Source organism: Cornus florida, unplaced genomic scaffold (assembly GCF_030987335.1).
Source record: "Cornus florida cultivar Cherokee Brave unplaced genomic scaffold, ASM3098733v1 CherokeeBrave_3.0.0_Hap2_Chr02, whole genome shotgun sequence".
Taxonomy (NCBI): domain Eukaryota; kingdom Viridiplantae; phylum Streptophyta; class Magnoliopsida; order Cornales; family Cornaceae; genus Cornus; species Cornus florida.
Window position 1 is genome coordinate 16,679,963 of NW_026775572.1, and position 144,179 is coordinate 16,824,141.

General features: G+C 34.9%; 12 protein-coding genes, 1 long non-coding RNA gene and 1 pseudogene across 19 annotated transcripts; 6 read left to right on the forward strand and 8 right to left on the reverse strand.

The window, feature by feature from the left end:
* The first annotated feature begins 7,348 nt into the window (after positions 1 to 7,348).
* LOC132293924 (arginine decarboxylase-like) lies at positions 7,349 to 10,315 on the forward strand. Its single transcript, XM_059791585.1, has one exon. The coding sequence runs from the start codon at positions 7,903 to 7,905 to the stop codon at positions 10,105 to 10,107; it is 2,205 nt and encodes a 734-aa protein (XP_059647568.1). The 5' UTR covers positions 7,349 to 7,902; the 3' UTR covers positions 10,108 to 10,315.
* Positions 10,316 to 29,556: 19,241 nt separating this feature from the next.
* On the forward strand, positions 29,557 to 30,954 carry LOC132295716 (ATP-dependent Clp protease ATP-binding subunit ClpA homolog CD4B, chloroplastic-like). The gene has a single exon (XM_059794008.1). The coding sequence runs from the start codon at positions 29,557 to 29,559 to the stop codon at positions 30,763 to 30,765; it is 1,209 nt and encodes a 402-aa protein (XP_059649991.1). The 3' UTR covers positions 30,766 to 30,954.
* A 1,368-nt stretch (positions 30,955 to 32,322) lies between these two features.
* On the forward strand, positions 32,323 to 65,518 carry LOC132293926 (uncharacterized). Of its 4 annotated transcripts, none has more exons than XM_059791586.1 (10): positions 32,323 to 32,476; positions 32,769 to 32,825; positions 33,265 to 33,342; positions 33,787 to 33,811; positions 33,904 to 33,936; positions 34,061 to 34,182; positions 34,312 to 34,442; positions 35,037 to 35,260; positions 36,095 to 36,336; positions 65,288 to 65,518. In XM_059791586.1, exons 2-10 carry the CDS (start codon positions 32,823 to 32,825, stop codon positions 65,501 to 65,503), a joined length of 1,074 nt encoding a protein of 357 aa, XP_059647569.1. In that variant the 5' UTR covers positions 32,323 to 32,476; positions 32,769 to 32,822; the 3' UTR covers positions 65,504 to 65,518. The 4 variants fall into 4 exon arrangements, with proteins under 4 accessions (XP_059647569.1, XP_059647572.1, XP_059647571.1 ...); XM_059791589.1 differs by lacking the exon at positions 65,288 to 65,518 and adding an exon at positions 36,441 to 36,721 and having other exon boundaries at positions 32,324 to 32,476; XM_059791587.1 differs by having other exon boundaries at positions 32,350 to 32,476; positions 32,772 to 32,825.
* LOC132293925 (uncharacterized) lies at positions 43,971 to 50,405 on the reverse strand. Of its 2 annotated transcripts, XR_009477931.1 has the most exons (4): positions 49,705 to 50,405; positions 46,558 to 46,628; positions 44,701 to 44,773; positions 43,971 to 44,226 (listed from the first exon to the last, which is right to left on the reverse strand). It is a non-coding gene; the product is annotated as an uncharacterized LOC132293925 (long non-coding RNA). The 2 variants fall into 2 exon arrangements; XR_009477930.1 differs by lacking the exon at positions 49,705 to 50,405 and having other exon boundaries at positions 46,558 to 48,322.
* Positions 65,519 to 79,178: 13,660 nt separating the features above from the next.
* Positions 79,179 to 81,175, reverse strand: LOC132295717 (protein IQ-DOMAIN 8-like; annotated as a pseudogene).
* Positions 81,176 to 83,304: 2,129 nt separating this feature from the next.
* Positions 83,305 to 84,037, reverse strand: LOC132293928 (auxin-induced protein X10A-like). The gene has a single exon (XM_059791594.1). The coding sequence runs from the start codon at positions 83,785 to 83,787 to the stop codon at positions 83,485 to 83,487; it is 303 nt and encodes a 100-aa protein (XP_059647577.1). The 5' UTR covers positions 83,788 to 84,037; the 3' UTR covers positions 83,305 to 83,484.
* Positions 84,038 to 85,560: 1,523 nt separating this feature from the next.
* On the reverse strand, positions 85,561 to 86,249 carry LOC132293929 (auxin-responsive protein SAUR22-like). The gene has a single exon (XM_059791595.1). It carries the CDS (start codon positions 86,010 to 86,012, stop codon positions 85,710 to 85,712), a length of 303 nt encoding a protein of 100 aa, XP_059647578.1. The 5' UTR covers positions 86,013 to 86,249; the 3' UTR covers positions 85,561 to 85,709.
* A 1,786-nt stretch (positions 86,250 to 88,035) lies between these two features.
* On the forward strand, positions 88,036 to 88,664 carry LOC132293930 (auxin-induced protein 15A-like). Its single transcript, XM_059791596.1, has one exon. It carries the CDS (start codon positions 88,162 to 88,164, stop codon positions 88,462 to 88,464), a length of 303 nt encoding a protein of 100 aa, XP_059647579.1. The 5' UTR covers positions 88,036 to 88,161; the 3' UTR covers positions 88,465 to 88,664.
* A 942-nt stretch (positions 88,665 to 89,606) lies between these two features.
* Positions 89,607 to 94,639, reverse strand: LOC132293927 (auxin-induced protein 15A-like). 3 transcript variants are annotated; one of them, XM_059791593.1, is made up of 4 exons: positions 94,391 to 94,639; positions 93,557 to 93,717; positions 92,267 to 92,669; positions 89,607 to 92,128 (listed from the first exon to the last, which is right to left on the reverse strand). In XM_059791593.1, exon 4 carries the CDS (start codon positions 90,100 to 90,102, stop codon positions 89,800 to 89,802), a length of 303 nt encoding a protein of 100 aa, XP_059647576.1. In that variant the 5' UTR covers positions 90,103 to 92,128; positions 92,267 to 92,669; positions 93,557 to 93,717; positions 94,391 to 94,639; the 3' UTR covers positions 89,607 to 89,799. The 3 variants fall into 3 exon arrangements, with proteins under 3 accessions (XP_059647576.1, XP_059647573.1, XP_059647575.1); XM_059791590.1 differs by lacking the exon at positions 93,557 to 93,717; XM_059791592.1 differs by lacking the exon at positions 93,557 to 93,717 and having other exon boundaries at positions 92,267 to 93,037.
* Positions 94,640 to 98,755: 4,116 nt separating this feature from the next.
* On the reverse strand, positions 98,756 to 99,332 carry LOC132293934 (auxin-induced protein X15-like). The gene has a single exon (XM_059791599.1). The coding sequence runs from the start codon at positions 99,258 to 99,260 to the stop codon at positions 98,973 to 98,975; it is 288 nt and encodes a 95-aa protein (XP_059647582.1). The 5' UTR covers positions 99,261 to 99,332; the 3' UTR covers positions 98,756 to 98,972.
* Positions 99,333 to 102,522: 3,190 nt separating this feature from the next.
* Positions 102,523 to 103,131, reverse strand: LOC132293932 (auxin-induced protein X15-like). The gene has a single exon (XM_059791598.1). It carries the CDS (start codon positions 103,047 to 103,049, stop codon positions 102,762 to 102,764), a length of 288 nt encoding a protein of 95 aa, XP_059647581.1. The 5' UTR covers positions 103,050 to 103,131; the 3' UTR covers positions 102,523 to 102,761.
* Positions 103,132 to 105,592: 2,461 nt separating this feature from the next.
* LOC132295718 (auxin-induced protein X15-like) lies at positions 105,593 to 105,898 on the reverse strand. The gene has a single exon (XM_059794009.1). The coding sequence runs from the start codon at positions 105,896 to 105,898 to the stop codon at positions 105,593 to 105,595; it is 306 nt and encodes a 101-aa protein (XP_059649992.1).
* Positions 105,899 to 108,464: 2,566 nt separating this feature from the next.
* LOC132293931 (auxin-induced protein 15A-like) lies at positions 108,465 to 109,047 on the forward strand. The gene has a single exon (XM_059791597.1). The coding sequence runs from the start codon at positions 108,522 to 108,524 to the stop codon at positions 108,819 to 108,821; it is 300 nt and encodes a 99-aa protein (XP_059647580.1). The 5' UTR covers positions 108,465 to 108,521; the 3' UTR covers positions 108,822 to 109,047.
* Positions 109,048 to 110,764: 1,717 nt separating this feature from the next.
* LOC132295719 (auxin-responsive protein SAUR21-like) lies at positions 110,765 to 111,064 on the forward strand. Its single transcript, XM_059794011.1, has one exon. It carries the CDS (start codon positions 110,765 to 110,767, stop codon positions 111,062 to 111,064), a length of 300 nt encoding a protein of 99 aa, XP_059649994.1.
* Positions 111,065 to 144,179: the final 33,115 nt, after the last annotated feature.

Below are 144,179 nucleotides of genomic sequence, written 5' to 3' on the forward strand. Positions count from 1 at the left end.
GGATAATATTTTTTTTTATGTTCCCAAAAGATTATTTTTTTCAACAAAGATGATTTATATATATATATATTTGAAATATTAAAGATGGGACGGATTATATCTGGAAGAGTAGTTGTGTAATTTAAAAACAAATAGTTATTCATTTGTGAAATTAGGATAGAAGAGGCCGTTTCCTTTTAAATTAAAGTGCAAACTTAAAAAAAGTAAAGCCTAAATATTGCCTCTCATTTTTTTATTCATAAAAATACAAACACCCTAATCCACATAAATTCTATTGCCTCTCATTTTTTTAATTCATAAAAATACAAATACCCTAATCCACATAAATTCAAAAGCAAGACTAAATAAATCGGTCATTACTCATAATTTACCTATTTGATTAGCACATAAAAGTTTGATTGAACTTGATTTGACCATAAATGGAAACAAGTGGATTTGTTTGCAAGTATACTCAAATCTTTCAATCCATCCATGTTTAATAAAAACTTAAAAATATTTCTTCCACCATTTAAAGTAAAATGCGAGGGTCCAAGTACTCCTAAAGACAACAATTCTAAAAAAATAACAAAGATTCTTATCTTATATCTTAAAAGTTTAAATTTTTTAAAAACCACTTTGAAAGATATTATCCGAGACAGTTTACGACTCCACCACAATAATCATTAAAACAAAAAAGTGCAATTTTTTTTTTATTTTATTATTTTTTTTGTTTCATTCATGTGGAGTTTAGGGAGAGGCCAGTTGCCTCGACAGGGCTAGCTGTAGATGCAAACTAACAAAAAAAAAAAAAAAAAAAAGGTCATCTCATGTTATATTGTGATCACTCAAAAGTCAATAGGAGATGTTTGGAGACCAGAAATCAGTTTTGGCAACCAAATCAAATTGAGCATGATTCTCAATTTGGATCATGTGTAGTTAGTTGTCCATTGACTCCATTCAGTAGGTTCTTATTTGTTTTTAGCAATAATTTTAATAGAAAAAAAAAAAAAAAACATGTGTATTGTTTAAATCATTTATCCTCCATTGGCTAATGAGAGACTAACGTGACATGTTTTTATACCCCCAACCGATTTATTTCAAGACTCTTCTTATAACATACATTATTATTCCTTGAATTCATGCACATATTTATTAAGTCAATAATCCAAACTCATCTAAAATATACCATCTCATCATCCCCTCCATCGCATTTTTATCTTTGAATATTATTTCCGTGGGAGTATTTAATACTCCTCTAATATGTATATATTTCGTATAACTCTCTGTATGTTCTGAAAATTTTCTAATATTTATTATAGGGATAAATAAAGTTCTTTAGTCAATTCGTTGTTAATGGGGTGATAAAAATACTAAACTGCCCTTCCTTCAATTAAAAAAAAAGTAAAAATTCAGTTAATGTAGAATTACTATTATATCGTTTATATTAGGGATTTATATACAAAAGGAAAGAGTGTTTTGGGAATTAATAAAGGGTAATTTTGGTATTTATTAAATTTAATCAGTCATGTGCCAAATGCATGTTTTTTTAACGGTAACAGCCGAAATATCATTATTTTCAACATTTTAAAATTCTTGAGCGAGTTATATATCCAAAGTAAAAGAGATGGTTGTTATTTGCTCAAAAAGTAAACCTTAAGGGTGTTTTAGATATTTAACCCTATTATTTTATATAAATTAAGTATTGTAAGGCTTTAATTTACATTTTTATCATTGTCATATATATATATATATATATATATATATATATATATATTGACAAGAAACTTTGTCAACTTTTACTTATAAACAATAATTATGTATAAAGATAGCAATTGAAAAGAAAATAAAAATAGAAAAAGACTTGAGAGTTATAATTGCATATACAAATGAATCGAGTCTAACCGAATATTAATCCCATTAGTTTAAGATTTGTTTGTTTGTCAGCTTAGTACAAGTTTATCAAGAGTTTTGTGATCCGGTGCTATTTATTTTACCTCCCAAAGTAATAATGAAGGAGAGTTTCCGAATGAATAAAATGGATGTGTGATTTCTTTTTTTATAAAAAATAAAAGAAAAAATTTGACTCAGAATTTAAATGAGTTTGAAAATTTTCTAAATCATGAAAACCCATTTTTTTTTTAAACTAAGGGAATTAAATTTGATACCGTCGGCTCTCGTTGAAAATTATTTTGACTTTTTATAATGTATACAATAAGTCAACACAATCTTATATTAATCAACGTATATGAGTTTACAGGAAATATAGATTCCGTCAATCAAATTAATTGCTTAATGATAACTGTCAATAACACTTGGTGCGCAAATCAAATAATTGAACATGGTTGGTTAACACGTGTTTGGATTCGTGTTTATACTATTCGTTAGTACATGCATAATTCTGAGGATAGGTAGAGCCCGCAGTGATGATTCCTTGAAGATCTCATTCCATCTCTGGGGAACCCAAAGGGATAAAGGGTAATTCCGGAATTTCAATGGCATATGATACGCAAGCTGTGGCGTACTTCAGATGAACCTGGCCTAGGTACCACCACCCGTGAGTCGCAATTTACCATTTTGTCCATGCATAAATCTTTTACGTGTCATTTGCGCGTCAAAAGTCCCATCGCGTGGTCCTCCTAATCTTTCTTTTACGTGTCATGACTTACCATCCTTGTTTTCCGCCCTTTCTCATGCTCTGTTTGGTTGCATCTAGAAAAATAAATGAAAGCGAGAAGGAAAGAATGGACGAGCCATCCTAAAAAGAAAAAAAATATATATTTCTTTTTTTTGTTTGACTAGATGAAATACTGTTAAATGCATGGTACAGATTAATAATAATGAATGTTGTGTCCACCCCCTTCTTTCTTTCTTTCTTCTTCTTTTTTTTTTTTTTTTTTTTTTTTTTCATTGATTGAAAATAAAGTAAAGTGGATTTATCTATTTTGGTTATGACCGAACGATTTAGTGTCGCGAGATATTCTTTGTGATTGGCCTCCGCTATTCTTGTAGTGACTTACCCGGTTCGAGTGGGGAGGTGCCCTTCCGAATTTTCGAAAATTAGTCGGGCTGTTGAGGACTCCAAGCGTTCGTGCTATTCCGGACATCTCGGGTTAATTAAAAAAAAAAAAGTAAAGTGAATTTTATATTATTTATACTAATATGTCCTCTTTATATAAAATTACATATTTATTCCAAATATTTGGGAAGGTTAAAACTAAAAAAAAAAACATATTTGCACAACTATTCCTCATTTCTTTCTCCTCATCACCCCTAATTTTAGGCTAATAAAAATATACAAAGTAAGGAAGGATGCTTGCTTTCTCTCTCTTTTCCTTTCATTCCAACCAAATACAAAAAAACTCATTTATCACTCCCCGCATCAATATGATCAATCCTTCTTAATCCTTCCTTCCAACCAAACCTATCAATTAATTTACTTCGAAACTCTTATTAATTTATATGAGTAAGAATCGATGTGATCATAATAAGGACTAAAAAAAAAATGACGTCAATTCTTATCGTTACTCAAAAAGATAAGAAAAAAAATAGAAGAGACAGGAGAAAATTTATATCCTATCATTTTGTTTACATCTACAAGTGAATAGAGATAGGTGACACATTCTTTTGTTAGATAGGTGACATCTAACAATTAACAATTTAATTTTTTTTGAAGAGTATATCAAACAAAAATTACTCCAACAATCACGGATGTTGTATGGGCTTGCTTGCCCAATAATAATAATAATCATCATCATAAAAAGAAAAACAATTACTGCATCATATGTAGTTAAATATATAAAGCATAAAAAAGTTGAAAACGCATTTGGGAACAAGTTTAACTGGTACAGGTAGGTTTCGAATCCCTTATCTTCTTGTGAAAAACACACACATGGGATATAAGGTTAACTGAGACAGATAAAATGCTATAGCTTCATTCTCTCTCTCTTTTTTTTTTTTGGCTAGGTTTTTAAAAAACTTGGCAATAATCTCCCAATATTTACAATTAAAAATGAAACAAAAAAAAAAAAAAAAAAAAAAACGTCTTTTAGAATCAAAACGGGATTTTCAATGATCTTTACTCCATAATGGGTAATGTTTGTTTAGCTCCAAAAAAGAAGAGGGAGACAGAGAGATTCACCAAATTATTATACATAACAACGACAATTTTTATTTTTATTTTTTATTTATTATTATTATTATTTTTTTTTTCTGTCGTTTCTATTTTTATAGAAAGCTTGATGGAATTTCCGGAAATAAAAGAAAAGCTTTCTTTTCAGTGCTAGTATGATCATATTTTGCAAAATGATCGACTAGCACTTATAAATAGGTCAAAAAAAATATAATTAGTTAATTTACCGTTTGAAGGTACAAATATAGCCATATACACATTCTTGAAAACAGTCAAAACCTCCATGGTATACATCTCTAAAAAATTTAAATAAGAATATTTTTCCTATAAGTGAGCAAGGTGTGTGATATATTCTAATAAAATGAGCCCTATAAATGTGGTCAATGCTCAAAATCAATGAATTAAGAAGATTGATATATATTCATATATATATATATTTCAAGATAATGAACCTGGATTAAATTATCATTCATTTGTCATACATAAGTCACGACCCACATATCTCTTAATTCTATTTTTTTATAAATGAACTTAAGTAGGTTCCTTTTGGAATTACGCCAATCCAATATATTCATTGAGAATTCAAAAGATTAAGTGTGCTTTAGTTTGAAAACAAACTTTTTTCTTTTTACTTTACATAAATATTGATTAAAAAGGAAAGAACTTTAGAGAGAAGGCTAGAAGCCAGAAGCCAAACAAATTCCAACAATAAATACATAACAATTTTATGGTTTTGCAAATAAAACATTTACATAAAATAAATAAAAAGTAAAAGAATAAATAAAAAAGCCAGAGTAAAGAATTAATTATTTATAAGAAGCCAAGTGTTCTTTGCCTCTCTGCGAACTGGAAACTTGGGTTAGAGAGTATCCTAGGATAAAAAAGAGTATTTAAGTAGAATTTGGTGAAACCAGTTTGACGAAGACAATGAATGGAATCTTTCTTTAAAGAATCTTTAACTAGCATTATCAACTTACTTTATTATAAAATCGATTTGAATTGTCAATAAAGTGAACCTTTTTAAGACTTGCTACAGGAGCATTAATGTTTCTATCTCCTAAATGATATATCCCGGTATAGTAATGATGTGACAATTAATATTAAATTATTAATTGATATGTATATATATATTAAATAAATCATTTCTATTAATACGCATAGCCAAAATTTAATGACCTACACACTCCTCAAAGGATTCAAATGTTTGAACATGGATTCGAATTTAAAATAAATGTAGAAATGAGGGGATGTGTGCATTTTCTTCCTTTTCTAATTTGTTTTTGATAAATTGTTTTCCATAGTAAAAATTGATTAAGTTATGTTTGACGAAATTAGAACTTTGATATTGGAAATGATGAAATTGAAAAAAAATAATTCAGAAAATTGAATCAACGTTTTCTCCAATTCCACCAATTTCAAGACTGGTTAAACAAATTATAATTTTTCTTTGTCTTTATACTCATTGATCTCCATCTATTTTAAATTAATTAATATTTTTTTATTTTTTATTGTTTCAAAATTTATGTCAAAAGTTGGTGACTTACCCGTATATACATTTTCTCATCCGAATTTAATGTGTGACAAGTCCCTTTATAACAACCGTCTTTTACAATATTGTGTGGAGAATTTAATTAGTGATTGTCCATGATCAATGGTTTCAAATTGCACAATAATTTCTTAAAAACAAGACTACTTGATAAATTATTACCTCGTATATAATGTGTATTTATTATGCATTGACACAAAAGCAAACATATTAGATGGTATATTTAACCAATAGTTTTACTTTTCAGAAAATTTTCCAAACTATAAATTTTAAATTAGCGTGTTATCTTAAATAGACTGTGAATAATTTTAAAGGGACAAGCACAGAAAATACTCCTAAAGTATACTACGCCTAACATTTTTACCCCTATTTAAAAAATTGTGCAAAAAAAATTCATTATTTTTTTACATTGTGCAAAAATATCTCTCAATCAGAAATCTAACATAATTTAGTGATGAAATATCCGTTTTGCCTTTTTACTCTTCCGAAAATGTCCTCGAGGATATATATGTTACTAGTCTAATAGTATATGGGTGTTATCTGCACATTACCTTATATATATTTAAAACTTTTTTCTTTATATATATCTCTGAACTCTTTTTATTTTTATTTTTGAAACTGTGAGAATTTGTAGAATAAGGATTTGAATTTTTTGAGATTCCAGTTTATTGTTTTCTACAAATTTTTTTTTTTTTTTTTTTTTTCATACCAACACTGTTAAACCAAAAAAAAAAAAATTCCAATATCAATGTGCACTAGTTTTTGGAGTTTGGAGCATATTTATTTTCTTTAGTTTGCACTTTATTTTTCATTATTTATTAATTAATTATTATTATTATTTTTTTGTCAATTTTTGGTGTCCTGCAATAGTGTCATTTTACAAAATTATTTATTTTTATATATTTGATAAAATGGTTCAGTAAGGCTAATTTAGTCAACTTAGGGATTTGTCAGAGACACTTATTTGCTCAAAATTGAAACTATAAGGGTGTTTTTTTGCATGTGAGAGTGTTCTCTAATAAAAATTAGAGTCATTCAGTCAATAGAGTTTTAATTTGTCAGAGGAACCTATTTGTACCAAATTAAAATTTTAAATGTATTTTTTTGCAGGTGAAGGGTGTGATATGCACTGTAAACATAATTTAAGAATATTTTTTACACTTAGATCCAATTTTAAAAAAGAAAAAGAAAAAAAAAAATGTTCACCTTTTTGGCACCAAATATAAACACCTGTCCGCGAATCCAAATAGAAAGACGAGCAACAACTAACTCATTATTACGTGGCAAATTAAGTCCGTTACTGGAATCTCTAATTACAAGGAAACTTCTTCCCACTTTCCTTCAACCACAACAAAATTTTTATTAAAAAATCTATCATCTCATCCCATCCCATCCCATCATCTCGCGATATTTATAGAAAACTCCATCCCCAAACACTCCTTATCGGTTAAATCCACTTTCCACGCGGCGACCCGACGCTGATTCCACTCAGACGAGAAGAATCTCAGTCAGACGCACCAAAGAAATCAATCAAACACTAAAACATAACATTAAAATTCAAAATAAATACTATAAAAAGAGAAAAAAAAACAAAAAAACCCACGAGAAATTGCCACGATATTTAATTCGGGCCCGAAAAGAAATTGGGCCCACGGCCCAATATCCTCCCCTCCCTATATAAATCCCCTTCGTCTCTCATGCAATTCTCGCCCACTCCACATTTGCTTAACGCCTCTCTCTGAAACATATCCCCCAAACCCTGCCCGTCCGTCTCAATTTCCCTCCGCCGTTAGGGTTCCGTCCACTTTTCCTCGTTTTTCTCGCACTTTCCAGCGCACTTTCCGGTCCTTCTCTCGTTTATCTCCACCCTCTTGTTTCTCTTTCTTCATCGCATTCACGTTTTTTTTTTGTAACTTTCTTTGTAACTTTCTCAACCCTTTTAGAGATCTGATCTGTATGGTGAGTTTCGTATTCGGTGTTTAGATTTGTTGGTTGTGTTTCTATTCTTAGCTTTTGTGGGATTTCTTCACAGATTTCTCTTCTTCTGAGAGGTAGGTGTGGGGATTATTGCGATCTGTAGGGGTGAGTTAGGGGTTCGTTCTGTCTACCCAGGTCTCTTCTGCTTCTTTTGAGGGGGTAGCCGGGGCCTCGGCCTCGGCGGGTTCTAAAGCCCCCACCTTTACAACAATTCTTGAAAATTTGATTCTTTAATTCTTCTTTTTCATACCAAAAACAGATCGGGGAAGAGATGCCGGTCCTGGCGTGTAGCGTAGACGCCGCTGCCGCCGTGCCTCCTCTCGGCTATGCCTTCGCTGGCTGGGATAGCTCTCTTCCCGCGCCGGAGCCATTCTCCGGCGTACCTCAGCCGACAAACACAACCAACGCTGCCTCCGCCACCATTGATCAATCCCATTGGTCACCGGCTCACTCTGCCGGACTCTACAAGGTTGACGGATGGGGTGCGCCGTACTTCGCCGTTAACTCGTCCGGAAACATTTCCATCAGGCCGTACGGCACCGCCACCCTCTGTCACCAGGAGATTGATCTCCTGAAAGTTGTGAAAAAGGCTTCGGACCCGAAATCCGTTGGCGGCCTCGGGTTGCAGCTTCCTCTCATCGTTCGCTTCCCGGACGTGCTCAAGAACCGGCTTGAGTCGCTTCAGTCGGCTTTTGATTTTGCGATTCACTCGCAAGGGTATGGTTCGCATTACCAAGGTGTGTATCCGGTGAAATGCAATCAGGACCGGTTCATTGTGGAAGACATAGTGAAATTCGGGTCTCCTTTCCGGTTCGGGCTGGAGGCCGGCTCCAAACCGGAGCTCCTCCTGGCCATGAGCTGCCTCTGCAAAGGTAACCCCGAGGCTCTTCTGGTCTGCAATGGTTTCAAAGATGCCGAGTACATTTCGCTTGCTTTGGTTGCAAGGAAGCTCCTTTTGAACACAGTGATTGTGCTTGAACAAGAGGAAGAGCTTGATTTGGTGATCGACCTGAGTCAAAAGCTAGGCGTTCGACCTCTCATCGGTGTCAGAGCAAAGCTGAGAACCAAACATTCCGGCCATTTTGGATCTACTTCTGGCGAGAAAGGGAAGTTCGGATTAACAACCACCCAAATTCTTCGAGTAGTGAACAAGCTCAAGCAATCGGGAATGCTAGATTGTTTACAGTTGCTGCATTTTCATATCGGATCTCAGATCCCTTCCACGGCCTTGCTCAGCGACGGTGTAGGCGAGGCTGCTCAGATCTATTGCGAATTAGTCCGCCTCGGCGCCTCCATGCGCTTCATTGATATAGGCGGAGGCCTAGGAATAGATTATGATGGTTCGAAATCAGCAAATTCGGATATTTCTGTCAGCTATGGACTCGACGAGTATGCTGCCGCAGTTGTTCAGGCGGTCCGGTTCGTTTGCGACCGCAAGTCAGTCAAGCACCCTATGATTTGCAGCGAGAGTGGCCGAGCCATCGTCTCTCATCACTCAATTTTGGTTTTTGAGGCTGCTTCTGCTAGCACATACGATGTGCCGCCGTTATCTTCGGCGAGTCTCACGTATTTGGTGGAAGGTCTCACAGAAGATGCTTGTAACGACTACCAGAATCTCTCTGCTGCGGCGATTCGTGGTGAATATGATACTTGTTTGCTCTATGCTGATCAGCTTAAGCAGAGATGTGTAGAACAGTTCAAGGAAGGGTTATTCGGTATGGAACAACTTGCCGCCGTTGATGGATTATGTGACATGGTATCCAAAGCAATCGGAGCTTCCGATCCAATTCGTAAATATCATGTGAATTTATCCGTTTTCACATCCATTCCTGATTTTTGGGGCATTGGTCAGCTGTTCCCAATTGTTCCGATTCACAGGCTCGATCAGAAGCCCGGGGTGAGAGCTATATTGTCAGATTTGACATGTGATAGTGATGGGAAGATCGACAGTTTTATAGGCGGCGAGTCTAGCTTGCCGCTTCATGATATGGAAGGCGACGGTAGTGGTGGTTGTGGACGGTACTATTTGGGGATGTTCTTGGGCGGGGCTTATGAGGAGGCACTCGGAGGCCTTCACAATCTGTTTGGTGGCCCAAGCGTGGTGCGCGTTTTGCAGAGTGACGGACCCCACAGCTTTGCGGTGACGCGTGCCGTGCCGGGGCCTTCGTGCAGTGATGTGCTCCGGGTGATGCAGCACGAGCCCGAGCTCATGTTCCAGACACTCAAGCACCGTGTGGAGGAGTTGGTGCAGGACGATGATGGCGATGGCTCAGCCCAGGCTTCTATAGCCAACGGTCTTGCTCAATCCTTCCACAACATGCCTTATCTTGTGGCTAGCTCTTCTTGCTGCTTGACCGCTGCTGCTGCTACCAACGGTAACAACGGTTATTACTATTGCAAGGATGACAACAACTATGTCACTTCTGTCGAATCGTCCAATTGTGAGGACGAGCAGTGGTCGTATTGTTGTGCCTGAGTTGGTTGGTCTAGTCTTACTTTGCATCCCCACCACAACCATATTTAGTGGTTGGTTCGTTTGTTTGTCGTTGAGGTCGTCTGTTTCTGTTCCTTTTCTTTTTCTTTTTTCTTCTGTGTTCTGTTTAATTTTGTTCATTTCTCTTTTTATTTAGTAATGGACAACAATTAAGGACAATTGCATGGTATAAAGTTTCCTTTTGGTAGAATGGTGGTTTGAATTGCTTTAAAAAAAATATTGTGATGAGCTTAAGTTAAGCTCGGGCTCTTTTCCATTGATTCTGTTGATTTAGTTTAGCTAATTAAATCTCATGGACTAGTTGAATTAGTAGAAAGAGCTTTTTAGAATAAAAATTCAAAACCAAGGATTTTTTTGGATGCATTTCTTGGTATTACTCCATTCAAGGAGATAGAAATTCCTTTTTAATAATCACTATTCATTTGGTAATAATAATTTTTTAATTTTAATAGGTGAGAGAGTGAGCTTACTTTAAGAGTGCTATGATTGATTGATGCTTTAAATGGTGTTTATAATTTATAGAAAATTTAACCTCACCTCTCTCTTTGTTAATTTGCGACACAGTCTGTGTAGGGCCTTTTACACCGTTGTTATTACTGGTCTGTTTGTGAGAAGGGGTTGGGTTTCAGTAGCGAAGTTAAAGTAATGGATTCTTGTGGGGTCTGATTGATATTTGGTTTGCTTGCCGTCCGGGGATTGTAGTTTCTTCTTTGACCCAAGTAGGAGGTTTGTGTAAACGATAATTACGTGATGGTGATCTTTCAAAGTTGCCATGTGTTCTGGTGCCAACAGCCCAAAACGCGTGGCTCTAGGGGGTTGGCTAAAGCACGTGAACTCTTTTATTATTGTTCTTTACTTCTTACCAGTACGAAAATTTATCTTCTTTATTTTCTTTATAATTTGATGTTTTGCCATCGCTCATTTTGTATGTAATGTTTCTTGGATTTTAGTATAAACATGTTTTAGGTAGCAGAAGTGCTGTAAAAATCAGAAACATTTGAGTTGTAAAAAGAAAAAGAAAGAAACCTTTTAGAGAATATATACCAATCATCATTCTAATGCATTTAGATGTCCATGAACTTGAATTTTAATTCATGTTTTGGCTTTTTTGTGCTTAGTTATTGTTTATTGACATTTTTAATACATTTAAAATTGATTTTATATTATAACAGCCTGAAAATTGAAAAAAAAAAAAATGGAGGTGAACAAATACTAAAAAAAAATGTGATTTATGGATTTGCAGTTAAAAATTGTGTGGACTGGAACTGCTTTAATACCACTTTTAACAAGTCCTACAAAATTGTTGCCATCCACTCATCTTTATAAACCGGTGGACAAAAACATCTAAGATGGTGGAGATCACTAACAAACTTTGCAATAAAGTAATATAATTGTTACTCACATGCAGTGGGGATGACATTTTCTTATTTGTGTCAGGAGACCATTTTCTTATGTGTCAGGAGACCATTTTCAATGCACACTGTTTTTGAGCCACAAAGTTTGACCTTATCTCTAGTCTCATGGCAATAAATTTTTTTTTTGGCAAGTCAAGGCAATAATTGTGTTTGGTATTTTTCATGTTTGGACTTGGGCTAGGGCCTGGATTGGAAAATCAAATTGGATGGTGAAATACTTTCAAAAACTTGTTTTTACCTTTTGCTTGGCTACTGGGCTAAGATCCACTCATAATTGGGCCTCTATGTTTATATGTACATACACACACCATCATCATTGTGTCCATTGCACTTGTATGTTTATATGTACACACAAATACATATAAATATAAACTTTTAGAATTTGAATAGTTGCTATTTGTTGAAGAACTAAATTGAAGTTACTTGACATAGCAGCATCATGTTTGTTTTTGAATTCTTGATCTTCTTCTTCCAGTAGAGGGCTGGGCCAGTTGATTGCATGGTGAGCGTTCTGGACATAGTAAATACGGTATATTTTTTTTGATTTCAAGTGTTTTATAGTTTGATTATAATGAGTGTGTTGTGTTGAAGAATGTACATTTGCTTACTAACGAGGTATTCTTTATTTTTTTAATGGATTTCAAGTGTTTTACAGTTTGATGACAATGAGTGTGTTGTGTTGAAGAATGTAAATTTGCTTTTTAATAATGTGTTCTTTGGTTGCAAGTTTGGAAGAACTTCTCTTGTTTTGGACAGAAATTTTGAAACAATCTTTGCTTTGGAAAAAAGAAGAAGAAGAAGAAACTAGGAAAAAAAGAAAAAAGAAAAGAATAGTTAATTGTTGTCTGAACAGTGCCAAAATTGAGTATTGCATTTTTCATGCTGGATGGTTTTGGGAGGTTCTAATTCCTTAAATATTTTTTTTATTGCATTATCTGTATAGCTTATTTATTTGTTTCTGGTTGCTATAAAAAATTACGACAGATAATAACATTATTATTGATATTTAATTTTGATTTTTTTTTTTTATTATTATTAGAAATGTCACGATTCAATTTTTTGGTGGTGGTGATTTAGTTCATCAATGGATATGGATACCATGGAACATCGTTTGAGAAGACGTGCCGATGTTACCCTGCATCTTTTATTGATAAGATTGGAAGTTTTCCTCATTGTGGTTCATTTTAGTTCTGATAGTACTAATTTGCTGCAGCTATTTATGGAATTAGAAAAGACTAATTATTACAGCACTTACTAAAAGAAAAATTCGTCATCCTTTTATGTCACTGCTTCTTAAATGTATCATTATGTATGTGATCTTTACAAGCCCTAGATAGTCCAGAACCTTGCAGAGTGCATATGTTACAATTTTGTAATGAAGTCAGGCAGAATGCCAATTATGGTTTCATGGCATCTCTGCTCTTTCTTGAGGAGGGGAAAAAAGAAGAAGAAAAAGTGACAGATAAAAAAAAGTGACGTACTTTTCCTGTGTATAGCCAAGAACTTGAATGTATAGCCTAGATCTTGAAATTTGTTTAACTTCTTCACAATGACCTCGGAAGCTTGTTATACATAATGTGTATTCATTTTGTAATGAATATATTGATTATTTTTATTTGTGAGGTTCCAGTTATAATGCCTCCCTCAGCCCTTAACCCGCCTAGGTCAGTTGATTTATTTGAATATATTTTCTTGTTTGAGCTTCACAATGCTGCTGTTGAATGATGTTCTCACTGTGGGGTTTTGAAGTTCACCGCAGAAGGCATGGTATATATGCCTTATTGGATAGGCATTCAATTATGCTATGTGTCTATGCTTGAAATTGTGTGATTTTGATTAGGTCAGTTTAGTGGTGGAAAGCTGCTTCGAGGTCTTTTAGTTTTTATGATTTAGTGATTTACTTTGAATTCTTTCTTGTAGATGATGGAGAACCTGCTCTCACAAGGAGGAGATATCGTGTGAGTGAAAATTGTGTCCCTTTCAAAGGGGAACTGTGTTGAACTGCGACAACACATGATGGACTTCCTGGATATTTTCAACCCAAAGTTATGTGAGTTCATGATTCTTACATTTATTTTCTTGTTGGGCTATGATATTCCGTCAGCCATTAATGTTTGTTTCTTCAGTTTGGGAGGGAGTTCTGAAGGTAACTCATAATGATGTTGTGCGGTGTATCATTTCACAATGTTCCTTTCCTATTTTGTTACCTATTGCCTTCAGATCTCTTCAGTCATTACTCCACTAACTTTTAGTATAATGGTTTGAAATGCTTTAGAAAAATGGTTGTGATGTGCGAAGGTAATTGCTATTTAAAACGAAAATTTTAATTCAGAATACTATGCCTCATAATGAAAATCGCTCGACTAGCATTCAGTTAGATTATTAGGTTTGAGAATCATTATCAATTTAATAATACACAGATAGTGAGCTTACTTTAAGAGATGCTTTAATTGATTTGTTTTTAAAAAAACAATAAAAATTCCCCCTAAATTTAAGCTCTCCCCCATCCACTCTAATGTTGATACTGTAGACATTGACTCAAATTCTGCCTAGGTATTGAAATTTATGCCCTTATTTTACATATTCAACTCGACATTATGGTTGGCAGCTACTTTTTTTTATATTTATGTTATCCATTCTATAATCAAATGAATGTTCTCCTTCGTTCATTCAGGTCAAGTGGCTCCAGCTAAATATCTGACAGTTATGCCGTTCTTGAAGTGTATTGTTGAATCCTGCAGGAAGCTGCAAAAGCTATAGACTAACCCCGAAAGAAAGAAGAGCCAAAGTTCCAGCCTTTATGGGGAAGAAGTTACTCAAGGATTAATTGGATTCACTATCCATCAGTCAATGCCTTCAACATTTATTTTTGCTCCCTTACGTTGTGGGACAGGAACTATAGAAATTATATCGAACCTGGATTTGTATCTATAAAATGAACTAGACACTGCAGAAATCTGCCCATCTCAGCTGCCTGCCTTTACGCGGTGCTAAGGTTACCAAATGTCAAATTTGTGTACTCTTATGGAAGCTATGTGATAATTCGACCTTGATTCCGTGAGAATTATGGGTGAATCATTGGTAGAAGCACTAAACCTTAAAGATAAGGTACATCCTATTTATTATTTTGATCAGTTAAATGACACCCATTTGTTTAAATGGTTTCCTCTGATTGTGTCTTACCATTCTCCCTTTTATTTTTATTTTATTTTATTTTATTTTTTTCTTTTTTCCTTTTAATTTTTTTTATTTCCATCTCAAAGTTCAAATACCGAAACCGAAATGCCAATAGTTCCTACAAATTAAAATTGAAATCAAAATCATTGAGATGTGGAACTGAACCATGAAGATGAATCGGGTTCTATTATTTTATTTTATTTTATTTTATTATCAAAAAAGAAAAGAAAAGAAAAGAAAAGAAAAAAAAAAAACTGATTAAAAGCAAGAAAATTTGCTATTGGTGGTGTTGGGGTTCTTGCAGCTTCTGACTTCCTACAAATTGACCTCTGAATTGGGTTTGCTACTTCGATCTGGGGCATCGTCATGCTCAACATTTGGTGCTCACATTTTGTACGGGCTTTAGCCTTTGTTTTGGTATGGGCTTTAATAGTAACTATAACAAGTGAACGCTTACCTATTTATTCAAAATCTCGAACTATTAGATAGTGTTACATACTCACCCATTTATACCCAATCACTTTCCCATTCGATTCCGATGTAGGACAAATAACCCTTGTTACATTCTCCTCTACCCAAACCGCATGAAGTCGTTGCGGTTCGGGCCACCCTACCTACCCGAAGTGCTAACTCGGACGTTTTCCAGGCCGGACGTTTGGTGTGACATCGGATCAAGGACTGAGTTTGCCTTTGATACCAATTGAACGGGTGGACACTTGCCCATTTATCCAAAAACTCGAACTATTGGGTGTGTTACATATCCACCCATTTATACCCAATTACTTTCCCATCCGATTCCGATGTGGAACAAATGACCCTTGTTACAGTAGCCCACCACAATTTACATTCTTTTTGTTTGACATGATTTACCTTCCATCTTTAACCCAAAAAAAAAAAAAAAATACTTTACCTTCCGAAAAAATAAAAAATAAAAAATAAAAAATCTTACTAACATATGTATTAAAAATTATATATATATATATATATAATATTATCGGTTTGGTCTAGAACATACTGAATGGAAACTTAACTATTCTAAAAATTTAGAACCGGACTAGTGAGGAACCAAAACTGACCTGTTCAATTAGGTTCCGATCGAGTCTCCGATTCTACCTATTATTTGTGCACCCTTGGTATGAAGCATCCAAAAAGAGTTTAATTATGGTAAGTGTATTAGTAACTTATAGGGATATATGTATCAAAAACTTATATATAAACAACTAATTGATTCATTTCTTCACGTAACCTTAATCTATTTTTGTTGTTAAAAAAAAAGGGGCACCGTTAATTTATCTTAATTAAATGTATAACATTATTATTACTTTTTTTCTTTCTTTCTTTTTTGACAGCATTAATGAAAGGTACGACACTGAATTGCTATTAATATATCAGATTTGATAACTTCAATTAAAACTAAAGTAACAGGTTCAATTAAAAGTCAAGTGAAAATAAGAAAAAATAGACAGTCAACATTAATTATAACAGTGCCTAACTTTTGATGAAAGCAAAATTAGCTGGTTTCTAAAACAAGGTTGTTCGAAAGCGTAAAATCTTCGTATTCCTGGCAGAGGAGCATCAGGGTGCTAGTGCAGCTGCAGCTCGTTCATTGCGTATTTGTGTCTTTTTTTCTTCGATTAGATGCATCTTGGGAAAAGAGTTGTAAATATTAAAGAATTGGAAGATTAAGTATCAACAATAAAACAAAAACAAATTCACCCAAAAATATATATATTCCAACTCATATTGTTCCACCAAAAATAATCGAAGTAACAGCTACCATTGCTTCGAATACCGACTCTCTCACAAATAATTGGACAAAGACGCCGGCAATACTTTGACAGATCTGTAGAAATGCTATGGATTTGGCTTGCTCTCTACAGCATAATAAAACAGCGATGTAAATTACGGACACTGAACTGGTTAACGTGAAGTCCCTATTTCATAGTTACTTGGTTTCAAAATTGAAGCTCCCTAGTGGAGAATATCCCTCCAAAATGTTTTTCACAACCTATTTCTATTACTTGATCTTTCCTTTTTCGCCACCTACTCAACTATTATGGGTTTCCTCACATGGCGTGAGAAACTCCGAGCTTCTCTGATAGGGATGGATTTTGAGTCCTTCGCCCTTATTATGGCGGGATTTATTATTATGATGGTTTCTATTACTTGATCTTTCCTTTTTCACCACCTACTCAACTATTATGGGTTTCCTCACATGGCGTGAGAAACTCCGAGCTTCCATGATAGGGATTCAACTATTATGGGTTTCCTCATATGGCGTGAGAAACTCCGAGCTTCTCTGATAGGGATGGATTTTGAGTCCTCCACCCTTATTATGGCGGGATTTATTATTATGATGGTTTTCATTACTTGATCTTTCCTTTTTCGCCACCTACTCAACTATTATGGGTTTCCTCACATGGCATGAGAAACTCTGAGCTCCTCTGATAGGGATTCAACTATTATGGGTTTCCTCACATGGCGTGAGAAACTCCGAGCTTCTCTGATAGGGATGGATTTTGAGTCCTCCACCCTTATTATGGCGGGATTTATTATTATGATGGTTTTTGAGAAACTCCGAACTTCTCTGATAGGGATGGATTTTGAGTCCTCCACCCTTATTATGGCGGGATTTATTATTATGATGGTTTCTATTACTTGATTTTTCCTTTTTCGGCACCTACTCAACTATTATGGGTTTCCTCACATGGCGTGAGAAACTCCGAGCTTTTCTGATAGGGATGGATTTTGAGTCCTCCACCCTTATTATGGCGGGATTTATTATTATGGACTCAAAATCCATCCCTATCAGAAAAGCTCGCATCATAATAATAAATCCCGCCATAATAAGGGTGGAGGACTCAAAATCCATCCCTATCAGAGAAGCTCGGAGTTTCTCACGCCATGTGAAGAATCCCATAAGTTGCGAAAAAAAAAGAAAAATTAAGGAATGGAAATAGGCTCAAAACATTTTGGTCGGATATTCCCCCAGGAGCTTCAACGATGGTGAATCAGAGAAGGATCAAGTAATAGTCTCTCTTCCCCCCCCCCCCCTCTCTCTCTCTCTCTCTCTCTCGCTGGGGTATGGTTGACGACGGTTGTTGGTGTTATGGATGCACATAATGTCAAATTAAAAAAACACGTGTCCAAAAAATATTGGCCTATATCTTGTTGATCTACAGCTGTAAAGTGCGGAAATTTCTTTGGCATCAAGTTTCTCATTTGGACGGTTAGATGCCATTTAAAAATAGTGGGACGGCCTGGATCCCTTGTAGGCATGTAGTCCAATGTTTTCTCAGCTTTTTTATGACACGTACATAAATGTATGGATCACAGCTAAACGATATTTGTCTTATTTGGTTTCCTCTATTCTCATCCTTCTGCTATATCTACCATCTTGTATATATATACTATTGTAATAAATAAATAACAATATATTTCGTATTTTCATGTAATAACATATATATACTACTGTAATAAATCAATAAATAAATAATAATATATATATACTACTGTAATAAATAAATAAATAAAAAGAATAACCAACATGTTTATCTTTTATTTTGAGGGTCATGTCAATCCAATGTGATTAGCACTAATTGCTACAAAGATAAAAATAAAAAAATAATAAAACAATAAAAAAACTATTAATTGCAATCTATTTTTTTTTTCCTAATCACATCAGTCAATTCTGTATCTTACTGCCATATTAAGCAATTTTTACTACTAGATTGTTCTGCATTTTAACCTTGCAGTAAAAACTATAGAAGTTATATTCAGTGACGGAGCCAGGATTTCAAGTAAGGGGGGCACGCTGTAAAAAAATAAATAATAATAACGAGTATATATATATATATATATATATATATAAAACAAATTATAAAATTCAAAAAACAAAGAGGAAAAAAATTATTAAAATATAAAAGGAAAGAAAAATGAGAAAACTTTAAAAGGAAATGGTTGAAAAGTTTCGGAAGAAAATTTTGACTTTTTCTATTAAAGAAATTTAAGGAATGCGAAGAATAAAAGAAAAAATAAAAATATAATTTTAGGAACTAAAAATTTGAGGGGGGCACTGTATAAATTTTTTCATATATATGGAATTTTTTAAAAAAATTGCCACATATATTGATGGATGTATAATTTAAATATCTATAATTAAGGGAAGATTGCTAAATTAACGCACTATTGAGATAGGCTCTGCAGATTACGATAAGGATTATAGATTGAGATAGGCTTTACAGATTACGATAAGGATTAAAGATTGTGATAAGGATTAAAGATTACGATGAGGATTAAGTCTACAGATTACAATAAGGTAATTCTACGTGACATCTTAACCTAAGCCTATAAAAAAAGGCAGGGTAATCAACGTTTGGAGGTACGCAAAAAACCCTAACTCAAGTTCTTGATTTCTCTTAAGAGATTAGTTCACACACTGACTTATTCGTCGGAGCCTACTCCACCGGTAACACACCGGTGCTTGTAGGATCACCTTTTCTTCTCTCTGTCAAGGAAGTTAGATCAGATCCGGGTTGCGCAGAATCCATCATCAACAGTTGGCGCCGTCTGTGGGAACGATTTTAGTTCTCTAAATAAAGTATGGTTCGATTGCGATCTGGTCTGGTTACTGGCGAATACGAAGCGTTGCAAACTTCTGATCAAAGGGACTCGACGAGGCAACCCCCCGCCGTCCTAAAAGATCAGGAACGCGTCACAGCGTTGGAACAATAGGTTTAAACCTTAAATAAGGGAATGAACCAATTAGTCCAGAAAAATTCAATGATTCTACAACTCTTAGCCGACTTTAATGAGGTGGAGAATAATGAAGTACCCAATAATGACTCCCGTAGGATTGACAACGACGCTGAGCTTAGTCAAATAGGGGGTCAACAGAGAAGCCATCAACATCGGTCTCTTGAACGGAATAATACCAGGCTCCGTGCAGGTACCTCTGGTTGTGTTGGTGACAAGACTGAAGACATCACTTATTTCAATCTGTAGATGCAAGATCTGAGAACTAGGGTCAAAGACGTCATGCAAGCAATGAAAGGGAAGGGCCAGGCCACAGTGAACGATCTGGTACAGAAGACTAACCTAGCATTTAGCCTCGCTGTTATGTTATGAGTTGTCCTCTACCTAACAAATTTAAGATGCCAACTCTTGAGAGCTTTAATGAGTTGTCCTCTACCTACCAAATTTAGTTTCTGCTGCAAAATTGTCGTACCAGTACATCAGGTATGTGATTCCTGTGAATTCTGGTTTTGATGTTGGCACCTGTATTTTGTGTGTCGGTGCAACGTTACTGACAATGTTAGGTAGGTTCAAGAAATTGATATTTCCCTTATAAAAATTAATCAACTATAAGCAAACCTAGTAAAGTATGGCTATTTGAGCTCATTGCATCAAAATCTTTTGCTTTCTTTCTAATGGCAAAAGACCAAGTCATAAGTGGAGAAAATTGAATCATGGGAGTATAACTTTGCTGGAGAATAATTGAAGTGATGATGTAATCAATTTAAGAAAGAAAATGGTTGGAAGTAATGCTCCTTGTAAGAAAACAGTGCACCATCGGAGCTAGCACTCTTAATAAGCACATGATAAACGCCATCTCTGGAGTTTATACCTTTTAACTATTTGAGGTGCCCTTGATATTTCTCTTTCTGGTTTATTTTTTCCCCCTTCTCTCTGTTCCTGGTTAATTCTGCATCCTGGATTAACTGATGCCGGATATACGGGATCTGTCATTGCAAGCACTTGCTAATTAGAACATGAAATGTCATACTTTTTCTTGATAATTACAGTTCTTCATAATACATATAAATATGATTTTACTAAAGTTTAGATTTACTAGTGATGGATTCACTCTTTTTGATAAGTAAAGTATTATAAAAGTATGGTCAACCAGGGAGCGCATCCCAAAAAGAACTACATAAGGGCCAAATAGGGCCCCAAAACTTTCAACTTATCCACAAAATCCACCATCTCCCTTTTCGATTTACATTTTCTTCCAAATCTTCCCTGAAGCCAAAAAAATAAAGAGTTCCGAATAGAGAACTTAAACACCCCAATTGGAGTCTCCTCTCCCCCCAAAGACCTCCTATTTATCTTCCTCCACAAAATCCACCATAAACACAAATGTGTCACTCTCCAGGCATCTCGGGCCTGAGCCCCCACTATACAACCTCTCCAAGCCTCGAGCAAGCTCATCATAGAAAGAGGCATGACCTAGTGAACCCGGAACAAACCCAAGACCATGGCCCAACTATCCCGAGCCACTAGAAAATGCAGAAGTAGTTGGTTCACCTACTCTCCATCCCTCTTGCACATGCAACACCGGTTCAAAATAATTTGTCTGCTCTTCCTCAAGTTGTCAATCGTCAATATCCACCCCAAAGCTGCTGTCCAAACAAAAAAAGTCATCTTAAGGGGAGCCTTGGTCTGCCAAACGGAACATTCAACAACCTCCTATAGAAGGAATGCACCTCGAACCCAGAACCCCTTGTGGATCCCCACTCCCTCCATCCTCTTTAGTAAATCAACATCAGAAACTTGGAGATATCCTCCATCTCCCAATCTTGAAAGTGCTGCGCAAACTGCAATTCCAAAGTAGTCCTTTCCCCATCAAGCCGATCACAGTCAATGATCAAGACCTGCCTGGCAATCGCAGTCTGGAAAAGTCTCGGATAGGCACACCCCAAAATTTTGTGAATCAACCTCACCTGATTTGATACTAATATTAGTTGAACTTGGATATCTTCTCATGCTCTCAACTCTAGTTTTAATTAAATACTTTTCTAAGCCTCAATTACAACCCACTGGTTTTAAGTAATACAGATGACACATCATGATTTTAACATTTTAACTTATAAACTAAAGGAAATATGCACTTGATACTAACAGGAATTTAATAAATACAGAAGATAATGCAGTAGTTTTACATTTTAAACTAGTGGAATTGTACACTCAAAACATACTGAATTTTAGTAAATATTGAAGACAATCAACTAGTTTTACATTTTTAACTGGTGTTAAAGGGAAACTTTAACTAAGACTATGAGATTCTAGCGCACTATTTCCCATTATACTTTTGTCTTCTTGTTTGAGTTTGGGAAGACTGGGAAATAGGAAATGAAGGAAAACAAGAAGCCTCTTTAGAATCTAGTGGACCATCATTTGGGATTTGCTTGATACCCTTATCAAGTTAAAAAGGCACTACAATATGAGGTAACAACTTGGTTTCGGTGATTGAGCAGAGTTAAAAACTAACACTGCACAAGCACACAAATGAGAGATTCTCTATACCAACTTCTCCTCAAAAAATTTAGCTGTAGATACATGATTAATTGTGGGCTTCCAATTTGTGCAGTATTTTTTCATTGTATACTTGTATCTACATTAATGTGTTCTTATTTTTCTTAGACCTAGTTATATCTAGTTTTGCATTTGATGGGATTTTTCTATTCAGTGACCGCTTCCTGCCTGATAAAGCAATTGACTTGATTGATGAAGCTGGTTCTAGGGTCCGACTTCGTCATGCACGGGTAAGCACATACTCGAGTGTTGCTACTGTCCTTTTCTTTTTCTTTTTTGTTATTTTTTTAACTAGCTAGGCTGCATTCTCTTTCTTTCCAGCTCCCGGAAGAAGCCAGAGAGCTCGAGAAAGAGCTCAGGCAGATCACCATAGAGAAGAATGAAGCTGTTCGTAGCCAGGACTTTGAAAAGGTACTCGTCATATTGTGTTACATTTTATAAGTCAGTCTACCTTGTACTGCCAAATTTTTCAGTGAACGAGGATGAACCGAATAAATGATGCAGTTATAGTCAATATCTAAATCATAATAGACTCGTGTAGAAGCTAGAGTTTTTAGTAAAAGTAAAGGACAATACTTGCCTACTCACCGGTGAGTGGGAAGTTAGTACTAACCACCGACGTGGCGCAAAAATGAGATGATAGGTGTCCTTGTAATATAAAATAAAATATACCCAATAACAAATGGACAATACTTGCCTACTCATCGATCAGTAGGAAGTTAGTACTAACCACCGATGTGGCATAAAAATAAGATGGCAAGTGTCCTTGTAATATAAATAACTGAAAAATAAAAGATTTGAAAGGTATCGGGTTAAACCCAATAACAAACCAGATCCAAATTAAATCCCTAATTTTCTCCCCTCTCTCCCACTGTTGCTACTCTAGCCGATATGCAATCTCTCTCTCAAGCTATAAAAAAGGAACTGATCCTATTAGCTGGTATCTCTGTTTCGCGCTACAAAAAAAGGGAATGATCCTAATAGTTTAGGATTGGAATTCTTTGCTTATATGTCCACCTGTAGAGCAGGTTAATGGATTTCAATATTAAGGGCGATGAAGGTGTAAGACTGTATTCGCTTTTGAGCATTTATTTTTTCCAGTGTCCATCCTGGTGATCTATATCTACTGCATGGTCTTCTGTGTAAGGTGAGGCCATTGAAGTTTTAGTTTGCTTGTAAACTGTCATTTTAGTTGTGAATTGACTTGCGGCCACCTATCAAGCGCCCATCAATCTGATGGGCTTCAATAGGTATCTATGATGATTAAGAAAATAGAGGCGTTGGTCACAGTGATGGAGAAGAATTTACAAGTGTTTAAGAAGTAGTGTGGGAGAGAGATTGTATTGGCAAGAGTAGAAAGGGACAATTAGGGATTTAATTTGGACCAGTTTGTTATTGGGTATATTTTATTTTATATTACAAGGACACCTGTCATCTCATTTTTGTGCCACGTCGGTGGTTAGTACTACCTACTCAACGGTGAGTAGGCAAGTATTGTCGAAAAATAAACAGTATAAGAGTTCTCAGTAAACACTTTATGACTGCATCTAAGCCTTTTAGATGCCGAATTTTACCAATTCTTTTTACCATTCTTAACTAGTGAGCTTATTGTCACACCCCGCAACCAAGAGGCTATGCCACGCAGGCGCCACGCAGACGCCCAGCAGACGATGACATGGAGCCTGCATGGACTGGAGCTTTCTAGATTTCTTTACACAAGTATGGAACTTTCCGGAATTCTCTAGATTAGTGTGGAGTTGTCTAGCCTTTTCTAGACTTGTCTAGAGTTGTATAGAATTCTCTAGAATTCTCTAGACTTGTCTTGTACATAGTAGATAGTTCTAGAGTTGTGTAGATATTTCTGGAGGATTCTAGACACTAAATCTAGGCCACACATTTGTACACATCTAGAATGTTCTTGTAAGGCCAAAGGCCTATAAATAGGAGGTGGGAGTTCATTTGCTTCTCACTAAGCAACCAAGTTGTAATCTCTCCTCTCAAGTAATACAAGTTCTATATATTCCCAAACTCTCTTGCTCACTTGCCTGACCTCTTCCTACACACCCAAGTAAGCAAAACACTTGTCTAGCCTTAGTCTTCACTAAGCTAGCACACTCGGGTAGGCTGACTTAGCGCTTCAAGGGGGCTTGAAAGTGTCTAAGGCCGCACGGTAGCTTGAAAAGGTTCAAGTCCGTGACAGTTGGTATTAGAGCTAAGGTCGTGAGGCGTCACACCTTGTGTGGAGGAAGCTATGGCGGAGCTATCAGACATGACTGGCACCCCGGAGGAGACTCTACGTGGAAGGGAAACAAATCCCCCTCCAGGCGGAGTGAGGACGAGGGCTAGGTCGAAGGACATTATGGCGGGCTTAGAGGCACGTGTGGCAAACATGGAGGGGTCCATAGCCAACATGTTGGAGCAGCTTGAGGATGCTCACCAGCGCATGGATGGGCTGGAGTCGGAGGACGTTGAGGTCCAAAATGCTGTCAAAGGGTCACTCAATGCCCTAAGTGGTGATTTTCGGCAGGAGCTCTAAGCACTTCGAGAACTTATGTTGGGGGAGTTTGCCACCCTACGTGGCTATGTTGATCAGGAGCTTGGCACTTTCCGCGAACAAATGAAGGAAATGCGAGCGGACTGGACAATGTGCAAACGGGCGGTGGCGTCCGGCACCGCTACTACGGGAGTAGTAGCACCCCGGGTTGATATTCCCAAGCCTAAGTGCTATAGTGGGAACCGGGTAGCGAGGGAGTTGGAGAACTTCCTCTTCAGTATGGAGCAATACTTTGAGGCTACGGGCATGGCCGATGAGACCATCAAGATACGCACGGCGACCCACTACCTCACCGACCATGCGATGCTTTGGTGGAGGAAAAAGTATGGTGACATAGGCAAAGGTACGGTCTCTATTGATACTTGGGCTGATTTCACTAGGGAAATTAAAAAGTATTTCTATCCTGAGAATGCCGAGGATGAAGCTAGGGGCAAACTCTGAAGGCTAAAACAAGTTGGGTCGATTCGGGACTATGTGAAGGAATTCACTAACTTGACTCTTGAGATCCCGGATCTATCCGACAAGGACTCTCTTTTCTTCTTCATGGATGGATTGCAGTTGTGGGCTAAGACGGAGTTGAGGCGCCGCAACGTGCAAGACCTTGCCACAGCTATTGCAGAGGCGGAGTCCTTTATTGATTTCAGCTCCAAGAAGGAACCCTCGTCCAAGCCAAAAGACAAAGACAAGGACAAGGGAAGGTATGCCGGCAAAGGTGGGGGAGACAAGGGCGCTGCACCCCACAAGGATTGGTCCCGTAAGCCAGGTGGTGGCCATGGAGGCAAAGAGGGAAGGGAGAACAAGGAAGGAGCACCCAAGCCTAAGGGTTCTTGCTTCATATGTGATGGACCACATTGGGTACGAGATTGCCCAAAGCGGAAGACCCTCAATGCCATGACGAGCTGCTATGAAGAGCAACAACAGGAGGAGGCGCAGATGGGTTCACTGCAAATCCTTAATGCCATCAAGGCTAAAACGGAAGTCCCTAAGGCGGCGGCTAAAGGGCTAATGTTCGTGGAGGCGAGCATCAATGGGACACCCACACGTGCTTTGGTGGACACGGGTGCATCCCACAACTTTGTGAGCCTTGACGAGGCCAAGAGCTTGGGCCAAGTATAGCAAAGAAGGGGGCTCCATGAAGGCAGTTAACTCGGCGGCAAAGGCTATACATGGCATGGCACACGGCGTCCAAGCATGCATTGGCGAGTGGGGTGGCCACATAGATCTATCGGTGGTACCCATGGACGACTTCAAACTAGTCCTTGGGTTGGAGTTCTTAGACAAGGTGAGAGCCTTCCCCATTCCTTTTGCTAACACTATGTGTATTATGGAAGGCAACACAGCATGCATGGTGCCGGTGGAGCGAGGCGCCAAGTTGGAAGCCCAAGCCTTGTCAGTTATGCAGTTCAAGAAGGGCTTCAAGAAGGGAGAAACTAGCTACCTTGCTACGGTACTGGAGACACCCGATGATGAGCTAGTCCCCTCCCCGCAAGAAGAGGTGCCTAAGGAGATACGAGCCGTGCTAGACGAGTACACAGATGTGATGCCTAAGGAGCTGCCCAAGAAGCTTCCACCTAAGAGGGAGGTGGATCATAAGATTGAGCTGGAACCGGGTTCTAAATCCCCTGCTTTGGTGCCCTACCGGATAGCACCCCCAGAGTTGGAGGAGTTGCGGAGGCAACTTAAGGAACTGTTAGATGCGGGCTATATTCGACCATCGAAGGCCCCATATGGCGCACCGGTGTTGTTCCAGATGAAGAAGGACGGGTCCTTGCGCATGTGCATCGACTACCGGGCGCTCAACAAGGTGACTATCAAAAACAAGTACCCCATTCCTCTCATTGCCGATCTCTTTGATCAGCTTGGTGGAGCACGCTACTTCACTTAGCTTGACTTGCGCTCGGGGTACTACCAGGTGCGGATAGCGGACGGGGATGAGCCTAAGACTACGTGTGTGACGAGGTATGGCTCCTATGAGTTTCTTGTTATGCCGTTTGGCCTCACCAATGCACCTGCTACTTTTTGTACTTTGATGAACAAGCTCTTCCATCCCTACTTGGATCGCTTTGTGGTGGTGTACTTGGATGATATTGTTGTGTATAGCACCACTCTAGAGGAGCACGTGCAGCACTTGAGGGCGGTCTTCCAAGTCCTACGGGAGAGCGACCTATTTGTGAAGACGGAGAAATGCTCATTTGCCCAAGAGGAGGTGTTGTTCCTAGGGCATAAGATACGGGATGGCAAGCTGATGATAGATGAGGCAAATGTGAGGGCCATTCAAGAGTGGGAGCCGCCCACTAAGGTGACAGAGCTACGCTCCTTCCTTGGGCTTGTCAACTACTACCGCCGCTTTATCAAGGGTTACTCGGCGAGAGCAGCCCCATTGACAGACCTTCTCAAGAAGGCGCGTGCTTGGAGTTGGACAGAGTCGTGTCAGGGGGCATTTGATGACTTGAAGAGGGCAGTTACGGAGGAACCGGTACTTAGCTTGCCCGACCACTCCAAGCCATATGAGGTGCACACGGATGCATCAGACTTCGCTATTGGGGGCGTGTTGATGCAGGAAGAACACCCCATAGCTTATGAGAGCCGCAAGCTTAATGACACTGAGCGGCGCTATACTGTGCAAGAGAAAGAAATGACAGCGGTCATCCATTGCCTACGTACTTGGAGGCACTACTTGCTCGGGGCACAATTTGTGATCAAGAAGGATAATGTTGCCACCAGCTACTTCCAGACACAGAAGAAGCTTAGCCCCAAGCAAGCTCGTTGGCAGGACTTCCTAGCGGAGTTCACTTACCATTTCGAATATAAGCCGGGCAAGGCCAATGTTGTGGCGGATGTGCTTAGTCGCAAAGCCGAGCTCGCAGCTATAAGTCGGCCCCAGCACCCTCTTGTGGAGCGGATCAAGGAGGGGTTACAGCATGACCCTCTAGCCAAAAGCCTTATTCAGCTGGCTAAAGAAGGGAAGACTCGGCGCTTTTGGCTAAGGGATGATTTACTTCTCACTACAGGGGACCGACTATTTGTGCCCAGGTGGGGCAACTTGCGAAAGGAGTTGATACGGGAGTGCCATGACACCAAATGGGCTGGTCACCCAGGTATGCGGCGCACACTAGCATTCCTAGAAGATTTTTACTATTGGCCTCGGATGCGTGATGATGTGGAGACATATGTGAGGACTTGCCTTGTGTGCCAACAAGACAAGATTGAGCAACAACATCCTGCAGGCCTATTGGAGCCATTGCCTATTCCAGAGAGACCATGGGAGAGTGTCTCTATGGATTTCATTACTTGCTTGCCCAAGTCAGAAGGTTGTGGGAGCATTATAGTGGTGGTAGAGCGGTTCAGCAAGTATGCCACCTTCATACCCGCACCAGCAGACTGCACAGCAGAGAGGGCAGCAGAGTTGTTTGTTGACCATGTGGTCAAGCTTTGGGGAGTTCCGCAAAATATTGTCAGTGATAGAGACCCGCGTTTCAAGGGTAGATTTTGGACGGGACTTTTCAAGAAGATGGGAACGGATCTCAACTTCTCTACGAGTTTCCACCCCCAATCAGATGGACAAACGGAGCGCATCAACGCTCTCCTGGAGCTTTATTTAAGGCACTATGTGAGTGCTAATCAGCGAGATTGGGCCAAACTCCTTGGGGTGGCACAGTTTTCTTACAACTTGCAGCGGAGTGAGGCTACCAATCACAGTCCATTTGAGGTTGTTACCGGACAACAGCCTATGACACCCAACGCCATTGCTTCGACTTGCGATGGTAAGAGTCCGGCAGCCTACAAATTTGCCAAGAGGTGGCATGAGCAGTCCGACTTGGCTAGGGCGTACCTTGACAAGGCAACAAAGAAGATGAAGAAGTGGGCCGACACCAAGCGAAGGCGGGTGGAGTACATTGTGGGAGACCAGGTGATGGTTAAGCTACTACCCCAACAGTTTAAGTCCTTTCGGAGCGTGCATAAGGGGCTAGTAAGGAGGTACGAGGGCCCATTCTCCGTCGTCAAGCGAGTGGGCAAGGTCTCCTATATGGTGGAGCTTCCACCCAAGTTAAAGATACATCCAGTCTTCCATGTCAGCATGCTCAAGCCTTATCATGAAGACACGGAAGACCTTACTCGGGGCATATCGCATAGGGCACCCACGGCCGTTGTCACATCCTTTGACAAGGAAGTTGATTGCATCCTTGCAGATCGTGTGATGAGCAGGAGAGGTGTGCCCAAATATACAGAGTATTTAGTGAAGTGGAAGAACCTGCCAGATAGCGAGGCGAGCTGGGAGCATGAGGATACACTATGGCAGTTCGCGGAACATATCCAGCGGTTCAAGCAAGAAGACGCGACGAGGGCGTCGCGAGCTTAGGTGGGGGAGAATGTCACACCCCGCAACCAAGAGGCTATGCCACGCAGGCGCCACGCAGACGCCCAGCAGACGATGACATGGAGCCTGCATGGACTGGAGCTTTCTAGACTTCTCTACACAAGTATGGAACTTTCCGGAATTCTCTAGATTAGTGTGGAGTTGTCTAGCCTTTTCTAGACTTGTCTAGAGTTATATAGAATTCTCTAGAATTCTCTAGACTTGTCTTGTACATAGTAGATAGTTCTAGAGTTGTGTAGATATTTCTTGAGGATTCTAGACACTAAATCTAGGCCACACATTTGTACATATCTAGAATGTTCTTGTAAGGCCAAAGGCCTATAAATAGGAGGTGGGAGTTCATTTGCTTCTCACTAAGCAACCAAGTTGTAATCTCTCCTCTCAAGTAATACAAGTTCTATATATTCCCAAACTCTCTTGCTCACTTGCCTAACCTCTTCCTACACACCCAAGTAAGCAAAACACTTGTCTAGCCTTAGTCTTCACTAAGCTAGCACACTCGGGTAGGCTGACTTAGCGCTTCAAGGGGGCTTGAAAGTGTCTAAGGCCGCACGGTAGCTTGAAAAGGTTCAAGTCCGTGACATTATGGTGTTATGATTTTTGATCAGGCTGGGGAGTTGCGTGATAGAGAAATGGACTTTAGAGCACAGATTACGGCACTTGTTAACAAAGTTAAAGAGAAAAGCAAGGCAGAAACTGAGGCCGGGGATGGAGGTCCTGTTGTGACAGAGGTGGACATTCAGCAAATTGTTTTTTCTTGGACTGGCATACCTGTAGAAAAAGTGTCAACTGATGAATCTGTCCGCCTCCTCAAGATGGAAGAGACCCTACACAGGCGTGTCATTGGCCAGGATGAAGCTGTCAAAGCCATCAGCCGTGCTATCCGTCGTGCCCGTGTTGGACTCAAGGATCCCAATCGACCTATTGCTAGCTTCATCTTTTCTGGTCCAACTGGCGTTGGGAAGTCAGAACTGGCAAAAGCACTAGCTACCTACTATTGTGGTTCTGAAGAAGCCATGATCCGGTTGGATATGAGCGAGTTCATGGAGAGACACACTGTTTCCAAGCTCATCGGTTCACCGCCTGGCTACGTTGGTTACACAGAAGGTGGCCAGCTTACTGAGGCTGTTCGGCGACGTTCTTACACAGTTGTACTCTTTGATGAGATTGAGAAGGCTCACCCAGACGTCTTCAATATGATGCTTCAGATTCTTGAGGATGGAAGGTTGACGGATAGCAAAGGCAGAACTGTGGACTTCAAGAGTACTCTTCTAATTATGACCTCGAATGTTGGAAGTAGTGTGATTCAGAAGGGAGGACGCGGAATTGGTTTTGATCTTGGTTGTGATGACAAGGATAGCAGTTACAACCAAATCAAGAGCCTGGTGACAGAGGAACTGAAGCAACACTTCAGACCAGAGTTCCTAAATAGATTGGATGATATGATTGTGTTCCGGCAGCTGACGAAGCTGGAGGTGAAGGAGATAGCGGATATAATGCTTAAGGAAGTTTTCGAGAGGCTGAAAACCAATGATATAGAGCTTCAGGTAACGGAGAGGTTCAGAGATAGGGTTGTGGAGGAAGGATACGACCCAAGTTATGGGGCAAGGCCCTTAAGAAGAGCCATAATGAGACTCTTGGAGGACAGCATGGCCGAGAAGATGCTTGCAGGAGAGATCAAAGAATGTGATTCAGTTATTATCGATGTTGACTCTGATGGTAATATGACTGTTCTCAACAGTAGCAGTAGGGCCCCTGAGTCTACCATCAAACCTTTTAACCTTTTGACCGTTACTCCTTAGTTATCTTTACTGCTGCTTTTCTTTCAAATTGGCTATGGTTGTACTCTATCTTGAAACAGTCTGGCAGTAGAGCAGAAGCCACTCCGAAAATTTATAGAGTTTTAAGGATGTAGTTCTATTACACTACGGTTGTTGCATGTATAGTTTGAATCAGATGGTAGAATGTTGTTTAGTGTTGGTTTTATAGAGTGATCCTAATATAAAAGAGGACTTGTTAAAGTTTTCTTAGTTAGACTCTGGTTTCCTCGTTATGTCTTATGTTTTCTTTTCTTGTAATCTTCCTGAGTGGTTTTGCAGTCATTTGTTCAGATAATGCAGCTGGCTGTAAAATGCTTGTGTTGTGTGGCAATAATGAGTGGTCAGTTGTTATCCATTTAGAAATAATATGGTGGTCTACATCTCAAATACATCAATGCTGATAAAATTGTTTATTGAATGCACAATGTGCTGTGTGCTGTGATCAGGAGAAGAGATTCTCATTTGCTTGATTTGATGGTAGGTAACAATGATTTGCAACTTCCTTGAAAATAATTGCCCTAGCTCTGCTCTCTCTTTTGGTTATGGTATAAACCCTAGTTACTGGTTTTGGCCATTGTACATCTGCTATGCTACTAGTAGTACTCGTTACCTTTGTTGTTTGAAAAATTATGTTGATTCTTGTCAGAAAATTCTGCTAGTGTCAAAACCGAAGTTCATATGATATACGAGAGGATATATCCTATCTTCATCTTCCATCGAACTTCATCCCTGTTCTTCACCTCCTGCTAATTTTCATCTCCATTTTCAATGACACTTCTATTCGCCATCTAACTGGCATCTTCCATGAGTTTTGTTAGTTAAATAGCTCGCTCAACAAAGCTTTGTTCTTAACTCCTCAAACCAACAAAACCAAAACCCGAACTCTGGTATCCCGGATGACCTACCTGGTTCATGGCCATGGCATAGCTCAATGCATAGCTCGTCTGAAAACAGACCTAAATAGAACCCAAAAAAAAAAAAAAACCCTCCTGTACCACTAAAGATAATGAGCTAGTTTCTCAACGTGGCAAACCCTGGTTGGATTTTCTTATGCAGCATGTCCGGCATCCTTTGAATTCAGAGGATGTATCATTACTTTTTATTTTGTTTTTGACAATATTTTAGTATTTTTTAAAAACAATCTTGATATTATAGCAGCCTAAAAAAAAAAAAATTGTCAAAATTTTTCAAAAATGGAGGTGAACATATACTAAAAATAGTGTGATTTATGAGTTCGGCTTATTTAGTTTCCACTTGTAGCAAATCAGACACTTTGTCATAAATTAACGTAGTAATGTTATTGTTACTCACATACATAAAGGACGACCTTTTTTTATTGGGCAACAATGTTTTGACTTTATCTACGTCAAGAGAATAATTTTATTGGCAATTGTGTCATGTTTGGACTTATGCTAGGGCCTACTTTTTCACATGATTACTGGACCAAGATCCACTCAAAACTGGGCCTGACTGAATAAATGAAAATCCAAAACCCCAAGTTACATAAAGCAAACATGGCGTTAAAAATACGCACCGAATCGCATCTTAGCTTTTTATTCCGTCTCTCTCTTAAATAAAGCATTTCTACTTGTGTATATATATATATATATAAGTTCGTTACGAAAACTTTCTTGCAATTCATTCACTCCACTCTAAGGTTGATACTATATACATTTACTCAATTTCTTCCAAGGTATTGAAGTTTGTGCCCTAATTTTACATATTCAACTCTATATTTGTTTTGTTTTTGTATCTAAATTTTTTTATTATCTGAATTAGGTTTTTTAATTCTATAAAGCGCTCATTTGGATCATTTCACCTATTATATGTATCATCATCATCTTCATTGTACATTATACTGTTGATATGTATATTAGTATATATAGTTGTATACACATACATTTCTACATATAATATAAATTTCTACAATTTATTGAGATAGTGTCATTATGTTTGTTTTTGAATTCTTGATCTTCTTCTTCCAGTAGGGGGACTGGGAGAGTTGATTGCTTGGTGAGACAATTCTGGACATAGTAAACATGGTATGTTTTTTTTTTTTTTTTTTTGAATTTAAAGTGTTTCATAGTTTGATGATAATGAATGTGTTGTGTTGAACAATTTACATTTGCTTTTTAATGAGGTATTTCTTTGGCTGCAAGTTTGGAACTTTGGAACAACTTGTCTTGTTTTGGACTGAAAAATAGAAGCAAATTTTGCTTTTGAAAAAAGAAAAGTTAATTGCTGTCTGAACAGTGCCTATAATCGACTACTAAAAATTTTCATGCTTTGTACTTTTGGGAGGTTTCAATTTCTTAAATATTTTATTTTTTATTTTTTTTATTGCATTATATGTATAGCTTATTTGTTTGTTTCTGGTTGATATAAAAAATTACTACAGGTAATAATATTATAATTGACTTTTAATTTTGGTTTTTATTATTATAAATGTCACGATTCACTTTTTCGGTGGTGATGTTGCAGTTCATGAATGGATATGGATTCCATGGAACATCATTTGAGCAAACGTACCGATGTTACCCTGTATCTTTTATTGATAAGGTTGGAAGCTTTCCTCACTGCATGTGTTTGAGTTTAGTTCTGTTAGTCAGAAAAAAGAAAAGAAAAAGAAAATAGATTAGTTCTGTTAGTACTTATTTGCTGCAGCTATATTTATGGAAATAGAAAAGACTAATTTTTTCAGCACTTTGTAAGATAAAAATTCATCAACCGAGCCAAATTCGCTGCTGATGAAACGTATGTGAGCTTTACAAGGCCTAGATAGTGCAGAACTTTGCAGAGTGCATGTGTTACAATTTTGTAACAAATTCAGGCAGAATGCTAATCATGGTTTCATGGCATCTCATGCTCTTTCTTGAGGAGGAAAAAAAAAATGTCACTCTCTTCTTCCTCTGTTCATTTTCCTGTGTATAGCCTAGAAATTTGAAATTTGTTTAACATTTCTCTGTAATTATGATTCCATCTTTTATTTTTTTTTTCCTGCAGTCGCAGATAGAAAACGGTGATAAAAGTAAGTCAGAGTGACCTCAGAAGCTTGATATATATAACATACATTCATTTTTTAATGAATATATTGATTTTGTTTTATTTGTGATGTTTCAGTTATAATGCCTCCCTCAGCCCTTGACCGCTTAGGTTAGTTGATTTATTTAAATATGATTATTTTGGGATGGGTTCGACTTTGGTTAATTGAATTTTTTTTTTTCTTTCATTTATGTTTTGGAATTTGATCTAAAATGCTACAAACTTAATCTTACAGCATCTCTTCATGTTGATTATCCAATGTTGTTTGAGCTCCGCAACGGTGCTGTTGAACGAAGTTCTCATTGTGGGGTTTTGGAGTTCATTGCAGAAGAAGGCATAATATATATGCCTTATTGGGTAGGCATTCAATGATGTTATTTGTGCATGCTTGAAATTGTGTGATTTTGATTAGGTCAGTTTTGCTGTGGAAAACATCTTTGAGGCCTTTTGATTTTTATGATTTACTTTGAATTGATTTCTTGTAAGATGATGGAGAACCTACTCTTGCAAGAAGGAGACATCGTGCGCGTGAGAAATGTAACTCTTCCAAAGGGGACATATGTTAAATTGCGACCCCACACGAAGGACTTCTTGGATATTTCCAACCCCAAAGCTATGTGAGTTCATGATTGTTACTTTTATTTTCCGGTCGGGTTATGATATTTAGTCAGTCATTAGTGTTTGTTGCTTTAGCTTGGGAGTGGATCTTGAAGGTAATTCGTAATGATGTTATGCTGCATATCATTTCACATCCAGCTTTTGTCAAGTTTAGTTTATATAATTGAAAACAATGTACACTTAGACAAACTGGTACTGGTGCATTCCTTTCCGATTTACAAAAGTTGAACTCCTAATGAGATGGAATTCATAACTATGCTATAAGTTACTCCTTTTTTTTTTTTGGATTGATTTTGAATGGTAAAGCAAACATACACACCCTTTTGCCCACTCCCAGGCTTGAACCCCTCCCTTCCTCTTTGATGCAATATGTCCACTGGTAGTGGTAAGGATCACATTTAATTCTTCTGCCGTAACAAAATTGTTAATATATTGAAGATTTTAAGGAGTTTTCATCATTTTATAGTATCGTCTTGTTTATATTTATGAAATATTTGGTATAAGAATGAAATGTAGATCCCCATTATGACTGACTATGTCATGTAGTTTTTGATGGATCTACTGAATTGATTTTTTATTCTTTCCTCATGCAGCTTGGAGACAACACTGAGAAACTTTTCCTGCTTAACCACAGGGGATAGTATTATGGTGGCATACAATAGTAAAAAATATTTCATAGACATCATGGAAACAAAGCCTTCTAATGCGATAAGTATCATTGAGACAGACTGCGAGGTGGACTTTGCACCTCCCCTTGATTACAAGCAACCTAAAAACCCTGTTGCATCTGCTCCTTTAAGCAAAGCACTTGCTGAAGGTTACCATACTTCACTTACTTTATCTTCTCCGCATTTCTGGTATACATATCCTTTTTCCATTTCTAACCAAATCATAATGGTCATGTTCCTGGATCATAGCTGAATAAGGAGACTCTCTCTGGTTTTTCTCTTTTTCAGTAAAAGCCTTCTAATTACTTTGGAGTTGGTATTGTAGAACCTTAGGCTATCTTCTACCTTTCTACAAAGTATTTTCTTGGAGACCATGTGGACATGTATTTTCCTAGTTTCTCTCATAATTGTAGATTTCCTTTTCAGAAAATGGCACCGTCTGTTTTTGCTTTGGGTTCAAACAGGATTCAGTGGGACTTTCACACTGTCACTGTATTTTGAAGCTAGATGCTTCAATTCATGTTTTGTGCTTAAGATATCTCCCGAATCATACAGGCTGACCACTTTTATTGATTAGTTAATTTTCTACTGTAAAAATGGAGTTAAGAAACAATGGCACAATTAATAGATTGTTGTAGATAAATTCTTGTAAGATCAGAATGGATTTCAAGATCTGTTCAAGCGTACCGATGTATGATGCAAATTGTCATCTACAATGGAATATTATCGTATTTGGGCAAATCATTGAGGTTGGGAGCAAGTAAACTGGCTCAATTAGCATTACATGTCCAAGAGCAAAATGATGTTGATTAGCTTCCTTTTTGATGGATGCATACCTAATTTTAACACATTTGGCAGAGGCTGGAAGTGCACATGTTCTTTGAGATTACTAGGGAGCTTATGGTTGTCAGCTACGGTATTTTTTTTTTTTTTTAATGTTATCCATTCTATAATAAAATTAATGTTCTCCTTTGTTCATGCAGGTCAAGTAGCCCCAGCTGAGATTGAACAGAAATTCAACCCATTCACAGGAGCAGCGAAACGCTTGGATGGGAAACCTTTGAAGGATCAGCCTCCGCCGGTTCATTCCTCTGGGTCCAAAGGCAAGAAACCTGATGTCACCAATGGTGGTGGGCAGTCTTCTGCAGTGTCTAGTTCACAAAGGTTGGGTCATAAGTCTAAGGGAAAGCTCGTCTTTGGCTCAAATGTGTTCCGTACACAAAAGGTACTGTCATTTTATCTTCCTGCATCCAACGCTAAATATCCTAAAGTACATATTAGCTGTTCTTGATACACATCTCAACCTGTGGTGATTGCTGAATCCTGCAGGAAGCTGCAAAAGAGACTAAACCCGAAAAGAAAGAAGAGCCAAAGTTCCAGCCTTTTATGGGGAAGAAGTACTCACTCAAGCAGTAATTGGATTCACTATCCATCAATGATCAATCAATGCCTTCAACATTTATTTTTCCTCCCTTCCCTCTTGGGACAATTATTATAGAAACTTTTATCAAATCTGTATTTGTATTTAATAAAATTAACTAGACACTGCCGAAATCGAATACATCAGCTGCCGTCTGCCTTTACGCGGTGCTGAGATTACCAAATGTAAATCATTTATCTTATAGCCATGACCAAAGTTCCCATAACCAAACAAGGTTTGAACCATGCCCAACTCACGGTGCTAAGTTTCGGTCATACCGAATTGAAATCAACTCATGGCCCAAGAGTCAGAATTGGCCATGGTTTGTACTCTGGATCATTATTGTCATATCAATCGAAATCATATCAATCGAAATCATATCATGATCAAGGCTATCACAACTCCTCAGTCACAATCCGCCTTTTGATTAGGCAGGCTACAAGATGAGCAAGGGCAGAGATAAATTTAATATTTTTATAGGTCCGACTATGTTAGTCTGTGGGCATACTGGACTATAAATGTCTTTGGACCAACTGTCCTCCTGTGGCTTGCTGTCTTACATTTGAATCTCATGAAGTAAAAGCATTCAAAGGCAATTCATGGACAGTAGCTTTTTCAATATATAAAAATGGTCTTGTATAGCTTCAGGGTGTATAAGCGTATAAGACACAAGGCCTAAATTTATTAATATTCAGCTACTTTTAAGTTCGGTCAGTGGATGTTAGTATTCAGAATTGAACCAATCAATTTTAGTGAGAACTTGAGACTTAAAGCAACAAATAGCTTGTCCCAGAAGACCGACTATATGAAAATGTTGCGAAATGAACTTGTGATTGTGTAATTAATTCAACTAAATCAGCTCATAATCGATCAACAACACCTTATCGGATTTTTTTAAACACTTAATAATTTATTATCGGGCATATAGAATCTTTTCATCCCACAACAACAACCAATTATAAAATGTCATAAGGTCAAAACACGAAGAGGTACGCCGACATCTTATTTCCCTTTTATGTTATATAAAATTCACCTATGCAAATACTATTCATGCATGGTAGGTATATGATTAGGTATGACCTATTGTTCCAAAATACCTAGCTAGATTTTTTTTTTGCTTTTCGGTAATTAATACCTCGTTAGATTTGTCTGCTTAAACAAATAAATTCAAGATGTGATGTAATTAACTCCATTCTGTTTTAAGAAAAACAACCACATAATATTAGTTAGAAACGTGATGTAATTTTAAATAATTAAGACTCCGTTTTTTAGAAATATTTTATTTTAGTTTTTTATTTTTGGTGTTTGGTTGTCATTAAATTTGAAAAAAAAAAAATTAAAATTTAACAAAAATAACCTACTCATTAATTTTCAACCTCGACCTAGACTTTTGTCATAAATCAAAAAATAAAATATATATATTTTTTATAGACATTGAACAATGTTATACAAGCTGTGGTCTCATCTGTGAGTGGTACTATGATTACTCTCCTCTTAAGAATACAAAATTAAACTACTATCGGAAACTTCATTTGTATCACAGCATATTAAAAAAATTATTTTCTATAACTTCCGGGAAAAAAAATTATTTCTACACATATAATCAAGGTGAAAAAAAATGAAATAAAATAAAGGTCCAATTTTATCAAACACAGTGCAATATATATTTGTCCTTAAATTTTTCGAAGAAACTTTGCCATATTAAGCCATAAAGAAAAAGTTGACCCATTCTATCGGGTTGTGTAACGTTTTAATTTCGGATTTTGAAATAAACAAATATATGGAACAAAAAGGTGTCATATGATTGAAAAATTTCGTTTTAAGGTGCAAACAATAGTATGCTAAAGTTATTACAAGTTTTTGACTACGCTCAACTAGATTTAGCTAATAATGCATTAACATACTCAAAAGAAAATAACAAAAAATTTCATACAAGAGGAACACTTTCGGAATTGTATTGTATGTGGCCTGTTTTCAAAGGCTTAGTGGCAATGGTAAAAATTTGTAGATAAATCTTTAAGATTTCGCTTTCAAATCGTACTCTTTTCTTGAATGGTATGTGCATTATAAGACTTCTTCCTTCAATGATGCGTGCGTTATAAGATCGATACCTGTGTTCTAAAGGAAATTTTATATATATATATATATATATATATATATATATATATTGTACATGCCCCACCCGTCAAATGATGTTGCATGATGTTGCTTGTTGAATACTCCATTTTCCTATTAGCACTAATGATACTACTTTGTCCAATTTAAGGTTGACCACAATCTTGTACTCTAAAGATCATTGTCTTACCAATATATGGTCAATTGAATTAAATACAAATTCATGGGCTACATAAAGTGAGGGCTGCTGATTGCAGTTCGCAATTTTGATTGGTTAAAAAAACTGTTACAATTTAGCGGTGTTGGTAGGAATTTATGAGATAAGTCTTTAAGGTTTCGTTTTTAAATCGCACTCCTAACTTGAATGATGCATGTATTGTGGGGCTGATACACTTGAATGGTACATGTATTGTAGAGCCGATACACGTACTTAAAGAAAATAAAAATAAAAAATAAAACTGCGACGGCAATCCCGACGAGCTCGATCCTCTGCTTCGACTGCAAACTCCTCCAAAACTATAGCTCCGATGCACCTACCTCACATGGTATATATGGTATTCTAAATTTTAACCAACACATCAGAATTTCAGGTTTTGCAACAGATAGAATAGTTTAGCGGGTAAAGTATTTTTTTCTAGTAAAGTACCCCTTAAAGTTCAAGGGCTTGAGAAAGGGAAAAAAATGCACTTGAGTTAAATTCTTATTTACCAAGCTATCAATTTATACATACAGTTTATACGCACATGCAACTTCCGTATAATATATATATATATATATATATATATATATATATATATATATATATTACAATATTTAATAAATTTAATTTTCACTTTATGGGTCTCATTTGACAAAATAAGTGGCAAAAAAGTTAAAAATTAAACTTACCCAAAAAGAAAAAACTAAACCTTCTCGGCAAAAAGTTAGCTTTGCAACCAAACGAAATGAAAACTTCCCCTTATCAAAGTTAAGTTTGAGAGAAGCAAAACCAGACCAAACGTAAAGCAAATTCAGAATACATTATGTAAAGTGATGCTTTGTGATTAATGAGCTCTCTCTATTCAAAGAAACAAAATCACACCCGATTTCGAAAAAAAGATTACCAACAGACATGTGGTCTAGCGGTACAAGGCTCATACTTCTCAAAGGGAGGTTAGGGGTTCGAACCTCAGTGGGGGCAATGTGTGATTCCCAATTAGGAAAAAAAAAAAAGATTCTGGCTATTTGGCAATTGTAAGTGAGAGACTAAAACCAAATTTTTGTGCATTTACATTATTTGGGACGGAATAAGAATAAACAATATAAGAACAGAATTCCGCACAGAAGAGATAAAGTAAAAAGTATTTTAATTTAAATAAAAAGGTAAAGTTGAATGATACTTTTTTTAGTAATATAATATATCATATAAAATATAATAGTATAAATCAGTATTTGTATATATATGATAATATAAAGTGTAGATTAATAAATTTTTTACTTACCTTATTTACCTTGTTGATTTGATCATGATGACAAAGTTATGTTAGAAATGTGGCGTTTTTAATGGGGTAAAAAAGCTGACTTGGCACTTGAGTTGTATTTACAAAGTTATTACACGTATAAAACATATATATATTATAATATTTAATGAATTTAATTTTCACTTTAATCTAAATTTTTTATTATTTTATATAAGTAAGAGAAAAAAGTTCCGGTGTAGTGCACATTACTTTAAATTTTTTTTTTATTTTTTATAAGAGAGAGAAGAAAACTCGCCGGGGGGGTGTTAACTGTAGTTTACTCTAAAATTTTTATTATTTTTTATAAGGAAGAGAAAAATGGTGGAGAGAAGGAAAAAAAGAAATGAAGAATTAGAGAAATTTTTAGAAAGGGGGAATTCTTGGACAGCGTACCAAGGGCCATGTGGTGAGATTCATATATTAATGGAAAAATTTTATTTGGCAGAAACTTTTTAATTTGACATATTGAGTGATGTGCCAAATGTAACTTGCATTTAAGTTATCGGTTGGAGGAGTTCTAATGCCAAATATAAGTAGGATTTGAAAGCATGGTTTGAGATAAAACAAATCACTAAAATTAAGAATCTCTTTTTATTTAAAGCTTTGATTCCGGTGATGAATTGATTTATATATTTTATTTCTTTTTCAATTTTAATTTAGAAAATAATTCTTGCACCGAATAGTTGTAATAGTTGTAGTGAATTACATGATAAAAACTTGATTTTCTTTTTTTTCACTACACTTTCATTTTCTAGAATAAATTTATATATAACCAAACCGACCCTTATGTTTTAGGTACCCCTCTATATATAAATACATGGTACTGTGAAAGCTTTCGTTAAAAAAAAAGAAGATCAAATGGAACCTTTAAACAAAATGTCTTTCTTCCAATTTGTATTTGCAACTTTTAATTTAATTAAATCAATGGTGGAGGTTATCTGGGGTTCAGATGCATCTTCTTACTGTTTCAAATTGATATTAGTTATTAGTTATTGGGTGATTGGAGAATCTGTAGTTGAGATTCTGGGTCAAAAAGGTCGTGCCGAGAAGATTGAAGGAATGATCTCTAACAATATTGTTGGTGTTTGTTTTTGCATGCTGTAGTCTGATGGCGGCACACTTGTTCTTCATTATTAATCCCTTGGCGGCCACCGAACAAAGAACAAGTATATGCCTGATTACGGCTGTTTCAGCTATGTCCACCATTGTAGTTTCGTTTGTTAAGTTGTTTGCAAATTTTGAAGACTCGTCCGCCATTGCACGCTGGGTTATCATCCTTGCACCTTTTTTCCTTCTTCCCCAAACATTATTGTTTCTTGAAGCCTGTATAGCAATCATTCCTGTCATACCTGCTTTTTTAGCTATGGTAAGATTCTACCTTTTAATTACAGTAAAACCCTACATGTTTAATTTGTAAGGGAAAATTAGATTTTAGTGACCTAACCTAAACAAAATTGCTCTAGAGTGACCATAAAGTCAAAAAAAGATGAATAGTCAACAATGTTGAAGTTTAATTGCTAGTAAGTGACCATTTAAGGATAATTTGGTCAAAACAAACTTAAAGATATGATAAACATTATAAAAATAAATTTTACATGACAAAATTGTCATCCAATTCAAAGAATAAATTGTTAGATTCAGCATACTCCTCTCTCTCTCATTCATTGTTTTCTTTTTCCCTTTTTAGTTTGCAATTTATCAATTTAAAAAAATCAGGGTTTTTTTATCACCATGGCCGCAAAACATAAATATTTATAGTGGCAAATTAAGAATAATATTTAAGGATAATTTGGAAGTTCAATCCCAAAATACTCTTTATATAATATTTATAGAGGCGAGGTCCTCCGACTATATTGCCCTAATATATCATCCTTTTGCATTCTTTTTTCTATAGCCATTAGCGAGTCTTCTGCAATGGTGGGTTGGTATTGCTTAGGGACCTTAGTGCATGCTAAAGGATGGGGTAAAGGCTACAGAGAGGCTCTTTTATCATTCTAGAGTTGTGGTCACTCATTCTTGTCATTCCAAGGCTCTTTTAGGGTTGCGAGCCCTTGTTCTAGTGCTTTCCCTCGAGCTGGATTTGTGACCTTCTTGTTGTATGATTTGGTGACATATAATCAAAGGATCAGATCAATTCAAAAATTACTCATTTATAATCAATTGATGCTAAAATAATAAGTACGTGTTTATTGGGTTTAATGTATAGGGTAAATTTGTCCACTTATAAAATAATATATTATAAGAAGGACATTTCCGTAATAACCATCAAATAGTCACTTGTTAGCAATTAAGTTTTAGATTTGATGACTATTCATCTTTTCTTGACTTTAAGGTCACTTTACACCAATTTTGTTTAATTTTGGTCACCAAAGTCTAATTTTCCCTAATTTGTTTTTGTTGTGCCCCACTTTTTTCGTAAATAATTAATAATACTCATAATAAATTAATACAGTTCATTTTTTAGATATTTTATTTTTTAGAAAAAAAAAAAAAGAGGAAGGAAATACCATGTATATTAGGCTTATAGATTATATCCTTTTTTTGGGTTTATATATATATATATATATATTTATCTATTCTTTAAATTGACTTCTCTTTTTTCTTCTTTGATTTGTGTAGCTCATTCCAATGGATAATTTTAGGAGAACTCGTGAGAAAGAAGAGAGAGAGGGTAAGCAATTTTTTTCTAATGAGTTCCCTTTTCTGTTTTCTTGTAACATTTTGTTAATTTGATTGATTATTTCTCTTCTTTTTTTCCGAATTTTCTTTTTATATGCAGATAAAAGGAGATGCAGCAAAGTTGGTTAATTACAATATTGAATTACAAGTGGATTATTTTAGTTGGCTACTATAGTTAGTTCTTTTCTTTTTCCCTTCTTTTTTTTTTTTCCAACAACAAACTTGTTATTTCGATATTGCTTTGTTTTGTGACCTTAATTTGTTATTTATTAAGTGCGTATGCACTTATGAGAATGCTACTGAAGTCATTTATCAGCCTTTTTTTTTTCTTTTTTTTTTTTCTCTCTCTATATAAAATGTGTCGTGGAGACTCATGCAATTTTTTTAGACTCACTTGTAATTAGTTGTTCATATCATGTGACAATTGATAACGACTTCGATTATATATCACGTTTTTTGAATTTAATATATAATAGAGTTGAAAGGATCGGATTGGATTGGATTGGCTGCACTTGGGTCTCTAATTTGAATAGGTCTCAAATTTAATATATGGGCCACACTTTCTTGCGCCTAGAACATCTTTTCCTAATGCTGATTCCATCTTTTATGTTTCAGTTAAATGCCTCCACTACAAGAAAAATGGCTTTTAACAAGGGGCGAAAAACAATTCTACAATGGGCATGGCCCGTTGTGGTATCTCCTGTCGTTGTAGAAGTTCATACTTCTACAATGGGCAATGGCCGTTGTAGAAAGTAAATTTTTCTAAAACGGGCAACACCCGTTGTAGAGGGTGTTATTTTCTACAATGGACATAGCCCCTCGTAGAAATGTAACTTTCCACAACGTTTTTTGCCTGTTCTGCGAGGGACTTTGCCCCTTGTGAAAAGTGATTTTTTTTTTTAAAAAAAAAAAATAATAATAGTTGTCTGGCCCTTTTTCTTGAGATCCAACGCAACTGTATCTATTTTTCCACACAACTGTATCTATTTTTCTATTTTTCCATGTATATTACACAACCAAAACTCCATCCAAAGCCATATAATTTCATACCAAGCCTTGGGCAAATCAACAACATCAACATATTTGATGCATGCAAAAAAAATAGCTCAAGCCATACAAAAAATAAAAAAGGGCAAACCCCACCAATCACAAACAAATTTCAAGAAGTCTTATATTCATTAAAGACTTCAATGTACAATTCCATAATTGTTGACATATATATATACCCACAAAAATTGTAACCTGGCAAGTAGCCACAAAAAATCAAAATATTAAGGCAATTGCTCACTCTTCTAGAAATTGTTTTTCTTGTCTTGATATCCTCATTGTAGTGCCCGTCATCATATTCTAATACCCTAAGAAGCACACCCAGGTATCCCAAAAGAAGATGATAATCTTGAACCTGTAAATAGAGAAAATAGAATTGGGTACAATTAATTTATTAGAGAGAGACAACTAAGGAATGGAAGCAAATACACAAATAATGGCCTAAACTGAATAATAATAATAATAATAATAATAATAATCAATAATTTATACATGTAGGTGGGGACCAAATGGGATCAAAGCATATGGGTGCTACCAAACAAGTCTTTGAGAGACCCATCATAGGACTGCTTCTGTTTAAACTGAATTTCATATGCTTGGTTTAACCAACTAAATCTAATGTGTGCAGGAACACTGGTGACTGCATTGAATTTAACATATAATTATGCCATCCTTTATTGTAGACATCTAATTATGTGGCTTCAGCCCAAACAACTTTAACTTACAATAATAAATAAATAAATAAAATGAAAACCTCCCAAAAACATGACAAGAAACAAATGCACAAAATTCCATCAAAATAATAAACGAAAAAGGAAAATCAGCTCACTAGTTCCACATCCGTCTCTAGGTGTAATGTTTTTTCTTTCTAAGTCTGCCATTCAAGATTCAAGAGTCATCCACTGCCAGAGAAGGAAGAAGCACGAAATAAAAATCAGCCAGATCAACCAAATTATACAGATTTAAGAATATTTTGCTCAATATCTAAAGCAAACTACTCTAGCATGAACTGAATAAAAAAAAAACACTGCAAAAACATTTTGGATGGCAGATCATACTCCATAGAGGATAAATATCCTATGATTAGCTAGAAATCAAAAACCAAAGCATTGCCATTCCCAACTTTTCCTTTTCTTTCCCTTCCAGGCAACTTCTCATAATATATTATGCAAAGATTATATTACAAGTATAAGAGAGTAGATTGTCCCTTTGTGTCTAGATTAATTGATAGGATAGTACTATTTCCAAAGCATCTTATGATGTTCCTAGAGAAATTTAAAGAATATCTGGATGTCAATTATTCAGGAAGTACCAAAAGCTCTGGCTATAACATTACCTACTTGAAAAATCTTGAAGATCGTCGCCACAAAATGTTTTTAGTGCAGGTCTAAGTAATACCTATTTGTTAATGAATATATATAAATCTAAAAAGTAGAGAGTTGACTGAGAATAATCCACTGAAAAATAAAAGTATCTGACTTTAAGAGAGTGACACTCATGCAAACATGACATTTTCTTGTTTTTCACCTTAAGGCTTACGCATGAAGATCCTACACAGAAGAAGTGAAAATGTCCCAAGATTTGAAGACAGATCAAATCCTCGGTCTCTTTAGTTTGCATCTTAAGATTCTTAACAATTTTTGTTATAGATTGAAATAGAACTTCCTACCAAAATGACATACCAATGGAAAGAAGATCTGATACGAAGTTAGAGTGTGTAATTTGTAGAAGATGGTCTTAATTAGATTTTAGTTAAATTTATAGGGGGTTGTGCTCAATATTTTATTAAATTTTAACTGTTTTAGCAAACACACTAGTAAACATAAACATAAATTACAATTACGCAATGCCTATAGCACTGAGAAAGTGACATCCCAACAACTTAAAACGAAAAATCAAGGAGTTTATATGGTGTCTCAAGGAGAACAATGGTTCATTATTTGTGATAAATAGTACAATCGATTCTAGTCTTTTTTTGGTTTTTAAACTTCATACTTCAGATTCCACTATAATAGTTCCACATCCGTCTCTAGGTATAATGTAATTTTTCTAAGTCTGCCATTCAAGATTTAACAGTCATCCATTGCCAGAGAAGGAAGAAGTAGATATCATACACCACCTAACAAAAATAACCACCGAAGAAAAATAGATTCTAACTCTAGATTTCACATTCATTGTAGTTTTCTTCTTTCCATGGGTAAAATAGTCATAAATTATAATATGCGATGTTCTAATTGAGGCATCGCATCAAATACATTTTCATAGTAACCTTGATGTAGATTTTAGTATTATTCTATGTGATTTAGTTATGCTTGAAAATAATGTAATAGTTAATTAATGATTTATAATAGATCTTTAGATTTAGGGTTGGATAAATTATAGTACAATATATGCAATTGGTACTGCATAAATAAAAATATTATCAAAATCCTATGGAACTAGGAACCAATTAGGTCATGACTTGGCTTGTCTGAAACTGTCTTTTGCTCTAATTGGGTTGACATTGCAACATGAGATAGGAGAGTCAAGTAGGACTTCAAGTGACAATATTAAATTGTCAAGTGAACTGGAAACTCAACATAAGAAGATTACACCCATTAGACTTCTAGATATAAAGATGTATATAAAATAGACATAAGCTTCCCTACTTGATATTCAACAAGTGAGCAATGCTAGATCAATATACCTTGTTGTCCCTACTTTTAAGAAAAGAACAAGCTTTTGCCATTGAAACTCTCTCCTTCTGTTTAATACAACCTGACAAAAACATATAGAGTAAAGCAAACACAAGATGCTAATAAAGTGAATAAAATCTTCCTAACAATCATAGCAATTAACAACAAAGAATTCGAGTTCCAATATAGTAAACAGTAATGTGAATCGAGTATAAAAGTATATCAGGATGCAGAGCTCATGTAAAAGTCAGGAATTGGGTTGAAATCATCCTCTGTCATTATAGTTTTCTTCTACGTCATTAAAAATTTATATGCCTACTCTCCAACCATATGGATAAAACAGTGGCTGTGATTGTTAAGCAGGGGCAAATTGAGGTAAATGTATTGCGTGGACTTGTCACATGCATGATTCTGATTTCTGATACAGAGCACGTATATCCTCCAGTTCTAAACTTTTAGTTTAGATATCACATTCAAGATTTTCAGTTACTAACATTACCAATAATATTTGAAAAAATTCAGTCACTATAAAGGTTAATGAACAGATTTAGGAGCATAACATGGTAAAAACCAATAAAAACGAAAAAGTAGTAATTCAGTTCAGCAAATAAAGCATTGAATACCGAATGTAATATTTTCCTTGTGGTAGCTGAATTATCAGTGAGAAGTTTATGTACAACACAAGGGTATGCAACATGACTCTACTCATGTCGAGACTCATTCAAGCTTGTTCATTTATTAAACAAGCCAAGCTGAGCTCTAGTCAGTTAAGCACCAAGCGACCTCCTTACACTTCTAATTTTTCTATACATGTCAAATATATCTAAACACTTCATATTTTCCATAATATCTGAACATCGTTATAATGAGGTAAGGTGAGATGTCACATAATTCTCATTGAACATTTCCATCAATCAATGAGAAGTATGTTTTAAGACCAAACTTGATGTGGAAATGGCTTTGTAAGAATGCAGGAAACAATAAGGAAATGTTGGAAACTAATTATAGAGTTCTTATAAATTCGGTTTGCTTAATTGCTCCAATTTTTTATTTCTAGGATAACTAAAAAAACATTAAACAACTCAAATTCTTTGGTTTGAAAGTTTTCTAAAAGAAATTTCTGGAAAATTAAGTTATAAAAAAGGAAATTTCAGATAATAATAGTATATTATAATTCTATGAGAATTATGTTTCTAAACCAAACATGTTTTTATAGAGCTTGTTTCATTCACTTATCTGTTCATCATATCAAATAACTGGAAAACAGAAAAAGAGTACAGAATTACAAATATTCATTTCGTTGACAGTTTTCAAAAAATACAGTGTTCAGAAAACTGAATTAATTAAAAAATAAATAAATCAATCAATTTCCAAAAAATGGTCTAATTCGGTTTTCAGAATTCTTGAGAAGTGTTTTCTAAAAAACAGAAGAGAACAAATCAATATCTTCAATTTTCACTTTTATTATACATATTAGAGATACAAAATAATCTCTCTCATTCATTCATGACCAACTATATATATCACGACTATGTGCATGCAAGGAAACGTGGGATGCATTCACAAGGTACACAAGTATAAAGAACCCAAAGAAGCAACAATCCCTGGAGTTAATAACAGAACAAGTCGAATAATATATAATTCAAAATCAAAAGTAGAAAAAATCATAACAAAGACAAAGTAGTTCGGAATTATTAGTATATATATATACACACACACACACACACACATAAATATGAATATGACACATCAAATTTGATGCAAAAAGATGGTAATGAGTGCCTGATTTTTAGACAAACTAGTCTGCCGAGACAACAAATGCTTGTCAGCTTCATTTGGATACCTGAGTCACCAAAAACACAGTATGACCTAAGATCCTCTTCATTCAAAATTTATCAAGACAAACGGCACTAAACATTTCTTTTAGGACTCCTTACTATGTATCAATATTGTTGTTTAATTGAATTGATCACTGCTATATACACACATATAAAGTATTAATACTACACTCTCATCATGAGTTTCTATACTCCACTCTCGATTCAATGATTGAGAGTACGAACTTACGTAAGAGTTCCTGTGATTATGGGTCGTTACAAGAGGGGTAGATTAAGGACCCAGCAGTTGGGAAGCTAATTGTAAGCATTCTAAACATAGTTCACTTCATATACATAAATATATATACACAAAACACACACTTGTTTTGCAAACCCTATAAATGTATATAGATTGTTAAGACTTTAAACAAGGTTTTATATTTCATTCTTTTTTGCATCAAATAAAATATAATAAATAGAGTAAAATTCAATGATTAATCATGTACACCGATTTATGTAGCATCAAACACTTATATATAGCAAGGCCACAGACCCGTACAAACCCAACAAGGGAGAACAATATATACAAACAAGAAGTAGGGAATGCTCCTGTAACTGGCCCATGCACACTTCATTGAAGAATCACACCATTATAAAGATATCTAGGAATTATCTCAAAATCATCATTAATATATACAACCACTAATTTTTACCTCCAAAAACCTAATATAATAGCTCACTTGATGTTTACTTTGACTGGACAAAGCGTAACTGATATATGCAGCACTAAGTGTTAAATAAGTACCAAAAGAGAAGGGATAAAAGGAAGAAAGGCCATCAAAATTAATGTATGAAAAAGCTGAAATCCCGAACTCGACAAATTCAAAAGTAATGAAGAGAATGAGTTCACTATAAACCAAATTCTGTCACAACCATAAACTACTAGACATGCATGAAAGAATCCAAATTGGAAATATAGAATAACTGACTATTATCTTTTATTTTTGTTTATTCTTGGCAACTGACTGATCTCCATCAAATAATCAGTAGGTAGACTGAAACCTTATGCAAATAATCATTCAAGCAAGCACGAAATGATAACTTCAACAAAATCGAAATCTGTAAGAAAAAATATTTATACAACATATCATTAAACTCATATAATCATAACATGTATATATGTATTTTCTTTCTACAGGACTGAATGATGAGAGATTTTTCAAAAGCAAATCAAAAACCTAAATTGCAAAACTCAGTTATTTACCCAAGTATCAGAATTGAGAAGAGCAAACAACAAATTGTGAAGTGATTAAGAAATATAATTCAAGATTTGAAACTTACAGAGATTTAAGGGCTTCAATCTATTGTTAATGGAGAAAATAACAGGTTCTGTGATGACTGTGATCCTTTTAAACACTTCGTTTCTTCGTATCTTAGGGAGTCTGAACAAGGGTAATCTGGTTTATGAGCCCCAATCCCATCCTTTCGCCTCACGAGATAGCATTTGAACACGGATCAGCAAGGTAAGCTAAGTTGATGGTTCAAGGTGTTGTCGATGGGTTTGGCTGACTACCCGGGCAGATTCAGATGAAAAGCCTCAGACCTAACGAGACCAATAGATGCCTCTTGGGGATCAGGTTAACTGACCGGCCTATTTTGCACCAAACTTGTTAGACAAGGGCACATCAAACAAAGATAAATCTAGGGCTTTTGAGATAAAAAGAGGCAAAAACTGAGGAGAGATTAGGAGAAGGAAGGATAGTGAATTTTTTTGTTTTTGATTAGAGATCGGATAGTGAATTTGATCAAAAGATCAATTTGCTCTCGCGGGGAACTGTGTTAGAGCTCAGAGAAGGAAGAGAGGAGAATAACAGAGAAGAACAGAGATGAACCATATATATATATATACACGTACCTGGGTTATTTTACTCTGAAGGTGAAACTCGCGAAATTTGGGCTTAGAGGATTAGGGTTTCGTGTGGATTTTGGTTGATGGATCGCGGTGTGCGAATTTGGGAAGAATAGGAATGTTACCTTTTTAGCGGGCTGCTAGAGCTTGATGAAAAAAAAAACCGCCTTTTTTCCTTAAGCCGCCAAAATTAACTTTTCAGAAAAAGAAACCCTATTCTATAAGGGGCCATGCGGGCCTGTTGTTGAAAACCACTCTTCTACAAGGGGTTACACGGGCCTGTTGTAGAAAGTACTTTCTACAAGGGTTATGCATGCCCCTTGTAGGAAATGTGTTGTTAAAAGCCCATTTTGTTGTAGTGCTCCCTCGGCCCTTTACCGCCTTATTTAAATATGTTGGCATGGGATGTGTTCTACTTTGGTTTATCTATTTTTTTTTTTCTTTCTTTCTTTTATGTCTCGGAATTTTGATCTAAAATGCTAAAAACTAAATCTTGCATCTCTTCATATCGATTATCTAATGTTGTTTGAGCTTCGCAATGCGGCGGTGGAACATCGTTCCATCGTGGGGTTTTAGAGTTCATTGCTGAAGAAGGCAAAATATATATGGTAGGCATTCAATAATGTTATGAGTGCATGCTTGAAATTGTGTGATTTTGATTAGGTCAGTTTATCTGTGGAAAATACTGAAGTTTTTTAATTTGAATAAATGGATAAGTGTCCACCTATAAAAAGAATATGACAATTTTTTTTAAGTGGACAACTGTAACAAGGGTCATTTTGTCCCACATCGGAATCGGATGGGAAAGAGATTGGGTATAAATGGGTGAGTATGCTGCCTTACTTAACAGTTCGAGCTTTTGAGTAAATGGGCCAGCGCCCACCCGTTACAGTTAGAATCAGAGCCAAACCCAATCCTTAATCCGGTGCCACGCCCGGCCCGGAAGGCGTCCGGGTGGATCGGATGGGAAAGAGATTAGGTATAAATGGGTGAGTATGCTACTTTACCTAACAGTTCGACCTTTTGGGTAAATGGACCAACAGAGGGAGTAATAGAATTGAAAGGATCATACTCTTATGGGTTGGCTTAGCCGCAGTTGGTTAGGGCTTCTAATTTGAAAGGGTCTCAATTTTAGGACATTGGCAAAAAAGAAAAGATACATAAAATATAAAAAGGGCTCGAACACACTTTTTTGCATGTGTGAAACTGTATGTATGAAGGACTTTGTATTTGAAAATTCGTCAAAGGGCATCTCAAAATTTTTGCAAAGTTTTTTTTTTTTTTTATTAAAGTTGAATGGGTAAGCTTTATATAAAATAAAGAAAAATGGGCATTGTCCAGAAAGAGGACACAGTAAGCCAATGGCAAAACAAGTGATACAGAAGCATCTAAAATGGAACAAAAATGTCAAAGAGAGGACCATCAACTTCAACAAGTAGTTATGGAAAACAGAACCCGGGGGAACTTTGGTGTTATTCGGTCACGCTTTTGCCCATGGCAAAAAATTCCCCAATGCTGCCTCCGGTAGGAGTCTGGACGGCACTATAAGAAAAATTAAATTTTTACAACATAGTATTTACGGATTTCTTTGTTTTGTCTGGTGGTAGCTATTTTCTACGGGATTTATAATAGAGTTTATATTTTACTATGAAAGACATTGTAGTGGACTACATTTCTTACCGTATGATTTCATGTTTTATATTTCAAGGTGCTTACATAATGGGTCATTCATTTTAAAGATATATTTACATTTATTTACATGGCATTTCTCCAACTTTAACGAGGCAAATGTTCCTCGTTGATAAAGTGTAAAATGAAAATAACGCAATTAAGGGATTTTTTTTATCCCGTGAATAAGCAATAAAGCTTCCACCAAAATTTTCACTCCACGCCAAATGAGTTAGCCATAATTAAAGTCGCACTTTAAAAATATACATTGAAAAAAGAAAAGTTCAAAAAAAAAAAAAATAATAGTCCATTGAAGTTGAATTCTATATATTAAAAATGGCACGTAACATCAACAGAAGACCGACTGTATGAAAATGGTGCGAATTGAACTTGTGATTGTGTAATTAATTCAACTAAATCAGCTCATAATCGATCACCCATATATCTTCTTCTTCTTCTTCTTTTATATATATATATATATCCACCACTCCTTAATGTAAAGGTATTGAATTATTTTGTTATTTTTAGTAATTAGGTTCATTTCTTATGGGGATTAGTTCCCTTCCTTTCTTATAGGGGAATTAGTTTCCTTATGGTTTAGGGTTCTATATATAAATACATGGTACGGTGAAAGTTTTCGTTTTTTTTTTTTATTTTAATAAAATAAAAAATAAAAAATAAAAGAATGGGAACTTCTAGAAATTTTTTTCATTCGGATGCGTACTTAATTCTGCAACTTCTATGTTAATTATATCAACGGTGGAGGTTATCTGGGGTTCAGATGCATCTTCTTACTAGTCCGGTATGATAGATTTTACTAGTATTAGTTTTTGGGTGATTGTAAATTGTATAGTTGTGGGTCGAAAAGGTAGAGGTAGTGCCGAGAAGATTGAAGGAATGATCTCTAAAGCACGTCGACAAGGCGGTGGCGGCGGCACAATATTGTTGGTATTTGTTATTGCATGCTGTAATCTGATGGCGGCACACTTGTTCTTCATTATTAATCCCTTGGCGGCCACCAAACAAAGAACAAGTATATGCGTGATTACTGCTGTTTCTGCTATGTCCACCATTGTAGTTTCGTTTGTTAAGTTGTATGCAAATTTTGAAGACTCGTCCGCCATTGCACCCTGGGTTATCATCCAATCTATCATCCTTGCACCTATTTTCCTTCTTCCAGGCAGATTATTGTTTCGTGAAGCGCGTATAGCAATCCTTCCTATCATACCTGCTTTTTTAGCTATGGTAAGTCATCGCTTTTAATTAAAACACTTCCTCAAACCCCTAGATCTTTTGTTTTTGCTAGGTAATATATTATTTTCCCACTTTCTTTATACATTATGGGTTTTGCTAATCAAAATCGCCTTGCGAGATTGTAGCTTTACAGTCGTTTATCCTATTAATATAGGAATCAGATCTCATTAAATGCATTAATTAATTAAATTTCTATTTTAGTGGAACTCTACAAACATTACTTTTTTAAACAAACATACCCTTTTAAATTATCTAACATTTCTTCTTCTCTTCCCTTTTAATCTATCCCTATGGAAATATGTGCGTGTGTGTTATATATATATATAATTAATTTTGTATTTTTTAAAACTCTCAGAATCTATCTTGTTTATGGATTCTTTTCTCGTTCTTTTTTATTTTTTATTATTATTTTTTCTTTTCGGATTTTGTTCTAACTCTTTTTTTTTTCTTTCAGAATCCATCTCTTGAGAATGGATTATCCTAATTATAGTTTTTTTTCCTTTTTCAGAATTCATTCATATAACAGTAGTTATTATATATATATATATATATATATATATATATACATACATACACATTTCCACATTTCCATGTGAATATATTAAAAGGGAAGAGAAGAAGATAGTTAGATAATTTAAAAGGGTATATTTGTCTAAAAAAGTAATGTTTGTAAAGTTTTACTAAAATAGAAACTTAAGTAATTAATGTATTTAATGGGATCTGATTCCTATATTAATAAGACAAACGACTATAAAATCACGGTTGCTTTGCGCGACTATGATTAGCAAAGCCCATACAATTATATACCACTTCTCAAATAATAATAATAAATTACTCCCTCCATTCCAATTTAAGTGTTGTTTATAGGGAGTAGTAATTTTTAAAGGAACACGTGGAACATACTTGGAAAATTACTACCATTTTAAAAATTCAAGTTTCAAATTTTAAACTCAAATGACATATATAGAAAGATGTGAAATATATTATTTGAAAAACAAAAGTGACAACAACAAAAAAGGAAAACATGACACTTATTTTAGGACGGGAGAGTAATACAATTCATTTTTTTTTAGATATTTTATTTTAAAAAAGAAAACCATGTATATTAAGGCTTGTATCCTTTTTTTGTTTCTTTTCTTTTCTCCAATAAATGGGGTTATATATATATATTTATCTATTCTTTATATTGACTTTTTTTTATTATTCTTAATTTTTTTCTTGATTTGTGTAGCGCATTCCAATGGATAACTTTAGGAGAACTTATGGGATAGAGGAGGAGGAAGAGAGTGAGCAATTGTTATTCTAATGAATTCCTTTTTTCTGTTTTCTTGTAATATTTTGTTAATTTGATTGATTATTTCTCTTCTTTTTTCTGAATTTTCTTTTTATATGCACATAAAGGAGATGCAGCACGATTGCTAAAGTGTAGCTAATATACATAATTTAAGCAAAATTTTAGTTGTTTCTTTTTTCTTTTCTTTTTTTCAACAACAAACTTATTATTTCCATATTGTTTTGTTTGTGACCTTAATTTGGTCATTATTATGTGCGTCTGCAGAAGGCTTTTGCGAATGCTACTGAAGTCATTTATTAGCTTTTTTTTTTCCCTCTCTATATAAAACACACGTGGAGACTCTAAAGCATTTTTAGACTCAGTTCTTGTCACGTTTTAACGACTTCTCTCTCTATGACCACAATATAATATATATATTGTTAGAAATTAAACTTTATTTTATTTTGTGTTTTATATTTATGTGAGTTTTTTATTGGATTTAGTGGGGGCATGAGAGTTACAACTAGTAAATGGTCATGTTAGTGGGTTAGTGAGAGTTTTGCCTACTAAATGATATGTTAGTGGGGTTTTAAGTTTCATTTACATTTATGTTTTGAAGCCTATATAAACCCATGCATTATATTCATTTTCTATCAAGTGAAATAAAAAATATTTTCCTTCATTTCTATTCTCTTTCAAATAATATAGTGTTGTGTGTGTAACTAGGTCACTATTTCCAACATATATATGATGAAAAAAATATATATTAAAATTATTCAAAAATGGAGGTGAGCAGATACTAAAAAAAATAGTTTTATTTATGAATTCAATTTATTCTATTATCATTTGTAATGAGTCGAACATTTGTCATAAATTGATTACATTGACTATATAGGGTGGAGATCACCAACAAACTTTGCAAGAAAGTAATGTTATTTTTACTCACATACATAAAGCAGGACAATTTTTTTTTTAATTTTTTATCATTTGTGCCAGGATACCATTTTTAAAGCTCACAGTTCTTGAGCCACAATGTTCGACTTTATATCTAGCCTCGAGACAGTAATTGTGTTGGCTATTTGTCGTGTTTGTACTTGGGTTAGGGCCTAGATTGGGTTTTACCTTTTGGGGTTACTGGTCCAAGATCCACTCAAAATTGGGCCTGACTAAATAAATGAAAATCTAAAACCCCAGTAATAAAGCAACATGACGTTAAAAAGACGCACCGAAGCGCATGCGCATTCTAGCCTTTTTTTTTTTTTTTTTTTTTCCGTCTATTTCAGTATTTCCTTCGTAAATAAAGCAAGGGGTTAAATGCCAAAAAAAACCGTCTAAAAATCACTATGTAGTGTAAAATCTTCTTATACTATTAATTATAAGGGTGCACAAAAATCCGTTCAAATCAAAAATCCAAACCGAACCAAATCAAACCAGACGGTTTGGTTTTGTTACGGTTCTAAATTTGTGAAACCGTAAAGATACGGTTTGGTAATCGTTATGTTATGTTATATATATATAGAAAGACTATCATGCGGTCTAAGACAACGGACTTTTCAATTGACTAAAAGTTAATTAGAAAAATTATATTTTATTACTTTATCAAACCTAATCATAGTTAATTTACTGTAATTAGTCAATAAATTTATTCAATCTCTCTTTCCTTAATCTCTTCCATCGTCCTTACAATTTCAACCACTATCGTTATATCCACACCATCACAATCAACATTTTCACCACTACAACCACAACACAACTATCATATTCATTCTCCAAAATTGGATCCAGGTCACGACTATTAAACACAAGTACTTCTTCTGGAGTAAATAAATTGCCAGAATTTGGAGATTTTTTTTTTTTTTTTTTTTTTTTGTCTCATTATGAAGTTCCAGAAAATAAATTGCTCTGGAGTTCCAGAAAACTCAAATTTAGAGACCTTTTATTGTTTCCATGACAGGATTAAGTAATATATACTTTCTGTCTGAGCCTCTATTATTAGAGGTTGTGTTTATTCATGAATCCTAAAAAATTGGTATCCTTTTAACAAAAAAAAAAAAAAAAAACTTATTCACAAAGTGCGGAATAATTGGTCAACTAAAAAAATAATAAATAAGAGAGCATCAATCAGGCCATGAAAGGAAGGAAAAAAAAAATAAATAAAGAGAGCAAAAAAATAAAAAATAAATAAATCAAAGTGCAAAAAGAAGAGAGAGAAAGAGAGAGTGACCTGGATTCAATTTTGGATAATGAACGTGGTAGTTGTGTTGTGGTTGTAGTGGTGAAGATGGTGTGGATAAAGAGAGATTGAATAAATGTATTAGCTAATTATGGTAAATTAAATATGATTAGGCCTGATAAAGTAATAAAGTGTAATTTTTCCAATTGACTTTTGATTCGTTGAAAAGTTTATTGTTTTGGACCTTGTGAGAGCCTTCCTGTATATTTATAATGTTAAATTATACTGTATATATAATATAATCATACAATTCAAATTGGACTTGGATCCTCTAAGTTAAATATTCTCCAAATTATTATAAGTTGAATTTGCTACAAAATGACACATAACATTAAAAACCTATCTATTGCCAGTGTTAAACCACGTCAACTAATTTAAATAAATTTTGAAAACTGCACCGTTTTGAGATAAGTAAAATTTACCAAAGCTTAAAAACTGCATCGTTTTTAATTAAGGAAAATTCACTGTGCTCTAACGATGTTTAACATCATTATCTTTCCCTCATCTTTTTCAAAAAAAGATCCTCCCTCTCCCTCTTTATTCATATCTGAAACAAGTCGCGTCTCTATTTCTCTTTTAAATAGTAACAAATTTTAGATTTTTTTTTTCCTAATTGGTACTCACACAATCCTGGTTCCAAAGGATTGTTTGTACAAAGTTTTAGATTTTAGATTTTTTTATCATTTCATTTTTTGATTTGGGTAATACAATAAAAAAGAAATGGATCCATTAAAGCACAATTCAACCATGGTTAATATCACTACAAATAGTATTTTGGAGTAGTAGCATAGATCAAGATATCATGCATTTATATCTTCATCATCCTACATATTGTATTAAGATTTTTTTTTGCTGAAAAAAAGATTTAAACCATGCATTCAGCAGTAGCAGAGACGCGACTGATTTCAGATATGAATAAAGCGGGGAGAGAGAAAAGATGAGGGAGAAATAACGATGTTAAATGTAGTTAGAATATAGTGAAATTTTCTTAATTCAAAACAGTGCAGTTTTTAAAGTTTCTTTAAATTAGTTAATTTGATTTTACACCAACAGTAGATAGATTTTTAATGTTACGTGTCATTCTGCAGGGAATTCAACTAACTATAAATTAGAGAATATTTAACTTAGAGGATTCAAGTCCATTCAAATTACTCTATCAATCCTATTGTTCACTCTTAATTTTCTTAACTCTTACCAATATATTAGATGAATTTTGAATTGTGACCGATTGTTTTATGTTAAATTAATAATAATAAATGTATTAGGTTATTAGCAATTATGGATTTATTCACTTCAATTCCAGAAGTGGCAGAGAATAATGAATTAAAAGTTCTAAATATATTAATAGTTCTGATTATGTTGGTAACTTAGTTTATAATTGTGCATGTGAATTTTGAAATATGAATACTTCTGTAAAAAAAAAAAAAAAAAAAAAAAAAAAAAAAGTGGAACCGAACCGTACCAAATCGATTTTTCATAATTTGATTTGGTTCCTTTGGTCAAATGGTTCGGTTCGGTTCCAAATTTTATGAATCCATTAGAATTGGTTTGATTCTAAAAAACTTTTAAACCAATCCAAACTGAACTATGTGCACCCTAATTAATTCTCAATGTGCAGTGTAAAATCTCCACATACTAATGATTTGGTGCAAATATTCCCTTAAGACTTAAAATAACTATAATGCTCTCGTGTAATAAATTAAAATATAAAAATATAGGCCATGTAAAATGACATTTTGTCCAATACTATCTCCCTCAAAAATTGTCTTTACAACCCATTTTCTTTCTCGATAACAACTTTGAGCTTCGTCTGTGAGAGGACTCTAAGAAGGTGGTGATGATTAAGGTTGAAGAAAACTCTATCAAAAGACACTATGAGATCCATGGTAGCCAATTTCTCTTAAATTTCTTTAGTCTTCTTATTGGAATTAGTTAACTTGGATTTACCCAGTACTTAAGCTTCTTCTTGCAGTGTTTCATCTTCTCCTTCAGACAAAGCTGGGCTGACCCAGTCAAACAAAAACAATAGTCCCAGACTACTTTAGGAAGCCTTGTCTTTGACCCATCTGGCATAAAAAATGGAAATTATAGCTTAAAATGTCCGATTTCCTTATTCAAATCGCGGAGTAGAACTTGATGATCAGATCCAATGATGAAGACAATCATGAGGGAAACTATTGGCCCAATCAATAGTACAAGGCTGATAAAAAAACTCACTACTAAAAAAGACTTTGATTATCGTCGATTTCGTAAAAAATAAATGATTGAATGCTAGGATTGAAGCTCACCAAGCTAATTATCACTAGAATGAAGCTTTTAGGTCACTAAAGTTCGCCGAATTGTTGAACAATGCTTGTAGGATTTAGTAGAATTCTCGTAAAAAGATATTTTTACTACAGTTATTTTAAAGACCAGGCGAATATTTACGCATAGAGGGATGCTAATGACGATCGCTAAGACGATTGTCCATTCACATAGTAGAATTGTAATTAATGTCTTCATTAATTACAAGTTTTCACTTTTTATGGAATATTAAAACTATATTTTTTTTTAGACAAAATAGCTCTTTTAAACTTTTCATCCGTCTCTCAGTACTCACTTGATGAAGTTTACATATATAATGTATATATGCATATATATATATATATATATATATATATGGATCGAAAAAAAGAGAGAGGAAAGTAGTGTTGTAAGACTTTATATATATATATATAAAGTGTTACTTTTTTTTCCTTGTTAGATTTGTGCGGGTTACTTTCCTTTTCTTTTTCCTTGTTAGATCCGTATGTCAATTTATATATATATGCAATCATCTCAACCATGAATTCATAAGATTAAACGACAATTAAAAATAAAAGAGAAGGAAGAATACACTCACATATTGTTAGCTATTTATATATATATATATATGTAATAAATACCAATATGTGAATGAAGGAAGGAATGGGAAGAAAGGCAAATGAAAGGGATAAAGGGTTAAGGGTAGTTTTGTTCATAAAAATATATATTTTAATATTTTATAAAAAATAAAAAATATTTAATTAAAAAAGACATTAATTACAATTCAACTCATCCATAAAAATGCCGACCGTTAGCATTTCTCTTACGCATATTAACAGGGCATTTCTCTAACTTTAACGGAGTCCTCGTTGATAAAGTGTGAAAATTACACAATTAAGGGAATTTTTTTGGTCCCGTGAATAAGCAATAAAGCTTCCCCCAATTTTTCACTCCCGCGCCAAATGAGTTGGTGACAATTAAAGTCAACAATTTAAAAATATACATTGAAAAAAGAAAAGATAAAAAAAAAAAAAAAAACTCAGACCAGCGATACATACACACATTTCTCTGCAGTAGGGGAGCGACGAAGACCAGCACCAGCTAGCAGCGAGCTAGTTCAGACATTGAAGTTAAATTCTAACAGCGAGCGAGCATGGACTAAGGTACGTTGTTACAGTTGCCTTTCTTTGTGATTTTCATCGTTCTATCTAAACCCTTTCTCTATGATTTTCATCATCGATATGCCCCAATCTCCATCTATTTATAGGGCTTGCATTCTAAACTTTTTTGCAAGTTTTTCTCTATATCTATACTTTTCTATGCACAAATGTTTGTGTGTATATATATCTATGTGTTTTTGTGTATAAATGCGAGTTGATTCGTGATTTGTTTCATTTGAGGAATACATGATTCATCTGATGTGATTTTGAGGTTAGAGCTGGCCAGAGGAGTTAAAGAACAGGTTAGGGTTTTCAATTTTCTTGATGTATTTATGAAATTAGAGTTAGTCTTTGATGTGTATTATGAAATTGGGGTTTGGGTTTTCAATTTATATCTCAAATGAACACTTCTTATATAGTTTTCAAGCACTGGTGTTTCTGGGTTGGGTTCTTACTGTTCTGTCATCTGTTGCATTAGCAGAGTCACATTATATGATCAATATGGAATTGAGTTCATGATTTGGGATTTTGTAAGTACATTTATATTTGATTTATTTGATATTGGACAGATATAATAAACATGATAAAGGGGTTGAATTGATTAAAATGTAAGTTGTTGAATTGATTAAGATATAAGGAACTACATGGCTGGTCTTGAACAGCAATAGAGTGGGATGTGTATACAGTAGGCTGTTGCTGATAGGTTTATGAAGCCTCTGTGAAGCGCATCGGAATCCGTAAAATTGAGTGATCTGATGATGCTAGTGATTGAGTTCAATCACAATAAATCGGTGATATGTATGGGATGATGAGAAAGAAACCATCTCTGTTATTTTCTCTCCCTATACTCTGCTTCGGTTTCAAAATGCCAAAAAAAAAATTCAATTTAGCAATTTTGGCACTATTCTTTTGAGGAACCTAGGCTGAAGTTTTGTAAATGGGTTATTAGGCTTGGGCATTCCTTGGTCAATAGAGTTGGGTTCAAATTTTGGCATGTGGCCCAAAACTAGTCCTAAAATTTGGTCTGATGCACATGCTTCATTATGTTTATGTTGTTTAATTTTCCTTGCTTAATTTTTTAGTAGTTATTCTTGGGGTTCAAATCTGATTCAGCAATTAGGCGTGATTCACGTGCAAAAGAGTTGATGGGATTTCCTGTAAAATGGAAGAGAGGTCTTAACACTAGTATGGTACTGCCAAATAATCTCGGATGCTTACGTCGGTAAAAGTAACAGTGAATTGAAAGAGGAATAAACGTTTAATGTTAACAGTGATTACTATCTAGGTGCAGGATTTTTTAACTTTGCCTTTTCTTTTCTTGGTTAAATTTGCTACCATCATTACCTGTACTTTTGGATGATTAAATTGGACACTTTATTTGACCTAAGTTGTACTATTATTGCTTTTAAACTTTCTCTAATTCATTTTTCATATTATCATGTCTGTGATTGTAGTGTAACATACCCCTTACGCTAGCGCCCCTACATGGTAAAGATCTTATTCTGCAAGACTCCATCCAAATTCGTCACTCAGTTGGTTGGTGTTCAATTCTTTTTATTAAGACTTCTTTCAATTCCATTATCTGTCTTCCTAGTCACAGCATTCGTACTCAACCCAACATACATTTTAAACTGCTTTAGAATGGTGTTAGGAACTCCATATCCTCAAGAATAAAGATTACTTTTGAAATTTTTGACTGCTTTAGTTAGGTATGAATTACCCGTCCCAATAATTTCAAGAATATTATATAACTTATTTTATCTCGAAATGGGAAGCAGCAAAACTGTTCTGAATAAATCAAGAATTTGAATCTGACATAGCAATTCTTTTGCCCAAGGGCAATAGATTTCTTATAAATCCTCTCTCATACATGTTTTTTAAAATCTCGGAATGCATTAATTGGTCGACCAAAAACTTTTCTTAGGACTGTATATATATGCTTCAAGCCAGATTACAGAGATTTTTGTGCTATGTTGTAAAAGTCTCATTCCTGTTGTGGGCTTCTGGATGTTTATGTACTATTGGACCTGACATGGTAGTACTGGATCGGTTCTAATATTACTGGGTGAACTTCACACCCAAAAGGCTAGTTGCTTTTGGGTTCCTTCTACTTGACTGAAGAAGCTAAGGCCACTAAAGGACCCAGACATCTCCACATCAAAGACAAATGGTCTTGCTAGTTGCTACCAATGTGCCTTATCACCTGAATCAGTGACACTTGTAAACAATATGTCCTTTGTACCGAGCAGACCTAATTGGAATTATCTTCATGATGCTAACACAAGCATGGTTGTATGGCCTAAGAAATATGTGAAAGTTCTGGAGGTCAATTAGTCATTCACTACCTTCTTTTTATTTTTATTTTTATGAGAAGTAGTCATTAACATACGATCTGATTTTTTATATATTTGTTGGCATTACATTTTTAAAATATTTTTTCTAACAGGATCCATTATCACCAATTCATTAGGAGCAGAAGGATCAGAATCTCTATTGTTTATGGTTGCAGTCTACAACAAAGGTCTTATACTCCCCCTTTTTCATTGTTACTTGATTGAAAATTAAGACTTATGTGTTTGGTTTGTTAGGAAAGTGAGAATGAAATGTAAAATAACTTAAGATGCTTGATAAGATGTCTCTTTTCTTTTGCTTTTCTATCATTTTTAATCCACAAGGTACTCCATGACAATGCATTCTATGCTTAGAAAGTTGAAGATTATTTTCCCTTGCAAATTGTGTGTTGTGCCTATCTATGAACTTGTATTTGTGGCTGGTTGTAGTGCAATGCATTCATGGGTTAATCTTTGTGAGAAAACTGCATTGGATGAATTTCAGAAGCTCATGAAAAGTTGCATCTTTATAAACATAACCTAATTTTTTTAGCAACTTAAATAATCCCAGAAATGATAGAGAACTGTGTATAATTTCTTATATTACATTAGAACTAAAATTTTTCTGAGTTTATTATTTTCTGTTTTTTTCGTAGTTAGGAAAAGAAGATTAACAATGGAAATTTTGTTTGATATGCTTGTTAGATGCATATTAAATCATGTATCATCCATGTCTTAGTGTTGTGTGTCCAACATGGGTACTTCAAACAGTTTTGAAAAGTGCATGTAACAAATATTGAAATCTTGAGTTGCATGGAGTCATTCCGAGATTTCTAGAACATTCTTGCATCAGTTTTTGGTACTAAAGCAAGTAATTGTGTATTGCATTTGTCCTACATCATTTATAAGTGGGAAAATTTTGCAATTGAGCATTCTGCCCTGTCAAACTGTAATGCAGCACGTCTTGTTCAAATGAAAGCCATACTTTGAGATCAAAGTTAAGATCTAAACAGAATTTTATGGTCGAAAAAATATTAATTAATTGGCTTCTATAGTCTGATATTTAGATCTTTCACAATTAATTGCCCTTCTTACTTCCAAGTCCTTGACTCCTAGTACTTGTTTTTGTCCAGACTACTCATCCATGTACACACACAAGACACAGCCCATGGTTTTGAATTTCAACCAACATCCATCTTTGAAACCTAGATCTTTAATTTTGGACTTGTCATATAATATATATTTACCTATAGTACTTAGACTGCACATTGACTAGGAATACAGTACGTGGACTTCCATACATTTATTAAATTTCTGAGCATATGTATTTTACTTGGAATAGAATTTTTTTCATTGGCTTTTTTCATGTGTTTACAAGGTTGAATCTTCTTATCAAGTTGAGGTGGAATTCTATTGCATTAACCCTCTGATTTGAAGGATTTATAATAAATCAGTCAAGAATTAACTCCTAGTTCTTATCAATATACACTATACCATTACACTAAAATCAACAACTTTTTCTTTTTAATTATACAATATGAGTAAAATTAAGTATGGAAATGTGACCAACTGATTGGGTATGCCTACACTTAACAAATAACAAGCATATAGCTAAATGCTCCTACAAAAAGTGGTAACGTTGTAACAACTTTTAATATTTTCTCTTGTATATCAAATCATGGTAATGCAAATGATAGTTCCAGAATTTTACTTTAGTGATCAGATGTATAGATAGACTTATGGTACTAATAACCTAAATACATTTTATTTTTCACAGTTCTCTACTATTTAACTACTTGATTTTTATAGTCCTCTTTCCTGGTCTCCATTATTTATTTATGACAATTAAAAGTACAGTTTCATTTTTAAAAGCCCAAAGTAATATATATAAGAGAGAGGATAATATGTGTGCTAAACAAAGAATTACTCAAACATGAATCTTAGCTTCTTTCACCAAAACAATAAAAACTCATATTGGCATTATCTATTTTACTTAATCACCATAGATACCTATTGAAGCCCATCAGATTGACGGGCGAAAAAAATAAATGCTCAAAAGCAAATACAGTCTCGTACCTTCATCTCCCTAAATTTTGAAATCCATTAACCTGCTCTACAGGTGGACATATCAGCAAAGAATTCCAATCCTAAGCTATTTGGATCAGTCCCTTTTTTTGTAGCTAGAGCGAGACAGAGATAGCAGCTATATGGAAATAGGAAAGATTTTTTCAGCACTTGGTATGATAAAAATTCGTCATCTTTTTTTATTATTATTTTTGGTCCTCAACCGAGTCAAAGTCACTGCTGATCAAATGTTTGTGAGCTTTACAAGGCCTAGATAATGCAGAACTTTGCAGAGTGCATATGTTACAATTTTGTAACAAATTCAGGCAGAATGATAATTATTGTTTCATGGCATCTCCTGCTCTTTCTTGAGGAAAAAAAAAAAAAATGTCTTTCTCCCTTTCCTCTGTTCATTCTCCTGTGTATAGCCTAGAAATTTTGAAATTTCTTTAACATTTCTTGCTTGTATTTGTGATGCTTCAGTTATAATGCCTCCCTCAGCCCTTGACCGCCTAGGTTAGTTGACTTATTTAAATATGATTGTTGTCATGGGATGTGTTCTACTTTGGTTAATTGATTTTTTCTTTCTATTTTTTTTATGTTTTGGAATGTTGATCTAAAATGCTAAAAACTTAATTATACAGCATCTCTTCATTTTATCTTCCTGCATCCAAAGCTAAATATCCGACAGTTAAGCTGTTCTTTGATACACATCTCATCAACCCTGTGGTTGATTGTTGAATCCTACAGGAAGCTGCAAAAGAGACTAAACCCCAAAAGAAAGAAGAGCCAAAGTTCCAACCTTTTATGGGTGAATCATTAGTAGAAGCACTGATTGTTAAAGATGAGGTACACCCTATTTATTCTTTTGATCAGTTAAATGATACACATTTGTTTAATTTGTTTCCTCATTTCCATCTCATAATTGCAAAGTTCAAATACCGAAACCGAAATCATTCCCAATAGTTCCTACAAATAGAAATCGAAACGGAAATTGAAATCGTTAGAAATATGGAACCAAACCGTGAAGATGGATCCGATTTTGTTCCATGATTTTTATTTTTTATTTAAAAAAAAGACTGATTAAAAGCAAGAAAAAAATGCTATTGGAGGTGTCAGGTTTCTTGCAGCTTCCGACTTCCTACAAATTGACCTTTGAATTTGATTCGGATGAACTTTTGTGGATAAGATTGCTCTTACGGACCGTATCAGTTTGAAGCCTTATAGACAATATACTATTCTAGGGATTTATAATATATATGATTAATTACAATGACACCCCTTGAGGTTTATTATATTGACAACCATATATAACTTAGCCGTTTTTTAGACAAAGACACCCCTCAAGTTTGCAAACTTGAACAATGATACCCCAAACATGATGAAAGTACATGTTTATCCTTTGACCACGTAAAATGACCAAATTTCCCTCAATCAAAAAATCTCTTCTTCCAAATTTTCCATCTTCCCATTCCTGTGAGCCCTTTTTCCCCACCGTCCATCAATCCGCCATAACCCACAGCCGAGCTCATCACCATCCCGCTGTCACCCTCATCCGAGCCATCCACAGCCGCAATCTATTACCCTCCAAAAGTCACATATGGTCTATTTGATTATTAGAAACAAAACCCCACTATTTCAGTTAGTGTAATGTAGATTATTGAGTCAATTTGAAGATAGATGGAGCTAGGGTTTGGGTGAAAAAAAAAATTGCAAAAAAGATAACAGGGGTGGTGCATAGTGTGTGGAGATGATGGTGGATGGGTAGAGAGAACTCCATCTTTTTCAGCGTATTCCATTCTTGCCGTTGTTTGCTTGGAGCATAGAGAGGTTAGAGAGAGAGAGTACAGGGTTTGAGAAAGCTCGCTGCCATCATCCGCAAGCTCACAGCCGAAGCCGCAACCAGCCCATTGCCGTCACAGCTAGCCCATCTCCACGTCGGGGTTCACAAGCCCATCGCCGTTCCGAGCCGAACCAACCCGTCGCCCATGGCCCAGCTGTCTGTCGTCCCAATCTCCCCACCATCCGAGCCGGTTGCCATCAAAACCAAGCTCGCGGCTGCCTCCATCAAAACCGATCTTCTTTTTCACAGTCGTCGCCTTCTCCACAGTCGCAAGCCGCCTTCGCCATCATCCACGGCCGAGTCCACCGTCGCTGCCATCTCGTCACGAACCAGACCATCATGGCGGAGTCTTCCCCACAGTCCATCGCCGGCACCACCTTGCCTGAACCAGTCCGTTCTCACCGTCCGTGCATTTTGGGTGGACAGCTATGGAGCACATTTTTTTTGTCAAATATTTTATTCATATAAGGCTGTGTTTGGTCAAGAGGGACGGAAAGAGAAACGAGAGAGAGAGATGAGATGAGAGGGTAGTTTGGTCATTTTAGGTGAGGATTAAAATATTTATTAGGGCATATTAGACATTTCATGTTACTTAAGGCTGTGTTTGGCTCCGTTTTTTTAAAATGGGGTGTCATTGTTTAAGTTTGCAAACTTAGGGGGTGTCTTTGTTAAAAAAGGAGTTAAGTTATATATGGTTGTCAATATGATAAACTTCAGGGGTGTCATTATAATTAATCCTAGGATATAACTGTGTTCGTCTTCTGTGTAGTGTGTAGTTCTCTGATATTTTATTGGGTTTGATACTTTGATCTGATGTGGGCATCATCATGTTCAACATTTGGTGCTCACATTTTGTATGGGCTTTAGTCTTGTTTTGGTATGGGCTTTAATACTAGCCCATCACATTTTACATTCTATCTGTTTAATATACTTTTCCTTCCGAAAAAATAAAAAATAAAAATAAAAATAAAAAGTCCTATTAACACATATATTAATAATTTTATTTATATATATATATATATATATATATATAAGTTTCAAAAAATTAGAACCGGACCACTAAGGAACCAAAACTGAAGCACTGGTTCAGTTCGATTCTATGTGGGCCCCTAGCTGTAAAGCATACAAAAGGAGCTTATATACTAATAGTCGATCTTTAATGACCTCTTTATCACGAGCATATAAACATGAAATGGCAGATAATATCTTCAATGGCTTATATACTAGTACTTTGAGAATTAAGTTAAAGAATCATCCTATATACTCATTTTTAGTCACTATTTTTTACAGACATTTTTTTTTGTCACCCTTTTTTTTATTAATTTTTTTTAGACATTGAACAATGTTGTTAGTGGCTAAAAAAAAAAAAATTTTAAAATCAAGTTTACAAACTTAGGGAGTGTCTTTGTTCAAAAAAGGGTTAAGTTATATATGATTGTCAACATGACAAACCTCAGGGGGTGTCATTGTAATTAACCCTAGAATATAACTGTGTTCGTCTTCTTTGTAGTTCTCTTATATTTTATTGGATTTGATACTTTGATATGATGTGGGCATCGTCGTGTTCAACATTTGGTGCTCACATTTTGTATGGGCTTTAGTCTTGTTTTGGTATGGGCTTTAATACTAGCCCATCACATTTTACATTCTCTCTGTTTAATATACTTTACCTTCCGAAAAAATAAAAAATAAAAATAAAAATAAAAATAAAAAGTCCTATTAACATATATATTAATTATATATATATATATATATGTATGTATATATATATATATATGTATGTATAAAATTATTGGTTCGGGTTACAGAACTGAAACTTAACGATTTCAAAAAATTAGAACCGGACCGCTAATAAACCAAAACTAAAGCACTGGTTCGGTTCGATTCTATGTGGGCCCCTAGCTGTAAAGCATACAAAAGGAGCTTATACACTAATAGTCGATCTTTAATGACCTCCTTTATCACCAGCATATAAACATGAAATGGCAGATAATATCTTCAATGGCTTATTTACTAGTACTCTGAGAACTAAGTTAAAGAATCATCCTATATACTCATTTTTAGTCACTATTTTTTACAGACATTTTTTTTTGTCACCCTTTTTTTTATTAATTTTTTTTAGACATTGAACAATGTTGTTAGTGGCTAAAAAAAAAAATTTAAAATTATTGAGGGAGAATAAAAAAGAAAAAGAAAAAAAAGATGTGTACTTATATTGATGAGGCATATAATTAAGCTGGTAAACGTATAACTATTAATAAAAAATACTTTTACATATTTAACGCGAGGTTGACTCTTAGAATTCAACTAATTGCAGTATAATGGGTATAATATAATGGGTGTGTTACTTATAATTAATCTTAGTATTTGTTTTTTCCGGCAATTCAGTGATTAACGTAATAAAAACTAACAAAAAAATACATATTTACAAGGGGCATACCCCAGGAAGTATTATAGGCCAGGTGCCCATATACCAAACCAACCAAAACTTATAGGAAAAAAAAACCCAAGAATTACCCAAATCCAAATTGTCCTAAAAGAATGACCCACAATGGATACCAGCAACAACTTCAAGCTCATGGTTAGATGGGACAACTCGCTTTATATTTATTTTAGTCCTTTTCACTCACTTTATATTTCTTCAGCCTTCTCCTCTCCTCTCCTGTCTCTCCTTCAAGAATGACTTTTCTATTTTCATCTAGTCCCTACTTTTGCTGTTCTCAATTGTTTTGGTTTAGCTGCTATTCTTACCGGAGGTGGAGGAGTGATGTTGGAGGAGCCGGTCACAGATCCTATCATTCTGCTTGATAATTGTGGCTTTTCTTTTTCTATCTATACGTGACTATCAGGTGACCATGCATTATCTCATGATGAATGGAAATGACAAAAAAATTGATAATTTTCTTCGTCAGAGATCTGACTTGGTAATTAAGCATGAAGTTGAAAGGTTGGGACATGCCTTACTCACCATGTGCACTTCATCTTTTTTCAAGTTCATCATTTGCTTTGTTGCCTTGTTTTACTAAAAGTCTCCCGTTCAAAATGTTGCAGATGAAGTGATTTAGTCTTTTTTGACTGCCATGGACTTCTTGTTTGGTAAAAATCGAATATAATTACACCAATCCGACCAAATCTCTATGTAGAAATAAAAAAAAAAAAAAATTATTTTCCATCTATCTGTAGAAATCCAATGAGCCAGCTAAAAAAAAAAAAATAAAAAAAAAAATTGAAAATTAGCAAAGAGAGGGAAAAGAAATTTTACCGGGATGGAGTGAACAGTATGTACACGTTAAATAAGATGTTCTGGTTCCAGGTTAGTGCGGCTCTGACTTGCTACTGGCAGACCTCCATTCTTGGCGATTTCCAAGGCAACATCTGCATCAGCACCTAACCCTGCATTTTCTGTATGGATTGAACGGAGCAAACCTTGCAATCTCAACAGATAGCTCTGGCTGGGTGGTTGGGTTCTCACATATCTTGTTAAAGTATAAGCAAAAATGCCGGGGTGGAGACAGTGATGGCCTGTAACAACAGTCGATTTTTACCAAGCAAGAGGTGCATGGCGGTCAAGAAAGATTGATAAATCACTTCTGCAACACTTTGAGCGGGAGTCTTCCAGCTAAACAAGGTAGTGAAACAAATGATGAATATGAAAAAAGAGTGCACATGGTGAGTAAGACATGTCCCAATCACATGTAGCGGACAATCATATGGACTGCCGTCGGACCAATTTTCAACTTCTATGATTGATTATCAAGCCAAATCTTCTGATGGAGAAAATACGCAACCCTCGTTCTCGTTCATCATGAGATAATGCATGGCCACCTGATAGCCATGCATAGACAAAGAAGAAAAGCCAACCATGCATAGATAGAAAAAAAAAAAAAATCACAATTATCAAGTTAATGGTAAGATCTTTGATGGACTCTTCCAACACCGCTCCTCCTCCCTGATGAGGATAGCAGCAAAACCTAAAGAACATCCTAGAGCAACAAAAGTAGGGCCTAGATGAAAATAGAACATGCTATCATTTTAAGGAGTCATTCTTGAGGGAGAGAGACAGAGGAGAGGAGAAGGCTAAAGTTACAGAGAGAGGAGATCGAGAAAATGAATATAAAGCCAGCTATAGACGTTCAGGGAGGCATTCTTGAGGGAGAGACAGAGGAGAGGAGAGGAGAAGACTAAAGTAGCAGAGATTTTGTTTCTCGAAACTAGGCGGTGTATCTCCCACCATCTTTATAGCAGTAAAAGCAATAATATATATATATATATATATTATTGCTTATATGTATTATACACACTCCTTTTGAGTATGGGGAGCTTAAAGACATGCACTTTAACATTCATAATGTTGATAAAAAATTGTCAATGTTTTGTGATAATTCAGATTTTTTTTTTTAAATTTTAATTTATTATTAGTTTTGAATTCAGTTCGGTGGAGGTGCAGTAGTAGTTATTTTTTTTTATATAGTATATATATATATGTGTGTGTGTGATTTGCCTACTGAAAGGTTAAGTGCCGAAATGAGAAAAGAGAAAATAAAGTGGGGCGGGTCCCACGGGTTGATTTTGTGCCCAAAATTTTTTTTGGTCTTAGTTTTGTGCACGTGGGCTACTTTTACGATGGTTTGGAGATGATCTATACGAAGATTTCAAAGGCTTCGTTGATTTTGTGTCAGTGTATATATGATATATATATATATATATATAAATGATGTCAGAGGGTGATAAGAAAGGGCATGGGCAGTTGGCCGAAGAGACGTTTGTGGTCAAAATTAAATTGGGTTGGCAGGTTGTTCACGTGAGTGTGGTCTGGTAGACGTACGAATAAAAGAAAGAAGGAGGTGAAATGACGATAGATAATGAAGATAGTGGGTGGTGGGTCAATTTTTGATTTTGTTGGCTGAATGTGATTATTTGAAGTCGGTGGCAAGTTGCTTATTTAAACGTGTGTTTGTGCAGCGATGGGTATTGAAGCAAAGAAGAGAAATGTATATGTGTTTGTAATAAATCGAGGATTTTCTTAAAATTTTCGAGGCTTGATACTTTCAACTTCCGTGCACTTAGAAATGTCGAAATTATTTCTAACTAAAAAGATGTTAATAAATGACATTTTTTATTCAAATAGATATAAAACCATTCAAATGATCTCTTTTTCTCTCTCTTCTCACCGCTTTTTATCTCTCTTTTGGTTTAACCTTAACCCGCCTTTCTCTCTCTCTTTGGTTAACTCTCGATACCATACCCATTGCCACAACCATCTCTCCTCTCTCGTACGCAACAAAATCCACCAATAATATACCCAAATTAACTTGAATAAGAGGCGAATCCATGAAATTGATTTACATGGATAGAGGTAATGAATGATACTAGTGTAACCAACAAATGCAACAAAAGGTAGACGCGCCTTAGGAACTGATTAAAATTTTAATGCACTATTATTAGTGGGTTTTGATGCGTCTGAGAGGAGAGAGATGGTTATGACAGTGGTTATGGTGGTGAGAGTTAAACCAGAGAGAGAATGGTTGTGACAGTGGCTGAGAGTTAACCAGAGAGAGAATGGTGGGTTAAGGTTAACCGAGAGAGAGAGAGAAAACGTCATGTAGTATGAAAAAAATGAGCAGATAAGAATTTCTCACCTAAAAACGTCATGTGCCCCCATCATGTGAGTAAAAATAACTTTAAAATTTTTATACTATCTTTTTCACTACCTAAATTACGCCTAATTTATTTTTTTTCTTATTTCTATATATAATATCTAATAAATTGATAAATCAAAATTGGAAAAATTATTTTTTTAGTAATTAAAATTAAACTTAATAGCTATAAGTTGAATTAAATTTTTTTTTTTTAAAAACAAATAGTCATCAATCCTAAAACATTTTTAGTGACCAGTTAATATATATATTTTTTTTTCAACCTCTATTCAATCACGCTATTTCTCTCACCAGGATCATTTTTCTTTCAACGTAAATGATCGCCATTGCCGTCGTAAAACTTTTCGCTTCCTTGTCTGATTATGTGATGCCAATGTCAACCCCCTCTTCAATTTATTAATATTTCACAATAATTATGAAAGTTGGTATTCAAAATCTTGTACTTGTCTTGGGAGTATGAAAGTTGTAGCTTGCTAGTTTGGTATGTTCCATAAATAAGTCAATTAAGTTCTGATGGTCAATACATTACGACACGATCAAATTTTTTTTTTTGTATACAAATTATTTCAATGGTTAATTTGTATTATATTTGTAGGTCAATTGATTTATTTTAAGGTGTGAAAGCATGCAAAAAGATGGATATTAATTAACTGCTACAATATACTAAGTAGTAATTTCTAGTGATCCAAAATTGAATATGAAGTTTGTATTTGAAATATAAAAGATTATAATAGTAAATTTGTTACTTTTATTTTTTTTCTCTTTAAAAAGTAAAGATTCCTCATTTCCTTTCAAAATTGATGCATACATCATTTGTTAGTTACTTTAAAGTTGTGGGACCCGCCTAAGGCAGAGCTTTCCCTCTCAATTTTCATCTGTCTCATCCTCCCGCGTCAGCTCATATAGCAGCATTAAATCAGATACTTTAAAGTTGTGGGACCCGCCTAAGGCAGAGCTTTCCCTCTCAATTTTCATCTGTCTCATCCTCCCGCGTCACTCTTATAGCAGCATTGACTGACATATACTTTCTTTCTCTTAAATGTTTTTGTTATTTTGCAAGTGACTACATCCATCCAAGTACAACCAGTTTGTGATATATATATATAACAGGCTGCAATAACAGGCTCGACAAGTTATACAGTAAAAAAAAATAATATATATATATATATATATATATATATATATATATATTTATATAGATAGAAACGGAAACCAACACTTTTTTTAAGCTGCAGAGAAGCAATCCCAAACCTTCACAAGTCTCTATTTTTATCTTTTTTTCCCACCCACCTTTATCACCATAGAGGGGCAAACTAGTAATTAAATCACTCTTGATAATTATTACTTATAATGATTATCTCCAAATATACATGTGGCACACACATAAATTATATTGTTAGAGATAATTATAATTTTATCTAACTAACTAACTTCCAAATGGGCTTGGGCTAGTTAAGTTTTTTTGCCCATTTGGGTTGGCACATAAAAATGGACTTGAATGACAGGGCTAATTTGGACTTATGCATGATGCATAATTTGTAGTGGGCCTACGTTTTCTAACTCATTAGCCCATATCTCAAAGTGGTCTGAATTGATGGTAAATTTAAATTGTACCTTGGATCTACCATGTAATTTTTGTAGTGTCTGGAAATATCATTTAACTATATATATATTTTTCTTAGTTGGGACACACTGCCTCCACTGAATTTCGAACCTTTAACCTCCTTTTGAGAAGTAGGAGCCTTGTATCGCTAGGCCACATGCCTACTGTATCATTTATGGTAGGATCTTTGATGGCCTCTTCCAACACCGCTCCTTCTCCCTGGTGAGAATAGCAGCAAAACCTAAAGAACATCCTAGAGCAACAAAAGTAGGGCCTAGATAAAAATAGAACATGCTATCATTTCAAGGTGTCATTCTTGAGGGAGAGAGACAGAGGAGAGGAGAAGGCTAAAGTTAGAGAGAGAGGAGATCGAGAAAATGAATATAAAGCCAGCTTTAGACGTTCAGAGAGTCATTCTTGAGGGAGAGACAGAGGAGAGGAGAGGAGAGGAGAGGAAAAGGCTAAAGTAGCAGAGATTTTGTTTCCCGAAACTAGGCAGTGTATCTCCCACCATCTTTATAACAGTAAAAGCAATAATATAGCATGATATATATATATATATATATATATATATATATATGTATTTTTTACTTTAATTAGCAACGCACTTATTATACACACTCCTTTTGCATATGGGGAGTTTAAAGACATGCACTTTAACATTCATAATGTTGATAAAAAATTGTCACTGTCTTGTGATAATCCAGATTTTTTTATAAAAATTTTAATTTATAATTAGTTTTGAATTCAGTTAAGTGGAGGTGCAGTAGTAGTTTTTTTTTTTTTATATAGTATATATATATATGTGTGTGTGTGTGTGTGATTTGCCTACTGAAAGTGAAGTGCCGAAATGAGAAAAGAGAAAAGAAAGTGGGGCGGGTCCCACGGGTTGATTTTGTGCCCAAATTTTTTTTTGGTTTTAGTTTTGTGCACGTGGGCTACTTTAATGATGGTTTGGAGATGAAATATATGAAGATTTCAAAAGCTTCATTAATTTTGTGTCAGTGTATATATGATATATATATATATATATATGATGTCAGATAGTGCTTAGTCATTGTAATAACTTTTGCATATTATTGTTTGCACTATAAAATAAATTCTAAAACTTTATTTTTAAGTATATGACGCTTTTTTGTCCCATATGTTTATTTCAAAATCGAAATTAAATGTTAAAGAAACCCATAGAATGGGTCCATCTTTTCTTTCACTAAGCGCTTAATTCGATCCATTTGTTTGTGTTTAAGTATCGCTTAATATTTTTATTGATTTTCAAATTATATTATTAAATATATTTAATTAAATAAGCATTTACTCAATCGGTTTAAAATTTAATAGTGAATTAAATTTTTAAACAATATCTAATTAAAACTCTTAATTAACGGCCTTGGAGGAAATTCTTAGTTTGATGGATAAAATTCAGCTAAGTTATTTAGTTTGCCCTTATCTCTTTTATCTATTGCCATTGCCATTTTCGTTTTCGTTTCCGTTTTCGTTTCTATCTATCTATCTATCTATATATTATTATTATTATTTTTACTGTATAACTTGTCCAGCCTATTATTGCAGCCTGTTATATATATATATATATATATCACAAACTGGTTGTACTTTGATGGATGTAGTCACATGCAAGATAACAAAAACATTTAAGAGAGAGAAAGTATATGACAGTCAATGTTGCTATAAGAGCTGACGCGGGAGGATGAGACAGATGAAAATTGAGAGGGAAAGCTCTGCCTTAGGCGGGTCCCACAACTTTAAAGTAATTGATTTAATGCTGCTATATGAACTGACGCGGGAGGATGAGACAGATGAAAATTGAGAGGGAAAGCTCTGCCTTAGGCGGGTCCCACAACTTTAAAGTAACTGGCAAATGATGTATGCATCAATTTTGAAAGGAAATGAGGGAACCTCTACTTTTTAAAGGGAAAAAAAATAAAAGTAACAAATTTACTATTATAATCTTTTATATTTCAAATACAAACTCCATATTCAATTTTGGTTCACTAGAAATTACTACTAAGTATATTGTAGCAGTTAATTAATATCCATCTTTTTGCATGCTTTCACACCTTAAAATAAATCAATTGACCTACAAATATAATACAAATTAACCATTGAAATAGTTCGTATACAAAAAAAAAAAAATTTGATCATGTCGTAATGTATTGACCATCAGAGCTTAATTGACTTATTTCTGGAACATACCAAACTAGCAAGCTACAACTTTCATACTCCCAAGACAAGTACAAGATTTTGAATACCAGCTTTCATAATTATTGTGAAATATTAATAAATTGAAGGGGGGGTTGACATTGGCATCACACAATCAAGGAAGCGAAAAGTTTTACGACAGCAATGGCGATCATTTACGTTGAAAGAAAAATGATCCTGGTGACAGAAACAGCGTGATTGAATAGAGGTTGGAAAAAAAAAATATTAACTTGTCACTGAAAATGTTTTAGGATTGATGACTATTTGTTTTTAAAAAAAAAAAAATTCCAAGTCACTTTATAGCTATTAAGTTTAATTTTAATTACTAAAAAAAATAATTTTTCCAATTTTGATTTATCAATTTATTAGATATTATATATAGAAATAAGAAAAAAAATAAATTAGGCGTAATTTAGGTAGTGAAAAAGATAGTATAAAAATTTTAAAGTTATTTTTACTCACATGATGGGGGCACATGACGTTTTTAGGTGAGAAATTCTTATCTGCTCATTTTTTTCATACGACATGACGTTTTCTCTCTCTCGGTTAATCTTAACCCACCATTCTCTCTCTGGTTAACTCTCAGCCACTGTCACAACCATTCTCTCTCTGGTTTAACTCTCACCACCATAACTACTGTTGCAACCATCTCTCTCCTCTCAGACGCATCAAAACCCACTAATAATAGTGCATAAAAATTGTAATCAGTTCCTAAGGCGCGTCTACCTTTTGTTGCATCTGATGGTTACACTAGTATCATTCATTACCTCTATCCATGTAAATCAATTTCTTCAAGTTCATTACCTCTATCCATATAAATCAATTTCATGGATTCGCCTCTTGTTCAAGTTAATTTGGGTATATTATTGGTGGGTTTTGATGCGTACAAGAGAGGAGAGAGATGGTTGTGGCAGTGAGTAAGGTGGTGAGAGTTAACTAGAGAGAGAAAGGTGGGTTAAGGTTAACCAAAAAGAGATAAAAGTGGTGAGAAGAGAGAAAAAGAGGCACACCTTTTTTCTTTGTGAGTGCCATTGCGAGTACTACTATCTGTACAATTTGGATAGAGTGCTCATTTGATATGACAAGAGATAAATTGCTTGGTTGGTGAGAAAATGATTAGAGTGGTCAACATCGTATCCTCTTTTCCGATTAATCCATTGAATAATAAGAATAACCCATCCACGGGAATCCGATATAAACCACGGTCAATAACATTTTTTGACAGTTGTGAAATTTTTTTTCACTCAGGCTCAAATGGAGAGAGAGAGCCTTGGTCTTTGCGTAAGTAGTATGCATTGTCTGTGCAACACCTTTTGGTAAATAAAAAATATATATTATATCCGTATGAGGAAAATCAATTTAGGACTGTATAGACTCTACATATATGTGTACAATATATATATATATATATATATATATATCATCTTTAATTTCATTGTGTATATACATTACACAGACTCAATTGTCTCCTAAAAGACCGCCTTCAATTTACAGGTGCACGTGGGTCAATATTTTGTATCATTTAAATTGTTTTATATCTATTTGAATAAAAAATATCATTTATTAATATCTTTTTAGCTAAAAATAAGTTGACATTTCTAAGTGCACGGAGGTTGAAAGTGTCAAGCTTCGAAAATTTTAAGAAAATCCTCGATTTATTACAAACACATATACATTTCTCTTCTTTGCTTCAATACCCATCGGTGCACAAACACACGTTTAAATAAGCAACTTGCCACCGACTTCAAATATCACATTCAGCCAACAAAATAAAAAATGAACCCACCACCCACTATCTTCCTTATCTCTCGTCATTTCACCTCCTCCTTTCTTTTATTCGTACATTTACCAGACCACACTCACGTGAACAACCTGCCAACCCAATTTAATTTTGACCACAAACGTCTCTTCGGCCAACTGTCCATGCCCTTTCTTAGGGCCCGTTTGACATGCGTTTTACTTTAGGCGTTTTGTTTTTGACTAAAACAGAAACAACGTTTTTACTATTGGAGTGTTTTGGCAAAAATCGGAAGTACGTTTGGGAACAATGTTTTGTTTTGGAAATGTCGGGAACAGAAACATGAAAAACATGTTTGGTAACTTCAACTGTTGTAAAAAAAAAAAAAATAATAAAAAAAAATAATAAAAAAAATGTTTGGTTATCATTCTTTTTAATTTATTTTTATAAAATTTAAATTTATTTATAAATTTATTTCTATATAAATAGTACATATATATTTTAATAAATATATTGAATTTTGAACAAATTCTCACCCATGCACCATCCATTAAATGTGTTGTGGCCAGGGTTTCCTAGGATGTCTCAAAAGCAATTGCAAGGCCATAAAATTATCATTTGATTTTTAATAAATCAGGAATTTTTGGAAGGAAAAGTGACCTTTGATGATGCTTGGAACATTTGGAATGGTCATATCAGTAGTGTTGTTATGATCTGTGGTACTGGTGCCAAAACAATCATGTAAACACATCATTGGCCTAGTCAAGAAACTATTATGTATGTGTATTATATATATATATATATATATATATATATATATATATATATAACCAGGTGCCAACTCTTCTAATATATATTACTTTAAATTATATCTAGGGACTTCGTTTTCTTAACAGTTACCTCCTTGGCCATACCTCTAGAAGGTTGGTTTGAACTTTTGAGCACTTCGCCCTTGGCACCAATGCTTAATTAACGTTGGCTGTTTTCTAGCAAAAATACTTTGATTGAAAAGTAGTAGGTTGGCAAGACACATGGCAATCATCATCTTAACATATGCAAGTACTTAAAATATTTGGCATCACAACAAAATGAGTCCATGCCTCAAGTGATAAAATTATATATCTTCCTACATTTAAATTCACGTGGTCAACAACCAAATGGAAAAATGTCATTTCATTTAACCAGTCAGTGTTGCATATGAAAAATCACAAATTTATAGTAGTAGACAACAAACATGAAGTCTTCAATGTCACTCCAATCCAATCCACAACCAAATGGAAAAATGTCATTTAAGTAGTCAGTACTGCATATTTCACTTTTCTACAAGAGCCGTATGAAAAAGAAAAAGAAAAAGAAAAAAATCATAATAAACAAATCCTATAACCTCAACTGCTTCCCTTTACATCTATAAAGCCATATATTCTTGTAAAACAAACCACAAAATCCTATCCAATTGTTCGAAAACTTGTTCAGGTCCGTCAGGATGAACACCCCTTTTGATGTAAATTTCTAACTTGAAAAGTTCCAACTCAAAAAGGACAACAAACTGTTGAATTCCATGGAAGCAAAACAATGGAAATAGCCCAAGCTTTGTGCTCATAATAGCAAACTATGAATCTCCTTCAGTTCTGACCACTTTTTACCCAATCATCATATCCATCCAATTGCGCTGGTGGGTACAGATCCTTGCACAAATCAACCGAATAACAATTATAACTAGCACTCTTCCTTGTATCCCCACTACAAAATGGACTGTGTTTCCTATGGAACTGAAGGTTCTCCATCAAATGCCACTGTATATTGTTAGATAGATGATTGCAGGCTCTCTGCTTAGCCTTGATTGACTTGGTGAGACTCATATAGTTTGGTTTATTGGCATTGCCTTCCGCTAGAGTGTTGCCAGATCCGGGAGTTCCCGCAGATGCTGATGAAGTTGATGAGGTGGTGCTTTCATCATATGGAAATTCCGAACATGGGTCAGAAGACGAGCGAGCGATTTTGCCAGTAACTGGAGGTTTTGTAGATACCCTGGTTGAAATATTATTTCGTCTAACTTTTGCCGAGTCCTGTTCAGAAGAATCTGAACTAAACCTGACAGAATAATCTTCATATTTCTTAGATACTGGAGTCATCTCTGATGGGTCAGAGCTGAATTCTTCAAGCAGCCTGCTTTCCCATGGCTTAGCCGCCATCCAACCTTCTAACCAGCTCCATCCTGGGCTGTCCTTATCCAGCTTGCGAGAAGACACTAGCTTGTTTGATCTTGAATTTGAGCTAGGTTTTGATCTCAATTGCTGAAATCAATACATTTTAAATGGCATTAGCCTAGATGATATGATCTCTCATTTCCAAAAGGGAGTTTGAGGATTCGAGTACTGCAAGGGATAATATTGTGGGAGTGTGTGCGTTTGCTTGTACTTTTGGAAAGCCAATACTCATATGATAATTTGGATTCGTTACCTATTAAGAGAGGGCGTATGAAATTGCTCTCCCTCTTGATAGCTCCCTCTTGCTTCAGTTGTAGCTTTGTTTTCACTTCATCGATTGTTCCAGGACTATCACACCATCCACCCTATAAAATGCAAAAAGACTTGGTTCATTCATTCATTTACATCTTGAACTACTGCACTACGTAAAATTCATGTGGTAAACATATATCAAACACCATATCATACCTCAGCCTGCTTAATCGGATCAGCTTGGTTTCGCTGTTCATCAAGTAATTTCTGTGCTTCCGAGGATGCCTGAGCACTCGTAGCCCTGACTCGAGCCTGAGCTCGGACAAGAGCCTTCATGCACTTGAGTGTAACTGCGGCTTGTTTTCTCACCTTCCGACTTCTAAATATAGCCTGCAGTCTCACCACTGCTTTCAAGGCCCTAAAAGCCTGTCTTGCCTTGAATCATCATATTACTCCCAAATTAGCAATAACAAATTTTGACAAAAAAGAGCCAAATTTATAAAAGCAAGATGGATATTTCTTCAATCATGTCATTGTTTTCCCTAAACATATTCAAATTTCATATCTAACAATTGAACAAACAAACACATAACACCCCTTCTCAAATGATTGAACTCTATTCATCAGATTGCAAGAGCTCTGACCCAATTTTCACCAAAAAAAAAAAACATTTAGTAACAGTTAAATATGTATATACACATATATACATGTATATCTATAGAGATTAGAGAGGAGCAAAATCAAAGAAACCCATTTACCAGGAAGGCACGAAACATTGTTTGAATACAAATCGCAGCCCATTCTTGTCTGATCACCATGAAATTCTTTGGTGGAGCTCGAACAACAGTAGCCATGGCAGCAGTGAACGCCTCATCAACAACAAACGAAGAATCAGACCGCTCCGACGCAGCCAAGTGACCTCATTTCATGCCCTTTGATGACAGTGCGAGTCCACCTGAAGAACTCCTCCACAAACTCCATTTTCGACCCTTATTGCTTATCTTTTCCTGTAAAAATCAAAAGACAACGAGTAGTGTAAAAAACAGAGAGAAGCAAAAATAGGAAAACAATTAATTGAAGAAACACACAGATTGTGAAATCAGTAATGTTACAGTCAACATCGCCTTACAGTCAAAAAAAAATGGGGAAGAACGCATACCTTGCCTTGCAGAGGCAGATCTCAGGCTGCTGTTCTTACAGTCAATATCACGTCGTTTTCATCGCCTCCCAAATCGCCGTCTAGGGTTTCAGAGGAGAGAGATGGTAGTCGGGCCAAATGTTGCAAAGTTTTACTTCCTCCGCTACAGTTCAATTGTAACTTACTTCCTCCGCTACAGTGGTTTTGTTGGGCCAACAGTATTGAAACACCAAAAAAACACCATTTCGGTGTTTCACTTTTGGGCTCAAATTTTGAAAATGTTTTAGCACTGTTTAAAACAAAACAATACATGCCAAACATGTTTTTGGGCCTGAAATGAAGCCCGCAACAAAAACACCAAAACAAAACAGCTACCAAACAGGCCCTAAGCTCAACTAGATTTAGCTAATAATGCATTAACATACTCAAAAGAAAACCAAAAAAGAAAATAGGAAAAATAAAAATAAAATTTTAGAATTTATTTTATGAAAAATGATAGGATGGAATTATTTCCCTGAATAAGTCCCGAATCTGACGTGTTTTTTTCCACCTCATCTACTTAAACAGTTTTCAAAAAATAATTGTTTAACACATAATAAATATAGTCAATCGCATCAAATTTGGTGTTAATTTGGAAATTTCTTTTCGATTCCCCTATCATTACTCATATTTTAGAGTGCAAACAATAATATGCAAAAGTTATTACAATGACTAAGCTCCACTAGATTTAGCTAATAACTTTGCTGTTGACGAGATATCGGGATGAGAGGATTATAGGGCCTGTTTTGGGGTTTTATTTATTTATTTTTATTTTTATTTTTTTTTGTGTGTTGGGCTCAAACCCCAATTTTGTAACCCTAACTTCGCTATTGAGGAGAAATGAGGGATGAGAGGATTATAGGGTGTTTTTTCTGGGTTTTTGGTGTGTACACCGTGTGTGTGTGTGTGTTTTTGGTGTGTACACCGTGTGTGTGTGTGTGTGTGTGTGTGTGTGTGTGATTTTTGTTTTTTATTTTTCACTTTTAACTGTTGTTGGGACATCAAAATTTGGGAAAACTCTAGGTAAATTACACCCATCCTTATAACCGTTGGATTTTTCGGAGGTTTTTAATAATTTTACCTTTTTACCACAATAATTATTAATTTTATCTTTTTAATAATTATTTTATTTGTTAAACCTAGTAAAATATTTAAATTATCAAATTATTATATTGACCAAAAATGATAACATTAGTTAAAAGATAAAAGAAAAGAAAAGAAAAAGAATGAGAGAATATAATTAATCATTGTGTTTGGTTGATTAATAAAGAAAATAAAAAAAGAAAGGAAAGTTTCTTTTTTATAACTTTTATTTTCTATAAAAATAAAGATAAATTTAGTATTAACAAAATTTTATTAAAAAAAAAAAACTAGCATTTCCTTTTGTATCCTTCCATTTACTCTCATTTTTAGAAGATAACAAAACCAACACATCATCTATAATTTGTTTCCTTCCTAATCCCTTCATTTCCTTTAAAAATTCACACCAAACACAATATTTGATTTCCCTCCGTTACCTTTCTTTTCTTTCCTTCCAATACCTTCCAACCAAACTGGGCCTAAAGGTTGAAGAGAGAAATATTTATAATCGAAAGAATTACTAACAATAAATATGGAAGATACCTAAATCAGCCCTACTGAAAATAACAGAGTCTATGCAAAACTAATTAGTGGTACATGCTCAGGTAAGCTTTAAAACAGTTACTTCACAAATATATCATTTTCAAGTTTCAACTGCTATCCGCTAGAGTCTAGACCAGTGTTCAAATAGGGCAAGGTTTGGTTGAGATGAGGACCTCTCAGAACCCCATTGCCCTGAAATTATAACTTTTCCCCTCTTTTTTTGTGATGTTCCTGATTAATGTAATTACAATTGAATCATGTGTAATGCATACAGACTTTGCTCAATTATATGTATGCATACAAGCATATATGATATATGTATATATCAAGGGACAAGAACCATATTAACCGAAAAAAGAGAGAGAAGAGGACCATACTGCTGCAAAAAATTCTTGCCAGCATAGTTTATGGAAAAGATCTGTGTGCTAATTGAATAAAAGAAAAAAGATGGACATAAACAAAGATTTCAATGAATATATATATATAATATTTTGAAATTGGGAGAATTTTTTCTTCCATCCCCAAACCTCTCCTGTGAAAATAAAAAAACAAGATTGAAATTGTGCATGAAATTGGTGACTCCTGCTTTACAAAATTGTGTTTAGTAACATATGTACATGGCATCCAATCTCAAGATATGCTCAATTGAGAAGTCAGGTTGACAAAGATGTCCTCTCTGCAGGGAATTGTAAGACCGCCCATTGGATGATCAAACCCAAATTCTTCCTCGGCTTGACTTAGTAGGTCCTGGAATGAAGGTTGGTTTAAGTATGATATTGGGACCACAAATCGCTTCTTTTCACTCTCTCCAACATAGACTGCAACATAGCCTTTTGGGACATTTAGAGCTGTTGAAGCTGCTTGGTCTGCTGCCAAAGAAGTCATCCGAAGAATTTGCTTAGCACTAATAATACGAGGCATGCGGAAACCCATTATGTTGTATGAACTGGAAAAGAAACAAAGATCACAAAGAGTTTGCAGAACAAATGAAAAGCTTTGTGTGAAGAAAGATAAAACTTGTGTTGGTTGTAGAATGACTGATGTGTGCGTGTATATATAGATAAAAGGACATGTAAGAAATTCTCTGAAATGTAGAATGAATGGTCAAGGAAGATTCATGTGGTGTTGTGATTGATGAAGGATCACATGGATTTGTCTTCCAACTGATCATCAAGAATTCATAGTGATAGAGAAAAAAGTGCAATTCTGTTGAAAAACATCATGCCCTACCACAGCTTGCAACAACCTACAGAGGACCAGCATACTCAATATCAAATGAGTGGTTTGGAGATTAGTGTAGTTGGTCCACAAATACATATGGGATGTGGTATCACATGGTCATGCCTCCCAACAAAAATAGTAAGAATGTGACATTGTCGTGCTGTAATACATCTTGGATAAATTGGTAGCCAGGTCACTATAGCAGAACAAACAATGAAGGTCCACTGGTAATTATATATTCCCGGCCTACTGATTATAACATATATCCACTAGACCAAATGGATCAAATATTAAACAACAGGGTCTGATATGCAGATAACATTTTACAAAGATAAGGGATCAGACAAGTTAGCTGCTCATGTGACATCGCTACTTCAGACATAAATTATATATATATATATATATATAGAGAGAGAGAGAGAGAGAGAGAGAGAGAGAGAGAGAGAGAGAGAGAAGAAGAAGAAGAAGAAGAAGAAGAAAGTGATGCTGCAAGCTTGGCCCTAAAATTCAGAGGGATGATAGATTGACTAGAATCCATTGACCGGCCAGGCAGATGATGTGTTCTGTCATAACTTCATATAAAGTAGTAGCGTAGTGGGGCATTGAAACCAAACAAGACTATAACCAATTGAAATAAATCATAAGGAAGATGAAAATTTTGACTGCAGGAACCCCAAGTTCCGAGGAACCTCGTTGACATACTTGTGGGAAATTGAACTGTAATGAACATGGCAACATATGAATCCAAAGTAATGCTACAGATGGAGGTATAGAAATAAATACGACCTACTCATCACTAGTCATTCCATTTGAGCTTAATAAAAAATTCTTGTGAGAGATGTGATAATTTGTGATGATTTGAAAGAAGTGTAACCATTTAAGGGGATTCTTGTTCCATATTACTGTAGAAACTCCAAATTTGAAGGATCTAATGCCCAGCATCTTTCAGATCTTAGTCAAATTGACCTAGTTCTTGCCCAGAACTTTTCAGAAACAAAAAGAGCAGTAAGATGAATGAGTTAGGATTTTTGCAATTTTCCTTAGTTAATTAGTCAGAAGGAAGGGTGAATTAAGAGGACTAAAGAAGAGATCAAGTTAGCATGTCAATATGTCATTGTTAATCTTCATTAAAATTTGGCTTTTGGCAATTGAAAATTTCATAGTTTAATTTTATTGTCTATGCAAAACTCATATTGGTGGTGATCAGGGGGTGAGCTTTAAAACAGTTACTTCACAAATATATCTGTTTTGACTGTTATTCTCTAGACCAGTGTGCAAATTAAGCTAAGGTTTAGTTGAGATGAGGACATCTCAATACCCTATTGCGCTGAAATTATAACTTTCCCCCTCTTTTTCAGTTATTTTCTTAATTAATGCAATTACAAAATTATATTAGGAAATAAATTTAAAACAAAATTTATCTGAAAGTAGTTATAAAATCTATAGAAACAAAGATTTCAATGAAATAATGTATCGCTTTTGAAATTGTCTGAGAACAGCATGATCTCTACTTTATAATATTTTGAAACAGGGACATTTTCTTCCATCCCCAATCTCTCTACAAAAAGATACAAATTTGTATATGGAAATGGACTACTGATTTACAAAATTGTGTCTATATGCATAGAATTGTCTCATGATCTGCTCAACTGAGAAGTGATATCAATGAAGATGTCCTCTTTGCAGGGAATTGTGAGACCACCCATTGGATGGTAAAAACCAAATTCTTCCTCAGCTTGACTTGACAAGTCTTGAAATGAAGGCTGGTTCAAGTATGATATGGGAACTACAAATCGCTTCTTTTCACTCTCCCCAACATAAACTGCAAAATAGCCTTTTGGGACATTTAGAGTTGTTGAAACTGCTTGGTTTACTGCCGAATAAGGCATGCGGAGAATTTGCTTAGCATTAATAATACGAGGCATGCGGAAACCCATTGTGTTGTATGAACAAGAAAAGAGACAAATATCACAAAGAGTTTGTAAAACAAAAGAATGCTTTGAGAGTGAAGAATGATAAGAGTTGTGTTGGTTGTAGACTGACTAATATGTGTGTGTATATATAGATAAAAGGGCATGTAAGAAATCCTTTGAAATGTAGAATGAGTGGTCAAGAGAAATTTAGGTGGTGGTGTTACAGATGAAGGATCACATGGTTTTGTCTTCCAACACATCATCAAGAATTCGGTAATCGAGTAAAATGTACTTTTGTTGTAAAACATCATGCCCTACCACTGCTTGCAACAACGTACAGAAGACCCTTAGAGCAGATGCTCTATGGCCAGCATTCTCATATTGAATGAGTGGTGAAGACTAAAGCAGTGTGGTCCACAAATCACTTATGTGATGAGGAATCACATGGTTATGCTTCCCAACAAAAATACTAAGAATGTGATATTTTCGTGCTGTAGTACATCTTAGATGATTTGTACCCAGACCACTATAACAGAACAAATAATGGAGGTCCAGTGGAAAATTATACCTTCGTTGCCTACTGATTATAAGATATATCCAATAGACCATTTGGATTAAATATTAACAGTATTAATCCGTAGACCAGCCACGACAAAATATATGGTATCAGACAAGTTAGTTGCTCATGTGACAGTGTTACTTGACACATACAAATGAAAAAAGAAAAGAAAAGTGAGGCTGTAAGCTTGACCCATAATTCAGAGGGATGATAAGTTGACTATATAATCCCTAGACCAGCCAGGCAGATAATGTTGTACTTTCATAAATATTTGATCCAAAATTATCAGAATATCAGCCATTTTTTTTTATATAAAATAGCAGTGTAGTGGAGCATTGAGACCAAACAAAAATCTACTACTACTTGAGAGAGATAGTATCAATAACTACAAATTAAAAAACCAATAGGAAGATGAAAATTTGAGTGCAGCAAGCCCTAGATCTTCAGACAGAAATTTAGTCCATGTATTTGAATCTATTTAGGAACCTCTGCAAGTCCCCAGCAGCAGGGGCGTGAGCAATACAGCAATACAGTTAAACTGATATATTTGTCAATAATGGTTCAAAGCTCACCTTCTTAACATGTACCACTAATATTAATTTTGCAAATGCAATATAATTAGACTATTTCATTTATAATTGCCAAAAGCCAAATTTTAATGACGATTAACAATGACGTGCTAACTTAATGATCTCTTTATATTGTCCCTCTTTAGTCCTCTTAATGCACCCTGCTCTTTTTGTTTCTGAAAGATGCTGGTCACTGGGTCTTACAAAGTTGGAGTATCAATAGGAATCACTAAAATGGTTGAACTTCTTTCAAATCATCACAAATGAGATCAGTCCATCTATTTTTAGCTGTTACCACATTCTCACAAGAATTTTGGATCAAGTTCAGATGGAATGGCTACTGATGAGTAGCCTGAGTAGGTCATATTAGTTTCCATGCCTACATCTTTAGCATGACTTTGGATTCATATGTTCCCATGTTCATTACAGTTCAATTTCCCACAAGTATGTCAACGAGGTTTCTTGGAAGCATGTCTTTCACTTCAAGCCACAATGCAGCTACTACATAATTGCTTTGACTGAAGACTTGGGGTTCCTGCACTCAAAATTATTAATCTTCCTTTTGACTTTCTTAAGAGTAATTATAGGCATGATATCTTTCAATTAATAATAGAATCTTGTTTGGTCTCAATGCCCCACTGTGCTTCTTCTTCCTCTTCACCACTCGTTTGATATTGAGAATGCTGGCCATAGAACATCTGCTCTAAGGGTCCTTTGTAGGTTGTTGCAAGCAGTGGTAGGGCATGGTGTTTTTCAGCAAAAAATACATTTACTCTTATCTCTATGAATTCTTGATGATGAGTTGGAAGACAAAACCATGTGATCATCTTTCACCTCCCACCTAAATCTTTCTTGACCACTCATTCTACATTTCAGAAGATTTCTTGCATACCCTTTTATCTATATATATACACATATTAGTCAGCCTACAACCAGCACAAGTCGTATCATTCTTCACTCTCAAAGCTTTCATTTGTTCTGCAGACTCCTCCTGATCTTTGTTTCTTTTCTAGTTTGTCAGAGAGAGATATATTCATACAACATAATGGGTTTCCGCATGCCTCGTATTATCAATGCTAAGCAAATTCTTCGGATGCCTTCTTTTGCAGCTGACCATGCAGCTTCAACAGCTCTAAATGTCCCAAAAGGCTATTTTGCAGTTTATGTGGGAGAGAGTGAAAAGAAGCGATTTGTGGTACCAATATCATACTTGAACCAGCCTTCATTCCAGGACTTACTAAGTCAAGCTGAGGAAGAATTTGGTTTTGACCATCCAATGGGTGGTCTCACAATTCCCTGCAGAGAGGACATCTTCATTGATATCGCTTCTCAGTTCAGCAGATCATGAGAAGATTCTATGCATATAGACACAATTTTGTAAAGCAGTAGTTATCACTTCCATGTACAAATATCAATTTTGTACCTTTGATTTTCAGAGAGGATATTGGGGATGAAAAATAAATAAATGGTCCCTGGTTTCAAAAATTATAAGTAGAGATCATGTTGTTCTCAGACAATTTCAAAAGCAAATACATTATTTCTTCAAAATCTTTGTTGCTATCGATTTATATCAACTTTGGTGAGCATCCTTTTTGTTTCATTCTATGAGCAAATATATTTTGTTTCAATTAAACTCTTCTTTTTTTTTTTTTGGTAAATATATCAATTAAACTCAGTTAGTAAAAAGTTTCTGCTCAAATGGAGATCTGGCAGCAGTTTATGGTTCTCTTCCAGTAACATATGCATATATACAGATGGAGACATGGAAACTAATATGACCTACTCATCACTAGCCATTCCATTTGAATTTTATCCAAAATTCTTCTGAGAAATCTGAAAACAGCTAAAAAAAAATGGACTGATCTCATTTGTGATTATTTGAAAGAAGTGTAGCCATTTCAGGGGATTCTCGTTCCATATTACTGTAGATACTCCGAATTTACAGGAACTAATGACCAGCATCTTTCAGATCTTAGCCAAATTGATCTAGTTCTTGCCCAGAACTTCAGAAACAAATAGAGAAGGAAGATAAATGACTGATGATTTTTGCACTTTTTCCTTGGTTAATTAATCTGAACAAAGGGTGAATTAAAAGGACTAAAGAAGGACACAATACAGAGATCATCAAGTTAGCATGTCATTATTAATCGTCATTAAAATTTGGCTTTAGCCAATCGAAAATGTCATAAGTCTAATTTTATTGTTTATGCAAAACTAATATTAGTGGTACATGTTCGGGAGGTGAGCTTTAAAACAGTTACTTAACATATATATCAGCTTTGATTGTTATTCTCTAGACCAGTGTGAAAATTAAGCTAAGCTGCTAAGGTTTAGTTGAAATGAGGACATCTCAACACCCTATTGCACTGAAAGTATAAACTTCCCCCTATTTTTCAGTGAATTTTCTGATTAATGCAATTACAAAATTATATTAGGAAATAAATAAAAAAATGTACCCGAAAGTAGTTATAAAATCTATAGAAACAAAGATTTCAATGAAATAACATATTTGCTTTTGAAATTGTCTGAGAACAACACGATATATACTATATAATATTTTGAAACATGGGGACATTTTCTTCCATCCCCAATCTCCTATCTAAAAAAGGTACAAAGTTGAAATTTGTATATGGAAATGATGACTACTGCTTTACAAAATTGTGTCTATATGCATAGAATTGTCTCATGATCTGCTCAACTGAGAAGTGATATCAATGAAGATGTCCTCTTTGTAGGGAATTGTGAGACCACCCATTGGATGGTCAAAACCAAATTCTTCCTCAGCTTGACTTAACAAGTCCTGAAATGAAGGCTGGTTCAAGTATGATATGGGAACCACGAATCGTTTCTTTTCACTCTCTCCAACATAAACTGCAAAATAGCCTTTCGGGAAATTTAGAGCTGTTGAAGTTGCTTGGTCTGCTGCCAGAAAAGGCATGCGGAGAATTTGCTTAGCATTAATAATACGAGGCATGCGGAAACCCATTATGTTGTATGAACAAGAAAAGAGACAAAGATCACAAAGAGTTTGCAAAACAAATGAATGCTTTGAGAGTGAAAAATGATAAAGAGTTGTGTTGGTTGTAGACTAACTAATATGTGTGTGTATATATAGGTAAAAGGGCATGTAAGAAATCCTTTGAAATGTAGAATGAGTGGTCAAGAAATATTTAGGTTGTGTTGTTACAGATGAAGGATCACATGGTTTTGTCTTCCAACTCACCATCAAGAATTCGGTGAGAGAGTAAAATGTACTTTTTTTTATAAAACATCATGCCCTACCACAGCTTGCAACAACCTACACAGGACCCTTAGAGCAGATGCTCTATGGCCAGCATTCTCATATTGAATGAGTGGTGAAGACTAAAACAGTGTGGTCAACAAAATACTTATCCAATTAGGAATCACATGGTTATGCCTCCCAACACAAATACTAAGAATGTGATATTTCCGTGCTGTAGTACATATCAGATAACTTGTTAGCCAGACCACTATAACAGAACAAACAATGGAGGTCCAGTGGAAAGTATATCTTCATGGCCTACTGATTATAACATATATCCAATGGACCAATTGGATCAAATATAAACAGTATTACATGTGTCATGACACAATAAATATGAGATCAGACAAGTTACTTGCTCACGTGACAATGTTACTTGACACATAAAACTGAAAAAAAAATTAAAAAAGTGAGGCCCCATAAGCTTGGCTCTTAATTCAGAGGGATAATAGATTGACTATATAATCCTTAGACCAGCAAGGCAGATAATGTTGTACTTTCATGAATATTTGATCCAAAATTATCAGAATACTAGCCATATTTAATATAAAATAGCAGTGTAGAGGGCATTGAGACCAAACAAGAATCTATTACTATTTGAGAGAGATCGTATCAATAACAACTACTAAAAAAACCAATAGGAAGATGAAAATTTGAGTGCAGGAAGCCCTATATCTTCAGACAGCAATTTAGTAGCTGCATTGGCTTGAAACGAAACAAATGCTCCCAAGGAACCTCTTTGAGATACTTATGGGTCATTCAGTATTGTATGGCAAATTTCTCAAGTTTTCTGATTTAATACACTGAGAGCCTATGTATTTTAAGGTATCAGGTTTTGACTATAAGAACTGCAGGAGTTCATGTATGATGTTCCCATTTCCAAAAAATTTCCAATTAATCATCTCTGTACAGGGGCAATGAACTTTAAAACTTGTTTCAGCTCACCAAATCTTTTCAAGTGACCTTTTTTCGGCTTTATTGCTTTCTCTTGATAAGAGATAATCAAGTGGCTCTTCAAAAGACTAGAAACAACATGGCAAGAAAAATTACTAAAATCTTTTCCGCCTAAAAGAGACTAATGTTAGCACATGTATCTCATCCAAACTTTGGGCATATAATCAGGGTATTGGACATGAAAATTAAATTGAACTGATAACATATGTAAGCATGCCAAATCTCAGAACCATGGAGTAATAGTTGACACGTTGAAATCCAACAAACACGGAAAAATAATGAATTAAGGACGATAAAGGAAAAAATAAAATACAAACGGAAAATCTAGTGTATCAATTATCAAAAGTACTCTGACACCAACAGGCCAGGAATATCCTTATGAAGCCCACTTGAAATATGTCCTGCTAGAGATTCAAAATCCTCATGAAGCCCAGTTCAAATGTGTTTGCTTCTTTTCTGTGAGTCATTCAAGTAATAATGGATTAATTTTTCTTAGATCATCCACTCGATTGAACCAAAGTCTTCATCAGCCTGACTCAGTATTTGAGTGACTATTCCTTCAAAGTATTTTATTGGAACTACAAACTATTTCTTCTGGGTTTCTTCTACTTAAATCGCAAAGTGAGCCTTTAGGAACATGTCATCTATCACATTGAGCCCAACAAGATGATATCCTTAAGACTAACAAATGAGGTCATATGTGCGAGGACAGAAAACGTCGAGTCCAGTCAGGAGACTTGCCAAAAATAAATAAACACAAGATGCTTCCACTCTTCTGGCATAATATAAGTCATATTTTATAAACATTTTGAGAAGAAAAAGATCATAAAAAGAAAAAATCCAAGAATTGTAAGTGCAAATACTAAGCAGTCATAAAGTGGCTGTATATATTATTCTAGTTCAAGATTCTCACCTGGTCATAGCCTAAGTTGCACAGAGCTGATGCGAGAGCGGAGCGTGAAAGTGACAACATTTTAGTCACACATAGTGCGGACAGGAGCAAGAGCACGCCCGGAACATGAGAGCGGGAGCACGTGTGGAGCGTGAAAGCGGCACCAATTTAGAAGAGTTGTGTGACTTAGGTCATGGTAACATGATGCATGGATGAGATCTGTGGAAGCACCTCGTCTGTTTGATCCATGTCATGGGTTTGCCAAGTATTTCTTTAAAATATGTGTTTCCACCAAATGAACTAGCTAAGGTCAACAAAACCAAATGAAAATTCTCTCTCCTCCTTGCTTGATGCAAACAAAACTCGACAAATATGAAGGCTTCTCTATCCAGTCGCTCTCTGCATAGATCTCATACAGTAATATCTACATAAAGACATAATACCCTGGACTGTCAAGCTTGAGAAGACGGTTTCAAATCATGAGAATAGCCACTTTGTTCAAACAATACCCAGAAAATAACCTAACTTTTATGACCGTTTAGGGTGGCCTGAATTTCTGGAGCCAAATTAAAGGCATAGATTGTGCACTGCATACAAGCAGAGTTAGTATTATGTGGTGCAAAAAACTTATCCCAAGCTTAGCCTATGCATAACCCAAAAAGACTCTGCATTTGCAGACAGTGTTCAACATTGGAATTTCACCAAACACTTTGGATGCATTTCTTATACTCCCAGAAAAGCTAGAGTTGCCAAGCAAGAGAACATGAGTTTGAGTTCGAGGGTCCTCGCTTTCTGCAATTAATGACAAAATTTACTATGCACTTAGTCCATTCTTCAATTGAAGGGTCATGCAGTACTTGAAAAACCCAGTTTAGGGTTTATGGGTTTAAAGGTGATTGCTGAGGAAGTCTTTGGTGTTGGTGAATTGATGTAATAGCAGACAAGTATACCCAAATTGGTTACTCTCATACTCCAACACATGTGCATTAATATATACATGAGAATGCATGTATCTGTATTAAGTTAAGAGAAGACTCTAATTTAAGCAAAAAAATTGTTGTCAACATGGTTTGGTTGAGGAACATATAATGCCCAAAGTAATGAATGAGAGAAAAAATAAACTAATATGTAATCTATAGAAATTCAAAATCAACTGAATGACCTTTTGCTTTTAAATTAGATAAATGTGGGAGAAAAAACCAAAGATTGTACATTGAAAGAATTGGTAGTCACTGTTCCAAAAAATGCGTTATTTTAGGGTCCCAATCTCATAATTCATTGGAGAGAGAAGTGGGATTAATGAAGATGTACCTTCTGAGAAAAAGAAAAAAAATTGTGACAAACCCATATTCTTAGCTTGGCTCAGCAACTCTTGGAATGAATTTCTGGAGCCAATTCAGAGGCATAGATTGTGCAGTCATCAAGCAGAGTTACTATTACATGGTGTAAAAAACTTAGCCCAAGCTTAGCCTCTGCACAACCCAAAAAGACTCCATTTTCAAACAGTGCTCAACATTGGAATATCATCAAACACTTTGGATGCATTTATGATGCTCTCAGAAAAGCTAGAGTTGCCAAGCAAGATAACATGAGTTTGAGATTTTGTGTTCGGTTGTTTCTTCATGCAATTAATGACAAAATTTACTATGCACTTAGTCCATCCTTTAATTGAAGGGTCATGCAGTTCTTGAAATAACTCAGCTAAGAGTTTATGGGTTTGAAGGTGGTTGCTGAGGATGTATTTGGTGTTGGTGAATCGATGTACGAGCAGACAAGTATACACAAATTGGTTATTCTTATACTCCAACAAATGTCCATTAATATATACATGTGAATGCATGTATTTGTATTAAGTTTAGAGAGATGACTCGAATTTAAGCAAAGAATTGTTTTCAACATGGTTTGGTTAAGGAACAGATAATGCCAAAGTAATGAATGAGAGAAAAAAATGAACTAATATGTAATGTACAAAAATTAAAATTCAACCGAATGACGCTTTTGCCTTTAAATAAGATAAATGTGAGAGAAAAAAGCCAAAGATTGTACATTGAAAGAATTGGTGGTCACTGTTCCACAAAATGCGTTATTTTAGGGTCCCAATCTCATAATTGATTGAAGAGAGAAGTGAGATTAATGAAGATGTACCTTCTGGAAAAAAAATGTGACACCGGCCATTGGATGATCAAACCCATATTCCTAGCTTGGCTCAGCAACTCCTGGAATGAATACCGGTGTTGGATGAGCAAACCCAAAACCCTAATCTCATTGAAAAACCAACTGGAGTTTGGATGAAAGCAGTGGTGGGAATACCGGTGTTGGATGAGCAAACCCAAAACCCTAATCTCATTGAAAAACCAACTGGAGTTTGGATGAAAGCAGTGGTGGACCTGGTGGTACTTATACAGTTCTAAACTACACCTGTGGTTGAGATATAAAAAAGCTTTTAAATATTACTGTGTTTTTTTGTTCATTACATTCAATAATCTATCAATATTCTTAGGGCAACCCGATAGACTCTCCGAATTCAGTAAATTTGTGGCATCAGTATTTTCTCATAACCACATCAGTATTTTTCATAACCATATCAGCATTTTAGAATCTTTAAATTTTAGTTATCGGTACTTTAATGTTACATTTTGGCCCTCTAAAAAATATTAATACTTTTAAATTTTAAAATAAAATTTATTTTTTAACTTTTTCCTAACAATTATATTTTTCATATTATATAGGCAATGAAAGGTTTTTTTAAAAATAAATAAATAAATATGTATATAATTATTTTTAAAAAAAAAAATTCAAAAAATAAGTTTTTTTTGCCAATATAGCCATTTAGGCACTGTTTGGGTCAGCCAAACAGTGCCTAAAACGACTATATGTTAGTAGAAATATTTTTTAAAAAAAAAATACTTTATTTTTTTTTTTTGCCCAAACAATGTCTTAACGACTCTTTGGTTCAATTATTTTCAAAAAAAAAAAATTGATGCCGGCCCGCATGGTAGGCCCGCAAATAGCCAATAGGCTCTTTGTTTTTGGAGACTTGGATCAAGAGCTTCTTTATGAGGCCCACTTTTCCCATATGCCATTGGAGCATTGCATCTTCAAAATTGCTCTTCAAAATTTGGGCATCTTTCGGCCAAAAAAAAAAAAAAAACCCCACTGATGGAGTTGCTCTTACATGGCTAGAAATACCAGATTTTTAAATGATGCAAAAATGAGGTAAAAAATAAAAAATAAAAAAGGCATTAGGGATACTTTTCAGAGTACAGATAATTTTAAAAAAAATTAAAAAATTTAGCATTTCTCAAATATTAGCCAAAAAAGGATCCTGTAGTATCCAGATACTTTAGCAATCTAAATTTTTAGAAAAAAGTAGGCTAATAAAGGAATCTTGAATTTTGTGCTTTTATTTATAAATTAATTTGATTTTTTCTTTTTTCTTCTTTCGTTTGCAAAAAGTTTACACGCCCATTCATATTTGGGAGAGCTTCCAAACATCAAATGGGCTTTGATAATAAGTCCTTTGTTAAAGTAATTTTATTTGAAAGAATTCAAGACAATAAAATTGTTTGGTGAGTACATTTCTGAAATGCCTTTTAACTATTTTTTTTTTATTATTATTATTATTATTTTTATTCTGAGGTCTTTAAATTATCACCACTGTTTGCAAGTTTCAACATAAAAGACCAAGACAGAAAAAAAAAAGTTAATAGAAAAACTACATGACCACATAAGAAAACCTCCAACAATTACAATGAAACATGATAGAAATGTGTAGACCCATTTCAATCTGGAACCCTCCAGTTAATTGATCACTGATTTCATTATAAACACTACTGCAAATAGATCCATTTTCTTTCTAGAAATTTGCCACCTAATGAAGTTTCAGATTTGGAGCCCCCTCTCATACACATTGTCTCTCTCCAACTGTTTCATTCTCTCTAAATATGCATACACAGATGTATACTTATATTTTGTGTATAGCTGGTAAGATAATTGATCAACTCGAACTCCAATAATGTTAGTATTCACACTTTTTTTTATTGTGGGAATAAGAGCCTCATGATCAGCCCAGAAATCAAAAAAATTGCAATGGTTTTCTAGATTTCTCCGGGCCCGAGGTAACTGAAATAGAGATAAAGGAATGATCAGAGATCCCATTAAGGGGGACGGTGGCAGAAAAAAAGGAGTATAAAGACCAAAATTACTGTAATTTAACCTGCCTACATATCTTATGGCGGAGAAACCCATCACTGGAGGCGGTCTGGTCACCCACACGACGGTTCTCTTCCAATTTGTGTCTCATTTCCGTTGCAGACTGGGTCAGATCAATGGATCACCAGCGAACGTCTTTCAAGTCTCAAAACAGCGTAAGAGGAGATTTCACTGGAAATTTTGGTGCCAACGATCAGATCTTCCGTTGGCAGCGCAAAACGGAGCTTTCAAAATTGTTTTATGGGGAGAGGATGAACAGAGAAGATGGCTACAGAGAACGAAGATGGGGAGAGAATGAGTTACAAATTTTTGTTTAAAATTATTATTTAATTAATTGCCCGAAGTCAATCAGAAAGTAGGTTTTAGTGGCTTCTTTGAAACGGGCTTCTAAACCACTAGTGTTTTCTAAAAGTCCATTTCAAAAACTTCACCAACCACTCAGAAAAATTAGAAAAGGACTTTCTGGACTTAGAAACCCGTTTTAAGACTACAAAAAGCCTAGCCAAACAGGGCCATTGATTTTAACACAAAAAAAATAAAAATAAAAATAACTAAAAGGAAATTGTCAAGCTAAACAATTACATATGAAAAAATTCAAATCCCCATATATTTCAAGAATAAATAATACATCTTTACATTGATTTTACAAGAAACAACTAAATGTTTCTCCTATTTCAAAATTGGATGGAGGCTTTTGGGTCAATGGTGTTAGTATCTTCCTATCCTGTGAACTACATTTTCTAGGAGCAATTCAAACTGAAAAGTGAAATCAATGAAGGTTTCTTCTCTGCATGGTATTGTAAGACCACCCATCCGATGATCAAAACCAAACTCCTCTTCTGCCTGGCTTTAGTAGGTTCTGAAATGAAAGGTGCTTCAAATACGAAATCCGAACAACAAAACTCTTCTTTTCAGTTTCTCCAACATAAACAGCAAAGTGTCCTTTGGGCACATCTGTAGCCATTGGAGATGAAAGAATCCATTGGAAAGCTCACTTTGCATGAACCGGCAAGCGAATTCCCATGATTTTACTGAATTTCTTTTCTTGGAAAAGTAATTTCAAATAATTTTTTTCTATGAATTGTGCAAAACAAAAGAAGCTTTGGCAGTGGATACTAAATAGCTAAACTTAGAACAGATATATATAGAGAGAGAGAGCACTACCTATATCATATGGTCAGCATTCAAATGGAGAAATGAGGTCCATTGAAGGACAAATGCAATGAGGTATCACATGGTTATGGCTTCCAAAAAAGGTACTGATAATAGACCTATTTTTTTGACTCTTCAACTCATCATCTAGACTTTATAATGATAGACACTAAAATTTATATTTGCTGAAAAACATCATGCCCTACCACTTCTATTGGTACACAGAGGACCACTAAAAACAATAAGGTGGGAAAAACATCATGCCCTACCAATTAACCTGATCCACATGATCAAAGACTTGCTCTGAGACATTAAGTCTTCTTTTCTTCTTGGTATGAACTTGTTACATAATAGTCACCGGCATGTATTTTAAACACTAAGGTGGGATTAGTATGACTTCAAATTGTATCTACATTTGGATTTTTATTAAACCAGTAGTTGAAAACTCAAAAGAGCAGGGCTTTTATTTTATTTTATTTTTTGTAATAAGCATCAAAAGGCGAGTGGTGGTTAGGAACATTGAGCTGGAAGGATGGGTTCAAAGTTCAAACAGAAATCCAATCAAGCATTGATTTGATATTAGCTCTATGTATACACTAGAAAACTAGAGAATTCAAAGTTACAGCTAGAAATCCACAATTATAGCATGTCCTGAAGCACAAAAAAGCTTCAACTTGCAAGGCAAAACCCCGTGAAGTCCATATGACTTGTGACCTACAAGTTGTCCTCATTTCTACCCACCCCATTTGAACTTTACCATAATGCTATTTTTCAAGGAATGTGTTAAACTGTTTAGCAAATGACTGATCAGTCTTGGTTGTATCAGCATAATCATTTCAGGGGTTTCTTGTTCCATACTAATTTACACTGGACTAGCAGTATTTTTAGATATTAAAAATTGGGTAAATGAAGGACTAATGGAATTTTGAGCATTTTATTTGGAAAATTAGTTTGAATGGATGAATGGATTGGGAGGACTAAGGGCAGAGTAATGAAGTGATCACCATCTTATGATTGGTTCATTTTAACTTATAAGGTAATCGCAGAGTGAATCATCATTAAGGATTTGGCATTTGGCAACTAAAGTGCTAGTGCATAATCATATTGATGAAACCAAATGTATAACATTAAAAGGGCCTATGTATTAATAGTATGTTTATTGAAAGAGCTATTCCATTAATAAAAACCCCAAAAAATGTCAAGCTATTCAAGAAAAAAATAATAATACAGGGCTTTACATTGGTTTTACAATAAACAAACTCATTTACTCTCATAATTCAAAATTGGAGAGGTTGGTTATTGAGTCAATGGTGTTGGATTGATCCTATTTGGTGAGCCATCATTTTGGCATCTTTCTTCTTGCTTATGATGAATTCAAACTGCAAGTGAGATCAATGAAAGTTTCTTCTCTGCATGGTATTGTAAGACCACCCATTGGATGATCAAACCCGAACTCTTCCTCAGCCTGGCTTAGTTGGTTCTGGAATGAAGGATGCTTCAAGTATGAAATCGGTATAACAAATCGCTTCTTTTCAGTTTCTCCAACATAAACACTGAAGTGGCCCTTGGGCACATCTTTAGCCACTGGAGTTGAGAGAACGCGTCGGATAGCTTGCTTAGCATGAAAAATTCCAGGCAAGCGAATACCCATGATTTTTCTGAATTGATTTCTTGGAAAAGCAATTGCAAGAAGTTGATTTCTAGGTCTTTGTGCAAAACAAGAGAAGCTTTGGCAGTTGGATACTGGATAGCTAATGTTAGAACATATATATATAGAGCACTTACTATATCATATGGTCAGCATTCAATTGGAGTAATGATCAAATTTCTTCAACGTGGTCCATTGACGGACATATGCAATAAGGTATCACATGGTTATGCCTCCCAACAAAAGTACCGATAAGTCTTCAACTCATCATCTAGACTTTATAATGATAGAGACTAAAATGTACATTTCTTGAAAAACAGCATGCCCTACCACTTCTATTAGCATACAGAGGAACCCCCTTGAAATTAAAGAGAGTAAAATAGTGGATAGCCTCCTGCTGATTTAAAAACAATAAGGTGGGAAAAACATCATGCCCTACCAATAACCTGATCCACATGATCAAAGACCTGCTTTGGGACACTTAAGTCTTCTTTTCCTCTAGGTATGAACTTGTTTTATATATATGTAATGTTGTGGGTTATTATGTATATATAAATGTGTGTTTAGGTTATAAAAGAATAATTATAAAAAGAAAAAGAAAAAAAAAAAGTTAAGTGGGCCCCACCCATGCTTTTAACATTGCAGAAAGGCCATAACGCCATTAAACAAATGTGGGCTTTTCTCTCTCTCGACTATATTACTTTCCCCTCTGGGCAGTTTCATTTTTCTTCTCTTTTTGCAACTTTCAAACTCTAATCTAGTTTTAATCTTTTGGATTTTGGTAGAACATTGTGAAGCAAAGTTGTTAAGCTCGTCAAGGCCTTCAATTTGATAGGAGCCAATCATCATTTGGTGCACTCTAGGGAGTTCAAAATTCTAGGGTTCTCGGGCTTGGATTTGGGGATTTTGGGAGTTTTCACTTCCATTGAGGTAGGGGTGTTCTAATCTACAACTTCTTAGCTCTTTTTGTGAATTTTGCCCCTTAAATTTGATCCTAAGCATACTAATTTTGATTATCTAGTTTGTGGTTGAAGCATGTTTAACTAAAATGCTAAATGTGTTCCATGTATTATTTGAATTCATATATATGACTAGATTTATTACGGTGATTGAGCATGTTTGGTGTTGACATATTGTATGTCCTAAGATTATGTATTGATTTATTTATTTATTGCTTTGAAAGAAAATGAGGCTATGGTCAATAAATAAATAAATAAATAAAAGAAATGAATGCTTATAAATTTCTATTAAATTGTGATGATGATGTAAATGGAATGTATGAAAGTTTATGGTTAAATTGATAAATTAAAGCGTGCGCATTCATGTATTCGTTGGGAAAGAGAAAGGGGGAAAAAAAAATGTTTTTTTTTAACAAACGAAATTATTTTGGAGAATATATTTTTTTAAAGGAGTTTGCGAAAACCGGACACCTAGGAGGCGCCTAGTGGTCCGTGGTGTTAGTGTAGTCTATAGAAGTGATCATGGTTGAGCTAACTAGGCCGGATGCGACGCCTTGGAGGTGTCTTGTGGTCGTGGATAGTTAATCAACCCTCCATTCGTGACGCCTTGGAGGTGCCTTGGGTCGGATTACACTAACGATTTTGGAAGTTGAAATGGAAATGTTTCGGAAAATGGGGAGTAACATTTGCATATTGCACTTCATGACATTGTGGTAAACTTGTGATTGGGTGGTATTTGTTACATACTTGTTATTGTATTTGAGAGTGTGTGTTTCCTTATAGCATGATCCCTTTCACTTTTTTTATCTATTCATTGTATGGATTCACAGGGATATAAGAAGTGTGTCTTAGACACTTCCTACTGAGTTTATGCTCACCCCATTATTTCTAACATTTTTCAAAACATGGAAAAGAGGTGGCGGACGACGATCCACCACGATTTTTGACGAGCACGGAAACCTATTTTATATATATATATTTTTTTTACTATCTTTTGCATTAAAACTCTCTAATATTTTGTAAATGTAATATTAACTAACTCGTAAAACTTTAGTTTAATTAGTATAATGTTGTAAGTCATGGACTTTTAAATTCTAACTACGTTTTTTTGGGACTGTAACTTGATGTAACCAAAGGATGTTCCTTGTTGGATGAGATGGAGGAATGGGATTTTGTATGTATGTAGTCACTTTGGAGATGTGATATAATATATGTATATTGTGTTGGGATATGATATGTTAGATTTAAGGCCCAGTGAGGCCATTGTATTTATTTTTTTGTATTTCAACAGGTTGTTTAGAGACATTTTCTGCGGAGGTCATGTCGAAATTTTTATAAAATTTTATTATTATTTTAGTATCCATTTGGGTCGTTACAATATATAGGCATTAACATGTATTTAAACATTAAAGTGGGATTAGTATCAGTTGGAACACCATGAAAAACTCAAAATAAAACCTATACAGTCCTTTTTTTCTGACTGGAGTTTTAAACCGGTAATTGAGATAAAATTAAAAGTTATTAAAAATGAAAAGTCATAAAAGCGTGTCATTTTTTTTCTTCTTTTTCTTTTTTTGGTTGTAATAAGCATCAAAAGGCAAGTGGTAGTTGAGAACATTGAGCTGTAAAGGTTGGGGTTCAAAGTTCAAACCGCAAGGCAATCAAGCATTGATTGGATATTATCTCTATGTGTATACACAAGAAAACTAGAGAATTCAAAGTTATGTTACAGCTAGAAATCTACAATTATAGCATGTCCTGAAGCGAAAAAAGCATCAACTTGAAAGACAAAACCCCGTGAAGTCCATGTGACTTGTGACCTACAAGTAGTCCTCATTTCTACCCACCCTAATTGAACTTACCATAATGCTATTTTGAAGGGGTATGTTAAACTGATTAGTAAATGACTGGCCAATCTTGGTTGTATAAGCATAATCATTTCAGGGGTTTCTTGTACCATATTAATGCCGAGAGCAGACAATCCGAACTTTACACTGGAATAGTAGCATTTTTCGATGTTAAATGGATGCACCCTGTATCAGACAAAACCTTTAGCAAATTGAATCTTTCATCAAAATTGGGTAAATGAAGGACTAATGAATTTTGAGCCTTTTATTTGAAAAAAATAGTTTGGAAGGCATGATTGGTTTGATTGGACCAAAGGCAGAGTAATGAAGTGATCACCAGCTCAATATCACATCTTATGACTGGTTCATTTTAACTTATAAAGTAACTAAAGTTCCAGTGCATATTCATATTGATGGTACCAAATAGATAACATTAAGGGACTATTCATTAATAGCATGTTTATTGAAAGAGCTATTCCATTAATAATAACCCCAAAAAATGTCAAGTTATTCAATTGACACAAAAACATTCGAATCCCGGAATGATTCAAGGGGAAAAATAATAGTACATGACTTTACATTGGCTTTACCAAGAACCAAACTCATTTACTCTCCTATTTCAAAAGGTTTGTTATTGAGTCAATGGTTTAAGATTGTTCCTATTTGGTGAATCATCATTTTGGCATCTTTCTTCTTGCTTATGAGAAACTCAAACTGCAGGTCAGATCAATGAAGGTTTCTTTATTGCATGGTATTGTAAGATCGCCCATTGGATGATCAAACCCAAACTCCTCTTCAGCCTGGCTTAGCAGGTTCTGGAATGAAGGGTGCTTCAAACATGAAATCAGAACAACAAATCGCTTCTTTTCAGTTTCTCCAACATAAATGGCAAAGTGGCCCTTGGGCACATCTGTAGCTGCTGGAGATGAGAGAACCCTTCTAATAGCTTGCTTAGCATGAACAATTCCTGGCAAGCGGATACCCATGATATTTATGAACTGTTTTTCTAGGAAGAGTATCTGCAAGTAGTTGATCTCTAGGGCTTGTACAAAACAAGAGAAGCTCTGATGGTGGATTACTAATGTTATGACATATATATAAGCATTCTGATATGGAGTGAGTACTGAATAAATTACTTCACGGTGGCACAATATGGAAAGACATGTGCCATGAGGTAGCACATTGTTATCACATGGTTATGGTCTCATGGATTACCACTTCATAAGTGCCAATACTGCAGCCCTACTAAAAATTTGTGTGTGTGGGGCTTCTTGATTATGATGTATATCCAATATATCATTTGGTTTGAAGACTTAAGAGTAAGGTATAACACAAAATAAATCTCATTAATTCATTAAGCAAACTATATTAGTAGCTGTGTCTCAAATTTGTTGAAACTCATGGTCAAATAAACACAAAGCCACAAAGGTCACCAGTACTACCTGTACTATGACACTTCTGAACACTAGTTGGTCCAATTTAGCAGATCATGTGATGTTGTTCCTTTTTGTATACAAGTGTTGGTGACCAAATGAGCCTGTTAATATTAATACTGAGGATTATAGGTTGACTAGAAGCATGCATGAAAATACCTTGGCATGTGATGTTCTGCGATGCTTATAATTGTAACACATTTGAGAAGAAGTTTTTCATATTCAATCGAAGTATTTCATTTTGTATGGAAATGTGAATTACAGATCAACTATCTCATTATATCTAAGAAAGGTCTTAACGGCTGAAATGTAGAACTATGGACCATTGAGTTGCATAATCAAATGATCATCATTGAAGACCTTAAAATTAAGCAAAATAAAAGTATACACTTGTGGATGATAAGATACCATTTAGTACAAATGTGAGACTGTAAATAAATCTGTTGATACGCATAGACTCCAACCAAGATTTTTTTCTATGAAGATAATATTTTAGAACATGAAGGATCACATGGGATTGTACGTCTCGAGTCACACATCGTCAATACTTTCTATCATAAAGACTTTGTAATGTATATTTGTTGAAGAACATCATGCCCTACCAGGCTACCACTTGTGATAGCATGGCCTACGGAGATCCCTCCTTGAATTAAAGAGATAAGGGTAGTGGTTAGCCTCCTGTTGATTTTAAGCACAGTAATATCTTACCTGTAAGATCAAAGACATGCTTAACACCTAATTCTTCTCATTTAGTATGACATTTTGTATATAATCCCTGACATAACATGTAGTTTAAGCATTAAGTGAAATTATCATCTGCAGAAACACTTTGAAAAGCACAATAATAAATAAATAAATAAATAAAAAATAAATAAATAAATCTGAGCAATACTTTTTCCTCATCATGCCAATCAATAGTGGTAGTTAGAAGCATTACTGGACTGATGGAGTTCCCGCAACCAACCCAAACAATTCTCATTTGGTATTAACTTTATGTATAAATCATGGAAGTACAGAATCAAAAGGTGTGTTACACATAAAGATCTACACTTATAGCACGGCCTGAACTGAAAAATTCATCCACTTGCATGACAAATCTCGTGACCTTCATGTGAATTGTGACCTACAAGTGTTCACTAGTTTGAACTTACCACAATGTTATTTGAAGGAATGAGGTAACTTCTAGGAAATGACTGATCACTCTCAGTTGCAATAACTACTTCAGAAGATTGATCCACGTCAACACAGGGTGCATATACGCCAAATTTTCAGATTTTAACTGAAAGGACCAAGTATTTGTTCATCGCATTCAGCAAACTTAATCCTACAAAAGAAAATTTGGGTAAATGAAGGACTGATGCGGTGGGTGATTTGTGTGGACTAAAGGGGATAGTAAAAAAAGAAAAAGGAGGTGACATTTTAGGTACAATTTTGAACTGAAAAATACATTCACTCGGAAGACAAACCTCATGAAGTCCATGTGAATTGTACCAAAATGCTATTTTTAAGGAATGAGATAACTTCTAGGAAATGACAGATCAATCTCAGTTGCAGTAAAGACGCATAACTAATTCAGAGGATCCTTTTTTGATGCAGAGTGTGCTGATATGCCAAATTTTACACTGAATGATTAGCATTTTTCAGATGTTTACTGAAAGGACCAAGTATTTTTGTTCATTGCCTTCAGCAAACCTAATCCTTCAAAAGAAAATTGGGTAAATAAAGGACTCATGATGCCTCTTATTGAGTAAATTATCTTGACGCGATGGGTGATTTGGGAAGACCAAAAGGGGTAGTAACGAATTATTCACCATGTTTACATCGCATTCTTAACATTGATTCATCTTAACTTTCGCAGAGTGAATTGTCATTAAAGATTTGCTTTGGTTACTGATACCAAATAGATAATACGAGGAACTGTAGATTAATGAGTATTTAAAAAGCTTTTTCATAAAATAAAATAAAATAAAAAAACATAAAGAACATGTACATGAAGAAATTCAACTCCCAAAATAATTCCAGAAAATATGCAGAACTTTATGTTGATTTTACAATAAATAATTGACCTAGCTAATACATTCTCCTATCCTTTTGGGCTAGCGTTTTTGCCATCTTTCTCCGCAATTCAAATTGCAGGTGAGATTAATGAAGATTTCTTCTCTGCATGGTATTGTAAGACCACCCATTGGATGATCAAAGCCAAACTCTTCTTCAGCCTGCCTAAGTAGGTCCTGGAATGAAGGATGCTTCAAATATGAAATCGGTACAACAAATCGCTTCTTCTCAGTTTCTCCAACATAGACACTGAAGTGCCCCTTGGGCACATCTTTAGCCATTGGAGTTGAGAGAACTCGTCGGATGGCTTGCTTAGCATGAAAAATTCCCGGCAAGCGGATCCCCATGATTTTTGTGAACTGTTTTTCTTGGAAAAGTAATAGCAAGGATAGAGTTGATCTCTAGGAGAGGTGCAAAACAAGAGAAGCTTTGATGGTGGGTTGGTTAATGTTCGAATAGGTAGGTATATATAGAGCACTTTGCATATGGCAGCATTCTCAGTTGGAGTGATTAATGAAGACATGACTGCAATGAGGTCCATTGGAGGACATACCAATGAGGTATGGCGTGTGTATCACATGGTTATGCCTCCCAAAAAAAAGATTTTAGAATCTGATAGATTTTGTGCTGTAATGCATCTTCAAGATTTTTCATGGCCTACCACCTTAGAAGTGCAAACAAAGGAGCTAGGTCTACTCAAAATACTCGTCTATGATTGTTTTCTGATGATTATAACAGTATAACATATATCCAGCAAAGCATTTGGCTTGAAGACTAAAAAGTAGTATCTAACACACAGAATGCATCTTGCACATGCATTGTAAGTTGCTCCCTTACACATTTGTTTAGGCTTGTGGTCAAATAGACACAAAGGTCACCAGAACTGCCTGTGTCATGACACGAACATGGGGAAGGACAAATTAATTAGATGTTTTTTTTCCGATAAATTTCTTGACACTGAAAGTGAGATTTGGTGATTATATGAACTTGGCCTAATATGCAAGCATCATAGGTTGACTAGAAACAGTGTAACAACCAGTCATATGATGTTCTATAATGCTGATAATATGATCCAAATTGACCAGAATACAAGACCAGTAAGCCATACATTGGAGAATGATTTTTACTGTGTAATTACAGATCAACTATCTCATCATTTCTCGAAAAGGATCTCAATGAGCATTGACTTCACACCATTGAATTGCTTGACCAACCTCATCATGCTCTCCAAGGTCACATTACCCATCTCAGAGTGCAGTAACCTTAAGGAAGCCTAAATGATTAGTATTGATAAAGTGGCTGCATTCTAGCTTAGTTGGTATGCAGCACTATGCACTTATTAATTCTCCCAAAGGACCCCTTGATGTGTTCTTCCACCACTCAGATTCAGTCGCTAATATATTCAAAAGTTTTCAGGTATCAAAATGTTACAGACACACAAAGAGCTCTTTTGATCACTGACTTTTTAGGTACCATTTTGAAAGCATAACAGTCTTATAAAAATTATGGTACATACTTGATCACAAAAGGTCATTGTACCTTTTTTTTCTTTTTTTTTCCTAAGCATCATTTTATTAACAACCAACCAAAGATACGTAGAACAGGGAATTAAGAAATCCTATTCCCGAAAAAATTGCTAGTTACACTAAAAGATAAGAAAAGCCAGCAAAAGAACAAGCAAACCAACCCTTTAGAAAGAAAAAAACCACAGAGTAGATCTTCATACACAATAAAACCATCATAATCCCTACAATCAGCATGTGAACATTCCCACCAGATCATGTAAATGCACATCCAATGTATCAGCCACATTCCAAATGACATGTCTTGCAACTTGGGAATACATGTCATTGTAAGACATTAATTCCAAATGACTTGTCTTGCAATGAAATATCTTACAACCAAAATGTTCATTGTACCTTTATCAAAATGCACCTCATAAATCACATTCAATCAACATCTTGTGCAGTTCTGAAGTCATATTTCAGATAGAAACATATCCTAGTTTTTCCTGAGAAATATCTTCATACGTAAAGAATCCACCAAACTTTATACCATTTAGTAAAAAGTTATAGCAAGCGTAAGAATCATGGATGGTGATATTTTCTGTTCTGAAGACCATCATTTTGTGAAGCAACTCTATTGTCTGCCTTAAACTTTCAAGTGGTCTAGATACCTTGTTGGACCATTTGTATTGCAAGCTTTTGTCTGAACAATTTGCATTCATAAATCAGAAAAAATTATTACATGAAGAAAATGCAGTAGAAGCACAAAACTCTTCCATGTGACGAATATATTAAAACAAGTAAATTGGTTGTGGCTAGACTCAGCTACCTAACGTGACAAGTATCAAAAGACCAAGTCAAGAGGTTGCTAAAATCCTAATTGAGCCGACCTGAGTTGAACAAGCAATATGCAGATGAGCCCTTAAATTTTGTTTAAATTGTTGGTAGTTTTGGAACCTTGGGTCATCATAATGACCCACTGAGGTTGGCTGGTAAGTTGGCACAAAGGATACTATAGACTAGGACTAGTCTAAGTTCATTGCTTCTGTAATCAATGAATATGATTCTTAATTTCATTTTGTATTGAGAAGGGTCTTTGTTGTCAAGAAAATGCCAAACATCAAAAAGTCTAGTGCTTTATTAGTTAAAGCAATGTGATATCCATATATAACTTCTCAAGTTGCATCTCTCTTTGTCAGTTCTCTAAAGTAGTAGGGCAGTATGTCCTAGACTGGATAAGGCAAACCATGTGATCCTAATATAGTTTCTGAAGCAGTCATGTTTCTCAATTCTATCTAATTCTTTTTAGTACTTACTGTTCTTTCATTTTCAGAGGACCAAGTGTCTCTATATATACTTGGTTATTATTTACATCCCATTTCAACCAAGTCTTCCTTTCCATAATATTGTATAGCTTCCCTTCATTTGAACAACCTTTTAAGGTCTGTTAACATCTCTTCTAAAGATGGGCATCCGATTGATGGCGATAGCTCAAGCCAAACAAAAGCTCCAACGCACTCTTTCACCAAGAAGTGGAACAGTTTCTGCCACTAGTGATGTTCCAAAAGGCCATTTCGCAGTTTATGTTGGAGAATCTCATAAGCGGTTTGTCATTCCAATATCTTACTTGAACCATCCTTTATTCCGAAACTTGCTACATCAGGCTGAAGAAGAATTTGGATTTGACCATCCGATGGGAGGTCTGACAATTCCATGCAGTGAAGACTACTTCATTAGTCTCAGTTCTCTATTAAACTCTTCATAAATGACAGAGACCGTACTCTTGCCTTTTGATTGTTCCTCTGTGTGTATGTCATTGGTGATTTTTTTGCCTTCCAATTCAACGACGACATAATTTGAGACAGTCAAGCCAGTCTCTTCAATTTTGTACGTAACATGGGTTACTATCAAATCCAACCCAGATTATGTTTCACAATATCCCATTTGTAAATAAAATTTTCAATGTAAAGTTTCCTACTTTATGACCTAAATTTGAGCTGTATTACTGAATTTAGTATGAATTGTGTATAAATGTCCTCTGGAGATAATCATTGTTGCTCTTGGACATTGATGGTAGAGAAGTCAGGTAGATAAAGCTCAGAAAGCTTGAGAAAAAAAGAGATAATTATAGCAAAGCTAAACTTGAAATAATTTCCAAACTTCAACCATGTTATCATCAAAAGCAAGTTCCTTGCATGAAGTCTCATCAGAACTCATAAATACTTATCAATAAAAAATTTGGTTGAAAAGAGTGAATGCTTTTGGGGAATATAGACAAAGTTGCCCAAAAATCAGTAAGAGCTTGAACATATGGGTCACAGCCAAGAAAGGTACCGTACAATACTACTATCTACTAGTTATTGCTAGAGGTCTTTTCACTAAACTAACAATTCAATGGTTCCATGAATTAGATTTAAGGTACCTGTAAATTTACTGAAGATCAAGGCCTGTTATATGGGACAGAGCCATTGATGAGTCAGTAAGATGGTGACTATTAGGCCATTTCCGGTTACTCCTGGTTTGAACATCTTTTGTAGACCCTGGTTGGACTTAAGTGGATTCAGTGATAGATGTTGATTGCTTAGGTTTAAATCTTATAATGATGTTAATCAGATAAAAAGCTTGAACAAGCATACAAATTTATGTAACTGTGAAGTCCAATGCCAGGTCTTGTACATAGATTTTGTCTCATTGTAGTCCTTGGTAGGCTACAGACATTGTTTCAAGAACATGATAAGTCCCTACATTGAAATCCTCTATTCTATCGGCTCATTAAATACAGCTTTTAGGTGTCTAGTATTAGTTGCGGTCTTACAGATTACTGTTTTTCTGATATATACGTCGTAATGCCAATGTTAGAGATAGAAGTACTATACTGGGACAACTAATGCATGAAAAGGCCATCCTATTTTCAAAAAAACATGGAATGCCAACCAAAAAAGCCGAAGGAAATCGACCAATCCCAATTTAGAATGATTGGCATTGTTTTTAGTCAACTTTAAATCTTCTATAACATGGTTCAGTATTTGTGAGAGCAAAAGTATTGGACCAATTCAAAGTTTCACTGTTTGATATCAAATGAGGAGCTCATGATGGACAATGAAGGCTGTAGCTATTCGGTGCATTGATAGAAGTCAATACCATCCCAACACTGTCATCCTTATCAGGGTCTGCAATTTTCATGCTCTAGTCAGCAACTTTGGCTAGCTAATGAATGAGGGCATGTTCACACACGCACATACACACAGAGAGTCATTACAGTTGAGTGAACAAAAGGCTATTTGGCATGTGCAATAATGCTTTTTGGATATAACAACATATATAAATATCATCACGAGAAGAGCAGCAGGATAAATTAAACAATTTGCAGCCTGAAGGTTTACTTAGTTGTCTGCTCAAAACCATGGGCAGTCATTAGTAATTTCACATGAATCCCTCTAACAAGTTGGAGAGTGTGATGAGATCTGCCATGAATTCAAGTAGTGGCCTAGCTAAGTGTCTGTTTGGGTGTAAGTTGGTCCCACCTTATAGGGTAGGTACCAAATTATTGTACATGTCCATGTTGCTCAGCACAAAACAAGCCCATACACTCCACCACACTCTATATAAGCACACATACTTGAACCACCAGCTTCATCACTTTTGCACCAGCATTATAAGTAAAAAAAGCTTATACTCTCTACTAGGTAAAAAAAAAAAAAAAAGCTAATGGGGATTCGTTTGGCAGCAATCGTTCACCAAGCCAAGCAAATTCTTCGACCAATGTCTATAAACAACCGCCAGTCCTCGTCTCCTGATGTCCCGAAGGGCCACTTTGCAGTGTATGTTGGAGAGAGCCAGAAGAACCGATTCGTGGTTCCAATATCCTACTTGAGGCACCCTATGTTTCAAGACCTTTTGAGGAAGGCCGAGGAAGAATATGGATACGATACTCCAATGGGTGGTCTTATAATCCCTTGCAGCAAGGCCACCTTCTTAAGTGTCACTTCTCATTTGAGTGACCATTGATGAAAGCGCAACTACATAAGTTGTTTCCATATATTTCTTAGCTAGAGCTAGAATCAAATCCTCAACCAATTTTGTATCATCCTGTAAATATCGATCTCATTAGTTTCAAAATAAAATAGTCATTATTTGCTAATTATTTTCTCCTAGCTTCTGCTAATAGGCAACATTGCACAGATTACCTTGAAAAAAAAAAAAAAAAACACTCACATGATGGTTTGTGTCTGATACATGTAACCGCTAACGAATCAAGATTACAGAGCTGATAAATTCATAAACTAAATAAATGGTAATGACAGTACAATCAAGAAGCCTTTGTATATATATGTGTGCGTGTTGAAATTAATGTGCAGTGTGAACACTACTTTGTAAAAGCAATAAAGATGAACAGAAAATTGTTCCATAACCTACTCAATTACTGCATTTTATTGTATTGAGGTAGCAACATGATCTTTTATTTGTAGCTCCAATGTAGTAAGTGATATTTTTGGCACAACCTGTTCCAACTTCCAAGCCCAGTGGATAGGACACAAATCTTTTTTTTCTGACACAGACATTATGAAGTTCACATTTCTGGTCAAATAAAGGATGCTGGCCTCGTTTAGAAATTTGAACCTTATAGCTCTTCTATTGCTCTTCTATTTACGGTCTGCTCTGTACTAGGACCACATAATCGTTCATAGTTTTCAAAACGCCCCTGTACGAATAGGATGATACCATTAAAATTAACCACTCAATTTAAGGTTTAGTACTAGTCATAGACTTACCAAAAGTAGATTAAAAAAAAATTAAAAATAAAAATAAAAAACGACCAATTAAGTGTATGCATGTTATAAGATGGAAAAGAAAGGAATGTTGATAATATTTGGGATCTAGAGAAAAGAGTCACTGGGGCCATTGACGTCAAGAGCATGTGGAGGAGTTGTGAGGTGTGTGAAAAACAGGGGGCGAATGACAAAATTATAGCTGCCAGATGGGGCCTTCAATCCAAATTGGGGCGGGTCTGGTTGGTCACAAATACAATCCTTGAACTAATAATACTGCAAGGACAAGGTACATGCCTTATGCAAGTTTAGGACCCACCGCATGAACAATAGGTACCCGTCTCGCTTTTTTTTTTTTTAAATATCCATTTTGAAAACTGGTTTTTACTCCGTTTTTAAAAAAATATTTTTTTTGAAAACTGTGACTTAATAGTACTCTCTCTTATCCAAAAAAAAAATGTCATATTTGGGGACTGTGATTCAGTCACGGTTCCCCAAACAGGACATCTAATTTAGAACGAAGGTACTAGGTAGTATTATTTAGATAAGTAATTATTCATATTTTTTGTTTGTTTAATAAATGATAAGTGGAATGATCTTTTTTAAGATGTGCTCTAATTACATAATTTTTATTTATTGCAATCATCGACAAAATCACATAAAGCGAGAACGAATTCGAGAGTAACATAATTAAGTCATAAACAGTGAGAATTTAAGCGAAAGCAAATTCGAGAGCTGGAGCGAATTCGAGAACGGCATAATGAAGTTATAAGTAGTGAGAATTTGAGCGAAAGCGCGCGTGTAGTATAAAAGCAGGAACGCGCTCAGAGCGTGAAAGTGACACCTGTTGAGAAGGATTATGTGACAGATGGAGCTTTTAATGGGTTAACCTGAGCAATAGCCCAGGTTCAATTTTTTTTAAAAAAAATAGTTCTGCTATTCTTATCAACTCAGTTCATATGTAATTAATTTTTAGTATTATTATTTCTCTTCCTCTTCCTATCGGCAGAATCCATAATACAACTCAGCCCAATCTATAGTACTACTCTTCCTCTTCCTATCAGCCCAATCAAAATGTGATATGTAATCAATTTTTAATACTCTTCAGCCAATGCCTCTCAACACGTGGTGGTATTTTTTCTCATAAGGTTTGGCCTGTTTGGGGTCTAGTATGGAAATTACAGAGACTTGAGAAGAGGTCCAATTTATCATATTTTTGAACAAATATAGATAAAAAAAAAAAATCAATGAATAGAATAGGTAGAATGAGAAGAATCTCTCTGAATCCAATATCCTACTTGAGGCACCCTATGTTTCAAGACCTTTTGAGGAAGGCCGAGGAAGAATATGGATACGATACTCCAATGGGTGGTCTTATAATCCCTTGCAGCAAGGCCACCTTCTTAAGCGTCACTTCTCATTTGAGTGACCGTTCAAGAAAGTGCAACTACATAAGTTGTTTCCATATATTTCTTAGCTAGAGCTAGAATCAAATCCTCAACCAATTTTGTATCATCCTGTAAATATCGATCTCATCAGTTTCAAAATAAAATAGTCATTATTTGCTAATTATTTTCTTCTAGCTTCTGCTAATAGGCAACATTGCACAGATTACCTGAAAGAAAAAAAACTCACATGATGGTTTGTTTCTGATATATGTAACCGCTAACGAATCAAGATTACAGAGCTGATAAATTCATAAACTAAACAAATGGTAATGACAGTACAATCAAGAAGCCTTTGTATATATTTGTGTGTGTGTTGAAATTAATGTGCCGTGTGAACACTACTTTGTAAAAGCAATAAAGATGAACAGAAAATTGTTCCCATAACCAACTCAATTACTTATTTATCTAATTATTTTGAGTTTTTTTACTAAAAGTAAATCTAATTAGACAAGAATTATTAAAATAAAAAATATTTATTAATTGATATAAAAAGAATTTTTAAAAGAGTTTATATTAAACTATAACACAAATTACCTATTTATTTATTTATTACAAGTTTTTTAATAAAAGAAAATTTAATTTACCTAATAAAACAAATTACATTCTATATAAAACTCTTATTTTTAGTTTTTTTTATGGATAATTATAGTTTTTATAAAAATCTAAAAATCACCTAATAAAATCAATCATATTCTATATAAAAACTCTTATTTTTAGTTATTTTTATGGATAATTATCACAGTATAACAGGCTAGCCCAGTTATGATTATGTCATTATCAGAAAATGACACATGTCATTATCTTATTTATCCAAGAAGCCTATAAATAGAGAGGAAAGAGGAAGGGGTACAGATATTGAGAATTCTATAAATCTAGAATTCCTGAGTAAAATATAGAAGTTTTGCTAAAGAGTTTCAGTATTTATTTATTTATATAAAAAAATATTTATTAATTGATATAAAAAGAGTTGAATTCCAGAAGCTCTGTCAAAGAGTTTGAGTATTTCAATATTTATTTATTTATATAAAAAATATTTATTAATTGATATAAAAAGAGTTTTTATCCATACTATTATTAGATGTGTAAAGAGTTTCAGTATTTATTTATTTATATAAAAAAATATTTATTAAATAATATGATAAAACACTAAAATGTACATAATAAAATTTAAATTAACCTATTTATCTATTCATTATTATCAATTTTTTTAATAAAATAAAAGAAAATAATTTTTATATAACTCTACTATGAGTTCCTTAATAAAATTAAATCTAATTAGACAAGTATATATTTAAAAAAAATAAAATAATTTCTATAAAACTCTATTACAAATTACCTATTTTATTTTCCATAAAACTCTATCAACAGAGTTTCTATAAAACTCTAACACAAATTACCTGTTTATCTATTTATCATGAGTTTTCTAATAAAAAAAACCTAATTAAATAAGTATTATTAATATAAAAATTATTTATTAACTGATACAAAAAGAGGTTTTAAAAGAGTTTTTAAAAAACTCTAACACAAATTACCTATTTATCTATTTATTATTAGTTTTTTAATGAAACTAAATGTAATTAGACAACAATTATTAAAATAAAAAATATTTATTAATTAATATAAAAAGAGTTTTTAAAAGAGATTATATTAAACTCTAACACAAATTACCTATTTATTTATTATAATTTTTTAGTAAAAGAAAATCTAATTAGACAACAATTATTAATATAAAAAATATTTTTAATTGATATAAAAAATAAAATAATTTTTCTAAAATTCTACCACAAATTATCTTTTATTATGAGTTTTTTTTTTAATAAAAGCTAATCTCATTAGATAGGAATTACTAAAATATAAAAATATTTATTAATTCATGTAAAAAGAGTTTAAAAATAATTTCTATAATACTCTGATACGTATTACAAATTGTAATTTTTTAATAAAAGAAAATCTAATTTTTAGAGTAAAATACAGAAGTTCTACCAAAGTGTTTCAATATTTATTTAATTATATAAAAAAATATTTATTAATTAATATAAAAAAGATTTTATCTATACAACTATTAAATGTGCAAAGAGTTTCAATATTTAAATATCTATTTATAAAAAAATATATTTATTAATTGATATCAAAAGTATTTTTTATTTTTTTTAAAAAAAAACTCTATCAAACACCAAAATCTATCTAATAAAATTTAAATTAACCTATTTATTATTATGAATTTTTTAATAAAAGAAAATTGAATTAGACAAGAATTATTAATATAAAAAATATTTATTAATTGATATATAAAATAAAATAATTTTTCTAAAACTCTACTACAAATTAGCTTTTATTATGAGTTTCTTAATAAAATTAAATTTAATTAGACAATGATATATTTAAAGAAAATATAATATTAAATGTGCAAAGAGTTTCAGTATTTCAGTATTTATTTATTTATATAAAAAATATTTATTAATTGATATGAAAAGAGTTTTTATAAAAAATAAATAAATTAATTAAATAAAAAAAACTCTATAAAACTCTAAAATCTACCTAATAAAATTCAAATTAACCTATTTATCTATTTATTATTATGAATTTTTTAATAAAAGTAAATCTAAAGTTTCAGTATTTATTTATTTATTTAAAAAATATTTATTAAATGTGGAAAGTGTTTCAGTATTTCAGTATTTATTTATTTATATAAAAAAATAATTATTAATTGATATGAAAAGAGTTTTTATAGAAAAAAAACTTCTATAAAACTCTAAAGTCTACCTAATAAAATTCAAATTAACCTATTTATTATTATGAATTTTGTAATAAAAGAAAACCTAATTTTCTAAGTAAAATACAGAAGTTGTTCCATGGTGTTTAAGTATTTATTTATTTATATAAAAAACTATTTACTAATTGATATAAAAAAAGTTTTTATCTATAGTATTATTACATGTGCAAAGAGTTTCTATATTTAACTATCTATTTTTATAAATAAAAAAAAATATTTATTAATTAATATGCAAAGAGTTTTTATAAAAAAAATAATAATAATAATAAAAAATGACAATCAAACTCAAAAATCTATGTACTAAAATTTATGTTAATCTATTTATCTATTTATTATTATGAATATTTTAATAAAAGAAAATCTAATTAGACTAGAATTATTAATATAAAAAATATTTATTAATTGATACATAAAATAAAATAATTTTTCTAAAACTCTACCACAAATTAACTTTTATTATGAGTTTCTTTGTAAAATTAAATCTAATTAAACAAGGATATATTTAAAGAAAATAAAATCATTTTTATAAAACTCTATCACAAATTACAAATTTTATTTTCAATAAAACTCTATCACAGTAGACAAAGATATAATATTTAAAGACTTTCTATAAAATTTTAACTCAAATTTTCTATTTATATATTTATTAAGTGGTTTTAATAAAAGGAGATCTAATTAGACAAGTATTATTAATATAAATAATTATTTATTAATTGATCTAAACAGAGTTTTTAAAAGAGTTTCTATAAAACTATATCACAAATTACATATTTATCTATTTATTATGAGTTTTTTTAATAAAAGAATATCTAATTAGACAAGCATTATTAAGATAAAAAAATATTTATTAATTAATATAAAAAGAGGTTTGAAAAGAGTTTCTATAAAACTTTAACACAAATTACAAATTCATCTATTTATTATGAGTTTTTTTAACAAAAGCAAATCTAATTAGACAAGAATTATTAATATAAAAAAATATTTATTAATTGATATAAAAAGTGTTTTTTAAAGAATTTCTATTAAGCTATAACACAAATTACCTATTTATTTATTTATTATAAAAAGATTTCCAGAAAATATAATAATTTCTATAAAACTGTACCACAAATTATCTATTTTATATTCTTTAAAGCTCTATCACATATAACTTGTTTTTATCTATTTATTGTGAGTTTTTTTATGAAGGAAATCTAATTAGACAACGATATATTTAAGGAAAATAAAATATTTTTTTAAAAGAGTTTATATAAAATTCTAATAAAAATTACCTATTTATGTATTTATTATGAATTTTTTTAATAAAATATAATATAACTAGACAAGAATTATTAATATAAAAAATATTTAATAATTGGTCTAAAAAATAAAATAATTTTTCTAAAACTTTATCAGAGATTATCTTTTATTATGAGTTTTTTAATAAATAAAAAAATCTAATTAGACAAGTATATATATATTTAAAGAAAATAAATAATTTATATAAAATTCTACCACAAGTTACCTATTTTATTTGCAATGAAACTCTATCACATTAGATAATGATATATTTAAATAGTTTTTATAAAATTGTAACACAAATTACCAAAACTTTACCACAAATTAAGTATTTTATTTTCTTTAAAACTCTATCACATATAACCTGTATTTATCTATTTATTATGAGTTTTTTAATAAAATAAAATCTAATTAAATAAGAATATATTTAAAGAAAATAAAACAATTTCTATAACTCTATCACATTAGACAAGAATATATTTAAAGAAAATATATAATAATACATATAAATAAAATATAAATGTTAAAGAATTTGAACATTTCAGTATTTATTTTCTAATATAAAAAATATTTATTAATTAATACAAAAAGAGAACTATATCACATATAAGTATATAATCCTTGTATTTATCTATTTTTTATGAGTTTTTTAATAAAAGAAAATCTAATTTTACAAAGATATATCTAAATAAAATAAAATAATTTTTATAAAATTCTACCACAAATTACATATTTAAAGAAAATAAAATATAATCTAGGGTCTTCCAAAAATCACAAACTCCATATAATAAATTTTTATATCAATTTCAATCTAATGTATAATTACTATAATTGAATTTCTATTTTTAAATTTGATTAAAAATTAATATAATTGAATTTCTATTGTAAATTAAAAATTATACTAAATTTCCAATTATCTAATAAAATTCAAATTACAAATTACCTAATAAAATTCAAATTACCTAAAAAAATTTGTTACTTTGCAAAACTCAATTATTTCACTATTAAAATTAAAAATTATTATTTAATAAAAAATAAAATATACATATTTCAGTATTAATATAAAAACGTAAAAGAATTTATTAATTTACGAAACTTAAACTCTATCACCAATTTCAAAATATTTCAGTATTTATTTATTAATATAAAATAAATTTTTATTAATCAATATGAAGACAAAAATTTTATAGGTTACAAAATATTCATCACGTGAATCGCACGTGCCTTTCCCCAATACTATTAATTATAGGAGTGCACAAAAATCCGATCAAATCGAAAATCTAAACCAAATCACCGGACAATTTGGTTTGGTTTACTAATGGTTTAGTTTGGTCACGGTTCTAAATTTGTGAAATCGTAAAAATACGGTTTGGTTATGGTTTAAGGTTTTTTAGAACCGAACTAGTTCGAACTGAACCGTTATGTTATATATATATATATATATATATATATATATATTGTTTATTTTTATATATAATGTTAAATTATACGATATATATAATATAATATAATCCTACAATTCAAATTAGTTAGAAATTTGTAGCAACTATCAATCATATGGTCCACTCTTAATTTTATTAGGTCTTATCAATATATTAGATGAATTTTGAATTGTGGCGGATTGTTTGATGTTAAATTAATAATTCTAAATGTATTAAGTTATTAGTAATTCTGAATTTATTCACTTCGGTTCCAAAAATGTTAGAAAATAATGAATTAAAAGTTCTGAATATATTAATAGTTATTGGTAACTTGGTTTATAGTTGTGCATGTGGATTTTGAAATATAAATACTTCTGTAAAAAAATAAATAAATAAATAAACAACAACAACAACAACAACGTGAAACCCACCAAACCGGTTTTTCACGATTTTGGTTTGGTTTGGTTCCTTTGGTTAAATGGTGCGGTTCGATTTTAAATTTTATGAATCAATTAGAATTGGGTTTGGTTCCAAAAAAACTCTTAAAACCGATCCAAACTGAACCGTGTGCACCCCTAATTAATTATCAGTGTGTAGTGTAAAATCTACACATGCTATTGATTTGGTGCAAATATTCTCTTGAGACTTAAAATAACTATAATGCTCTTATGTCAAAAGAATAAATTAATATATAAAAATGTAGGCTATGTAAAATGACCATTTTGTCCAATGCTGTCCCCCTCGAAAATTATTTGAGAGAACTCTAACAAGGTGGTAATGTTTAAGGTTGAAGAAAACTCTATCAAATGACACTATGAGGATCCATAGTAGCCAATTTCTCTTCAATTTCTTTAATCTTCTTACTGGAATTAGTTAACTTGGATTTACCCCACTGCTTATTAAGCTTCTTCCTGTAGTGTTTCATCTTCTCCTTCAGACAAAGCTGGGCTGACCCAGTCAAACAAAAACAATAGTCCCAGACTGCTTTAGGAAGCCTTGTCTTTGACCCATCTGGCAAAAAAAATGAAATTATAGCTTAAAATGTCCAATTTATTTATTCAAATCACGGAGTAGAACTCGATGATCGGATCCAAATAGATAAACGACGAAGACAATCATGAGGGAAACTATTGGCCCAATCAAGAGTACAAGGCTGATAAAAATCTCACTGCTAAAAAAGGCTTCTCCATTCCATGAAGAATAAATTCTTGAACGCTAGGATTGAAACTCACCGAGTTGATTGCCATCATATTGAACCTTTTAGGTCACTACAATTCACGATTGAAGTTTGCCTAATTGTTGAACGAAGTTTGCAGGATCAAGTAAAATCCCCGTAGAAAAAACATTTTTACTGCATTCGTTTTAGAGATATCGTGAATATTTACGCGGATATTTCTCCAACTTTAACGTGCCAAATGTTCCTCTTTGATAAAGTGTGAAAATTACACAATTAAGGGAATTTTTTTGATCCCGTGAATAAGTAATAAAGCTTCCCCCAAACTTTTCACTCCCGCGCCAAATGAGTTTGCCACAATTAAAGTTACACTTTAAAAATATACATTGAAAAAAGAAAAGATCAAACAAAAACTCAAAAGACAGACCAGCGATACATACACACATTTCTCTGCAGTAAAGGAGCGACGAAGACCAGCACCAGCTAGCAGCGAGCGAGTTCAGATGAAGTTGAATTCTACCATGGACGAAGGTACCTTTTTACAGTTGCCTTTCTTGGTGATTTTCAACGTTCTATCTAATTTTCATCATCGATATGCCCCCAATCTCCTGTATTTATAGGGCTTGCATTCTAAACTTTTTTTGCAAGTTTTTCTCTATATCTGTTAACATATAATAATATATATATCTTATATTTTAGCAGTTTATAGCGGTTGTAATGTTAAGCCTAACATATAATAATATATATTAGGGTAAACGACAATAAATCCCCTTGAACTCTACTCTCTCTCCCAAATAACTCCCCTGATCTTCTAGTTTTAAAGAAAACCCCCTAAACTATCACGAATATTGCAAAAAAAACCGTTTGGTTTTTGCGGTGATATATGCACGTGAAATAGATATATTTTCAAAATCCCATTTATACCCTTCTAACCGTTGTTGATCTATCCGTTTGTTTTTGTCCCACGTGTGAGTTTTAACCCAATAAAAACCCAATCAGTTGTTAGCCCTAATACTAGTCGATTGTTTTGTGCAAGCCTTCAACACAGACCAAACGCATCAATTTCATTCACAAACCCTTGCTTTTGTTCACAATCCGCCAACAATCCAAGGCATATTGCTGCGATTTACAGTGAAAACTCGAAGATGTGTTGAAGTTTTGTTGATAACAATTAGGTAAGTGTTGAGGACGAACCATTCCTTTTCTTCCCTACCAAAATCCCCAAATACTACTCGATCGTTTTGTGCAAGCCTTCAACACACAGACCAAACGTATCAATTTTATTCACAAACCCTTGCTTTTGTTCACAATCCGCCAACAATCAGAGGCATATTGCTGCGATTTACAGTGAGAAAACGAAGGGGTAAAAAACCGAAGGTGTGTTGAAGTTTTGTTGACAACAGTAAGGTAAGTGCCGAGGACAAACTCTGGTGCTTTATTTGAGTTTCGATCTTTATTACAGCTTTTTTTTTTTTTTTTTCTCTCATTTTCAATAAAATGAGTACAATGGCCGAATCGTCAATGTCTACAAATCGTTGGGGTCCTCTTTATAATATGAAATGTACATGTAGAAAAAAGGCTTCTGTATTCATCTCAGATTCCGATGATAATCCGGGGAGAATCTATTACAAATGTTCAGCTGGAGTTTGCACATTATGGGAATGGTGGAAGCCTCCTCTATCGTCACCACCACCACAAATGCAAACACCACCCCCAATAGCAGTACCAGCAACAACGACAATGACAACACCTACTATAAATGTGTTAATTTCATTTGAAAAAAATGTCTTCATTAGTAGCTTATATTTTTTTGGGTTATCTGTCTTGGTGTTGGTTGTTGCATTGACACTTAGGTGAGGTTGTGTCTACAACCAAAATGCCAAAAGACTTGTGTTGGTGAATTGATGCTTAGGTGGGTTTTCAGTTTTAACAATTTTCTGGGTTAAAGTTTGTAGGAATTTTTGCTTGTTTTAGTAGGGGAGGGCTAACCATGTTTATCTCTTTTGGTGCTTTGATATTTAGGAGTTTGATTTTTGGGTTAATGGTGTATATGTAGCAGTGTGTATTGAGGTTAACTCATGTACAGTATGAAAAAAAAAAATTAATGATTTTGTTGTTGTCAATTACTGCAATTTTTTTTTTTTTTTTAAGCAGGTATATTACTGCAATGTTTGGTTAAATGGACACTCACATTGTTAACGTACACACAAGCTTCATCAACAAAGACTGTACAAAATAGAAACTGGTCACAAATATATAAAGGTTGCATATATAAAGGTTCCTTACATAAAGTCATTGGCAAGTTTCATGACCATACATACAGTACAGTACAAAAGATTAATATGTTTGCATGCATATTAACATTACAGCCACCCACAAAAGAAGACTTGCATCAAAGCAAGTACACAAAAAGATTATAGACAGAAGACCTGCATCAGAGAAAATACACAAAAGATCATAGCCAGAATGACTGCATCACAGCAACCCATATATACTGCATTGGAACAACAACAAAAAAGTGAGAGCCAACCAACAACTCCCACAATCACCAAGCAACATATTCACTACCCTCTTCATTCATCAATGACCTGCAAATTTTGACACATCAATGTTATTTTTCTCATATAGCCAATGCCTCTGTAAAAAGTAAATGGAAATTGAAATAGTTTTCTTACCTCGATGATGTTGCCTGTGTTTCAACTAAATGGGATAATGGGATATTATGAACCTGCAAAAATAAATAATAGTTTTAGTTAAATTTTTTAATTTTTTAACAAATGAACTTCAAACATACTGGGATTCAATATTTACCTCTTGAGACTGTTTTGCCTGAATTGAGAGGGGGGGGGGGACTGTTTTGCCTGAATTGAGAGGGGGGGGGGGGGGGGGGGGGGGGGGGGGGGGACGTGGGGTATATGCCCACCATCACCAACCCTTGGCCACAATACACCACCACCCCTTGACTGCATAACTGAACCACCAGTCCTTCCCATAGCTGAACCACCACCCCTTGACTACATAACAGAGCCACCACCCCTTGACTGCATAACCGAACCACCACCCCTTCCCATAACCGAACCACCACCCATTGACTGCATAACCGAACCACCACCCCTTCCTATAGCTAAACTACTACCTCTTGATTGCACTGATGCCTGTGAATCAATAAACTGAGATTCATTTTGATACACCCATTGTGTTCTTCTACCCCTTACACTCCTGCCAGATGCTCTTCCACTCCTTTCTCGAGTAGTTAATAGTGGCCTTCCTCCTCTTTTGGGTGAAAGTTTCTCAACCAAAATTGGTTCAGATGATTTGCAAGTTCTTGTGTTGTGCCTATAATCATTGCATCTTGAACATTGCAATTGTGGTCTTGACTTACTTAGTGTGGTTAAAGTACTTGGGTCATCACTTTTTTTGTTCCTTGCCTTTTTTTGGTTTACCAATTGGTTTCCTATAGGTTGGTGGAAGTAATGGGTCTGTGGGTTCTGAACTTAATAGTCTCCTCATTGGAATGGGATATATCAAGTTTCCATAGGTCTTCAAATATGTGTCTCTGTGATAGTATGAATCAACATATATCTCTGGTAGTTCCCTCCTTGCAAATATGCAACAATATCATGATTACAAGGGATACCACTAACATCCCATATCCTACAAGTGCATGTGTTCTTCCCAATGTCCACTGCCTCACTAATTCCTCTGCATTCCACCTCATATTTGTCATCACCAGCATAATGCACTTTACAGATTCTTGCACTTCTCTTCCTTTTGTTTATTTCTTCCTGAATGTCTGGACATAACAACCTACACTTTGAATTCATGAAGTCTTTTTTTTTTAAAAAAACCTCAACATCCGAGGCTTATTCCTTGCAGGAAGAATCACTGTATTCCAAGACTCACACATATTGTTTATGACCAAAGCTGTTTTTGAATGACAACCAAAACTGGACCTTGTCTATACATTTGATGGCACTCTCCTCAGCCACTCATATGCTCTAGCATTCATCTCTTTAATCTTGTTCATATGTAACTCAAAATCAGCTTCTGTGTATGATTGAGCTGCTTCCCAAACCTCATTTTTCAGATTTTGTCCTCTATATTTTAGTTTGAAGTTTTCATAGAGGTGTCTCACACAAAATCTGTGTTCAGCCCCATATAGAATGGTATCAAAACTATCAACTAATCCCTAAAATTCAATTAAGAATATAAATTAATTGAACTACAAATAGAGAACAAATTAATGTCTGATTGATACAGACTAATTGTGTTAGTTAGGGAGAGTTTGTACTGACATATTGAGTCCCCTTGGGACTTTGGCAGACCCACGCAAATAGACCAAACTGTATGTGCCCAATTACTTTTTTTTTTTTTTTTTTTCCCTTTTCATAAGTAAGTTGATTTCCATTTCACATAATAGAACATTCAGTTCCATGGAATGAGGTGGACTTTGGCTGCATGTTTTTCTATTTGTGTCTCTGTGCTAATTCAATTTCTTATTCTGTACTTGATTCATTGCTTTGACTAGTATTTCTCTTTAGTCTCTTGAAAATCCATTCGCATAAGAAACAAGTTTTTTTTTTTTTTTTTTTTTTTAAATATATATTTTATTTTTTATTCTAGGTTTTATTATTTCTAATTTTCCCTTTTCAAATACTCAATATTAAAAGCTGTACCTAAAACATGGCTTTGGGAAGATATTCCTGTGTTGATGGGAGGTAGTCATCCAATTATTGTTCAACTGTTACTTTTGTCATGTTTGTTGGTGTTTGTTTGGTTGGGGTTTGGATGTTGATGTCTTCATCTTGTCTTCTGAGGAGCCTAAAATTGAGGTGAAAGTAGCCGAGAATGATTTGAGGCAATTTGAGGATGGTTCAGGTGATTTACCAGAGGATGCAATAAAAGATGGTAACCCTGAAAGTGAGCCTTATAAGAGGAATCCAAGAGAGAGGATAAAACTGATAGAGATATAAAAAAAGAAAATGATGAATCTAATCCAAGTGATTGGGAATCAAATTAATTGCAAAATAAATTAAGTGAACAACATAAAATTATAAATTTACTCACTTTTTGTCTTATAAAAACAAATAAATTGCGCAATAAATTAAGTGAACAACATAAAAAATAATTACTTAAAGAACTGTTATTGAATTAAAGAACTGAAATGAAATAAAAGTAAATATTTACTCACTTTTTGTCTATCTGACATGAAGGTGATGTCAAAGTGAGGTCCAACAGCCTCCTTTAACTCTGTCATGAACCAGCTCCAGGAGTCTTTTGTTTCAGCCTCTACAACTACAATAGCAACAGGAAACATTTGGTCATTCCCATCACGAGCTACAGCAGACAGTAGGTGACCACCATATGCTCTCTTTAAAAAGCACCCATCAACACCAAGGAATGGTCTACAACCATATCTAAATCCCTTCTTCATTGCAGCATAACAAATAAAAATTCTTTGGAAGGTCTTGATTTCATTATCATAAGACGTAGGATCAACACCTATTGTTGCACGACTTCCAGGATTGGTTGTTTGGATCAATGCACAGTAATCCCTCAACTTTGAATACTGTTCAGCTTCATTACCCTCAATAATGCTTAATGCCCTTTTCTATGCCCTACGCGCTTTGTATGTGGACACATCAATGTCTAACTCCTTTGCAATAGTACTTTGAAGTGCCACATGACCTATAATTGGGTTTAATCTCACTTGCTCTAAGTACTTGTTTGCAAGATAGGAAGACGAGGCTTGCTTGCTAGAATGAGTCCACAAGCAATTGTTATGCTCTTTGCTTAATTCTTGATTCTTAAACACTGCTCATTACTTGGTTTACTTGCATGTATCCTCCGGCCACAACCTTCCAAGCACACTGCAAACACTTTATCACCATCATTTTATTTGAATTTTATATAACTTTTCTCTTATTACATAATCCCTAAGTGCAAGCCTGAAATCTTTAGCTGATGCAAACCTCTGCCAAGTTCAAGTTTAACACCCAAATCCCTAGAAGGTAGGAACCAATGGTATCACTGTCATCATCATCATCAGAACCAGGTAGGCTTCTCAACTCATCAAAAGGAGCATACACAGACTCCACTTCAGTAAAATCAAAATGTGTTTCATCTATCTCATCAGCAGACTCCACTTCAGCAAATTCCATGTATGCTTCATCAATCTCATCATCATCAATTGGAGAATAAACATCTTCAAGATTTTCAAGGTTTTCTAAACCCTCTTCCAACTATGGTGCAACAATGTAGATATAGATTTCCTTAACTTCTATGTATGGCTCAAAAGTAGAAAACATGTTCATTACATGTAGGTCAGACTTCAATTCTTTGAATCCTTCACCATTGGGCATTTTGTAATAAGCTTCATTAATTATCCAATAACCAACCTGCTTTGCCATATCTTGCACTTCAATGTAAGACATTTTGTCTGGATCCACATTGTCATAGTATGCTACTTTTCCTCCTAAGTAAGCCATATAGGGTATTTTCTCAAACACACCGTCGTAGTGCAACCCAATACTGTATAATATATCCATCTACAATAAAAACCATGCACATACATAAATAATAGGAACAATGCACTGTTTTCATACTTTAATATAAAGTAAGAGGGAAAAATAAACAACACTACATATACAAAAAAAAAAGGGGGACTTTTTCACAACATAATAAATCAAAAATGGACCACTCAACCACCAGTTTCGAAGGAATTAAAAGACCAAACAACACTACATACTTTGTTGCTCGAATCTTTGAATACAGGAAGGGACCACAAAACATCAAATAAGAAGAAATACAATAAAGCAATCAGAACAGTACAGATATTTTACTACCATCCAAAATCAGAAACAAAACTACAAAAAAACAACTTTACTAACCACATTTATTTCAACACATTAAATCAAATAGACTAAAATCATTTACATATACTATTTACAGAATCAAATATGAAACCATTTTCAAACTAAAATAAAATATGAAATCATTTACAGAAAGATTACTTTGATTACAGACCAAAATCATACCCAATATTACAATTATTAAGTGATTAGGGTTAGCCCTCGTGCGAGACATCTCGAAGATTGATCATCCAGCAGCAATGTTGCAATGGAAGGAGTTGTGTTTTTTGAGATTCTGTTTCAGAGTCAAACGCGTAGAAAGGGATAGCTGAAGCTTAGGAAGTGTCCGGCGCTAAAATGGGTCTTATACACAGATTTTGCCGCTAAAATGATAAAGGGATAGGTGAGGCTTGTTGATATGTTGTGTTGTCAATATCCCATTAGTTGTTGAGATTACAGTTTGACAAGTCAGAGATAAGGTGTGTGTTGTCGACAAATCATTGGTTATTGGTTATTGAGATTACACTTGCCAAGTCAGCAGCATCAGCAACAATCACATTGGAACGGCGTCGTTTTAATAAATGGCAATTTGGTAATCTCACTTTTTTTCGACTAGCTCCATATATTCCAATTTGTCCTTAATTTTCACATTTTAATAATTTTGGAGGCATTAGTTAGTTCAAGGGATTTTTGTGTTTTTTTGTTAAAAGTTCAGGGGGTTATTGCCCTTTACCCTGTATATTATATTCTAGCTGTTTATAGCCGTTGTAATGTTAAGTCTATTTATATCCCTTCGTAGCACTATCACTCATATCAATTCAGTATACATCAATTCATATATCACTTCTCTCTCTCCCTCAGTATAAGTCTGTCTCTCTCTCTTTCTATCTCTGAGAGCCACCGCCGGAAACGTCGGCATAAGTCTCATCTCCGCCGGCGGCGGTTGAAGTTCTCAATAAAACCACACCGCCTCAACATCACAGCTAAGGTTTTGAAAAACCTTAGTTTTCTCTATTATCTTCATTTTCAGTTCTATTTGGCCCAACTTTAAACACCTCTGTTTAAGCATCCACTCTCCACGCTCCTTCTCATCAGACGTGCCTACCGGCGTTCACCACTCCTGGAATTTCAAAATCCTCAAGCTTGCCGCGCTGCAAGTCCAAGTCCAAGTCCAAGACGAGATGGCTCATCTCCATCCTCACGGCCGGATCTGTCTCGCCATCAACATCCTCACGGCCCGCGGCCGGATCTATCTCCCCGGCGCCATCAAGCCATCTCCATCCTCACGGCCGGATCTGTCTCGCCGGCGCCATCAACATCCTCACAGCCCGCCATCTGATTACGAACATAGCACCGCAAAATTCAGCCCCAAAACTCCATTGCACGCGCCTTCGAGCGTTTTCTCCGGTGAGCTCAAGTACTGTACCGTCGTCAAACGTCTTCTCACCGACCAGATCCTCGCCGTCTCGCCGTCGGTGAGGTTCTCATCACCAGACCCGCCGGTCTCCAGTCATCCTCTGCAACGCTCCTGCCGTTTCAGTTCTGTTGTCGCCGTTTCTCTACTGTTCTGAACAGATCAGCCGGTACCGACCACAACTTCTCTGTTCAATCCTTGATCGCCGTAGGTTCAGTCATCATTATTGTGGCCATCATCCGAAGCCCAAGCCCAGCTCCACAGCCGGCCGATTCTTGCCCGCCTTCAATCTCCGCCGACGCTCCATCTCAGCCGGGTTCTTCAAGTCTGTCGCCGCCATTTTAGCGCCACCACTGAAGATCCTTGTCGGTCGGCGAGATCCAGAAACTCGAAACTCCAAAGCCCAAAGTTGTTACGGCCGGCCCCGGGCATCCACCGCCGCTTCATCGCGGTTCTTCATTGTGGAACTCTGTCCATCTTCCTTCACCTCCCTGACCGACAAAACCATCACCCATCTAACTTTCTCTCTCTAACCAATTCTATTTCTCCTATATAGCTCTGTCCGCAATCCTCACTCTCTCTCCCTCCCTCTAATAAATATATATATATTTATAGAGAGATATTTGAGAGGTCTGTCGGCAGAAAATAACAATGTGAGGTGCATATATATATATATATATATATTCACACACCCCGTACTATCAACTTGTGTGTTATATATTGCATATGTCTGCCGGCTACAAGGCAGGCACCTGTGGACCCCTCCACACTATTGCTCCACTGACAACATCATTACTTCACACACACACACATATATATATATATATATATTTGTTTACTTGTTTGGACAGTTCCAAACCCTGTTTTCAAAAAATGTCATTGCGACATAATCAAAATATAAAATAACTGCTACAATATACTTAGTAGGAATTTGTAGTGATACAAAATTGAAATATAGAAGATTATAATAGTAAATTTGTTACTTTTAATTTTTTCCCTTTACAAAATAGAGATTCCCTCCTTTCCTTTTAAATTGATGCATACATCATCTGTCATGCCAGTGCAAAGATTGGGGGAGAAATCAGTTACTTTCGTGTTGTGGGACTCGCCTAGGACAGAGCTTTCTTTCTCAATTTTCATCTCTCACATCCTTCGGCGTCAACTCATATAACAGCATTGGTTGTCATATACTTTCTCTCTCTTAAATGCTTTTGTTATCATGCAAGCAAACCAAACTTGTTTTTAGATTTTGTCCATCTATTTTCTTAATAATAAAAAAATAAAAAATTGTGGTCCTCATTGAATTTTTAAGTGATCATCCATCAAAGTACAATGAGTTTTGTGATCTATGAGTACAATGCAGTGTTTGGCATCGTACTCATAGATCACAACTGGTTGTATTTTGATGAATGATCACTTGAAAATTCAATGAGGACCACTATTTTTATTTTTTTATTATTAAGAAAACAGGTGGACAAAATCTGAAAACAGGTTTGATTTGCTTGCAAGATAACAAAAACATTTAAGAGAGAGAAAATATATGGCAATCAATGCTGCTATATGAGCTGACGCTGGAGGATGTGAGAGATGAAAATTGAGAGGGAAAGCTCTGTCTTAAGCGGGTCCCACAACATGAAAGTAACTGATTTCTCCGAATCTTTGCGCTGGTATGACAAATGATGTATGCATCAATTTTAAAAGGAAATGAGGGAATCTCAATTTTTTAAAGGGAAAAAAATAAAAGTAACGAATTTACTATTATAACTTTTTATATTTCAAATACAAACTCCATATTCAATTTTGGAACACTATAAATTACTACTAAGTATATTATAGCAGTTAATTAATATCCATCCTTTTGCATGCTTTCACACTTAAAATAAATCAATTGACCTACAAATATAATACAAATTAACCATTGAAATAATTTGTATACGAAAAAAAAAAAATTTGATTATGACGTAATGACCTTTATTGACGACCATCAGAACTTAATTAACTTATTTCTGGAACATACCAAAATAGCAAGCTACAACTTTCATACACCCAAGACTAGTACAAGATTTTGAATATCAACTTTCATAATTATTATGAAATATTAATAAATTGAAGAGGGTTGACATTGGCGTCACATAATCGAAAAAGAAGCCAAAAGTTTTACGACAGCAATGGCGATCATTCATGTTGAAAGAAAAATGATCCCGGTGAGAGAAACAGCGTGATTGAAAAAAAAAAAAAAAAAGGTATTAACTGGTCACTAAAAATGTTTTAGGATTGATGACTATTTGTTTTTTTAAAAAAAATTTAAAGTCACTTTATAGCTATTAAGTTTAATTTTAATTACTAAAAAAATAATTTTTCCAATTTTGATTTATCAATTTATTAGATATTATATATAGAAATAAGAAAAAAAATAAATTAGGAGTAATTTAGATAGTGCAAAAAGATAGTATAAAAATTAAAAAGTTATTTTTAGTCACAGGTGAGAAATTCTTATCTGCTCATTTGATATGATAAGAGAGATGTTGCTTGGTAGGTGGGAAAATAATATTTTTGACAGTTATGAAAAATCTTTTCACTCAAACTCAAATGGAGGGTGAGCTTTGGTCTTCTTTTTTAGCGTAAGTACTACGCATGGTCTGTACAACACTTTTTGGTAAATAAAAAATATATATTATATTCGGAGGAAAATCAGTTTTGGACCGTATAGACTTCACATCTATGTGTACAATATATATATATTATCTTTAATTTCATTGTGTATATACATTACACAGACTCAATTATCTCAATTATCTCCTAAGGGACCGCCTTCAATTTACAGGTGCATGTGGATCAATATTTTGTATCATTTGAATTGTTTTATATCTATTTGAATAAAAAATGTCATTTATTAATATCTTTTTAGCTAGAAATAAGTTGACATTTCTAAATGCAAGTGACAATTATCTATACTATGAATGTTAAATGGCATGTATTTAAGCTCCCCATACTCCAAAGGAATTTGCATAATAAGTGTGTTGCTAATTAAAGTAAAAAATACATATATATATATATATTATACTATATTATTGCTTTTTCTAATTTCTTTTACTGCTACAAGGATATTAGGAGATACACCGCCTAGTTTCGGGGAACAAAATCTCTGCTACCGTATGGAAGGCAAAATTAAATCTCTGCTACCACATCTTCAGCATTTTAGTCATGTTTGTTTTTTAAACCTCTTCCCTTCTCTCTCATCTTTTCCTCTAATATTCTATTTTTTTTTTATTCAATTTTATCTTTGATTTTGGTTATTGAAGATAAAATAAAAAAAATTAAAACAGAACAAAAAAAAAAAAAAAAAAAAAAGAAAATAAAACCAAAACAGAACAAAAAAAAAAAAAAAAGAAAATAAATTCTACATAGTTTTCATTTGAAATTGGAAAGATTTATTTTTGAAAGATTTATAAATAGAGAAAAGTAAGTAATCTTGAAAAAGGAACTAAGGATAAAGAATTTTAAATCTTATCTCTAAAATACTTTCAATATGTGTGTCGTTAAGAGATGAGATGTATAAAAAGAATTGGTATAAAAAGAATCGGTGAAGAATCAAATACAAAAAGGAGAAAGGACGAAAAGGAAGAGAGAAAAAGAAAAACTGGAAAAGAAAAGATCAATTAGGCCCAACTTTATCTATGTCTCTCTCTTTCTATCTCTGAGAGCCACCGCCGGAAACGTCGGCATAAGTCTCATCTCCGCCGGCGGCGGTCGAAGTTCTCAATAAAACCACACCGCCTCAACATCACAGCTAAGTTTTTGAAAAACCTTAGTTTTCTCTATTATCTTCATTTTCAGTTCTATTTGGCCCAACTTTACACACCTCTGTTTAAGCATCCACTCTCCACGCTCCTTCTCATCAGAAGCGCCTACCGGCGTTCACCATTCCCAGAATTTCAAAACCTCTTCATCGCTGTCGCCACTCCCGCGAATCCTCCTCCAGTCCCTTCTCGCCGGATCTCCATGAACTATCTCACAGCTGGTGACATTATCTACCACTACGTCCTCTCTCTCTGCAACTGCAAACAACGAAGTCTGCAAGAATCAAAAATTCAAAACCAATATCTTTCAGTTTCCATAGCCCGCTGTTCCAGTTCGGCCCGCTGTCTCTCAACATCCTCAAGTTTGCCGCGCTGCAAGTCCAAGTCAAAGACCCAGAGCCGGCCATCTCCATCCTCACGGCCGGATCTGTCTCGCCATCAACATCCTCACAGCCCGCGGCCGGATCTATCTCCCCGGCGCCATCAAGCCATCTCCATCCTCACGGCCGGATCTGTCTCGCCGGCGCCATCAACATCCTCACAGCCCACCATCTGATTACGAACATAGCACCGCAAAACTCAGCCTCAAAACTCCATTGCATGCGCCGCTAAAATCTCTGCGCATACATCTAACGCGCCTTCGAGCGTTTTCTCCGGTGAGCTCAAGTACTGTATCGTCACCAGACCCGCCGGTCTCCAGTCATCCTCTGCAACGCTCCTGCCGTTTCAGTTCTGTTGTCGCCGTTTCTCTACTGTTCTGAACAGATCTGCCGGTACCGACCACAACTTCTCTGTTCAATCCTTGATTGCCGTAGGTTCAGTCCTCATCATTATTGTGGCCATCATCCGAAGCCCAAGCCCAGCTCCACAGCCGGCCGATTCTTGCCCGCCTTCTATCTCCGCCGACGCTCCATCTCAGCCGGGTTCTTCAAGTCTGTCGCCGCCATTTTAGCGCCACCACTGAAGATCCTTGTGTGTCGGCGAGATCCAGAAACTCGAAACTCCAAAGCCCAAAGTTGTTACGGTCGGCCCCGGGCATCCACCGCCGCTTCATCTTCATTGTGGAACTCTGTCCATCTTCCAAGGGGGTTTTTTCAAATTAAAAAAAGTAAACCAAGGATGATCGGAAGAAATGGCAAGGGGGTTTTTTCAAGTAGAATATGGTGATATAGCAGATTTTGCGAGATTGGAGATGGCGAGTAGAGAATGACCTCTTCAATTGCTAGCTCCTCCATTAACAGTAAGCTACAAAAAAACACAAACGTAATTGCAATAACCTCTTCGAAGTTTAGTCAATATACGCTAAATGTCCCTTGTCATATTTGTAACAACGTTGTACTCCCTCTTTTTCAAAATAATTGTCATTTTTTTTTGTTTTTGTAAGTCCCAAAATATATATATATATATATATATAGATATATATTCAAAACTTAAAAGGATAATTTAGTAACTTTTTAAGTAGACAATGTATGCTCATATCTCTTTAAAAATTACTACTCTCTAAAAACAGTTGAATTAAAATGGAGAGAGTATTTTATTACAATAAATATGTTTAACATAAGCATTTTTTTTGTTCACTATTTTTAACGGGTAATAAAGAGGAGATGTGTGTGACGTCTACATTTTTATTTTCTTATATTATTAGACTCCAACCAATTGTAGCTATTAGTAAGAACCCTAAAATTATTACTTTCTTATTGTATATTATTATTATTAGGGTAAAGTGCAAATAACCCCCCTGAACTATGGGGAAATTTGCAACTAACCCCCTGAACTACCAAAAATGCAAAAAACCCCTCAAACTATACAAAAAAGTTGCAGATCACCCCATCCGGTGACCGGCCGTCCAAAAATGAGCGCGTGATTCACACGCGACAGACAAACTAAGTTTTTTGGACAATAATGCCCTTCTATATATGAAAATACCAAATTATCCTATAACCACCACCACCGTCGTCTACGACCACCACCACCTTCTGCAACCACCAACATAACCACCACCACCGTCCGCAACCACCAACATAACCACCACGAAACCCTCCTGAACTCATGCCAAAACACACCGTTAAACGAAATCAAACCCACCACCATCACTACCACCTCCATCGGCATCTCAACGGCACACCACCAAACCCAATCGAACCAGTACACAAACCCACAGCCACCACCCCAATCCCGCCACCACCATCACCCGTCATCACCAACCACAGCCTAACCTTCTCTCCATCAAACCCATCACACACCGTGAAACCAAACCCCCACTAACCCACTGCCATCACCCCCTTCAATCACAATCTCTGGTTCTCCCTCGGGAACGAAGGTGGTATGGAACTGCTACTCGGTGGCGTCGAATTCCGGTCTGATAGCGGAGCACTAGTATGGGCGGCGATGGATCCGTATGCGAGCAACGAAGCTTTCAATTGCAGCAACGGCGATCTGTTCAAGTGGAAGCACTTGTGGAGAATGATTGCGGAGTAATTTGGGGTCGATGAAAACGAGAAGTGGGTGACCGTCCCGATCGGAACAGGGAGGTTGGTGGATGAGGCGAAGCTCGGCCGCTGTGCAGCTAAGCCGCAACCAGCCCATCGCCGCTAGTTAACCATGGCCGAACCAGCCCATTGCCGTTCAGCCCACCTTGCTCGCCGGTCCTCTCCACCATCCGAGCTCGTTCCAGCTGTCACCGCAAGAGACGGTGGCTGGGCAGGCGCAAGAGATGACGGCAGCGAGATCCCAGCGGCGACGAGGATGATTTGGGTTTTGACGCGTCGACTCCGCATCGTCACCATAATTGCCGACTTACCTCCTCTTCCGTCACCATAATCGCCGCCGCCGCCACCATCTTTTTCCTTCATTTTCTTCATGATTCAATCTCCAGCCTGATGCTTCTCTCTCTCTTCAATCTCCAATGTTATATATATATATAAACACATATATATAAATTCAGTTTAAAACCAGAAAAATATATATATATATATATATATATATATGTTTATTTATTATTTTATTTCTTTATATATATATATATAATCATAAGGGCAATTCAGACTTTTTATTTTTCCGGTTAAGTCGGTCACCGGAATGGACTGAAATGCAACAAATTCATAGTTTAGGGGGTTTTTTTTAGTTTAGGGGGGTTAGTTGCAATTTGTCAATAGTACAGGGGGGTTATTTGCACTTTACCCTTATTATTATTTAAAAATATTGTATTTTATTGGACTTTTTCATTTTCCTATATTATTAGACTACTCGAACCAATCATAGCTATTTAATGGTTTGATTCATTCTAAAATTTCACTTTGTATCAAAATTCTTAATTTTATCCTTGTCTATTGTTTTTTTTCCCCTCTTCCCCTTCTTCTTCCACGATTTTATTGAATATATCTTTTACTAATAATTGTGATACTTAATTTTTTAATTATTTAAAATAATTAAAAATTAAACAATAGTAAATAAAAAAAATGTATTCACTTGATTCATAATTATAATAAAATGTGTGAGCCCTATTGTCAAAGAGTTTTGGTTTAAATAAAGATTGTTAACATCACCCATCTAACTTTCTCTCTCTAACTAATTCTATTTCTCTCTCTATATAGCTCTGTCCGAAACCCTCACTCTCTCTAAATATATATATATATCCATATATATGCACCTCAACATGTGTGTTATATATTTGCATATGTCTGCCGGCTACAAGGCAGGCTATTCCCCGGGGATAGAGAAAAGCACAAAGGACCTGTGGACCCCTCCACACCATTGCTCCACCGACAACATCATTACTTGACAAATATATATATATATTTGTTTACTTGTTTGGACTGTTCCAAACCCCGTTTTCTAAACGGGCCAGTTCAGTATCCAGCACGGATCAATTTTCGGCCTTTTAGCCTTGGCCCAGTTTCAAATTCAAGGTGCCCCTATATCCCATTAAAATTTGAGGGGGCGTATTTCGACCGGTTTCAGTTTTCGGAGTACCCCGCCTAGCCTAGTTTTTCGGCATTGATCTGAGTTTCCAAGCGCGACATTTCTATCACGCGCTTCCAAGCGCTTTGTCATGTGCCTGAATGCACCTCAAGCGGTAATCCCACTTTCAATGTGTTCCCAAGCACTTCAAGTGGTAATCCCACTCTCACGGTACTCCTAAACACTCTCAACGTGTCGAAACTTACACTTTCGTCACCTCAAGTGGTAAATTTCACACTATGATGAGTCCACTCAAATATTAGCTTTCAAGAGCTCATGACTACCACATTTGTCGTAAAATAGTCTTTATGCGTCTCTGTGCATATCTCAAGTGGTTTATACCACTCTATCAAACGGTAATTCCGTTCTGTCATACGCATCCGTGCCTTATCTCAAGTGATAAATTTCACTCTATAATTCCACTCAAATATTAGTTTTAAAGAGCTCTTTCACGATTACTACACTTGTCATAATGTGCTTCTAAATACTTCAACGTATCGAATCTTCACAATTCTGGTATCGCCTTTGGTTCCAGATTTTCTTTCCGAACTAAAGTTGGTTTTACTCTATCACCTTGCGGAGGGGTTGTTAACATATAATAATATATATTATATTCGCCGTTCTAATGTTAAGCCTATTTATATCCCATTGTATCACTATCATTCATATCAATTCAATATACATCAATTCATATATCTCTCTCAGTATATCTCTCTCTGTCTCTGTCTCTCTCTTTTTTCTATCTCTGATAATCAACAATATCTATACTTTTCTATGCACATATGTTTGTGTGTATATATATCTATGTGTTTTTTTGTGTACAAATGTGAGTTGATTCGTGATTTGTTTCATTTGAGGAATACATGATTCATCTGATGTGATTTTGAGGTTAGAGCTGGCCCGAGGAGTTAAAGAACAGGTTAGGGTTTTCAATTTTCTTGATGTATTTATGAAATTAGAGTTAGTCTTTGCTGTGTATTATGAAATTGGGGTTAGGGTTTTCAATTTATATCTCAAATGAACACTTTTTATATAGTTTTCAACTATTGGGCTTGCACTAGTGTTTCTGGGTTGGGTTCTTATTGTTCTGTCATCTGTTGCATTACCAGAGTCACATTATATGATCAATATGGAATTGAGTTCATGATTTGGGATTTTGTTAGTACATTTATATTTTATTTATTTGATATTGGACATATATAATAAACATGATAAAGGGGTTGAATTGATTAAAATGTAAGTTGTTGAATTGATTAAGATATAAGGAATTACATGGCTGGTCTTGAACAGCAACAGAGTGGGATGTGTGTATACAGTAGGCTGTTGCTGATATGTTTATGAAGCCCCTCCGTGAAGCGCATCGGAATCCATAAAATTGAGTGATCTGATGATGCTAGTGATTGAGTTCAATCACAATAAATCGGTGATATGTATGAGATGATGAGAAAGAAACCATCTTTGTTACTTTCTCTCCCTATACTCTGCTTCGGTTTCAAAATGCCAAAAAAAAAAAATCTTTTTAGCAATTTTGGCATTATTCTTTTGAGGAACCTAGGATGAAGTTTTGTAAATGGGTTATAAGGCTTGGGCATTCCTTGGTCAATGTAGTTGGGTTCAAATTTTGGCATGTGGCCCAAAACTAGTCCTAAAATTTGGTCTGATGTACATGCTTCATTATGTTTTGTTTAATTTTTCTTGCTTAATTTCTTAGTAGTTATTCCTGGGGTTCAAATCTGATCCAGTAATTAGGCATGATTCACGTGCAAATGAGTGGATGGGATTTCCTGTAAAATGGAAGAGAGGTCTTAACGGCAGTATGGTACTGCCAAATAATCTCGGATGCTTAAGTCAGTAAAAGTAACAGTGAATTGAAAGAGGAATAAATGTTTAATGTTAAAAGTCAAGACTATCTAGGTGCAGGATTTTTTAACTTTGCCTTCTCTTTTCTTGGTTAAATTTGCTACCATCATTACCTGTACTTTTGGATGATTAAAATGCACACTTTATTTGACCTAAGTTGTGCTATTATTGCTTTTAAACTTTCTCTAATTCATTTTTCATTTTATCATGTCTGTGATTGTAGTGTAACATACCCCTTACGCTAGCACCCCTACACGGTAAAGATCTTATTCTGCAAGACTTCATTCAAATTCGTCACTCGGTTGGCTGGGGTTCAATTCTTTTTATTAAGACTTCTTTCAATTCCATTATTTGTCTTCCTAGTCACAACATTCGTACTCAACCCAACATACATTTTAGAGTGTCGTGTCTGGGCAAAAGGCGTGCCACATTCCCACATATGACCAAGAGCCTTTGCCCTTCTTCGCTATGTAAACAGAAGGCCATAATAAGTGCCAGACTTGACTTCTATCATAGCAGTAGCAGTAGGAGTGAGTGATACTGGCCATGAACAGAGTTCTCTTGCCCGTTACTTGTAACTCCTCTTTCTTATAGATCCTAGAGTGAACCTGTTTATGACTCTTTTTCTTTGATGAAAGGTATCTTAAAAGGAAGCATAATAGGTAGGATATGTAAGCTATCGTTACAAGGCTTTCTTGAGACCTTTTGCTTTCCTCGGTAATATTGAAATCATTTCATCCTTTTCTATTTATTGCCAAGTTCATAACCCTTCAGTATCGAGCTTCAGAAGTTGCTCTCATCAAACCCCTAAAATAAAATCTGGCCTTTAGTGTCACTCACACTCCAAACTTGGAATGTCAAATGGTACGAGGGAAAGAAATACCAGGCATAAACAATCCCTTCGAAAATATTTTTTTTTACCTTCAAGATTTTCAAGTGCTAGGCTGTCATAGTAATATCACATTGAATAAGAATAAAAATTTATTGCATTGTATTGTAACATAATTTGAAATCCGGTGAAATTCACAGCAGCAAAAGTGAATTAAATGCATTCGTTTTAATTTGTTTCATCATTTACACCGTTTTCCCAGTACATATTAGGCTTTGGTATTCCTTTTGTTTAGAGTATGTGGATAAATAATACTCATAAGAAAGAAGATGCAGATATTTATCTGGTGACCTTTTTGTGCATCTTGCATGGATTCGATATTTGCAGACAATTTTGGTTTTAGTTATTTAAACTGCTTTAGAATGGTGTTAGGAATTCCATATCCTTAACAATAAGATTACTTTTGAAATTTTTGACTGCTTTAGTTAGGTATGAATTACACGTCCCAATAATTTCAAGAATTTTATATAACTTATTTTATCTCAAAATGGGAAACAGCAAAACTGTTCTGAATAAATCAGGAATTTGAATCTGACATAGCAATTCTTTTATCCAAGGGCAAGAGGTTTCTAATGAATCTCCTCTTGTTTTTTAAAATCTCGGAATGCATTAATTGGTTGACCAAATAATTTTATTAGGACTGTATATATATGCTTCAAGCCAGATTACAGAGATTTTTGTGCTATGTTGTAAAAGTCTCATTCCTGTAGTGGGCTTCTGGATGTTCATGTACTATTGGACCTGACATGGTAGTACTGGATCGGTTCTAATATAACTGGGTAAACTTCACACCCAAAAGGCTAGTTGCTTGTGGGTTCCTTCTGATGGGATTTATATGCCCCTAGCATAGCGAATTTCTATTTGAATTAAAGTGACATATGTTCCTGACGTATCTGAAATATTTATGCTTTATACAGTTGGTGAATTCAATGTATTATGTTTCAATTCATTATGGAATTGATAATGTCCACTTGATTACAAGAGATATTTATATATGTATGTGATAGCGATCAATACATGAATATAAATAGTAATCAGAAATTGTTCATAGTCGGTAATTATGGATGGACTCATAATTAATTAAGACTTGAACTGGATCCACATTAGGTTGAGATATATTGCGAGAGCCGTTGTATGCAATTGCTCCATATCACTGTCATGGCATTTGACTCTTAAGCATGAGAGAAGTATAGACTCTTTTATTAATTAGCTTTGATTTGTTTGGCGGAATCTTCGGAATCCTTAAATCAGCACATTGGGTAATTATGTAATTAATAGTTAGAGGGTTATATTTTCAATATTTGCATCATTGCTACTTTTATTTATTTTGTATTGATTATGGTTGATCGGTAAAATGTATGGAATATAGTTGTTGAATTTGGCATTTGGAATCATGAAGCATTTATGCATCCATCGGGAAAGAAAATGTGACGGCCCAAGTTTTTCAACCCGGTGCGTCAGTGATAAACTGAAAGATGACCCGATAACGGATCCGAAATGCGGAAGCAAAAGACAAAACGGTCTCTAGAGATACATCATGACTCTAAGACACCATTATGACCCTCAACGAGGTCACGAAATCCAAAGGAATCAAATGCGGAAGTAACGTTTCAAAAACGAACAAGAATGAACCTAGGGGCAAAAATGTCATTTCCAGCTTAAAAGTGGGTACCACCGAGCACACCATTGGAAAGACAACGAAAAATCAATGAACTTAGACTAAAAAATCGCTTGATTCGGAGTCCGGATGAAAAAGATATGGCTTACGGAAGAAGAAGGGGCAAAACGGTCAAAAATAGCAAACCCTAAGTCATCTAACCGATTTCCAAGACTTCCTAACCGGTAAGGAGACCAAAATTCTCGACCAAGACACTGCCCATGCACATGCAACCGGTTACCAAACTCTTCTTAACCGTTTACATGTGAAGGAGGCAGAATGGGCAGCAAGAAATCCTGGCAGCAGGGGTTTTTTCGAAAAAAAAATGGAAATTTGAGGGCTTAGATGACATTTTCATGAAAAACACAAAGAAGAAACCCCCCCTCAAAATTGAGTTTTCTACGCGACACCTAAAGAAAATAAAAAAAAAACGCACTATAAAATGCCCAAAATGCTCTCCCAAGAAAACTGGTCCAGAGGGTCCAAAAAGCTGCTAAATGGAAAAACAGAAGCTGAACTTTGCGATCGATTTCCAATAGAAAATGTCCATGATCTGATTTACCCTCTTAGTTTGTCCGTCAGTCTGAGGATGATAAGCAGTGCTAAGATGCAACTCTGTACCCAAAGCCTGCTGAAAACTCTTCCAAAATCCAGACACAAAACTTGAATCCCTGTCTGATATAATTGACAACGGAATACCGTGTAACTTCATAACCTCGGAAATGTAAAGCCTCGCCAACTGCTCTGAAGTATAGTCAGTGCAAATAGGTAAGAAGTGAGCTGACTTCGTCAACCTATCCACAATGACCCAAATAGAGTAATGACCCTTGTATGAATTGGGTAATCCCTCCACAAAATCCATAGAGATGCTCTCCCATTTCCACTCCGGTATTGATAATGGCTGTAGAGTTCCTGGCGGTCTCTGATGATCAATCTTGACCATCTGACAAGTACTACACCAAGAGACAAATAAAGCAATATCCCTCTTCATACCTGCCCACCAAAACTGCCGCTTCATATCCTGATACATCTTATCTCCTCCGGGATGAACAGAAAACTCAGAATGATGAGTCTCAGTCATCACGTGCTTTCTCAAATCATCAGTAGAAGGTACCACTAAACGTCCCTTATATCGCAAGCCCCCGTCAGTCCCAACATAGTAAAATGGAACTTCCCCAGAAGCTATCTCTGCAACCTTATCGATACACTGCTGATTCGTGAGTTGTGCCTGTAAAACCTTACGAATGATAGAAGGCGTAACTACCATGCATGCCATAAAAGTATCCAACAACTCATCCACATTCCTCAAAGAATTCCACTCAGTGGTGAATAAAGCAGAAAGGCTATCAACAGGTCGGCGACTGAGTGCATCCGCACCACATTCGCTTTCCCTGGATGATACTGTATAGAAAAATGATAGTCTTTGACAAACTCTAACCATCTGCGCTGTCTCATATTCAGCTCCCTCTGAGTGAACAAGTACTGTAAACTCTTGTGATCACTAAATAATTTGAAGGACTCACCCAACAGATAATGCCTCCAAATGCGCAAAGCAAAAACCACAGCTGCCAACTCCAAATCATGTGTTGGGTAGTTCAGCTCATGAGGCTTAAGCTTCCGAGATCCATAAGAAATCAGTCGCTCCTCTTGTATCAAGACACATCCAAGACCCTGCAACGAAGCATCCGTGTAAACAAGATACTCGTTCCCGCTCTGTGGAGTAGCAAGAACCGGTACAGAAGTTAACTTCCTTTTGAGCTTCTCAAAAGCCCGCTGACAGTGCTCATCCCACACAAACTGTACACCCTTCTTGGTTAGATGGGTGAGTGGCCCCGCAATCTTAGAGAACCCTTGAATGAACCTTCGATAATATCCTGCCAAACCGAGAAAACTCCGAATCTCGGTAGGCGAAGTAGGCTGTCCCCACTCAACCACGGCCGAAACCTTGGCTGGATCGACTGCTATCCCTCTTTCTAACACCACGTGACCCAGAAACTTCACTTCTCGCTGCCAAAATTCACACTTCTCGAATTTGGCATACAACTGGTGCTCACGAAGCGTCTGCAACACTATGCGAAGATGTCTCGCATGATCGTCCTCCGACCGAGAATAGATCAAGATATCATCAATAAAGACAATGACAAACTGATCCAAATAAGCTCGGAAGACTCTGTTCATTAAGTCCATGAACATTGCAGGTGCATTAGTCGTCCCAAATGGCATGACACGAAACTCATAAGAACCATATCTCGTGAGAAATGCTGTTTTAGGAATATCCTGCTCCCTAACCCTTAGCTGATGATACCCAGAACGCAGATCAATCTTGGAGAAATATGTGGCTCCCCTTAACTGATCAAACAAATCATCGATCCTGGGTAGAGGGTACTTGTTACGAATAGTAACCTTGTTCAATTCCCTGTAATTAATACACAGGCGAAGCGAACCATCCTTCTTCTTCACAAACAAAACCGGTGCTCCCCAGGGTGAAGTACTCCGACGAATGAAACCCTGGCTAAGTAACTGCTGAATCTGATCCCTCAGCTCTCTCATCTCTACTGGTGCCATCCTGTATGGTGCCCTAGCAATAAGCGTTGTGCCTGGAGCTAAGTCAATCACAAAGTCGATCTCGCGACTAGGTGGCAACCCTGGAATCTCCTGAAATACATCCGAAAAATCCTGTACAATCGGTATGTCATCCAATGATACAGTAATTCCCCCCTCCGTTTCCTCCTCCATATGGAACAAATAGGTGCTAGTGTCTCCACTAAATCGCGGCATAGCGACAATGTACATGTCCTGACCAGGTATGGTAAAAATAATAGACCTATCAAAACAATTAATCTTGAGCATGGTAGTGAGACAACCAATCCATCCCAAGTATCACATCATAAGTGTGTATGTCCAGGACCAGTAGATTGGCTAGAAATCTGAGTCTGCCAATATCTAATGTCACAGGCCCATCACTCTCATGTATAATAGCTGTATCACCCAATGGTGTAGAAATACCCTGAGGTCTAGTGCATACCCTCGTCCTCATCCCAGATAAAGCAACAAAAGTCCTAGCTACAAATGAGTGTGTAGCACCTGTATCAAATAAAACACGTCCATGCAAACCATGAATAGGAAACTTACCCTCAATAGTCTGAGGTGCCTGAACATCTTGTGGCATGGGGTTATACATCCTGCCATAGTGCAACTGCTGTGGTGCCTGTCCCTGAGTCTGCGGCGGTGCCGGTAAAGCCAGATGTGTCTGTCCCTGAATCCGTGGAACCTGTGGAGCTGGTAGAGGCACTGGCGCCTTCTGTCCATGCTGCACATATTATCCCTGTCCCTGTCCTGCTTTAGGACACTGCCTAGTGGTATGACCATACTCTCCATAAGTGTAACAACTACCCTGGAAAGTACCAAATGGCCTCCTCTGTCGGTTAGCCTGTGGCTGACCCTGTCCTACCTGTGGTCCCCCATTCTGTTGCCTCTGAATAGGTGCCCCATTCCGACGAGCATCCGAACCACCCTTGTGCTTCTTCCAAGGCTGTTGTCCCTAGAACTTGCCTTTGTCATTCTGCCGGTGACCATTGCCATTCCCCTTTTCAGCTGACTGATTAGTAGAGTCTTTATCTCCCCGCTTCTCACCACGAGCCTGTCTGATGTCCACAGTCAATTGATACTGTTGTAGAGCGGCGTCTACCACCTGAGCATAGGTAGTATAGGCTAGACTACCTGTAATAGCTCTCTTGATAGACCACATCAGTCCCTTGACGAAACTGTTACGCTTTTTCTCTTCTGTATCCACCTCCTCCGGTGCAAAGAGAGACAAGCATGTGAACTG

Excerpts from the sequence above, each read along its gene's own strand:
- LOC132293924 (XM_059791585.1), top strand. The coding sequence starts at position 7,903 with ATGCCGGTCCTGGCGTGTAGCGTAGACGCCGCTGCCGCCGTGCCTCCT.
- LOC132295718 (XM_059794009.1), bottom strand. The coding sequence starts at position 105,898 with ATGGGGATCCGCTTGCCGGGAATTTTTCATGCTAAGCAAGCCATCCGA.
- LOC132293934 (XM_059791599.1), bottom strand. The coding sequence starts at position 99,260 with ATGGGTATTCGCTTGCCTGGAATTTTTCATGCTAAGCAAGCTATCCGA.
- LOC132293932 (XM_059791598.1), bottom strand. The coding sequence starts at position 103,049 with ATGGGTATCCGCTTGCCAGGAATTGTTCATGCTAAGCAAGCTATTAGA.
- LOC132295719 (XM_059794011.1), top strand. The coding sequence starts at position 110,765 with ATGGGGATTCGTTTGGCAGCAATCGTTCACCAAGCCAAGCAAATTCTT.
- LOC132293930 (XM_059791596.1), top strand. The coding sequence starts at position 88,162 with ATGGGTTTCCGCATGCCTCGTATTATCAATGCTAAGCAAATTCTTCGG.
- LOC132295716 (XM_059794008.1), top strand. The coding sequence starts at position 29,557 with ATGATTTTTGATCAGGCTGGGGAGTTGCGTGATAGAGAAATGGACTTT.
- LOC132293929 (XM_059791595.1), bottom strand. The coding sequence starts at position 86,012 with ATGGGTTTCCGCATGCCTCGTATTATTAATGCTAAGCAAATTCTCCGC.
- LOC132293928 (XM_059791594.1), bottom strand. The coding sequence starts at position 83,787 with ATGGGTTTCCGCATGCCTCGTATTATTAGTGCTAAGCAAATTCTTCGG.
- LOC132293926 (XM_059791586.1), top strand. Across the intron at positions 33,812-33,903 it reads GATAGAAAACGGTGATAAAA|TTATAATGCCTCCCTCAGCC; the intron begins GTAAGTCAGAGT and ends GTGATGTTTCAG. Across the intron at positions 34,183-34,311 it reads TAATATATATGCCTTATTGG|ATGATGGAGAACCTACTCTT; the intron begins GTAGGCATTCAA and ends ATTTCTTGTAAG.
- LOC132293927 (XM_059791590.1), bottom strand. The coding sequence starts at position 90,102 with ATGGGTTTCCGCATGCCTCGTATTATTAATGCTAAGCAAATTCTCCGC.
- LOC132293931 (XM_059791597.1), top strand. The coding sequence starts at position 108,522 with ATGGGCATCCGATTGATGGCGATAGCTCAAGCCAAACAAAAGCTCCAA.